The sequence below is a fragment of the Triplophysa rosa genome, linkage group LG4 (genome assembly GCF_024868665.1).
Source record: "Triplophysa rosa linkage group LG4, Trosa_1v2, whole genome shotgun sequence".
In the NCBI taxonomy this organism is placed as follows: Eukaryota; Metazoa; Chordata; class Actinopteri; order Cypriniformes; family Nemacheilidae; genus Triplophysa; species Triplophysa rosa.
Window position 1 is genome coordinate 19,787,482 of NC_079893.1, and position 144,179 is coordinate 19,931,660.

Genomic DNA, 144,179 nt, shown 5'->3' on the forward strand with positions numbered 1-144,179 from the left:
AGTGCTGTTCAATGTAAAATAAAATACCAATTAACAATCGGACAAAACAGACAGCAATAAAATGAAATAAAATAAATTTAAAATTCCAATGAGAAAAGATAAGTTTTCATCCTCGATTTAAAAACAATAATGGAAGATGCAAGAAGGATGTCCAGAAGGAGTTGGTTCCACACACCAAGGGCAATGAGACAGACACCCTTAGATTTTAACCTACAGCACGGGACATGTAACAAGCCCTTGTCAATGGATCTTAAAAGTCTGGAAGATGACAAAGGGATAAGAAGATCTTTCAAATAAGATGGTGCTTGATCATTAAAACTAATAACAACAGAATCTTGAACTGAATTTTAAGCCGGGCCAGAAACTAAATGAAGCAAAGCTAACATTTGGATGACCTGGTCATATTTCTTAGCCCCTGTCCATAGCCTTGCATCTGCATTTTCTAACAGCTGGAGGCGTGAAAGCCACGACTCAGGGAGACCTTAGTACAGCGAATTACATCTGTCTAAACGTGAGGTACAAAAGCAGGAATGACCTTCTCCAGATCTTGAAAAGTTAAAAACGATTTAAGTTTGGAAATACTAGATAAGACCTATACTAATCTAATTGTTTATTCGTGTTAGTTCATTGATAAATGTTAACAAATACGACAGTTAATATTTAAATGGATTTTAAATATTTATTAAATCCGTTTAAATGAACCATTGAGATGAATAAATGCTGTAGGAGTATTACCCACTGTTGGCTAACTAATGTTTAGAAATGGAGCCTAGTTGTAAAGTGATATCAAAGCTGGTAAGCCGCATGTTGGCCTGTCACAAAATAAATCAGAATGCATAGGCTATTGTTATCATTCCCATTTGGGTAGGGACGGGTCCCTGCCAATATTCAGAAAACACTAAATGGTCCTTACCAATAATTTCAAACAAACAATTAATCTACACTTATATATAACCACTGATGTCCGTCTGTGTCTTGTGTTTTTTACTAATTACCTATTTTATTCAACATTTATTTATCCAGGAATCATTTAATTGAAATGAAAAATCTTTCAGAATCGCATTCTGAAAAAATAGCTCAGTTTGTGGTACACAAATGGTTAAGTTTCATTTTCTGCAATGTGTCGCCAATAGGATTGGTTTTGCCTTCTAACTTAAACGTTAGTTGTTTACATCTATGAGGATAGCTAAATATAGTTGAATATCATGCAACCAACTGTTTAATATGCATTTATTATATATATATATTATGTTATATGCATTTTTCTAAATTATGATCTAAAAATAATGTTTCTGTCTAACCGTTAGTGATCAGTACTGCTGTGTGAGGCAATATAAAATGTATATCATGAACATGATATAAATGTTAAACAAACCAAAGTAAGCAACTTAAACATTTTCTTAATTGCTTTTGTTTATGGAATTTGTAATGATTATAGTAAGCTATATCTTAGCAATGTGCTCATATGGAATGCATTATTATGTCAGGTCAGGTGACAGAAGCAGTCCTGTCATGTTGTGGAGAGGCAGGGTCACAGATTATTAGGCTTTTAAAACATGATTGTGTTAAAGTTATAATAAGGTTGCACTGTTATAGAGGTCTAATAACTCTGTCATACAGTAGTTTTAAAAATTGTAGGCATAAATATGTATGTATACAAAAGTAGTTTATATCCAGACTTTAGATGCCGTTAAACATACAGTAATACTGAGTGGCTAATTGTATATTCTGGTGTATTTCTAAGAAAACTGATCTTGCTGTAGACAGCAATAGACAGTGTAGCAATGAGAGTGACAACAATGAAGAACAGTTTAGAAAACGATTTAAATAGAACGTATTTATTGTTTAAATAAGTCAAGTAAACAGCGCTACACTTTAGTGACAATGCGGCTCTACAGTCGACCAATGTCAAATCCCAGTCTATTGTGCAAAACTACATTAAACACTCTCAACAATGCGGACTCTGTGCTATGGAAAGCAGTGAATCCAGATTTTAAATGGTTTCTAATAAATTAGCTGTATTTAAAAACGGGATTAATTGTGACAAGATGACTTTCTAAACAAGTCCACACCGACCATAAAAACCTGGAGTATATTCAGCAGGCCAAACGTCTTAACTCTCGACAAGCACGCTGGTCGTTGTTCTTCAACCGCTTCCAGTTTACTCTGTCCTACCATCCAAGTTCCAAGAACCTCAAGCCAGATGCTCTGTCCCGAGTGTATGCTAGCAGTCACCAAGAGGAACCTGTGACTCCTATAATTCCGAGCTCCAAGATTGTGGCCCCATTACGGTGGGAGATCGAGGGATTGGTCAGGCAGGCCCAGACCCGAGAACCAGACCCAGGAGGAGGTCCGGCCAATCGCCTGTTTGTGCCTAAAAGAGTCCGGGCTCAAGTTCTCCAGTTCTCCGGGCTCAAGTTCTCACTCCTCTCGCCTGACCTGTCACCCGGGCACAAGACGCACCCTCGAGTTCCTCCAAAGGAGGTTTTGGTGGCCTACCATCAAGCAGGACGTAAAGGGTTTTGTCAGCGCTTGTGCCACATGTAATTAGGGGAAGGTTTCGCACCAGGCGCCGCATGGCCTGCTACACCCTTTACCCACCCCTAAGAGACCTTGGTCCCACCTGTCCATGGACTTTGTAACCGGACTCCCCCCCTCCCAAGGCAACACCACCATTATGGTGATTGTGGACAGGTTCTCCAAAGCTGCTAGGTTCATCTTTTTACCCAAGTTGCCCACTGCCCGAGAGACTGCAGAGTTGATCAGCACCCACGTCTTCCGAGTGTTTGGCATCCCACTGGACATCGTCTCTGACCGAGGGCCTCAGTTCTCCTCCCGCTTCTGGCGGGCGTTCTGCCAACTGTTAGGAGTTGCTGTGAGCCTTTCATCAGGCTTCCACCCAGAGTCCAACGGTCAGACGGAAAGGGTAAACCAAGACCTTGAGACGATGCTGAGGTGCATGACCATTAAGAATCCCTCCTCCTGGGCTCTATATATCATGTGGGCTGAATATGCCCATAACACCCTGCTTAGCTCTGCGACTGGCTTTTCTCCTTTCGAGTGCCAGTTCGGCTACTCTCCCGCACTGTTTCCCGACCAAGAGGTCGATGTTGGGGTCCCCTCTGCCCAGAGGTTTGTTCGACGCTGTCGCCAAACGTGGTCAAGGGCCCGTCAGGGGCTACTCAAGGTGGTGCAGCAGTACCAGAGGCAAGCTAACCGCAGGCGCCGTCTTGCCCCGAGTCTGCGTCAGGGATAAAAAGTATGGCTCTCGACCAAGAACCTTCCCCTCAGAGTCGAGTCCCGGAAGTTGGCCCAAAGATTCATTGGTCCCTTCAAAATAGCTAGGAAAGTAAACCCTGTCACTTACCGGCTACACTTACCTAGGTCCTTCCGAATAAATCCCACTTTCCATGTCTCCCTTCTTAAACCTGTTTTGTGTTCTCCATTTTCTCCTCCAGATAAACCTCCCCCTCCTCCGCGCATTATTGGGGGCCAGCTGGCGTACACGGTCCACCGCATCCTGGACTCACGTCGGGTGAAGGGGTCCATACAGTACCTCGTCGACTGGGAGGGGTATGGTCCCGAGGAGCGCTCTTGGGTTCCTGCTAGGGACGTCCTGGACCCCGACCTCATACGGGACTTTAACGCTTGGAGGTCAGGTCGGGCCGAAAGGAACTTTAGGAGCCGTTCCTAGGAGAGGGGGTCCTGTCAGGATTCGGGGTGGTAGTTCCTGGCTCCAGCCACTGGATGTCACTGTCTCCACAGGTGGCGTCATTAGTGTCATTGTTTTCACCTGTGCCTTATTTGTCCCCTGTGTATTTAAGTTGTTCTCTGTTCCCTGTCTCGTTGCTCGGTCTTTAATGTTATTGTAGCCAGTCACCCCCCCCACCCCCGTTGTATCCAGTCTAGAGTATTTAGTTTGTGTGTGCCTCGTGATCTCTTGTTTTGGATTTCTTTAAAGAGCTTTATTTTTTTTGCTCTACCTCTTCAGAGTTGTCTTAGTTTCCCTTTTTCCTGTTCCTTTTTTTGTGTGTGGATTACCTGAGTTTTGTTTGGATTCTAAAGATTTTTGCTTGGCCTCTTCGGAGTTGTTTTTGTTTCCCTACCTTCGGGAGCCTTGTGGAGTACCTTGCCTTCTGGGGCGTTAATAAAAAGGAGTATAGTGATTCTACTCAAGCCTCCGTGTGTGCGTCTTCCTCTGGGTTCCTCCATTCCTCAGTGGCATCGGTGTAGAGTGTTCGCCCTCGACACCAGAGACCCGAGTTCGAGTCTCGGCCCTGACAATTTCATCTGTAAATATGCATATGGTTATCTAGACAGAGGCTGTGTGAAAGAATATAGCCAAAATCGCCGCTTTTCATGAAGATGTCACGTTTAGTTAGAACTGACAGTAGAAACTGAAAATATGTAAATGAAAACAGCTTTATTGTTGTAAATATAACCTATAGGCTAAATTAGAATACCTTCACGGTTGTCTTTAAAATCTCAAAAAATAAGATTTTTTTTACATGTATTTGGTGGTGTTTCTTCGCCAATAATGAATTTTGATATAATGTTGATCAGGTGTAACTGCCGTACTTTACCGAATTTTTAGCCTTCGTTATTAGAAAATCCAGAGTGCTTTTAAATACATTGCAAAATGTTTACTTACACAGACTCGTAACATATAGGCTAAAGAAGTATACCTATAATATTCGTTAATGCCGTTTAACACATTACACGCTTACATAAGAACGTGAGTCGTGCGGTGCTTGTTACACAAATGAAGTTTAACAAATTGACAAATTACTCTTATAGTATAATCATTGACAAAGTCTGCCCATTAATTCTTAGAAAAATGAATATGTTTATAAGAAAATATTTGAGAATTACTTTTAAGAATATTCTTAAGAACGTCCTATAATTTATCTTAATAAAGTTCTTATATTTTCTCTTAAAAACAGTTTTGTTAATCCAGTGTGTTTGTGTGTGAATTATGGAAGAATCTGATAGAACTGAATTAATAGGTAGAGGTGAGGCAGTGTGTGCTTGCAAATGCCAGTGAGTTACAGTATGCAGGGAAATGTCTTGATATTGTTGTTGCTGGTCCAGAAAAGCATTGTTGTGTTGTAAATCCTGCATGATGGAGAATGTGTACAGGTGTTGATATTTTCTTTCAGGCTGTGATCATCATCTGTTAATGGTACTGCTAGCTTCCACATAGAATGTGATAATTGGGATAAAAGTCTGTGTTAAAAGTCCAAAGGTACGAATCAATGTCTGTATACAATAATGTCAAATGGCTAGTTGTGTCTAGCCTGTTGGTGAAAGGTGAATCTGGTTCTTTTGAAGAAATTAGTCCTTCTGAGCTTCTTTCCTGATGTAGTGATTGTCTGCTGGTGAAGTTGTGATGACTTGTCAAGACAGAGTTCTCTGTGTCGTAGCTCTGCGCACTCTGCACTCCAGCCGGCTAAGATGATAGCCTCCTGGAAGACTCAGTGTATCATTGTAACTACTGCTGGGCCTTTTCTGAAGTCAGCACCACTCAGCTTCTTCACAGCTTTGATTCACCAATTTTACGGAAAGGTCAGCTTTCTCGATCTCTGAGAAAACATAATAAGAATACACACATGACAGCTTTACCAGGTGCACTCGCATAACAATTTTGATTATAGAGCACTTATGATCAAAAATAAAACATAAAACATTTATATGAGTTTTGATGTTAAAATAACAAACAAAGTTAAACAAAAATTTTCCTAACTACTTGCCTGACATGAAACTATTCCCATGTATGATTATACAATTCTAAACTCTCTCCCTTTCTGTCCAAAAAACAGAGTGAACAGCAAAATAAAATGTATCAAAAGAAAATGACACCCCTTTTATATCCATTCTCGGTGTTAAATGTCAGGGATAAAGTTCAATAAATGTCTGAACATAAAAAGAAAAAATCTATTTTAATTGTGTTGTATTGACATATTTAAATTAGATAAGATTTGTCAAGTATCAAAATCCCTTTTGTTTTGTAAGACAAGCTGTTTCCTACTACGGAGGCTCTCCAGGCTGCCAAATCGGTTCCCACCACCAGTTCTCAAGTGCTTGCTCCACATGCTGAGCCTCGTTTACCCCCTCCTCAGCGGTTTGCTGGGGATTCTGCTGCCTGTCGGGGGTTCCTCACCCAGTGTTCCCTTACCTTCGAGCTCCAGCCATCCTCATTTCCCTCGGATCGGGCCAGGATTGCTTACCTGATAACTCTCCTGTCTGGTAAGGCCCTTGCCTGGGCTTCAGCCATTTGGGAGGCACAAAGCCCATTTTGCTCTAGTTACCCGACCTTCGAGAAGGAGTTCAGGAGAGACTTCGACCATCCCGCCAGTGGACGTGAAGTGGCAAAGCGGCTGCTGGTTCTCCACCAGGGCAGTCGCAGTGCCGCTGACTACGCCATTGAGTTTCGAACCATTGCTGCAGGGAGTGGATGGAACCAAGAGGCTCTCATGACCTGCTTCCTCAATGGACTCTCCGAGGCTCTCCAGGACGAGCTTGCTCCAGGTGACTCACCCTGCGATCTCGAGTCCCTCTTTGATCTAGCGGTTCGGCTGGACAACCGTATGAGGGAGAGGAGTCAGAGATACCCCCTCCAAGGAGAGTGGGTGTTCAGTCCCAGGTAGAGCAGTCACCACCACCTGCAGAGCCTACGGAACCCATGCAGTTGGGTAATACCCGTATCTCTCCCACTGAATGTGACCACCGCATGAGAGAGCATTCCTGTCTCTACTGTGGTCAACATGGACACTTCCGAGATGCCTGCCCGGAACTTTTGGGAAACGTTCGCTGTCGAGCAGAAAGAAGGGGACTGTCTCGGGAATAGGCTATACTCACTCTCCTTCAAACACTGGACTATTCTTACCCATCACCCTCGCTTGGGGCGATCAGAAACACCAGGTAAAGGCCCTAGTGGACTCGGGCGCTGCTGGCAACTTTATGGACCTTAACTTGGCCAAGGAGCGTAAGATCCCTGCCGAGCTTCTCCCCTCACCTCTGGTCGTTACGGCGGTGGATGGGAGACCTCTGGGTCCTGGCGCAGTTACTCACCTTACCATTCCGCTCCACCTGTCCATTTACCAGCACCAGGAGGAGTTATGTCTCCACCTGATTATGTCACCCGAATTTCCGGTTATCCTGGGATACCCCTGGCTTCTCAAGCACAACCCACGTCTAGACTGGATCTCTAGCACAGTCTCTGACTGGGGATCCAATTGTCAACCTTCTTGCTTCTCTTACGTCCCCTCTGCTCCTGATCTGGAGTCCCTAGAACTGGCTCAAGTCCCTAGCCCTTATCATCATCTCAAGATGGTCTTCAGTAAGAGAAGGGCCACTACCTTACCTCCTCACCGGCCTTATGATTGTGCCCATGAGCTGCTTCCAGGCACATGTCCTCCTCGAGGCCGCATCTTCTCACTGTCTCCTCCCGAACGGGAGGCCATGACTTCATACATCGAGGATGCCCTGGCTGCCGGAATCATCCGGTCTTCAACTTCTCCAGCAGGCGCTGGATTTTTCTTCGTGGGGAAGAGAGACGGAGGGTTGCGCCCCTGCATTGACTACAGGGGATTTAACAAGATTACCATTCGGAATCGGTACCCTCTACCCCTCATGACCACGGCTTTCGAGCTTCTGCAAGGAGCTTCCATCTTCACAAAACTGGATCTACGCAACGCTTACCATCTCGTGCGGATCAAACAGGGTGATGAATGGAAGACTGCCGTCAACACGCCAACGGGGCATTATGAATACAGGGTGATGCCGTTCGGGCTTACTAAGGCCCCTGCTGTGTTTCAGGCCCTTATCAATGACGTCCTAAGGGAGATGCTTAACCTGTTCGTCTTCGTCTACCTGGACGACATTCTGATTTTTTTGAGGTCTCTAGATGAGCACATTGTCCATGTTCGTAGGGTCCTCAGCCGCCTTTTAGAGAACCATCTCTATGTCAAGCCGGAGAAATGTGAGTTTCATGCCACTCAAGTTCAGTTCCTGGGGTACATCGTCAAGCCGGCTCACATACAGATGGATCCTCAGAAGATCAGGGCTGTGAAGGATTGGCCTGCTCCCAAGTCAGTTAAGGAGACAGAGGTTCCTGGGCTTCGCAAATTTTTATCGCCGGTTTATCCGTAGCTTCAGCTCAGTGGTGGCTCCTTTGACAGCTCTCACCAAGGGAGGAAACGCTAGATTCCGTTGGAGCTCTGAGGCTGAGGGGGCCTTCAAGGAACTCAAGCACCGGTTCACCTCAGCACCTGTTCTCACGCTCCCGGACCCAGACAAGCCTTTTGTAGTGGAGGTGGATGCCTCTGACGTGGGCATAGGGGCCGTACTTTCCCAAAATGGCAAGGACAACAAGCTTCACCCTTGTGCATTCTTCTCTCGTCGCCTCTCCCCGGCGGAAAGGAACTATCATGTGGGAGACAGGGAGCTGTTGACCGTTAAGCTGGCCCTGGAGGAGTGGAGGCACTGGCTTGAGGGAGCTAAATACCAGTTCCAAGTCCACACCGACCATAAAAACCTGGAGTATATTCAGCAGGCCAAACGTCTTAACTCTCGACAAGCACGCTGGTCGTTGTTCTTCAACCGCTTCCAGTTTACTCTGTCCTACCATCCAAGTTCCAAGAACCTCAAGCCAGATGCTCTGTCCCGAGTGTATGCTAGCAGTCACCAAGAGGAACCTGTGACTCCTATAATTCCGAGCTCCAAGATTGTGGCCCCATTACGGTGGGAGATCGAGGGATTGGTCAGGCAGGCCCAGACCCGAGAACCAGACCCAGGAGGAGGTCCGGCCAATCGCCTGTTTGTGCCTAAAAGAGTCCGGGCTCAAGTTCTCCAGTTCTCCGGGCTCAAGTTCTCACTCCTCTCGCCTGACCTGTCACCCGGGCACAAGACGCACCCTCGAGTTCCTCCAAAGGAGGTTTTGGTGGCCTACCATCAAGCAGGACGTAAAGGGTTTTGTCAGCGCTTGTGCCACATGTAATTAGGGGAAGGTTTCGCACCAGGCGCCGCATGGCCTGCTACACCCTTTACCCACCCCTAAGAGACCTTGGTCCCACCTGTCCATGGACTTTGTAACCGGACTCCCCCCCTCCCAAGGCAACACCACCATTATGGTGATTGTGGACAGGTTCTCCAAAGCTGCTAGGTTCATCTTTTTACCCAAGTTGCCCACTGCCCGAGAGACTGCAGAGTTGATCAGCACCCACGTCTTCCGAGTGTTTGGCATCCCACTGGACATCGTCTCTGACCGAGGGCCTCAGTTCTCCTCCCGCTTCTGGCGGGCGTTCTGCCAACTGTTAGGAGTTGCTGTGAGCCTTTCATCAGGCTTCCACCCAGAGTCCAACGGTCAGACGGAAAGGGTAAACCAAGACCTTGAGACGATGCTGAGGTGCATGACCATTAAGAATCCCTCCTCCTGGGCTCTATATATCATGTGGGCTGAATATGCCCATAACACCCTGCTTAGCTCTGCGACTGGCTTTTCTCCTTTCGAGTGCCAGTTCGGCTACTCTCCCGCACTGTTTCCCGACCAAGAGGTCGATGTTGGGGTCCCCTCTGCCCAGAGGTTTGTTCGACGCTGTCGCCAAACGTGGTCAAGGGCCCGTCAGGGGCTACTCAAGGTGGTGCAGCAGTACCAGAGGCAAGCTAACCGCAGGCGCCGTCTTGCCCCGAGTCTGCTTCAGGGATAAAAAGTATGGCTCTCGACCAAGAACCTTCCCCTCAGAGTCGAGTCCCGGAAGTTGGCCCAAAGATTCATTGGTCCCTTCAAAATAGCTAGGAAAGTAAACCCTGTCACTTACCGGCTACACTTACCTAGGTCCTTCCGAATAAATCCCACTTTCCATGTCTCCCTTCTTAAACCTGTTTTGTGTTCTCCATTTTCTCCTCCAGATAAACCTCCCCCTCCTCCGCGCATTATTGGGGGCCAGCTGGCGTACACGGTCCACCGCATCCTGGACTCACGTCGGGTGAAGGGGTCCATACAGTACCTCGTCGACTGGGAGGGGTATGGTCCCGAGGAGCGCTCTTGGGTTCCTGCTAGGGACGTCCTGGACCCCGACCTCATACGGGACTTTAACGCTTGGAGGTCAGGTCGGGCCGAAAGGAACTTTAGGAGCCGTTCCTAGGAGAGGGGGTCCTGTCAGGATTCGGGGTGGTAGTTCCTGGCTCCAGCCACTGGATGTCACTGTCTCCACAGGTGGCGTCATTAGTGTCATTGTTTTCACCTGTGCCTTATTTGTCCCCTGTGTATTTAAGTTGTTCTCTGTTCCCTGTCTCGTTGCTCGGTCTTTAATGTTATTGTGGCCAGTCACCCCCCCCCCCCCGTTGTATCCAGTCTAGAGTACTTAGTTTCTTTGTGTCTCGTGATCTCTTGTTTTGGATTTCTTTAAAGAGCTTTATTTTTTTTGCTCTACCTCTTCAGAGTTGTCTTAGTTTCCCTTTTTCCTGTTCCTTTTTTTGTGTGTGGATTACCTGAGTTTTGTTTGGATTCTAAAGATTTTTGCTTGGCCTCTTCGGAGTTGTTTTTGTTTCCCTACCTTCGGGAGCCTTGTGGAGTACCTTGCCTTCTGGGGCGTTAATAAAAAGGAGTATAGTGATTCTACTCAAGCCTCCGTGTGTGCGTCTTCCTCTGGGTTCCTCCATTCCTCAGTGGCATCGGTGTAGAGTGTTCGCCCTCGACACCAGAGACCCGAGTTCGAGTCTCGGCCCTGACAATTTCATCTGTAAATATGCATATGGTTATCTAGACAGAGGCTGTGTGAAAGAATATAGCCAAAATCGCCGCTTTTCATGAAGATGTCACGTTTAGTTAGAACTGACAGTAGAAACTGAAAATATGTAAATGAAAACAGCTTTATTGTTGTAAATATAACCTATAGGCTAAATTAGAATACCTTCACGGTTGTCTTTAAAATCTCAAAAAATAAGATTTTTTTTACATGTATTTGGTGGTGTTTCTTCGCCAATAATGAATTTTGATATAATGTTGATCAGGTGTAACTGCCGTACTTTACCGAATTTTTAGCCTTCGTTATTAGAAAATCCAGAGTGCTTTTAAATACATTGCAAAATGTTTACTTACACAGACTCGTAACATATAGGCTAAAGAAGTATACCTATAATATTCGTTAATGCCGTTTAACACATTACACGCTTACATAAGAACGTGAGTCGTGCGGTGCTTGTTACACAAATGAAGTTTAACAAATTGACAAATTACTCTTATAGTATAATCATTGACAAAGTCTGCCCATTAATTCTTAGAAAAATGAATATGTTTATAAGAAAATATTTGAGAATTACTTTTAAGAATATTCTTAAGAACGTCCTATAATTTATCTTAATAAAGTTCTTATATTTTCTCTTAAAAACAGTTTTGTTAATCCAGTGTGTTTGTGTGTGAATTATGGAAGAATCTGATAGAACTGAATTAATAGGTAGAGGTGAGGCAGTGTGTGCTTGCAAATGCCAGTGAGTTACAGTATGCAGGGAAATGTCTTGATATTGTTGTTGCTGGTCCAGAAAAGCATTGTTGTGTTGTAAATCCTGCATGATGGAGAATGTGTACAGGTGTTGATATTTTCTTTCAGGCTGTGATCATCATCTGTTAATGGTACTGCTAGCTTCCACATAGAATGTGATAATTGGGATAAAAGTCTGTGTTAAAAGTCCAAAGGTACGAATCAATGTCTGTATACAATAATGTCAAATGGCTAGTTGTGTCTAGCCTGTTGGTGAAAGGTGAATCTGGTTCTTTTGAAGAAATTAGTCCTTCTGAGCTTCTTTCCTGATGTAGTGATTGTCTGCTGGTGAAGTTGTGATGACTTGTCAAGACAGAGTTCTCTGTGTCGTAGCTCTGCGCACTCTGCACTCCAGCCGGCTAAGATGATAGCCTCCTGGAAGACTCAGTGTATCATTGTAACTACTGCTGGGCCTTTTCTGAAGTCAGCACCACTCAGCTTCTTCACAGCTTTGATTCACCAATTTTACGGAAAGGTCAGCTTTCTCGATCTCTGAGAAAACATAATAAGAATACACACATGACAGCTTTACCAGGTGCACTCGCATAACAATTTTGATTATAGAGCACTTATGATCAAAAATAAAACATAAAACATTTATATGAGTTTTGATGTTAAAATAACAAACAAAGTTAAACAAAAATTTTCCTAACTACTTGCCTGACATGAAACTATTCCCATGTATGATTATACAATTCTAAACTCTCTCCCTTTCTGTCCAAAAAACAGAGTGAACAGCAAAATAAAATGTATCAAAAGAAAATGACACCCCTTTTATATCCATTCTCGGTGTTAAATGTCAGGGATAAAGTTCAATAAATGTCTGAACATAAAAAGAAAAAATCTATTTTAATTGTGTTGTATTGACATATTTAAATTAGATAAGATTTGTCAAGTATCAAAATCCCTTTTGTTTTGTAAGTGCATCAGTGATCAAGCATTACACAGACACTTTGTTTTCTGCAAATAACCAGTTTTTGTCTGATTTCCCAAGTTATTTTACTCCAAGGGGGTTTCCAATTGAATGAATTGCATTCATTAAAAAATCTCTGATGATTGTATTACAGGTAAATAATTATTATATTATTATTATGAGTTACAAACAAATATAAATTCAAAACCAGACTTAATTTCATTTCCAGCCTTAATCTTAGTAGGCATATTTCATGGTTGAACAACTGAATCCAGATAAACCAAATCTTCACACTCTGGAAGAATATTTCAGTGCTTAATAAATATCACCAAAATACACAGCTATATGAACTTAATAAAATATTTTAAAACCTGTTTAAGTGATTTTTCCAGTAGGAGTAAGTAAATTGTATTTATATAACACATTTCCATATAGCAGAGCTATCCAAAGTGCTGTTCAATGTAAAATAAAATACCAATTAACAATCGGACAAAACAGACAGCAATAAAATGAAATAAAATAAATTTAAAATTCCAATGAGAAAAGATAAGTTTTCATCCTCGATTTAAAAACAATAATGGAAGATGCAAGAAGGATGTCCAGAAGGAGTTGGTTCCACACACCAAGGGCAATGAGACAGACACCCTTAGATTTTAACCTACAGCACGGGACATGTAACAAGCCCTTGTCAATGGATCTTAAAAGTCTGGAAGATGACAAAGGGATAAGAAGATCTTTCAAATAAGATGGTGCTTGATCATTAAAACTAATAACAACAGAATCTTGAACTGAATTTTAAGCCGGGCCAGAAACTAAATGAAGCAAAGCTAACATTTGGATGACCTGGTCATATTTCTTAGCCCCTGTCCATAGCCTTGCATCTGCATTTTCTAACAGCTGGAGGCGTGAAAGCCACGACTCAGGGAGACCTTAGTACAGCGAATTACATCTGTCTAAACGTGAGGTACAAAAGCAGGAATGACCTTCTCCAGATCTTGAAAAGTTAAAAACGATTTAAGTTTGGAAATACTAGATAAGACCTATACTAATCTAATTGTTTATTCGTGTTAGTTCATTGATAAATGTTAACAAATACGACAGTTAATATTTAAATGGATTTTAAATATTTATTAAATCCGTTTAAATGAACCATTGAGATGAATAAATGCTGTAGGAGTATTACCCACTGTTGGCTAACTAATGTTTAGAAATGGAGCCTAGTTGTAAAGTGATATCAAAGCTGGTAAGCCGCATGTTGGCCTGTCACAAAATAAATTAGAATGCATAGGCTATTGTTATCATTCCCATTTGGGTAGGGACGGGTCCCTGCCAATATTCAGAAAACACTAAATGGTCCTTACCAATAATTTCAAACAAACAATTAATCTACACTTATATATAACCACTGATGTCCGTCTGTGTCTTGTGTTTTTTACTAATTACCTATTTTATTCAACATTTATTTATCCAGGAATCATTTAATTGAAATGAAAAATCTTTCAGAATCGCATTCTGAAAAAATAGCTCAGTTTGTGGTACACAAATGGTTAAGTTTCATTTTCTGCAATGTGTCGCCAATAGGATTGGTTTTGCCTTCTAACTTAAACGTTAGTTGTTTACATCTATGAGGATAGCTAAATATAGTTGAATATCATGCAACCAACTGTTTAATATGCATTTATTATATATATATATTATGTTATATGCATTTTTCTAAATTATGATCTAAAAATAATGTTTCTGTCTAACCGTTAGTGATCAGTACTGCTGTGTGAGGCAATATAAAATGTATATCATGAACATGATATAAATGTTAAACAAACCAAAGTAAGCAACTTAAACATTTTCTTAATTGCTTTTGTTTATGGAATTTGTAATGATTATAGTAAGCTATATCTTAGCAATGTGCTCATATGGAATGCATTATTATGTCAGGTCAGGTGACAGAAGCAGTCCTGTCATGTTGTGGAGAGGCAGGGTCACAGATTATTAGGCTTTTAAAACATGATTGTGTTAAAGTTATAATAAGGTTGCACTGTTATAGAGGTCTAATAACTCTGTCATACAGTAGTTTTAAAAATTGTAGGCATAAATATGTATGTATACAAAAGTAGTTTATATCCAGACTTTAGATGCCGTTAAACATACAGTAATACTGAGTGGCTAATTGTATATTCTGGTGTATTTCTAAGAAAACTGATCTTGCTGTAGACAGCAATAGACAGTGTAGCAATGAGAGTGACAACAATGAAGAACAGTTTAGAAAACGATTTAAATAGAACGTATTTATTGTTTAAATAAGTCAAGTAAACAGCGCTACACTTTAGTGACAATGCGGCTCTACAGTCGACCAATGTCAAATCCCAGTCTATTGTGCAAAACTACATTAAACACTCTCAACAATGCGGACTCTGTGCTATGGAAAGCAGTGAATCCAGATTTTAAATGGTTTCTAATAAATTAGCTGTATTTAAAAACGGGATTAATTGTGACAAGATGACTTTCTAAAAGTTTTGAGAGAAAAGATAACTTGGTACAGGCCGAAAGTTATTAACGCAGCTCTCATCCAAACCTTGCTTCTCAAGCAAAGGCTGAACAACCGCATGCTTAAAGCAGTTTGGAACCACACCAGTGCCCAAAGATGAGTTCATCAACAGTTGGACACTTGGGCCGGACTGGACAGTGAATTCAAAGACAGGTCTGGGAGCTGTGAGGCGAAAGAAGAACGGATAGCACTCACTTTATCAACAAAAATGTAACAAAATTCTCACAGAGCTCAGCTGACAGCTCCCAAAAAACTTGGACTTCGGATTAATTACTGAATGTATTGTTGAAAATAAAATCCTAGGTCTATGAAAGTGTAGAAATCAGGTCAGAAAAATATTTTCTATTATAAATTTGATTAAAAAGTCTTGACGTGAAACATGATGTCCCAATATTTAACAAACCCTTTATCACATAATGAATTAGATCAAATTGACTCACTGTGAAATGTGTCCATTTACTGTATACCATTCATAATGAATTGCAATGGTCAACTGTCTTTCACACTTGGGCAGTTCCCCATGTCATGTGTCAGTCTGGTGGTGTACACTCCACAATTGTGAAGTCGATTGTTGGTAAAGCTTCCTCAGGAACTATTGGTCTTATTCTCTTGAGGTCCTCGTCTGTGGTACTGTGAATATACAGGTGCTGGTCATATAATTAGAATATCATCAAAAAGTTGATTTATTTCACTAATTCCATTCAAAAAGTGAAACTTGTATATTATATTCATTCATTACACACAGACTGATATATTTCAAATGTTTATTTCTTTTAATTTGATGATTATAACTGACAACTAATGAAAATCCCAAATTCAGTATCTCAGAAATTAGAATATTACTTAAGACCAATACAAAGAAAGGATTTTTAGAAATCTTGGCCAACTGAAAAGTATGAACATGAAAAGTATGAGCATGTACAGCACTCAATACTTAGTTGGGGCTCCTTTTGCCTGAATTACTGCAGCAATGCGGCGTGGCATGGAGTCGATCAGTCTGTGCACTGCTCAGGTGTTATGAGAGGCCAGGTTGCTCTGATAGTGGCCTTCAGCTCTTCTGCATTGTTGGGTCTGGCATATCGCATCTTCCTCTTCACAATACCCCATAGATTTCACTCTCATATACGTACATTATAGATTGTTATATTTATTGGAGCAAAGGATTACTAGATGAGGGCTGTAGAACTTATTTATAAAAAAATTTTTATCTTCCTTTGCCTGTATTTTGTTCAAATCCAACCCATTTCATATTTCAGGTACTCTTTAATATCTCATATTAAAGGCTGTTATAATTAAAAGTTCATACAATCCTTATCACTAGTGAAGCCCATAATTCATTATAGGCTTAATATAAAAAATATGCAGCTCTCAGGCTCCTCAGAACAAAGGTGAATGAATGCAGCACGCGTCTACTACAATCTGACTTTGATCTTAGTATGTATGCTGCTATTTGACTTACACCTTATATTGTTAAGTTTTGTACAGAAGTGTGTTCTTTAATTAATCATTTTATTTATATTTTAGAAGATATTTTATCATAATAAAGTACTGTGTGTAAAACATATGGGTTACATTTTTTTTTTTGTTAAATGGGAAAACGTAAAGATTTAACCTGTTGGAAATGACCATCTGTTCTTCTTTACTTTTCTACAGGCCTTTGAAGTAAAATGATTATTTCTCCAAAAGTAGAAAAAAGTCCATATATGGTGTGCATATAGTGTGGGATGGCCCCTACAGAAATCCATCATCAGTTTTTTCTACTTATTAGAAATAATGTTTCTATAGGCATTTAAGTGAGAAATGTGTATTTCTCCAAACGCTACAGTAAAATAAGTCCATATATGGTGTGCATATGTGTGGGATGCCCCTACAGAAATCCATCATCAGTTTTTTCTACTTATTAAAATAATGTTTCTATAGGCATTTGAAGTGGAGAAATGTGTATTTCTCCAAAACGCTACAGTAAAATAAGTCCATATATGGTGTGCATATAGTGTGGGATGGCCCCTACAGAAACCCACCATCAGTTTTTTCTACTTATTAGAAATAATATTTATATAGTCCCTTTAAGGATGAAAACGTCTCGGTTACGGATGTAACCTCGGTTCCCTGATGGAGGGAACGAGACGTTGTGTCGAACCGACAGATGGGGTTCGTCCCTGAGAACCAATCGCTTCCGACTACTTAGAAAAGGCCAATGAAAATTGGTGAATTAAATTTGCATGCCGGACTCCGCCCCGGAAATCCGGGTATAAAAGGGAGACGGCGTGCTTCATTCATTCACCTTTGTTCTGAGGAGCCTGAGACCTCTCACGACTGCTGCAGAGGACAGCACGTGTTGTGGCAAGGAGGACACAACGTCTCGTTCACTCCATCAGGGAACCGAGGTTACATCCGTAACCGAGACGTTCCCTTTCTGTCGGTCTCTCGACGTTGTGTCGAACCGACAGATGGGGTTCCAATGGAAAACGCCATAACACTGTGCCCTGTCACAATCTCAATGAAGCGAGGGTGACTGGCCTGGGCGTGTCAGCCGTGAGCGCTACCGCGAAATTGTAACGTACCAGTGGGTAGGTAGGGGTCCCAGAGCTTCCTTGAAAGGTGGGAAGGCCCCTACCTTTGGCCTCACAGGCGGCGGCCTTGTTTCTCTAACAGCGAGAAGCCGCCCGGAACCGTAAGGCCACTGGGTAAGTGCTACTTCCTCAAGTGGGGGATGCGCTACAGACACTACTTCCTACCGCAGGGAGGAGTCTAGTGGAGATACCACATGGTCTCGCCGATAGGGGAGAACTCATGGGAAGAAAGTGCGGCTGAAGAGTAAACCGTGAGGTGGAGGTCCACCTGGGGAGGTCATGGGTTACCAAGGTGGGAACCAGCATGAGGATACATCAGACGGAACCGCCCTACTGGGGGGTTGCAATGTCTGGTAGCACTAGGTCCGGTTAGAGCTATGATGCGAATAACTCCGGGAACCCGGCCTAAGGGGCAGGGCTGCTCTGCCCAGCCCGCCCCAGAAGGTGCTTGCTTAGTGATGGATGGAGTGCCTGTTCTTCGCCCAGTGGGGAAAGAAGGGAGGCTAGGGAGCACTGGAACCGGAGCTGGCTTCGAAGAGGGCCGGGGCTGCTGGGGAGCAGAGGCCGCACGGGATCTCGAAGGCCTGTGGGCGGCCGAGTCCCGGCGGGGTAGAATATGGCTAATCGCCTCCGTCTGCTTCTTCACTGCCGAGAACTGCTGAGTGAAGTCCTCGACAGTGTCACCAAACAGCCCACACTGCGAAATGGGCGCGTCGAGAAAGCGGACTTTCTCGGCGTCGCTCATCTGCACAAGGTTAAGCCAGAGGTGCCTCTCCTGGACCACCATAGTGGACATCTCCCGACCCAGGGCCCGCGCGGTCACCTTGGTCGCCCTTAGAGCGAGGTCGGTGGTGGTGCGGAGTTCCTGCATTAACCCAGGGTCGGTCTTATCCTCGTGGATCTCTTTCAACGCTTTGGCCTGGTGGACCTGCAGGATGGCCATGGCGTGGAGAGAGGAGGCAGCTTGGCCCGCAGCAGCGTAGGCCTTCGAAACCAGCGATGCCGAAGTCCTACACGCCTTGGATGGGAGTTTCGGTCGACCTCTCCAGGTGGACGCCGCCTGCGGGCACAGGTGCACCGCGACTGCACGTTCCACCTGGGGCACGTCGATGTAACCCTTAGGTGCCCCACCATCGAGGGAAGAGAGAGCAACGGAACTGGTTTGACGTGTACATGCCGAAAAAGGGGCGTTCCACATCTTCGTCAGTTCCTCATGCACTTCCGGGAAGAACTGAACCGGGGTTGGGCGCGGCTTGGAGTCACGCTCAGAGCCCAAGAACAATGTATCCAACCGTGAGCACTGGGGGAGAGGCACCGGAGTGCACTCTAACCCAATGCACATGGCGGCCCGGGAAAGCATGGCCGACATCTCGACATCAGCCTCTTCCTGAGCTCGACCCCCCTTGGGGGGGAGCTGCAAAAGAATCGTCGGGATAGGATGCCAGCAAATCGCTCTCCGATGCTGCGATTGACATCTCATCTTCATCACGCATCGTGCCCGAATACGTGAAGGAGGATGCCGACGGTGTGGTACCGCCTGCTAGGGAACGGTGAGGCGAGCGAGACGGGGTGCGAGCTCGCAGAGATCCCCATATCACCCTCGCCGCTCGCCTTGGCGGACGGAATGGCCTTAGCCATCCTCGTCACAGCCCGGGAAGCCTGCGAGGTGGTGGCTGGTTCTCGGGAGAAGACAGCCACCCGTTACCGCAACGTCTCTATGACCATCTGCCCGCAATTCGGGCAAGATGAGTCCACGAAGGCTGCCTCAGCGTGTTGGACCCCCAAACACTTGAGACAGACATCGTGCTTGTCCCCTTCCTCGATGAGGACACCGCACCCATGAGAACAGCGGGACATGCCACGGTGAGGCACCGTCTGCAGGCTCGAACACCTCTGCAACCGCCGAGACACCCAGGGGAAGTCGCTGCAGGAAGGGACAGTCCGCTGCACCACGTCGTAGAACCGGCAATAAGATATTTTTGCTAAGTAGCAAGAATTGATCTTCATCAGCGAAGGCTCTGAAGAACAAAAGGTGAATGAATGAAGCCCGCCGTCTCCCTTTTATACCCGGATTTCCGGGGCGGAGTCCGGCATGCAAATTTCATTCTGCAATTTTCATTGGCCTTTTCTAAGTAGTCGGAAGCGATTGGTTCTCAGGGACGAACCCCATCTGTCGGTTCGACACAACGTCGAGAGACCGACAGAAAGGGAAATGTGTATTTCTCCAAAACGCTACAGTAAAATAAATCCATATATGGTGTGCATATAGTGTGGGATGGCCCCTACAGAAACCGACCATCATTTTTTTCTACTTATTAGAAATAATGTTTCTATAGGCATTTGAAGTGGAGAAATGTGTATTTCTCCAAAAGCTACAGTAAAATAAGTCCATATATGGTGTGCTATAGTGTGGATGGCCCCTACAGAAACCGACCATCAGTTTTTTCTACTTATTAGAAATAATGTTTCTATAGGCATTTGAAGTGGAAAAATGTGTATTTCTCCAAAACGGTACAGTAAAATAATTCCATATATGGTGTGCATATAGTGTGGGATGGCCCCTACAGAAACCGACCATCAGTTCCCTTTCTGTCGGTCTCTCGACGTTGTGTCGAACCGACAGAATGGGGTTTGTCTTGAGAACCTATCATCTTCTGAGTATTTAGAAAAGGCCAATGAAAATTGGCGAATGAAATTTGCATGCCGGGCTCCTCCCCGGATGTCCGGGTATAAGAGGGAAGCCGGCGTGCTCATTCATTCACCTTTTGTTCTTCAGAGCCTACGCATCTGGTGAGCTTCTCTACGATCTGGTGATCATTCTTTCTGCTGGAATCTACGACGTGGACAGCGGACGTCCCTTCCTGAGTGACTCTCCCCTGGGCGTCTCGGCAGTTCCGGAGGTGTTCGAGCAAATTTCCTTTTCTAAAAGAGCAAATTTCTCCAGCGTGGCTTGTCCCGCTGTTCTCATGGGTGCAACACACTCATCGAGGAGGGGGACGGACACAGATGCCTGCTTCCAGTACGCTGGGGCAGACGTTGTGGATACGTCTCTGCCCGCACTGGGGCGGTGACGATTCAGACGTCATTCCAGACCTCCCCCGGCAAGGAATCCGTACTGCTAGCCATCGAACCACCCTCCGCGGGGGCGATGAAGCAGATCAAACCTCTAGTCCCCCTGTCACAGTTCTGGGAGCCTGGTCTCAGCTTCCCAGACTGTCAGGCTGGCTGAGGAAGACGATCCGTCTCGGCTACGCGATTCAGCTCGCTACACGTCCGCCCAAGTTCCGGGGCGTCCTTTTTACCTCAGTCAAAGGCAGGGATGCCCCCGTACTTCAGACGGAGGTCGCCTCCCTTCTGGTGAAGGGAGCGATCGAGCCCGTCCCACCGGCCGAGATGTTCAGCGGGTTCTACAGCCCGTACTTCATTGTCCCCAAGAAAGGCGGAGGGTTGCGCCCTATCTTGGATCTGCGTGTTCTGAACAGGCACCTACACAAGCTGCCTTTCAGGTTGGTCACGCAGAAGCACATCCTGGCATCCATCAGGCGTCAGGACTGGTTCATGGCAATCGACCTAAAGGACGTGTACTTTCATGTCTCGATCCTCCCTCGACATCGGCCGTTCCGACGGTTCGCGTTCGAGGGACGGGCATATCAGTACAGGGTCCTCCCCTTCGGTCTGTCCCTGTCTCCACGAGTCTTTACGAAGGTCGTGGAAGCCGCCCTCCTTCCCCGTGGGAAGGAGATGTGCGGTTACTAACTATCTCGACGACTGGCTCAAGTTTTGGCACACTCTCGAGATCTGTTGTGTACACACAGGGACCTGGTGCTCCGGCACCTAGATCGGTGGGGCTACAGGTCAACTGAGAAAAGATCAAGCTCTCCCCGGTGCAGAGCATCCTCTTTCTCGGTATGGAACTCAACTCTGTCCTCACGAGCGGCCCCGCTCACCCCCTGGAGGGGGGGTGGGGCGCGAGACCCGCGACGAGGAAGCCCGCACCCTCGCGGCCTCCCAGAGGCAGTGCGACTGACTAGCGCGCCCGGTCAGTGTTGAACTGCCTGAAGATCAGACAGTCAGCGGTCCCCCTGTAACAAGAGGCTCCTGGGATACATGGCATCCTCGGCGGGGGTGGTCCCCCTCGGGTCGATGCACATACGACCGCTCCAACACTGGCTGCAGAGTCAAGTTCCTTGGAGAGCGTGGCACACCGGCAGCAGGCGTATGGTCACACGCTTTTCTGCTGACACACCCTAACCCCCTGGTCTCCATGACATTCTTGCGGACAGGGGTCCCCTTTGGGATGCCTCCCTGCAAGGTTGGGGTGCCGTGTGCAATGGGCAAGCAGTGTCGGGGCGGTGGACGGGCCCCCGCCTGCGTTTGCATTCAACTGCCTAGAGTTGTTGGTTGTGCTACTTGCATTGAGGAGGCTACTACCTCTCGTGCAGGGAAGCACGTGCTGGTCCGGTCGGACAGCACAGCTGCTGTGGCGTATTCTTTCACTCACAGCAGCTAACATGACTCGCCCGACGCCTCCTCCTCTGGAGTCAGCAGGTGATCAGCTCCCTGCGAGCCACACACATCCCAGACGTCCTGAACCAGACAGCCGATGTGCTCTCTCGTCACTTGACGCCTTGCGGAGAGTGGCGACTCCCTCCCCGCGCAGCCGGCTCATTTGGGGGCAGTTTGGCCAGGCACAGGTGGTCCTGTTGCCTCCCCGGACTCCATCCATTGTCCGCTTTGGTACTCCCTGTCCGAGGTACCCTCGGCATGGATGCCCTTGCGCACAGCTGGCCGCGGGACAAGCGGAAGTACGCTTCCCCCCAGTGAGCCTCATTGCACAGGGCCTGTGCAAGGCCAGGGAAGAGGAGCATCAAGTGGTACTAGTTACGCCCCTTTGGCCTAACCAGGACTTGGTTCTCGGAGCTGAGGCTCTGACAACAACTCCCCCCTGGCCGCTCCCCCTGGCGGACAGCTTCCCCAGGGGAAGGGGCACGTTACGGCATCCCAGGCAAAACCTGGTCTCCATGTCTGGACGGGACGAGGAGATCCTGAGTGACCCTCCCCCGGTCCGGTTGGGACATCACTCAGGCTAGGGCTTCGGCCACTGGGCGGGTATACGCCCATAGGTGGTGCCTCTTCTCGTCCTGGTGCTCTTCTCGGCGAGAAAGACCCGCGGAGTTGCTCGGTCGGGTACGAGCTGTCCCGTCCTCAAGAGAGACGGGGGAGTAACCTCTCCCCCTCCACACTGGGAATGTATGTTGCCGCTACGGCTGCTCATCATGACCCAAGTGCTGGGTAGCCTCTGGGACAGCACGACCTGGTCATTAGGTTCCTAAGGGGCGCGAGAGGGTGACCACCTTACCCGCGCTCCGTACCCTCTTGCGACCTAGGTGGCGGGCCTCAAGAGGCCCCGCCCCCTTCGAGCCTCTCGGGGTTGCTGCTCTTTCTCAGTCTTGATAAAGATGGCTTTCCGCATGGCGCTCACCTCCAAGAGGGTAGGGGATCTACAAGCACCCTCCGTGTCCACAGATTGCCTAGAACTCGGGGCCGGAATTCTCACGTTATCTTGAGACCCCGCCCCGGCTACGTGCCCAAGGTTCCCACCACTCTCCCGAGAGACCAGGTGGTGAACCTGCAGGCGCTCCCCACCGGGGAAGAAGACCCAATCTATCCGTTCTGTGTCCAGTACACGCATGGCGCCTCTACTTGGACCGCACGCAGAGCCCAGAAGCTCTGAGCAGCTCTTTGTCTGTTTCGGAGGTCAGCAGGAGGGCTGTCTCCAAACAGAGGCTGGCGCTCTGGATCGTGGATGCCCTCGTTAGGGCATACCGATCTCATTCGCCCCTGCCCGTTGGGGGTGAGGCACACCCCTCGTGGGCACTCGCTCAGGGCGCCTCTCTGGCAGACATCTGCGGAGCTGCGGGTTGGGCTATGCCTAACAACTCCATGAGGTTCTAATACCTACGTGTGGAACCGGTGTCAGCCCGCATCCTGGCAAGGTGTGGGACCGGCAGCCGGTAGGGCGTATGCCTGCGGAAGCCATTCCCCCTCCGGGGGGAGCAGTGGCGATCCCGCCTCACTTCTTTCCCCTCGGGTAAAGAACAGGTATTCCATCCATCACTAAGCACCCTTCCAGGGGACAGGCTGGGCAGAGCAGCCCTGGCCCCTTAGGCCGGGGAACAGTTGAGTTATCCCACATAGCTCTAACCGGACCTAGTGCTCCAGACGTGGTAACACCCCCTCCGTGGGCTGTTCCGTCTGATGTATCCTCATGAATGGTTCCCACCTTGGCAACCCATGACCTCCCCAGGTGGACTCCCACCTTGCGGTTAACTCCTGCAGTCCGCACATTCCTCCCATGAGTTCTCCCCTGATGGTGAGACCATGTGGTGTCTCCACTATTCCTCCCTACGGTAGGTAGTGGCCTCTGCAGCGTTTTTCCCCCCGGGGGAATAATCTTACCCAGTGGCCGTACGGTGCCGGGCGGCTTCTCGCCATTTAGAGAATTAGGCCTCCGCCCGTGACGGCCGGCGTTAGGGGGCTTCCCAACTTTTTGTGGAAAGCTCTGGGTCCCCCTTCCTCTCCACTGGAAGGTCATAATTTCGCGTTAGCGTTTACTTAGGCGTTACTGTGGCGTTTTCCATAGGAACCCCATTCTGTCGGTTCGACACAACGTCGAGAGACCGACAGAAAGGGAACGTCTTGGTTACGGATGTAACCTCGGTTCCCTGATGGAGGGAACGAGACGTTGTGTCCCTCATGCCACAACACTGGCCGCCCACCCCAGCGTCGGGGGAGGATGCTTTAGGCTCCTCAGACCAAAGGTGAATGAATGAGCACGCCGGCTTCCCTCTTATACCCGGACATCCGGGGAGGAGCCCGGCATGCAAATTTCATTCGCCAATTTTCATTGGCCTTTTCTAAATACTCAGAAGATGATAGGTTCTCAAGACAAACCCCATTCTGTCGGTTCGACACAACGTCTCGTTCCCTCCATCAGGGAACCGAGGTTACATCCGTAACCAAGACGTTTTTCTACTTATTAGAAATAATGTTTCTATAGTCCCTTTAAGGATGAAAAATGTGTATTTCTCCAAAACGGTACAGTAAAATAAGTCCATATATGGTGTGCATATAGTGTGGGATGGCCCCTACAGAAACCGACCATCAGTTTTTTCTACTTATTAGAAATAATGTTTCTATAGTCCCTTTAAGGATGAAAAATGTGTATTTCTCCAAAACGGTACAGTAAAATAAATCCATACATGGTGTGCATATAGTGTGGGGTGGCCCCTACAGAAACCGACCATCAGTTTTTCTAATTATTAGAAATAATGTTTCTAAAGTCCCTTTATGGATGAAAAATGTTTATTTCTCCAAAATGCTACAGTGAAATAAATCCTTACATGGTCTGCATATAGTGAGGGATGCCCACTACCAGAACTGACCATCTGTTTCTTCTATTAATTAGAAATAAAGTTTCTATAGGCATTTGAAATGGTAAATATTGTGTTTCTCCAAAATGCTACAGTAAAATAAATCCATATATGGTGTGCATATAGTGTGGGATGGCCCCTAAAGAGACTGACCATCAGTTTTTTCTACTTATTAGAAATAATGTTTCTGTAGTCCAGTATAGTGGAAAAATATTTTTACAAAACGCAACAAAATGCTTTCAAAAATACTGTAGCCCTTACTACTTCGTACCTGTTCAAATCCATGGGTACTGTATTAAAACCATGGTTTGCCTATAGTAATCAATACACAAAAAACATGTTTACTACACTTTTACCACAAAAAAAACTTGGTCAATTTTCGTAAGACTACAGATAATAGACAAACTACTTAACTGCATAAACCGTTTTATCTGCACGACAAAGGTCTAAAAGGCATTAAAATAATAAATCATTAAAAGTTACAGACAGAGACATTGTTTTCACAATATACTGCATTAATAATACAAACATTCTTACAAAAAAATAAATAAATTACGACAAAAACGAGATATTCTAAACGTAAGACAAGAAATATGTTATTGACGAGAATCACGATCATCAACATTTGGCGTTCCTGGAATATACCGTAAACCACTCGCGCGCATCAGAATCTTTACGTCGGCTGGCTTGACCGTGTATTTTCAAACCGCGGCTGGCTTGACCGCAGTGAAAAACTGAAGACACATCCAGCAATCGCTCCGGAGACTCTAAAATCATGTTAACCTGTCTCCTGAAAGACATTACATGCCTCAGGGCCGGATTTTTACATCCTAACGATATCATTTTAAACTGACTGACAATCTTACCGAAACGAATTAACTCACGCTCCAACACCTCATTTGCTATGAACAGCTGCACGTTTGATATGGTTATTTTAACAGAAGCCGCATATAGTGGAGTAACTTGTACCAAGTTTTCATTAACGATAATGCCGCTCTCAATTACTCAATTTACGAATTGTGTGCCTTCAAGAAAACCACAACGGCTTTATTCATACGCGAAGCATAAGAAATATGTTCATGACCTACCGCCTCTCCCGTCTTCCACCTTTACACCATCAGCAATGGAATTCCAGACCTGACTTAATTAAAAATAAATAAATACAAAAATAAATCCATGATGAAATGTAAAAAAGCAAAAATAAATGAGTATTTATACTTTTATTTACTTATTTATGGGTAATTATATATTTTTCACGTTTATTTATTTTTTCATTTATTTATTTATACATTTATTTATTTCCACTTTTATTTATTTCCACATTTATTCATGTATATATGTATTTATTCCTATATTTATTTATTTATGTATTTATTTGTCTGTATGCTAATGAGTGGGGGCGTGTTTCACCGCAGACATTAGTAATCGATCTCAGAGCTTTAGAGCCACAGGGACACCTTGTGGTGTGACCAAACGAAACGAGGTTGACGAAGTTGCATAGAGAAGGCAATCTAGTCATTTAATATAATAATATCTAGTCATACTAACTATATGTAGATAGGGTTAACACACATAGCCTACATACTCTATATTAGGGACATTGCCGTAAAACATTATCCGGTCAAGATTTCTAAAATGTCTTTGCACACATGAACAGAAACTGTACAACAACAGGTCTGCTATGTGACACTTGGAAGAATACACTTGGACATGGAAGCGCGTGAAATTATCCACTAGTAATCACATTTATTGTAAATGCGCTGGATGGAGCTGATAAGAGCTTGAGTTGTTTGTCGATGAGACTCGCACAAACCAGCTCAGAACGCCGAGAGAAACCAGCGCGTTTCACTGAAGTCTACGCAAGCATTATGATCAATGCGTTTGAAACGCGTCTGCAAATACAGTTTATATTCGCGTTTCCTAACTTTGCAATGCATAGCACGTGGCATTTCGAATGCTTAAATTATAACGCATATTTGAAAACTCCAATAAATGGAAAAAGTCACAACTTTGTAGTTTCATGAGTTCAAAACAAAATTTAGAAAGTTTGTAGTATATTTGTAGCCTATCTGGCAATGCCCGTATAATACGTGAAAATAAGATTTTTAAAGATATTATTTTTCCATCTGTTTCCCCTGTATACTTGAATGTTTGTCCTTATTAGCAGGGGGTTCCCAAACGTCTCAATCCTTGACCCACCGACAGGTCATCTGTGTCAAACACCAAATTCTTAACATGGGGAAAACACACATTCGTTTCAGTAGTTTTTGTTTCATCACGAATTAATGCGTTTAATTACGTACGGCAACAGCCATCCTTACATATAATAAAGCACAACATGCTTTACATGATCTATTGATGAAAACATGATATAGTTTAAAAACAAATGGAAGCAGATCTGATATGTGGAAATTTATAATAGTGAGTTCAGCAGATTCGAACCTGCTTCACGGCTGTGTCTTTATTATTTGTCATGCGTCTTTCGCACTAACGTTACACCACTGAAGCCGTCGATAGAGCGGCGCAGTTTTTATACTGTTTTCTGGAGGAGGAGTCACCTACATTTTTCGCGCTTGTGACGCCCATGAATATTCTCAACGAGTTATTACAGAAACTATTTATTAAAATATTGTTTGTGTCGTCTTTGTCCCCACCACTTTTCAAAACAAAGTTACGCCACTGCATATTTCATAGATGCTGCTCTTAGATACTAAGAGCTTAATGAAAAGTCATCAATTGGATTTAGGGATCCAGGATTAAATCAAACCAAAAGTGCATGCTCATGTAAACGCAGCGAGACACGCATCTCACGCCATCGATACGTACTATCATGCCCATTCAAACAGCACCGTTAGGTAGCCTACAGGTACATCTAAAAAAATGAAGGTATTGCAGTAGCAAAACTTGAGAGCATGTAGATTTTAATTTGTGAACTTGAAAAGTAAGTATTTGTACCTGTACACTAAAATGTACACTCACAGCCCCAATGTGAAAACTTAAAGTTAAAAAACTGAAGTTGAATGTTGAGATTTGCACTCGTGGACAAAACTCACAAATCTGTCTTCTGAATTTGAAGTTGCAGAAAAATAGTCACAAATGTGTAAACTGGCATTTACAAAATACATTGGCAGATACAAATGCATAGCACATATTTACACGTTTTCCTAGATTCAGATTTGAATTGCAACCAGAAATAGGCATCCACAATCTCTCAAATCTATCACTGCAGTTTCAAATCTTCCCGCCTTGACTTTTGCTAGTACTTTCGCGATAAACCCGTTGCAAAACTAACTTGTGCACTTGAAAGCTCAGAGGCGAGAGAAAGAACGGCATTTGATGACGTCATGTGGCTGAGCCACACCACCCCCAATGGCAGGAAAAAAACCGTGAGCGTATGCCGCCTTGATTGATGTACGCCACGGCAGCCGTGCTGTCCGACCGGACCAGCACGTGTTTGTCCTGCACGAGTGGCTGAAGCCTTCTCACGGATGATCCGCGAGCCGAAACTGGCGGAGTGACATCCATGGGAATCCCCAATTACCCCCGCAGCTTGCTGAAGCGGTCGACCTCGCCGAAGCGGCAGTCGTACTCGCTCAGGAAGCAGACGGGGTTGTGACCGCAACACCTTAATCGACGAGCCCTGCCACTGTATGCTGGACCTCCAACATGCAATACAGGTGTCGTGCCCGTCAGACTCGGGGATGAGTCTGTCATACCCAAGAACACACAGCTGCGAGACATGCCCGAAGAATGTGAGAGGAAATTTGCTCTTTTAGAAATATCCGCGGCTCGCTGCCGAGACGCCCAGGGGACGCCCGCCACCGAGAGGGATAAATCCGCTGCGAAATCTCGAAGAGATGGAGCGCTTGACATGTACGTCATGCAGGTTCCGAAGAACAAAGGATGAGTGAATGGCCGCCGCCGCCTCCCTTTTATACCCATATCCACAGGGCAGGGACTGGTGTGCGTGTGCCATATGCCAAAGCCCATTGGTGTTTTAAATTCCTCTCGGAGATGATAGGTTCTCAAGATCAAACCCCAGTCTGTCTCTCAACAGAACGTCGAGAGACCGACTGAAGGGGAACTCCCAACAAATAGTTAAATGTTTCTGTTGGGTACTTTTGCAAATTAATGTAAATTACTGTCAAATAAGTGGATAGTCACAATTTGTTTGATGAACTGAGCTTTTAACACTTAAAACCATTTGCATTACCATCTTTCTTTATCTTAACTTTCTTATCATTTTTTGGTAACACTTTAAAATAAGGGTACATGAATAATCATGAACTAATGACTGAATTAATACTTACTTCCACATGAACCAATGATGAGTGAAGAAATGGAGTGATCGAGAATTAATAAAGGGCTAACCTTAGCTAATACTGAGGTCATGAGGATTCATGTGTTAATATTGCCCAGGTTAACTGCATGTTAGCACATGTTTGTTAGTTAATGTATTAATTAACACCTGGAAGTAAAACTTACCAAATCCACCATTAAATAAAGAACAAGGAGTTCTTCTGAGTACTTGTAATGAGTACTTTTGTAATATTTAATATGAATTAACATGTCCAATTTTATCACACTTTTGCTACTTTTGATATAGCATCTGTCACGCTGGATTAGTGATGGTCCTCCGATTACACATTTCACCATTTTATTGAGAGTGGGGCAATCACATAAACAGTGGAGTATGTGACTATGCATGAATGTACTAAATTACCACATTTACATTTAGTCATTTAGCAGACGCTTTTATCCTGGGCCTGTTTGAATGTGGATGGAAAAGTGCCGGTGAGCAGGGAGGTGTTGATGATGTGTGTGAGTGCAGGTGTGAGTGTGCTGGATATGGCCTGAAGGAGATGGGAGGGGATTGGGTCAAGGGGATAGGTGGTGGGGTGGCTGGAGAGAAGTCTGGTGACTTCAGTGGCAGTCAGTGGGGTGATACAGGAAAGTTCAATGTTTGAAGTGAGGGTAGTGTGTACCGAGTTCTGAGGTGCTGAGAATTGTTTGCTGATGGATGATGTTTTCTCAGTGAAAAATACAGCGAAGTCCTCCGCAGTCAAAGATGAAGTGGGCGGGGGAGGAGGGGAGCAAAGAAGATAGTTAAATGTCTTGAAAAGCTGCCGAGTGTTAGGTGCATTGCTCACCTTGGTCGTATAGAAAGACGTTTTAGCTGTGGTAACACTAGCAGAGAAAGAGGAGAGTAGTGACTGGTAGTCCCTTAGGTCAGCAGGATACTTGGTCTTGCGCCATTTCCTTTCAGCAGCCCTGAGTGTACTCTGTTGTTCACGGAAGATGTCAAACAGCCAGGGGCAGGAGGGGGTGGCGCGAGCTGGTCTGGAGGACAGAGGACAAAGGTTATCTAGACAGGATGTAAGTGTTGAGCATAAGGTGTCTGTGGCAGTGTCAGCATCTAGAGATGCAAAGTTGGAGGGAAGAGAGGATGTCACTTTAGGAGAGAAGGTGCTAGGGGAGAGAGCGAAGGTTCCATCTAAAGTAAACGCGTGGTGGTGTTGGTGTAGTGCATGTAAGAGGAGCATGTTGAAAGTGATGAAGAAGTGGTCAGAAATGTGAAGAGGTGTGACTTTAATGTTATCTGTGGTGAAGTTACGGGTGTAGATGAGATCAAGCTGGTTTCCTGATCTGTGAGTACAGGCTGTGGCGAGGCGCGTGAGGTCGAACGAGGCGGTGAGGGTGTGGAAGTCAGAAGCATAGGGTTTCTCCAGGTGGATGTTGAAGTCCACAAAGACTACAAGAGGGCCGCCATCCTCCGGGAATGATGAGAGCAGCACATCTAACTCTTCAATGAAGTTGTGAAGAGGACCTGGGGGGCGGTAAACTACAACAACGCTGAGCTGAGTGGGAGAAGTGATATTGACAGCATGATATTCAAATGAATAGTTGTTGCATAGGGAAGATAGTGTGGAACATTTCCAATTATTGTTGATAAGCAAACCTGTGCCTCCTCCTCTTCCAGTTTGGCGGGGAGTGTGAGAGAAGGAGTAGTTTGTGGAGAGAGCAGCGGGTGTGGCTGAATCTTCAATTACCAACAATGTGATCTTGATAACTTGATATTTTGAGTGATTTTTGTCAGGGATGATATCGGAGTCAAAAGCAGTTTTACCAAATTTATTTCCACAACAATTCACACCCAGAAGTGGCACCAACTTAACTCCATACAAGACGGAATTTAGGAGAAACCGGGGCTGGGAAAAAATGGCTCGAGCGCTCGGCCGAAAACAGTGGAAAAGGAGGTAAGTGTAGTCCGTATGTCACAATAGGTGGTACTAGTGAGGCGTCTCCTAAGGGAGAGGCGTGAGACAAAAAGTTCCGTACAAGAGGGTGAGGAAGAGTCTGCAACAAGTGGCGTTAATCCAAAAGTCCCGTTTGCCGGTAATAAGTAGAGAATCCTCCACGGAGATGAAGATCGATCAACCGAAGCTGAATGTCCGAACCCGTACCCACGGCGGAAGAAGATAGCACAGCCACCCAGGTGTCTTTGACTCTTGGTGAAGAGAAGTCCAGCAGGGATAACTCCCCTATGGCAGAGAGCTTGCAACAGTCTTCCAAGAATGCTCTGGGTGAGGTCAAGCAGCCGTGGTCGCTGGGTAAACAAGGCAGAAAATGCAGACACCCGGTAGTGGTAACGGCACTGGAGCCAGACAGGTCAATGGTGAGTACTAAGTAACAAAACAAGATTCAAGATTACAAGACAAGATAACACGACTAGACTGGAATGCTCGTAGAGCAAACACTAACGATCCGACACAAACTAAGAGAAGCACGAGAAATAAGAAGAGGAAACAATCAGTGTGGAACAAGAAACAGCTGGAGAGAGAGAGTGACACCAGGTGATGCGAAGAGAGCCAAAAGTGTTTAATGATTAGTAGACACGAGGGACTGGGTCAAAAAACACTAAGCTGAGCACATGGTGAACTGTCAGACGAGATCAAGTGTAAACACACACAGAGGACAAACAAAACAGAAGTGCTAGACCCAGGACCCGACAGATTTTATGCTGTTTTTTCCTTTAACATGCCACTACTGTAGCTTCATTCAATACAAAAACAGGCTAGTTCCTGATCTTTACAACTTCTTTATTTACTTCTTCAAATGCATATACGTAAGTTATATACATAAAATTGAAAGGTGAGTTTACCTTGCTGAGCCCCATTCGGGTTACTGCATGCTTTCTTTTTCATGTTATAACGTGTTAATTATTTGAACCCGGTGTTCCTGATGTTCCAGGGGATTGAGTTAAGGTCATTCAGGTTTAATGTAACTCTCAAATCTAATGAAGTCAGTTTTAGTAGGCAGGTAAATTAACCTAGCCAGTCCCCTCTGGGTAAAATATGTTCTTGTTCAAGTTTTCCTCAACTCATTAATTTAAGATGTAATCTTGTGTTAAAGGTATTAGGCTATCATGTGTTTCAAATAAATGATTCGGGATTTTGATCTAAAGCAGTTAGCACATTACAAAACATAATATAATCCAACATATAGAAATACATGACATTTTGTGTCAGGAACAGGGACATGCCTGTGAGAGAGAACCCAAGCGCAGGCAGCGGTACACAAAAACTTAACCTTATTAATATAAAACAAAACCCACGATGGGGAGTTGAACACGGTCACAATTTAATATAAAAACTTGAAATAAAAGACTTCCCACAAGGGGGAAAAACATGAAAACAGGATAACTAAAACTTACTATAAACTGATGGAAACAAGACTATGTAACATACACGACGTGAGGTAGGGAAATAAAACAAGGTAAGGAGTAGAAAAGGCAAGGTAATCCGACAAGGCAACACAGCAAACATGCAAGGTAACATCCAACAAAGCAAACAAGCAAAACGAACGAGCACAGGACAGCAAACACAAGGGCATTAAATAGGGAGACTAACAAAGGATAATTAACAAGGGACAGGTATCGGGGATGAAACACTGAAGGAAAGCTAAACGAGGAAACGAGAGGGGCGGGGCCAGAGACGAGACCGGTGAGAACGCACATTATGTCGTGGCCGACAATAATATGTTTCTCTCCACACAAAACAAGAGGATCTGCCATGATTCTGCCACAAGACCAAGAAAGACATGACATGATGAGGCAGAATCATGACAATTTTGTCTGTTTATATAGAATATTAAATCTAAAAAAATTTAAACACAAGATTACGTCCTAAACAAATGATTAAACAGTGACCAACCTACGATAAATAAGTATTTCCTATAATATTTTACTGATGCAGGTGGTACTGAAAGATTCAAGTCCTGTTGAGCGGATTCAACACAGCTGCACATGTGTTGCTGGAACAACATTATGCAACCACTGTGTTGCTTTGCTGTTCCAGTCAGCACATTACTCACAGCTGAATGTGCCGGCGGTCCCTCCTGTGCTAAGCAGTACTGAAGGAGAACAGCAGTGGCATAAGCCCAGAACTTTGGTAAATTTGCATTATCGAGTTGAGATTCCCGCTATCCATGAAAAGTTCTTTGAGTGTCTTGAAAGGCACTATAGAAATGTAACAAATTATTATTATTATTATAGACCTGTTGGCTATATTTTCTAACTACATTCAACTTCTAACTGTATCCGAATAACTTGATAGGGTATAAAGCCAGGCCCTGTGGAAAAGATGGTTGTGCTGTCTGCTAAACCAAAGTGTAGAGCAACAACAGAGAGAGTAAGGTAAAAGCTGAACATTATAGATTTATTACAATATGTTACATGTTTGAACTAAAATACCTGTGTGGATATGCCCCTTTCCACTAATGAAAGTTGTATGTTCTACACAGGAGCACACTCTACAAAGGCCTGAGTGGAGATATGCCTGATCTATCTGTCCTTCAGGTGAGTAGGAATATAACAATATCATATTTCACAGTACAGTATTTTATCAACCAAAATCTGTATACTAGTATATTCATATTTCATCGTTTTTTCCCCTTCCCTTTTGATTAAATGTACTATGGCCCCTTGATTATTCAAAAAGTCCTTTTTTTGAAGAATTTTTTAAAAGTTTAAATCAATAGGAGAATGTTTACACAAGGATCCAGCATTATGAATTTATGTGCCATGTATAATGTAATGTAATATATATATATATATAATATTGTGTATGAATCACAGGGAAAGTTACTGGTATGATAATTGTGGTTGTTTTATATTATATACACTGTAAAAAGTGAACATGTGCAGTTGTTGACTAAAAGAGCTATTTCTACCTGTTTCTACCCATAAAACTTATTTTGTTGGTGTAACCTACTGCAATTATGTTTATGTAACATAAAACAAGGGGATGTTGGTCAAACCTAATTGAGTTACATTGAACCAACATACAATTTCTAAAAGAAGAAGAGTTCAAGTTCAGTGAATCCCTTAGATTGAGGTAATCAATTGGAAAATAACAGAATATTCTATTTTACCTATTAATTGTGCGTGATGTTTAAGTTTTAAGTAGGCTACTTTTCCAATTGCACATGCACAAACCTCATTTGCACTTGTATATACGGCATTTGCAATAACAAATGTGAAATGGTCATACCTCACTTCAGCCGCCAAAGTTATTGCATTGTGCCATAGTCAGACCTATTGCTTTTGTGCTGTTAATTGTAGATGCATCGTATTGTTTACTAAGTTTGTTGTTTTTATGCAATGACAATTAATGTGGCTTGAATGGAATTTTGAAGGACAAAACTGTATTTTTCATGTTACTGTATAGTGCTTCAATGTTGTCTGTCACTTGGAGAGTTCACACATTTGACGACATTTGTGATTACAGACTTCTTTAATTTACATGCCTATTGCGCGAGCTTTGACACAGTTATGTCATGATTGGCCAGACTCAAGATGACAACCATCGTGTGTTAACGTTACATGTTTGTTTGTTTGTTTAACTACTGGCGTTTCAGGGGTGTGTGTTTATTATTCGGACAAATTCCCGCTAATGGCCACAAATCTGTTTTAAAAATCAGTAAAATTTCTTTGCATCTAATTCTATGTTGTATTATAGTATGTTTACCAAAATAAAAGTATAATGCGTTTTAAGTAAACACTGCATTTTGTTTTATTCATACTAATTTAGCTATAAATGCACTCTATTCCAATCCTGAGCAAAATGAACTTGTTACAGTGATCAGCACAACTGCAGTCAGGGTAATTCCGTTCATTACTATCTTTTTCTATATTTTGTTTAAAATGGGAAAATGAAATAATGAAAATCTCAAAAGGCTGTATTTTTAACCGTGAGCTAACATGTTTTCCACGCTCAAAAACAGGGGGCGGAGGAACTTCTCGCACTCCAGCAGTTCCTACAACAATAAAACTGTCACATCACGTTGAACAGCAAAATAGAAAAAATGGCGTAAATTGACCTGAAATATGCAAATATGCTATATTTATTCTTTAATATGCATTTTAAATTATATATACATTGTAGTAATATATTACAATATTTTAAAAATGACATAGCCTAAGCAAATGCAGCATCATATTATGAAAACTATTAATTTAGTTCCAATATATGGAAATATTTGTTAACTAATATGATGCGGTTCCTACCCTTTTGAATGAATTTTGAATGAAATAAAATAAGTATATGACTCCGCTTCGTGCGGTCCAGTGTCTCACGCAGCTTTGCCACGCAGATTTAACCCTGGAGAGCTAGAAAGATGTGGATGCAAACTACATTAATATTTGTGATATAAATATTTATATGAAATGCGCTAGGTTGCACAGAAGAAAGTCCAGTCTATAATCTGCCCTGTACGGGTTGTGGACGGTTGTTTAATGAGAGCAATGAAACATACTTGAAGAATCCCCACTGTACAGCAGAGGACTATTTGGAACTGAGGGACAACCGAAGACTTCGCTTACTGACCTTTGATTAGCCAATCAGCGGAAGGGGGCGTTTCATACCGCCCACATTTGAAAAACTAGTTTTCAAGTTGGTTATTCGTTTTTTAAACGTGAAGTTGAAAACGAAAAATCAAGCCGAATTCTCGTTTTTCCATTTTTTTGATGAACGAAAAACGAAAATGGCGCCGTTTTCTCACTTCCGTTTGTTCAAGTTCAAACTGAAAAACAAATGGCCAAAAGATACACGGACTTTTGAACTTGAACAAACGGAAGTGAGAAAACGGCGCCATTTTAGTTTTTCGTTCATAAAAAAAACGGAAAAACGAGAATTCGGCTTTTTTTTCGTTTTCAACTTAACGTTTAAAAAACGAATAAACAACTCGAAAACTAGTTTCTCACATGTGGGCGGTATGAAACGCCCCCTTCCGCTGACTGGCAAATCAAAGGTCAGTAAGCGACGTCTTCGGTTGTCCCTCGGTTCCGAATAAATAGTCCTCCGCTGCTGTACAGAAAGTATGTTTCATTTATCACATTAAACAACCGTCCACAAACCGTACAGGGCAGATTATAGACTGGACTTTCTTCTGTGTTACTTAGAGCATTTCATTTAAATATTTATATCACAAATATTAATGTAGTTCGCATCCGCATCTTTAGCTCTCCAGGGTTAAATCTGCGTGGCAAAGCTGCGCGAGACACTGGACCACACGAAGCGGATTCATATACTTATTTTATTTCATTTCATTCAAAATTCGCTGTTGTGGTTGTTGGGTTACCACATTTTCCCACAAGTTTGCTTCTGTGTACATTCCATCAAGTGAACCAAGACGAATTCAGAGTTTTGCTGCGTGACAAAGCTGCACGATACACTGGACAGTACGCAGCGGATGCATATAGGCCTACAGTGCAGTGATGTAGTCAAAGTGAAAGTGACCTATTTGTCAGATATGTTGATCAAGGTTCAGTCACTGTGTAGATTCCACAGAAAAAATCATTCAGTGTATGCTAAAGATTCTAGTATTTTATAAAACGTTTTTACTGTGATATTTAGGACTGGCACATGCGAACGATGACAACTGAGAGAAATGCTGACAAAAATACAAATTAATTAAGCCATCACGGGGTTATTATTATTATTATCAATAAATGCAGAACAACAAGCTTTAATGTGCAATTAGAACGAAAGTTTTTTCCTTTATGAAAAAAGGATAGCCTACATCTAGCCATCTTAAGCTAAATGATCAAACAAAAATAAATGCTAATTGTTTAGACTTACGGAGCCTCAATACAAATTACAACGGAACACAGCGAATTTTGAATGAAGTAAAATAAGTAGGCTATATGAATCCGCTTCGTGCTGTCCAGTGTCTCGCGCGGCTTTGCCACGCAGATTTAACCCTGGAGAGCTAGAAAGATGCGGATGCGAACTACATTAATATTTGTGATATAAAAAATTATATGAAATGCGTTAGGTTTCACGAGGAAAGTCCAGTCTAGAACCTGCCCTGTACGGTTTGTGGACGGTTGTTTAATGAGAGAAATTAAACATACTTTAAGGATCCCCACTGTACAGCAGCGGAGGACTTATTTACGTCTAAATAATAATAATAACCCAGTGATTGCTTAATTAATTTGTATTTTTGTCAGCATTTCTCTCATTGTCATCGTTCGCATGTGCCAGTCATAAATAACACAGTAAAACGTTTTATAAAATACTAGAATCTTTAGCATACACTGAATGATTTTTATTGTGGAATCTAAACAGTGACTGAGCCTTGATCAACATATCGGACAAATAGGTCACTTTCACTTTGACTACATCACTGCACTGTATCCGCTGCGTACTGTCCAGTGTCTTGCGCAGCTTTGTCACGCAGCAAAACTCTGAATTCGTCTTGGTTCACTTGATGGAATGTACACAGAAGCAAACTTGTGGAAAAAATATGTTAACCCGACAACCACCAACACAGCGAATTTTTAATGAAATAAAATAAGTATATGAATCCGCTTCGTGCGGTCCAGTGTCTCGCGCAGCTTTGCCACGCAGATTTAACCCTGGCGAGCTAGAAAGATATGCGGATGCGAACTACATTAATATTTGTGATATAAATATTTATATGAAATGCGCTAGGTTGCACAGAAGAAAGTCCAGTCTATAATCTGCCCTGTACGATTTGTGGACGGTTGTTTAATGTGAGCAATGAAACATACTTTCTGTACAGCAGCGGAGGACTATTTATTCGGAACCGAGGGACAACCGAAGACGTCGCTTACTGACCTTTGATTTGCCAATCAGCGGAAGGGGGCGTTTCATACCGCCCACATGTGAGAACTAGTTTTCAAGTTGTTTATTCGTTTTTTAAACGTTAGGTTGAAAACGAAAAAAAGCCGAATTCTCGTTTTCCCGTTTTTTTGATGAACGAAAAACGAAAATGGCGCCGTTTTCTCACTCCCGTTTGTTCAAGTTCAAACTGATAAACAAATGGCCAAAAGATACACGGACCACGGACCATTTCAGCGTACAAATTTGTCTTGCATCCTCCCTTTACTTTCATTTGAGTGGGTGGAGCTAGGAAACAAGAAACGGAAGCGAGGGAGAAAGTTGGGACGCGCAATTTCAGATATGAGAATCACCTGGCGCAACTAAGTAAATTCGATTCATTTTAGTTTGAGGTAAGTTGTGATGCGATTATTTTCTATTTAATGTTGTATGTAGTATAATACAGATAAGAAAAATATTGCTATATTTTAATGATACTTTACTGTTGGTGGGTAAATGCCACAGTATGTTGTCATGAGACCATCGAATTCCTTTAGGTGTCGTAAAGGAGGTTCAATAGGTCTCATTCTCATGTGTACGCACAAATTGGCGCGTGAAATCTGCGTACAATCTATTCGAGGAAAAAAACATGACTCACTAAATTGATTCTAAATTTACGAAAATAATATGAACAACTGAAACCACACTTAAGCAAAAATAACTTGTTTTGAGCACCCTTGTATGATGTCATCTTAACACGATTATAAGATATAATATTCTTATAAAAATCATAAAGCTTATTAAATATAATTTTAATAAAACGGTAGAAATATTTCATCATATAACCTGAAAAGCTGCGAGATGAATGACGCATACTCGTACAATATGTACAGCTGGCTAATAAAAGGTCTGTATATGTTTATTGTGCTGTAACTAGTTTTGAGAATGGCACACTTTGGAGTGGCTGATTTGTAGTTAGTACTACCAAAAGATTCTGTGAGTTTTCAGATTTCCCATTCATTTCCTATGTTGTGTTTTTTTTTGTGACCCTTTAATGTATACATATCATGTAATTGTTTGTATTCACATGGTTAATGCGACAAGTCAACAAGTGTCATTTCATTCCGATGAAGCTACAGTTTTTAAAAATTCACAATGTAAAATGTACAAACAGTCCCAGATGGTTAAAAAATTATAGATTAGTTGAGAATATATGGTTTTGTTTGTTCAATGTTAGTCTAGGCTAATTTAGGTTTGATGTTAATGTTGTGTTGATTGCAAAGCATTATGCATTGTAAACATAATTTGTGTATTTCGTTATCTTTTAGAATATTAATGTGAACATGCAAAGATTGTGAAGCATCTTTTCAAAGAAGATCTGAGCTCCTAAAACACTACAGACTTGACCATTACCACCATGGAACAAGTCATTTGTATCCATGCACATTTGTAAGCTGCCCCTGCCGCTTTAAAACCTGGAATGCTTTACTAAGCCATTTATCAAGACGCCATCCAGTGGAGCAACCACATCAAGATATAGCAACTGTTATACATATGTCATGTTTGTGGCTGCAATCAACTTTCATCAGAGAGAGAATACTTTCAACACATTAGTGTGCATCTTAAAAACCATGAGACAATCAGTTGTATGTTTTCTGGTTGCTCTTATGAAACCAACATTTACAACAATTTTAAAACTCACAAAAACAGAAAACACAGACATATCAAATTAGAAGACTTCAAGCCTGCGATTGTTGAAAGAAGGGCCTCTTCAGGCTTGTCATTTGAAACTGCTAACACATCAGAACTTGAGGAGTCAACCAATAATTAATGTACAAGCCTTGGTAATGCCAATGAAGACAAAGACCTCTTCATTGTCATTGAAGTAAAACTAGCTGCCAGTGTTGAAGTCTCGAGACTCTGACTCAGTCTTGAACTCGGTCTCGAGACCCTATTTTAATGGTCTTGGTCTTGTCATGGACTTGTGTGCATTTTGACTCGGTCTCGACTCGTACTCGAACATGTTCGGAATTGGACTTATGCCCGAGTCCACTCGAGTCCCAGCAAAAATATTAAATACATTGAAAAGACGTCCCTTTATGGGCCAAAAATGAAAGTTGTTTCTATAGCTTTTCATGGCGTCTCCTGATTGTGTAATATTGATGTCCAGTCTGTACAAAGTAAAAACTGGTTGAAATTTTGAGTTTACACATGGAAATAAATTAAGTGAGACTCTTTGAAATAAACTGAGCTGAATGATTTGAGTGCAGTAAGATAGCAAGCAACCACTGAATCAAGGTTAAAAATTGATGATTTGTCAATGTTCATTGCATTGAATCAGTATCACTTTTGTACCTGCAAAAATCACCATTATTGTGATCTTTTTTAGCTTTAGTTGAGCTCTTGGCTCTTCTATTTTAATGTTAAATTAGGTTTCCTTCAGCCATAATTGTGTGTTAAAATAAATTAGTTGTGGCAAAGAGATGACTACTTCTGAATGGTAATGCATGCATTTTGAAATTGTTTAGATCACTGTTAATAATTGGGTTTGGTTTATTAACGTGTCAGCTCTGTGGATCGGTAGTTTGATATACTGTGATTTTTTTTAGGAATTAACATATTCACAATCTGTTAAACCACTTTAACACACAACGACATCAAGAATCTGCATATGAAACTCAACAATGGTGACAATCAACAAAAGAAAGCTTCATGCTGCAATGCATGCTGGGTGATCTGTTTATCTGAATTATTTTGACGATTGTCATCATTGTTGAGGGTTGTATGATGAGGGTTGTATGATGAGGGTTGATGTCAGTGAAATATGTTTGTTTATTTTCTCTCAATACTTGTGCATTGACTAGCCAGAGCACTCAGACCAGTCATCAATTGATTAATAATGTTTAAAACTAATACATTTTATTACAGCCTGACAATTTCCATGAGAACAACCCCAACTTTTGTAAAAGCATGTCTGTCTTTCACAGTGCACAAGTGTTTTTAAAACACTACTACATGACCTGAATGAATTAATTTAACAAAAGTCAAGGATCAAGAGCCCAACTAAAGCAAACACTGATGACAATAATGGTTATTGTTGTGGGTACAAAACTCATTTCACAGAGTCTCATTTCATTTATTTCCATGTGAAAACTGAAAGTAGTCTGATAAACTCCAGATTTGACGTACGTCAATATCAGACGTTCAGAAAACGTAATAACATCGAAAGATGCAGAAAAGACGTCTTTTGGACATATCTTTGGTCAGGGGGAAGTCATAATTGTAATAAAATTACCTTTACAACACTTACTATGTGGCCTTTTTTACCCTCAGCTAATAATATTTTTAAACTCATATCAGTCTAAGTAAATAAAACACAGTGTACATGTCATGGTATATTTAATGCACTGAGCACTCAGTTTTATTGTTTCCACCAAACATTTAACATATTCTTGAAGATTTCTATAGGTCTCATCTCAGATCTCTTGTCCTAGGACTCGGTCTTGACTCGAACTTAACCTACTCTGGACTCGGTCTTGACTCGAACTCGACCTACTCTGGACTCGGACTTGACTCGAATGAGCTGACTTGACTACAACACTGCTAGCTGCAGTGCTGTTAAAGCTAGAGAACATTTTTCTTGTACCTAGCTCAGCTATTAATGATCTTCTCTGTGAGTTACTTATTTAATTGGCTCTCTGAGTGTGCCAGTTACACAAGACATTGTTTGTCAAGTCTTTCAGCATCACAGTTACCAGATAGAGGAGAGTGTACTGCAGGAGTTGGCATCAACACTTTGTAAGTCAAATCCTATTCACAGTGCAATTGCAGACAAGGGTCCTCTGTCTACTTCATGGAGACGTCAGGCTTACTATAAGAGTCATTTTAATGTGGTTGAGCCAATTGAATATGTATTAGACCCAAAGAAAAACAGAACATTCCAGTATGTACCAATTCTGAAATCTTTACAGCAGGTGTTAAATTGTCAACCCATCTTGGATAAAGTGGTAAACTGTACAGAAGGAACATCAGAAATACACACTGATACACCTGTGTATAAATCATTTCGCGATGGACTAAATTTCAAAGAGAATCCATTACTTACAGAGGGCTCAGTTATTTCTTTGATACTATATGTGGATGATTTCGAAATATGTAATCCTCTTCGCACGTCAAAGAGAAAACACAAAATTTGTGGAGTTTATTGGGTTCTAGGTAGCTTACCCCCATGTTGTCACTCATCTTTGTCATCAATTTATTTGGCTGCTTTAATCAAGTCTGAGGATGTTAAGAGTTATGGATACGGGAAGGTGCTGGAGCCACTGATAAGTTATCTTGTATTCTTAGAGCAACATGGTGTATTCATTAGCAAGTTGGGCAGGACTCTTAAAGGTACAGTTCAGTTTGTTGTTGCTGATAATCTTGCTGCACATAGTGTTGGAGGATTCGTTGAGAACTTCTCTGGAACTCACGTGTGCAGGTTTTGTACTGATGAAAAGTCTGACATACAGTCAACAGAAGTTAGAAGTGGTACTTTTTGCCTAAGAACAAGAGAAGCGCATGCAGAGCACCTTAAAACAATCAGAAAAAATCTACTGCCTAGTTACTGTGGTGTAAAGAAAGCTTGCATACTGTCAGAAACATTATCGTTTTTTAATGTAACCACCGGATTTCCACCCGACATTGCTCATGATATAATTGAAGGAATTGTGCCAGTTGAAATTGCCATGTGCCTGTCTGTACTACTCTCCAAGAAGTATTTCACCTTAGATGATCTAAATCAGTCAATACAGAACTTTCCTTTCAAGTAGACTGACAAAACAATCCGGCCTCATTCTATCCCTGTGAATTTTGCATCCAGAAAAAACGTGGGTGGAAATGCTCATGGAAATTGGAGTTTGATAAGATTTGTGTCTTTGTTGATTGTAAGTCTGGTTCCCAGTGAGGAAGATACTTTAAGAATGTCCTCCAGTCATTGTCAATGAAGAACATCTTGGTTACGGATGTAACCTCGGTTCCCTGATGGAGGGAACGAGACGTTGTGTCGAACCGACAGAATGGGGTTTGTCTTGAGAACCTATCATCTTCTGAGTATTTAGAAAAGGCCAATGAAAATTGGCGAATGAAATTTGCATGCCGGGCTCCTCCCCGGATGTCCGGGTATAAGAGGGAAGCCGGCGTGCTCATTCATTCACCTTTGGTCTGAGGAGCCTAAAGCATCCTCCCCCGACCGCTGGGGTGGGCGGCCAGTGTTGTGGCATGAGGGACACAACGTCTCGTTCCCTCCATCAGGGAACCGAGGTTACATCCGTAACCAAGACGTTCCCTTTCTGTCGGTCTCTCGACGTTGTGTCGAACCGACAGAATGGGGTTCCTATGGAAAACGCCACAGCACTGAGCCGCGTCACAATCTCTGCGGAGCGACGTTGACTGGCCTGGGCGAGTCAGACGAACACGCTAACGCGAAATTATGACCTTCCAGTGGAGAGGAAGGGGGACCCAGAGCTTTCCACAAAAGTTGGGAAGCCCCCTAACGCCGGCCGTCACGGGCGGAGGCCTAATTCTCTAAATGGCGAGAAGCCGCCCGGCACCGTACGGGCCACTGGGTAAGCATTATTCCCCCTGGGGGAAAAACGCTGCAGAGGCCACTACCTACCGTAGGGAGGAATTAGTGGAGACACCACATGGTCTCACCATCAGGGGAGAACTCATGGGAGGAATGTGCGGACTGCAGGAGTTAACCGCAAGGTGGGAGTCCACCTGGGGAGGTCATGGGTTGCCAAGGTGGGAACCATTCATGAGGATACATCAGACGGAACAGCCCACGGAGGGGGGGTTACCACGTCTGGAGCACTAGGTCCGGTTAGAGCTATGTGGGAGATAACTCAACTGTTCCCCGGCCTAAGGGGGCAGGGCTGCTCTGCCCAGCCTGTCCCCTGGAAGGGTGCTTAGTGATGGATGGAATGCCTGTTCTTTACCCGAGGGGAAAGAAGTGAGGCGGGATCGCCACTGCTCCCCCCGGAGGGGGAAGGGCTTCCGCAGGCGTATGCCCTACCGGCTGCCGGTCCCACACCTTGCCAGGATGCGGGCTGACACCGGTTCCGCGCGTAGGTATTAGAACCTCACGGAGTTGTTAGGCATAGCCCAACCCGCAGCTCCGCAGATGTCTGCCAGAGAGGCGCCCTGAGCCAGCCACGAGGGGTGTGCCTCACCCCCAACGGGCAGGAAAAGAGATCGGTATGCCCTAACGAGGGCATCCACGATCCAGTGCGCCAGCCTCTGTTTGGAGACAGCCCTCCTGCTGACCTCCGAAACAGACAAAGAGCTGCTCAGAGCTTCTGGGCTCTGCGTGCGGTCCAAGTAGAGGCGCCGTGCGCGTACTGGACACAGCACGGATAGGTTGGGTCTTCCTCCCCGGTGGGGAGCGCCTGCAGGTTCACCACCTGGTCTCTCGGGAGAGTGGTGGAAACCTTGGGCACGTAGCCGGGGCGGGGTCTCAAGATAACGTGAGAATCCCGGCCCCGAGTTCTAGGCAATCTGCGGACACGGAGAGTGCTTGCAGATCCCCTACCCTCTTGGAGGTGAGCGCAATGCGGAACACCGTCTTTATCAAGACTGAGAAAGAGCGGTAACTCCGAAAGGCTCGAAGGGAGCAGGGCCTCTTGAGGCCCGCCACCTAGTTCGCAAGAGGGTACGGAGCGCGGAAAGGTGGTCACCCTCTCGCGCCCCTTAGGAACCTAATGACCAGGCCGTGCTGTCCCAGAGGCTACCCAGCACTTGGGTCATGATGAGCGGCCGTAGCGGCTACATACATTCCCAGTGTGGAGGGGGAGAGGTTACTCCCCCGTCTCTCTTGAGGACGGGACAGCTCGTACCCGACCGAGCAACTCCGCGGGTCTTCTCGCCGAGAAGAGCACCAGGACGAGAAGAGGCGCCACCTATGGGCGTATAGCCGCCCAGTGGCCGAAGCCCTAGCCTGAGTGACGTCCCAACCGGACCGGGGGTGGGTCACTCAGGATCTCCTCGTCCCGTCCAGACATGGAGACCAGGTTTTGCCTGGGATGCCGTAACGTGCCCCTTCCCCTGGGGAAGCTGTTCGCCAGGGGGAGCGGCCAGGGGGGAGTTGTTGTCAGAGCCTCAGCTCCGAGAACCAAGTCCTGGTTAGGCCAAAGGGGCGTAACTAGTACCACTTGATGCTCCTCTTCCCTGGCCTTGCACAGGACCTGTGCAATGAGGCTCACTGGGGGGAAGCGTACTTCCGCTTGTCCCGCGGCCAGCTGTGCGCAAGGGCATCCGTGCCGAGGGTACCTCGGACAGGGAGTACCAAAGCGGACAATGGGTGGAGTCCGGGGAGGCAACAGGACCACCTGTGCCTGGCCAAACTGCCCCAAATGAGCCGGCTGCGCGGGGAGGGAGTCGCCACTCTCCGCGAGGCGTCGACTGACGAGAGAGCGCATCGGCTGTCTGGTTCAGGACGCCTGGGATGTGTGTGGCTCGCAGGGAGCTGATCACCTGCTGACTCCAGAGGAGGAGGCGTCGGGCGAGTCATGTTAGCTGCTGTGAGTGAAAGAATACGCCACAGCAGCTGTGCTGTCGGACCGGACCAGCACGTGCTTCCCTGCACGAGAGGTAGTAGCCTCCTCAATGCAAGTAGCACAACCAACAACTCTAGGCAGTTGAAATGCCAACACAGGCGGGGGCCCGTCCACCGCCCCGACACTGCTTGCCCATTGCACACGGCACCCCAACCTTGCAGGGAGGCATCCCAAAGGGGACCCCTGTCCGCAAGAAGGTCATGGAGACCAGGGGGCTAGGGTGTGTCGGCAGAAAAGCGTGTGACCATACGCCTGCTGCCGGTGTGCCACGCTCTCCAAGGAACTTGACTCTGCAGCCAGTGTTGGAGCGGTCGTATGTGCATCGACCCGAGGGGGACCCCCCCGCCGAGGATGCCATGTATCCCAGGAGCCTCTTGTTACAGGGGGACCGCTGACTGTCTGAGCTTCAGGCAGTTCAACACTGATCGGGCGCGCGCCTCAGGGAGGCCGCGAGAGTGCGGGCTTCCTTGTCGCGGGTCTCGCGACCCCCCCCCCGGGGGGTGAGCGGGGCCGCTCGTGAGGACAGAGTCGAGTTCCATACCGAGAAAGAGGATGCTCTGCACCGGGGAGAGCTTGCTCTTCTCTCAGTTGACCTGTAGCCCCACCGATCTAGGTGCTGGAGAACCAGGTCCCTGTGTGTACACAACAGATCTCGAGAGTGTGCCAAAACGAGCCAGTCGTCGAGATAGTTAGTACCCGCACACCTCCTTCCCACGGGGGAATCGATTTTACATAGTTTCACGATTAAAGCTGAACATATTCCGGGGTACTCTAACGAAATCACTGACGCTCTCTCTCGCTTTCACTTTCAGGCTTTCAGACGCCTCTGCCCAACAGCCAACCAGGATCCAACACCCTGCCCGAAACCTTACAGAATCCTTCTAGATTAGATTCGTATAGTAAATTTCTTAAATCAGCTAGTTACTTTATTTCTAAAGGTGTCACATCTTCCACCTTTAAAGCTTATCATTCCGCTTGGTCCTTGTTCACGGCTTTTTGCTTACTTTCCAATTTTAGTTTCGACTGTCTGTGCCTTTTTGGTGCATCATTACCAATCTCGCAATCTTAAAATATCCACTGTATGCAGATTACTCGCAGGTATCCAATTCCATGCCAGAATGCATGATCCCGGTTATCCAAGTTTATTTTCCACGCCTTCCATACGGCTATTACTGAAAGGTATTTCTAAAGATACGCAGAAAACCATGGATAAACACCTTCCTATTACTATTCCCATTTTAAAGGAACTGGTTAACTCACTGCGCAAAGGGTTATTTTCAGCTTATATTAATATTATTTTAGAAGCGGTGTTCTTAACTGCCTTCTATGGCTTTATGCGGCCAGGGGAATTTACTAATGACTCCTGAAGTTTCGACCCATCCAGAGACTTCAGATATTAAATTCTCACCGATCCACTTTACTATTTTCCTTAAACATTCAAAGACTGACACGACACGTGCAGGCATTACAATTACTATTTCGCATTCCAATAGTGATATTTGCCCTTTCACTTCCATGATTAGATACCTCAAAACTCGCCCCGGTCATCATAAGCTATCCCCCCTATTTGAGCTATCAAATGGCTTTCCCATAGCTAAAGAGTGGTTCAGGACTCATCTTGCTGCAGCTGTGGAGAGTTGTGGCAAGTCTTCCCAACTTTACACTGGGCAATCATTCAGGATTGGCGCAGCAACATCAGCAGCTGCTTGTGGGATTCCGACTTCTGCTATCAAGGTCCTGGGCAGATGGTCATCTATGGCATTCGAATCCTATATAAGACTGGATTCTAAAACTATCCTGGATGCTCAGCAGGTGTTCAATTCAATTCAATTCAATTCAATTCTTGAATTGAATTGAATCAGTTACTTATAGCACGGCTTTTGAAAGCATCATATCAGCTCGTTAGCTTCTGGTAAAGCCTGTCGGCTTGAGCAAGCCCATTCAGCCTGTGCAGGCTCTGGAAAACTCATCGGCTTTTGGGAAGCCTCAATCGGCCTTTGCAGGCTCTGTCGTTATTTATGTATGTGTTTATTTTATTATTTCTTTTTGTGCTTTGCAAGCCCCTTCAGCCTGTGCAGGCTTCCGGAACATATTCATCGGCTTGTGCAAGCCTCATATCGGCCATGCAGGCCCCGTCGTTATTTATATATTTTGTTTATTTTATTATTTATTTTTGTGCTTTTGCAAGCCTTTCAGCCTGTGCAGGCTTCCGGATAAAATTCATTGGGTTGTGCAAGCCCCATATCGGCCTGTGCAGGCCCCGTTGTTATTTATATATGTTGTTTATTTCTTTTTATTTCTTTTTGTGCTTTTGCAAGTCGTTTCAGCCTGCGCAGGCTTCTGGAAATTGTAGGCTTTTGCAAGCCTCTTATCTGCTTTTTGAGGTTCCTGTTAAAACAGTGATATTCAACTATACCCTTTATAATATTGTTTATGCTATCTTCAGTAGAAGTCACGTATGATGTAACCTCATGATTATGTTCAACATGTCTGACTGATGCTTACTTTTTCCGTTTAGGAACTTCAGTGAGATACCCTATCCGGTGGGTTCATTTTCGTTTACCTTCTCTTTTGGGGGTAGGCTCTGCCCCTGCCTTATCTTCAGGCAGGAACACCAGAATCATTTTGCCATGATTCCTTCATCGGACGGGGCCTACGCCCAAAACATCTTCCACAATACAATTAAATATATTGTTAAATAAATATTATTTATCGCTCTATGTTTCCTGAGTCTTTCTGGTAGAACTGGTTTTGTGGGGTAAACCTTTCAATTATTATAGTGTGTGGTATGGTTACCATTCTAATTTCTTTTGCTGTCACTTCTCGAAAAGGACAGTCAAGCTGAGCAGGAAGCAGATGACCTCTCTAAACTGACACTGGGCATATTTGTCAAACGCAGAGCATGTGACAGACCCTTTCAAAAGCCTGACGAAGTGGGAATCGTCGTTGAAGGAAATGTGGTGAATCATGTAAATTGATTCAGTGTAAAATCAGTGGCATCTGCCTTTGCTCTTATTTTTGGCCTTATGTATTGTCTAAATCTGAGCTATCCACAGAATCTAAAAGACACCTTTGAAATGATACAGAAGGTAATAATGGACCTAGATGGCAAGAAAAAATCTAGCAAGGTCCAGTCTTTTTGTGAAGTTGCTCAAGCAATCATTTCAGTGGGAAGATAAGTAGATCCCTGAATGTTTATATATATATACTGTATATTATATATTTTTTCCAACCTTACCTATAAAGATATTGTTTTTTTATTGTGCTGTGATAAACTTGGTAACAAGAACAGATTGCTTGAAATAATATAGTACATTCCTTAAAAGAAACGCTGTACGTTATCATATATTTCAATTCAAAATTATGTTGCATTAAGCATTCTTTTTTATGTAAAAGCTTTTGTTCTCTAGGTTACTGAATAATTTTAATTTGTTGTAAAAATGTGGCATTGAGAAATAGTCTATAGAGCACATTGTGCAAATTGATTAAAAGGTTATTAGATAAACAAGAAGTTGTTTCATTGTGTTGCTTTCTTTTGTCAGCATTTGACTTTATCCTGAAATAATATTAAAAATAAATAAAACCTTTGCTTTCTCTTTTGTCAACCCCCTAGCTTGTACTAATCTGAACAAAGCCAGAAACTTTGTATTACGATCACTTCCTGTGTTTATTTGCCTCTTTATGGTGAATCGCTTGTTGTATTCCTCAGTTGTAAGTCGCTTGGATAAAAACATCTGCTAAATGAATAAAAAGCTTTATATTGAGCAAGGAGGGGAAATGGTGAGCCCAGAACGGAACTCAGCGAATTATTGAATGCTTAAATCGCATACAAACATATACTAAAGTACGGAGAGGAGTTCCTGCTCCAATGCGCTCACATACTCTGCTTCAGGGGTCTGAGCGTGATTTGCCAACTGAGACCATCTCGGGAGCTTCACTTTCAGCTAATGTTAACACGGGGCGGATTTAGTGATTTGGGGGCCCTAGGCAAATCCATGTATGGGGGCCCCAACTATGCACCATTTTACTTTACTGCAATCCTTATTTTTCTTCATCCTCAAAGCACACAACTTTTCACCCCCAGTCAAAGTGACAGGGGAAAACTAAGCTTAATAAACATTGATACTGACTCATTAAAAAATATATAATAATGAATTCCCAAATGAAAAACATGGGATAAGTGTCTTAACAAAACACATATTAAAGTTCTAAAAAAATGTATGAAATGAAAACTAATAAGTTATATAAAGCATTAAATTTATTCAATCAAACAGAAAAGTTGAAAATTTTAATATAAGCCTTTTTTATAAGACTTTTTAGCCCATAAGTAACCAGTCTAACTAAATGATCAAATCTCATTCACACCCTACGTTCTCTTGTAGTTCACTGAGCTTTGAACGATTCACTGATCTCTTACATTCTGTGTAAACGAATTGGTTCAAAGGAGTCATTTGTTGGCGAGTCGTTCTGATCGCAATGTGCGTTCATACTGGCGAACTCGCTGTGTACAGAATAACGCTGATTCAACGAGCCACCTTCACAGCTAATAACATTAGAATGATGTACAGCAAGTTAATTTAGGAAATCTTTTCAAGAAATTCAAGAAAATGTCAATTGAACGTAAAACTCCTGAACAGCCGTGAAACACAGCTAATACAGCTCCTAATATAGCTCTTTTACTGAACTTTTCAGCGTCTCACTGCTGGTAACGAAACAGCGCCTCCATTGTTTCGTAACTGCAGTTACAAATGACAATCTGTTTAATAATGCACGCAGTGTTTTTTGTGAAGACACTCAACATATTTTTGACGAGAGTCTAAGGCGGCACGAAATTTGATTGAGGCGGCCACCTCCAATTTCTTTATGCAGGAAAAACCCTGATCTGAGATTATATACAAAGTGTGCCCTCTCTCCGTCCTTTCATGCATTTAAATGTGACCAAATTTCTGCACTAGTGCGTACAGTACGAATCGTTAGCACTGCACTGATGTTATTATATTATGTCTTTATGTGCCCATCGGTCTGCACAGGAGTCAAACAACCTTTCTACCTTTGAACTGGCCCTCTTCTACCAAGATAGAACTACCGCTACCGCTCTTTGTTTGACAGATGTTTTGGTCATCAGTCATTATAACTGTGTTGTCGGTGTTCATGGAGAAATACTCACCGGCACATTATCATTGCTCGTGGCCGGGAGAGTGCTGTGTCTGGCGGGAGAGAGATACGCTACTGCTGTAGGAGCAGCGGTGGAGTTTGTGTGGGGGAAAAGCAGAGACTTTGGCAACAATCTTTTGTAAATCGTCTTATTTCCTCTCCGCTGGTGTAGCTGTGTTCTTTGTTGTTTTATTTCCCTGCGACTTTTACTTCGTTTTGCAGCTAATGTACCACACAATGACACTCTCGCTGTGGGCAGTTCTACTAATTCCGCGCTGCGTTCACTTTCTCTAGCTGGTGTCGAACTTGTCTCGCGCATGTAAGGTGCTAATGGAATGGTCCACTCTAATCTATAATGGGGGGAGTGCCTTCGTACAGATGTAATAACATAAAATGTTAACAGGGATATCTCGACTATTTTGATGATTACTTGGGGCTACGTGGCTTCTGACATGGCTTATTGGTTAAGTCCACCCCTTCCTTTTGGGGGCCCCTGGTAGCTCGGGGCCCCAGGCGATTGCCTACCTTTGCCTAATGGTAAGTCTGCCCCTGTGTTAACACACATCGGTCAGGGCCCGCTTGATTTTACTAATTATAATGTAGTTGTTTCATCAGGTGCTTCTGTACAAAATCGGCTGTTCGTTATGGCCGCTTCATCTGACAGATGTCTACAAATTTTTCGGTTAAAGTAAACTCGTTTATTGTCATTTTATCCGCTTCCACACTGTGTAAAAGGCGCTGCGTGCATTGCCAGTTTCAACTTTTTATTAGACTATACGGTTGTAAGAGCGCATACACCTTTAGTATTTGGCATCTGTTACGTTCCAGACTATGTTAGGGGTAAGGGAAAATAACACTTTTTATTAAAATATTTATTTTTAATGTGTCAGGCACAAACGAGACCAAGGTGCAGTGCAAAAACAAGTGATTAATTACCGTGAATGTGAACAAGGTGAAAAATAGCAAATAAAATACACTATTTACAATTACTAAATACAGAACGAAAAACACTGGGAAATGAGGGGAGGATAGAAGGGACGCGAGCGGTGCTAAAGCAAAAAACAAATCAAAACAAAACTAACTTGTGTTAAAACCCTCTAAACTGCCTAACCCCAAAACAAAGAGAGAAAACAAAAGATCTTCAGCATCCAAGACGCCTTGACTAAACTACACTAAACTACACACTCTAAAAAAAGTTAGGGTTATTTGAATGCATCTTTTTGGTATTTGTAACTTGAAAATGTAAAGTATTTCATGTCCATCCATGTCATGTCCATCTTTATTTGTTTTCAGATGTGCATCCATATGCAATGTTTTAAAGAAAATAATTTAAAAGAAATGCTATTTTTAAAGGTGGATTTGAAATATATGGTGCAATGCAGTGCTGCAACAGAATTTATTTTGGCCAAAAGACAAACGATTAACACTTAAACTCATTCAACAGCATTTGTAGCAATTTTGTATTTAAAAATAAAAATATATAATACTTTGTACATATAATAATGTATAATAATATAATAAAATTATATAATAACATCACAAACAAATATTAAATTTTTGAGGCAATACTGTATTGTCAGCTATGAAACACTGCACACGAAAAAGCAACAATATGAACACAAAGAGCCATGAGTCCACATTACTACTAAAGTGGACCAAAAAATGTTATTGGAGTCCTCTTTCACGCACAGTGTGAACGTAAAGAGAATAAAGATAACTTTTCTTATAAACTAGTAAAATAATGTGTTGCATTTTACCACTTTAAGTGAAATGTTTGTATATATCTCTGTCTTGGAGTTTGGGTATATTAATATCTTGAATAGCTTAAGGTCAATGTTTACAAAGTTAAAGGTGAAAAAGTGACTTGAGTGCACTGCCTCTTGGATTTGTAGCCGGCCTTATCACCACTTATTCCGAGCGGGTTTCGAACCAGCGATCAGTCCGGCATGGGAGTCAAACACTCTAACGAGAGAAATAATCTATAATCTGTTGCTAGAGCACCCCTTCAGGTTAGGAAGTGATGTTTACTGCACAGCAGGCACGTGCAGAGGGGGTTGCTTTGGGGGATTGAGCCCAGGCCCATTTTCTTCCTCTTGAGAAAGTGCCCTTTTTCTGGGATTTTTTTATAAATGGATATATGAATGTGCACGAGGATGTGTTTCTGTTTGCGCACGGCTTTCCTTGTCAAACAATTAGAAAATGTCAGGTCAGGAAATGTTGAGAGTTCCGATGCCTTTCTCCCATCCGTGTCACCACGCAAGCGCGCAGCCGCACATAGCGCGCACACGCAGCTCAGCTGTGTGTGTAGCACGTTTGGCACATCAGGCAGAGAGCCGCAGAAATGAAGCCCTCCCTCCTTTCCAGTAGCGTTTGTCTTGTGTGGAGTTGAGTGGTGATGAACAGACTAGCTACATGTGCTTTCGAATTCACACCTAATTATCCAAAACACAAACTGCAAATATTGTTTTGCTAACATCCATCACTTATGAGCTAATGAGTAAGCTAAAGTTTCGCTAAGGCAGTATATCATTGGCATACATGCTAACTTGATGGAGAAACGACAGCTGAACACAGTCAAATTAATATCGTCATCAGAATCGCCTCATTGATATGTAAACCAGGCATTTATTAAAATTTGCTAACCTGCATACATTTGTCAGGCAATTCAGATGAACAGGATAAATAAAATAACTAAAGCATACCACCAGTTATTAGTTAATATGACTTACATCAAGAGTCTTTTCCTTTGAAATGTTATGTTTACATATGCAGATATATATGCCGCTTGTTTTGGGTTAATTTAGAAGAAATCTACAGAAGCAAACAGACAGGATATAGAAGGCTTAAAACAAACAACTTCATGTGTATTTTGGAAATGTCCTTTCCATTAGAGCAAAAGAAGACATGAAAGCAAAATAGACCAAAATCTCAAACTTGAACAGTACATTAAGTGTCCTGCCTTAAACAATAACTTGATAAGTTTGATGTCAGACTCCTCATCTGATAACTATCCATTTTATATGCTGTGTGTGCTGATAGATCTAAACTGCCCTCGCTCAAATGTGAAACAAAGTTCTTGTCACCATTAGTGTATGTGTGTGCACGGTACAGTAAGTGTAATTATAGGTAATAATATTAATAATAATAATAATAATTAGTTAAGCAGCTGTATTTTTGTATTTTGTCAATCATTTTTGCCGTGTGTTTTAATTATTTTTGCAGGTTTTTTTCCTGTAAAATAACAAATTAGCACCAACTGCCTTTTTCAGTTTAACGTGAAGGTCATTGTTTGAATTATTTTGGTGTTATTGGGACACCAACAGTTTATTGGCGTGTGCAAAAAAAACAAATTATTAGTGAAAATATGTCATTTTCCTTTGTGCAGTCATTTATCCTAAATATATACTTGCAACTTTAGCATAGAAAACATACACAATGTGGCTTAATTTCATGCTGTTGTCTGTTCTTGTGATAAAATTTGTGAATTCTACAGAAGACCATTATTGGAAAATGAAACAATTGGGTGAGTGTGAGGGATTAAAAAAAAAAGTTATTTTAATATATTTAACATTTTGTTTGGAAAAAATTAAAACAAATATGAGAAGTGCCCTTTTTTCCACTTGAGCCCATGCCCCTCAAAATGTCTGTGCAGGTCCTTGCTGCACAGGTCTCACATTCTAGCGCAGCTAACTAACTGGGGACAGCTGCTCCCACTCAAATGATCAGGAGAGAGAGATAAAAGGCCAAGACCTGTCGGGGCTGTTTACACGAGACCGTTTTGAACCAGAAACCGAAACCTTTTTGTATGTTTGTATGTGATTGAGACTTTTTCTACAGGTATAAAGGTCAAATTATTTGAAAACAATGCCTTTATCTTCTCAGTGTCGACTACAAAAACGCAAATCAGTGAAAATTGTGAAGGGATATACTGCGTTGTCTGCAGTTCCCTTTCTGTCGGTCTCTCGACGTTGTGTCGAGCCGACAGATGGGGTTCGTCCCTAAGAACCAATCGCTTCCGACTTCTTAGAAAAGGCCAATGAAAATTGGCGAATGAAATTTGCATGCCGGACTCCGCCCCCGGATATCCGGGTATAAAAGGGAGACGGCGTGGGTGGGGCAGCTAGAGGATACGTCGATGTCCCCCAGGGGCTCGACCTAGACTCCCGTCCAAAGCACGTAGGCTTTACAGCATCTGAGGTGTCGAGAGCTTACGCTGCTGCGGGCCAAGCTGTCCCCTCTCTCCACGCTATGGCCATCCTGCAGGTCCATCAGGCCAATGCGCAGAGAGAGCTCCACGAGGGTAAGACCAACCCAGCGCTTATGCAGGAACTCCGCGCCGTCACCGACTTCGCTCTACGGGCGACCAAGGTAATCGCACGGTCCCTGGGTCGGGCGATGTCCACACTTGTGGTCCAGGAGAGACACCTCTGGCTGAACCTTGCACAGATGAACGCAGAGAAAGTCTGCTTTCTCGATGCACCCATCTCGCAAGGGGGGCTGTTTGGTGATACTGTCGAGCTGCAGTTCTTGACAGTAAAGGAGCAGAAAGAGGATATCAAGTATATCCTCCCCAGCCGTGACTCGACCGCCCTTTAGCCGCCGAGATCCCGTGCACCGTCTGCTTCCCAGCAGCCCTGGTCCTCTTCGAGACATCGAAGAGGAGACCACCACCCCATCAGCAGCAGCGGCGGAAGCCAAAGCGGCCCTCATGGGAAGACCCCACGGAGATCGAGAATACCTTCGGGCCCGACCCCAGCCATTCCATTGCTGGTTGGTCGATCCGGGACGGTTCCTGCCCCGTCCCAACAGCCCACTTCTAAGAGTTTTCTCTCTCTCTGGGCGTTTATCACAGCAGCTCTCACCCTCTACACAACGGTGTTCGGCAACTCGACGTTGTGTCACGGCGAGACCCAATGTCGAGGATAATCAGCAGCCTAAGCACTCTCAATCGACGGTGAGTTGTGCCACATCATCATCTGGGTATTATCACGGCCGCTCTCACCCTCTACATGACGGTGTTCGGCAACTCAACGTTGCGGCAAGACCCAATGTCGAGGATAATCATCAGCCTAAGCACTCTCATTCGACGGTGCGTTGTGCTACATCATCGCCAGGCAGGTAAAACTGCAGAGCCGATCTCCTCTCCGGGAACCCCCCCACGGCGAGGGATCCGCACTGCCAGCCATCGAACCACCCCCGGGAGGTCGATGAAGCAGAACATACCCCTAGCCTCCCTGTCTCGTACCTTGAACAGGCACCTACTCAAGCTGCCGTTCAGGATGCTCACACAGAAGCGCGTCCTGGCATCTATCAGATGTCAAGATGGATTCATGGCAATCGACCTGAAGGACGCTAACTCTCATGTCTCAATTCTCCCTTGTCATCGCCCGTTCCTACGGTTTGCTTTCGAGGGTCAGGCATATTAGTACAGAGTCCTCCCTTTCGGTCTGTCCCTGTCCCCACTAATCTTCACGAAGATCGTGGAAGCTGCCCTCACTCCCCTCAGGGAGAGTGGTGTGCGGGTACTAAACTATCTCGACGACTGTCTCATTTGACACACTCGCAAGACCTGTTATGTACACACACAGGGACCTAGTGCTTCGGCACCTAGATCGATTGGGACCACAGGTCAACCGAGAAGAGAGCAAGCTCTCCCCGGTGCAGAGCAACCTCTTTCTGGTATGGAACTCAACTCTGTCTCCATTACAGCGCGACTGCGCTCAGTCAGTGTTGAACTGCCTGGAATAATTCAAGCAGTCAGCGGGCACAAGAGGCTCCTGGGCGCATGGCATCCTCGACGGTGGTGATACCCCTCGGGTTGATGCACATGAGACCGCTCCAACACTGGCTCCAGAGTCGAGTTCCCTGGAGAGCGTGGCACACCGGCAGCAGGCGGATGGTGATTACGCCTCTCTGCAGACGCACCCTAACCCCTTGGTCTTCAATGACCTTTTTACGGACGAGGGTCCCTCTCGGGCAGGTCAAGACGCATCATGGTGACGACAGACGCCTCCCTGCAGGGTTTGGGTGCCGTGTGCAACGGGCACGCAGTGTCGGGGTGATGGACGGGCCCCCGCCTGTGCAGGCATATCAACTGCCTAAAGTTGTTGGATGTGCTACCCGCACTGAAGGGGCTACAATCTCTCGTGCAGGACAAGCACATGCTGGTCGGGTCGGACAGCACAACTGCCGTAGTGTATATAAACCGCCAGGGTGGCGTTTGCTCACGGCAGCTAACACGACTCGCCCGACGCCTCCTCCTGTGGAGTCCGCAAGTGAGCAGATCCCTGTGAGCCACACATATCCCAGGCGACCTGAACCAGACAGCCGATGCGCTCTCTCGTCAGTTGACGCCTCGCGGAGAGTGGCGACTCCACCCCCGCGCAGTCCAGCTCATTGGGTACAGTTCGGGCGGGCTCAGGTAGACCCCTTCGCCTTCCTGGACACCACCCATTGCCCGCTAAGGTACTCCCCGCCCAAGGCCCCCCTCGGCACGGATGCTCTAGCGCACAGCTGGCCGTGGGACAAGCGGAAGTACGCCTTCCCCCCAGTGAGCCTCATTGCACAGACCCTGTGCAAGGTCAGGGAAGAGGAGCATCAAGTGTACTAGTTGCGCCATACTGGCCCAACCGGACTTGGTTCTCGGAGCTAATGCTCTTGACGACAGCTCCCCCTGGCCGATTCCCCTGATGAAGGACCTGTTTCCCAGGGGAAGGGCACGTTATGTCTGGCCCCTGGACGGAACGAGGAGATCCTGAGTGGCCTACCCCCTGCGGCGGTTAAGACCACTACTCAGGCTAGGGCCCTGGCCACTAGGCGACTATACGCCTATAAGTGGTGCCTCTTCTCATCCTGGTGCTCTTCTCGAAGAGAAGACCCGCGGAGTTGCTTGATCGGGTACGTGCTTTCCATCCAGAGACTCGAGAGTAATCTCTCCCCTTCCACACTGAACGTGTATGGAGCCGCTATTGCCGCTCATCACGACTTAGTTGCTGGTCATCTCTAGGACAGCACAACCTGATCATTTGGTTCCTAAGGGGCACGGGAAGGCTACCGCCTCACCCGCGCTCCATACCCTCTTGCGACCTTGATGTCCTGGGGCCCCTCGGAGATGCCGCTCTTTCTCACCTCACGATGAAGACGGCTCTCCGGATGGCGCTCAAGAGGGTAGCGGACCTACATGCACTCTCCGTGTCCACAGATTGCCTAGAACTCGGGCCCGGTGATTCTCACGCTATCCTGAGACCCCGGCCCGGCTATGTGCCCAAAGTTCCCACCACTCCCCCTACACTAGGTGGTGAACTGACAGGGGCTCCCCACCGGGAGTGAAGACTCAACCCCATCCGTGTTGTGTCCAGTACTCGCATTGCGCCTCTGCTTGGACCGCACGCAGAGCCACAGGAGCTCTGAGCAGCTCTTTGTCTGTTTTGGAGATCAGCAGGGAGGGCTGTCTCAAACAGAGATTGGCGCACTGGATCATGGACGCCATCACTATGGCGTACCTGTTCTAAGATCGCCTACGCCCACTGGGTGAGAGCTCCCTCCACACAGAGTACAGCCTCCTCGTGGGCACTGGTTCGAGGCGCCTCTCTGGCAGACATCTGCAGAGCTGCGGGTTGGGCTGCACCCATCACCTTTGCGAGGTCCTACAGCCTCCGCGTAAAACTGGTATCGGCTCGAGTCGAAACTGGCGGCCGGTAGGGTTTACGCCTATGACAGTACCTTTCCCCTTTCTCCTAAGGGGGTCAGCGTACTAACTAGCCTCCCTTCTTCCCCCACTGGGTGAAGAACAGGCACTCCATCCATCACTAAGCAAGCACCTCCTGCGGGCGGGCTGGGCAGAGCAGCCCTGCCCCTTAGGTCGGGTACCAACTGAGTTATCCACAACATAGCTCTAACCGGACCTAGTGCTACCGGACATGGTAACCCCCCAGCAGGGCGGTTCCGTCTGATTTATCGTCATGATTGGTTCCCACCTTGGTAACGCATGACCTTCCCTAGGTGGACCTCCACCTCGCGGTTAACTTCTTCAATCCGCACATTTTTCCCATGAGTTCTTCCCCATCGGTGAGACCATGTTGGTATCTCCACTAAACTCCTCCCTCCGGTAGGAAGTGGTCTCTGTAGCGCATCCCCCGCTTGAGGAAGTAGCGCTTACCCAGTGGCCTTACGGTACCAGGCGGCTTCTCGCTGTTAGAGAAACAAGGCCGCCGCCTGTGAGGCCGAAGGCAGGGGCCTTCCCACCTTTCAAGTAAAGCTCTGGGACCCACTACCTACCCACTGGTAGGTTACAATTTCGCGGTAGCACTCACGGCTGACACGCCCAGGCCAGTAACCGTCGCTTTGCTAGATATTGTGACAGGACACAGTGTTGTGGCGTTTTCCATAGGAACCCCATCTGTCGGCTTGACACAACGTCGAGAGGCCGACAGAAAGGGAACGTCTTGATTACGGCTGTAACCTCAGTTCCCTGATGGAGGGAACGAGACGTTGTGTCCTTCTTGCCACAACACGTGCTGCCCACTGCAGCAGTCGTGAGAGGTCTCAGGCTCCTCAGAACTAAGGTGAATGAATGAGGCACGCCGTCTCCCTTTTATACCCTTTTATATCCCGGATATCGGATATTTTATTCGCCAATTTTCATTGGCCTTTTCTAAGAAGTCGGAAGTGATTTGTTCTCAAGGACGAACCCCATCTGTCGGCTCGACACAACGTCTCATTCCCTCCATCAGGGAACGTCTCGGTTACGTTTGTAACCTCGGTTCCCTGATGGAGGGAATGAGACATTGTGTTGAACCGACTTATGTCTACATTGACATGACTTTCATTAAATATAAACAACCAATTTCTTACTGACATCGAGATCCCTCTGGCCTGTCCAAATGTCCACATCCAGGAACATAGTTTACTTTTATTAAAATCTAATTGAAGTGGTCTAGAATAATAAGAAAATTCATTTCCCTGTGTCGGTGATCCTGCAATACTGGAACTGACTGTTTTTGGAGTTTGATTATTGATCAGGAGGATATTTGCAGGATATATTACAAAGTCTTGTTATGTCTAAAGCTCAAGATAAATTTGAATCCTCATTTCATCACCCCTTTTTATTCAACTGAGCAAGGAGTGAATTGACTATGATTTACAGGATGGAGGGGGCTAGTCCTGACAGTACTATTACTTCATACACTCACTTCTTTTAATAGATGGCATACCTTAAGAAATGGAGGAGGCAAAATACTGAGCTGCATGCAATGCTGTTGTCAAGCAGTGACTCTGAGGAGGATCAGCCTCTTACACCTGGGGCCAGGCTGTCTGCAACCTGCAACAGCTTTCTGAGAAATTTAGATGATGCAGGGGGTACTACAGATGATGGTATTGCATGTGACCTGGATGACCAGCAGCATGAAAGCTCCAGTGAAAGTTCTTATTCATCGGAGGAGGTGCTATATTCTGTGCCAAGTGATTTGAGCAGCGATTTGGCTAAATGGGCTATTAAAAATAATGCAACACGTACATCTGTGGATGAACTTCTCTCTATGTTGAGGAAACATCACCATCGGCTGCCTAAAGATGCAAGAACACTTTTAGGAACACCTCGACAAGTAGCGGTACGCAAGTTATGTGGTGGTCAATATTTGTATTTTGGACTGGAATCTGGAATTTTGAAAATATGTTCACAGTATCCAAATGAGTTCTCCAGAGAAAGTGACATTCCACTTAATTTCAACGTTGATGGACTACCTTTGTTTAAATCGTCAAATGTCCAGATCTGGCCGATTCTCTGCAGCATCAAACATTTTCAGCCATTTATTGTTGCCATATTTTGCGGTACTGAAAAACCCATTCCCATGGATGATTTCATGGCAGACTTTCTTGAAGACCTCAAAAGGCTTCAACAAGAAGGAATTACTTTCAATGCAAACACCTTAAATGTGAAATTCCATGCTTTTATTTGCGATGCTCCAGCAAGAGCTTTTCTGAAATGCATTAAAGGACACAATGCATACTATAGTTGCGAAAGATGCACTATTGAGGGAAAATATGTGAACCACAGGGTGGTATATAATTTCGAATCACAAGAGAAGATTACCCCAAGAACAGAAGAGGAATTCAGAAAACAGTCCTACACATCTCACCAAACTAAACGCTCACCCCTGGTAGATGCAGGCTTGCAATGCATTGTACCATTTGTGTTGGACTACATGCATCTAGTGTGCCTTGGGGTAGTAAGGCGTTTACTGACCTTCCTTAAACAAGGTCCAAGAGAGTGTAAACTGTCTCAGAGACAAATTGCTGAAATTTCCTCAATACTTGTGTCTCTCAGTGGAAAGTTGCCAAGGGAGTTTGCCAGACAACCATGTACACTTGCTGTTATGGACAGGTGGAAAGCAACTGAGTTTCGACAGTTTTTACTGTACACTGGGCCAGTTGCTCTCCGCTCTGTGCTGCCTAAAAACTTCTACAATCACTTCTTGACACTGACTGTTGCCATGTCCATATTGCTGAACTCAGATGACAGCACGAGAGAGGCATATACTGCATATGCCGAAGAATTACTCAGGTACTTTTATAAAACATCTACTAAGCCCTACAGTCCAATCTTCCCTTCGTACAATGTCCACTCTATTATCCATCTAGCAGATGATGTCAGGAATTTTGGTGCTTCTCTAAACGAGATCTGTGCATTTCCCTTTGAAAATTATCTTCACAAATTGAAGAAAAGTGTCAGAAATGCAAAAAGCCCAATTTCACAACTCTGTAAGAGGATAGCTGAAATGGACAATGCCAAATTTTTTGACACACCAAAACCACACCACACATTTGTGTCCACCAAACAAAAGGACTCCTGTTTTTTTCTTGGAGATGGCTATGCCTTTGTGAAAGAAAAGAGAGAAGATAAAGTATGTGTGTGTGATGTATATCGCCTTGACAGTTTGGAGAATTTCTTTGAAAATCCATGTGACTCTAAACTTATCAACATAGCACTTTTAAGGGACAAAAGAAGAAATGGGAAATGAAAGCTTATTGAACAGAAAAACCTGAGGAAGAAAGTGGTGTGTCTTCCATATGAAGATGGCTTTGTTTTAACACCAATGCTTCATGGATGTGATTTGTGTGGCGCTACGCAGACTGTTCAACATAAGATGTCAAAGCACCGTGAGAGCTACAATTGGTTGAGCTAATCCTATTGTTTTTGCCATAAAGTTATTTGTGCTTTTGCTGCTATAAGAAGTTATCTTAGGGCTTGACTTTTTAATTTCTTTGATTTTAACTTTGTTAAAATTAAGTTTTATTTAATACAAACATACCCATTTCAATTTATATTAATTTACATAAGAAGGTTAAAATAAAGATAAACAAGTTCTGCTGCACTTAATTCTATTATCATTTGTATTGGCAGAACATGAAAGAACAGTTGACATTCCTCAAAGCCGTCCCTCTGGATCCTTTTTACATCAGAGTCGTCCCACTGAATCTCCCTCACGCAGCCGGAGGAGTCGTCCCACTGAATCTCCCTCACGCAGCCGGAGGAGTCGTACCACTGAATCTCCCTCACGCAGCCGGAGGAGTCGTACCACTGAATCTCCCTCACGCAGCCAGAGGAGTCGTACCACTGAATTTCCCTCACGCAGCCAGAGGAGTCGTACCACTGAATCTCCCTCACGCAGCCAGAGGAGTCGTACCACTGAATCTCCCTCATGCAGCCAGAGGAGTCGTACCACTGAATCTCACTTACGTAGCCGAAAGAGTTTTTCCTCTGAGTCCCTATCACACAGCAGTTGGAGTCCCTCTAAGTCCCTATCAGGTAGACAGTGGAGTTCAGACTCAGATTCTCAGTCTCGTGATAAAAACATGAAGAAAAATGGCAGTAAAAGGTAAGCCTGTTAGAAACATTTTATTAATATAGGTTGATAAACTCTGTCTAAGTTGTAAAACCAAGTAAATTGACAGCGATGCAAACTACTTTATATCTTTTACTTAAATTTACCCTTTTTGAAGCTAATTTGACAATATTGTTTGGAACAATTTCCACATTTTAATCGTTAAAATACATTTAATTTTAAAAGTTCAATTTAAAAGTTAATTAGAAACATTCCTCAGTAACACCTGCTATAAATAACTTGCCTTTTTCATATCATGAGGTTGCATCTCTGAATAACGTCTTGGTTACGAATGTAACCTCGGTTCCCTGATGGAGGGAACGAGACGTTGTGTCGAACCGACAGAATGGGGTTTGTCTTTAGAACCTATCACCTTCTGAGTATTTAGAAAAGGCCAATGAAAATTGGCGAATGAAATTTGCATGCCGGGCTCCTCCCCGGATGTCCGGGTATAAGAGGGAAGCCGGCGTGCTCATTCATTCACCTGTTGGTCTGAGGAGCCTAAGCATCCTCCCCCGACCGCTGGGGTGGGCGGCCAGTGTTGTGGCATGAGGGACACAACGTCTCGTTCCCTCCATCAGGGAACCGAGGTTACATCCGTAACCAAGACGTTCCCTTTCTGTCGGTCTCTCGACGTTGTGTCGAACCGACAGAATGGGGTTCCTATGGAAAACGCCACAGCACTGAGCCGCGTCACAATCTCTGCGGAGCGACGTTGACTGGCCTGGGCGAGTCAGACGAACACGCTAACGCGAAATTATGACCTTCCAGTGGAGAGGAAGGGGGACCCAGAGCTTTCCACAAAAAGTTGGGAAGCCCCCTAACGCCGGCCGTCACGGGCGGAGGCCTGATTCTCTAAATGGCGAGAAGCCGCCCGGCACCGTACGGGCCACTGGGTAAGCATTATTCCCCCCTGGGGGGAAAAAACGCTGCAGAGGCCACTACCTACCGTAGGGAGGAATTAGTGGAGACACCACATGGTCTCACCATCAGGGGAGAACTCATGGGAGGAATGTGCGGACTGCAGGAGTTAACCGCAAGGTGGGAGTCCACCTGGGGAGGTCATGGGTTGCCAAGGTGGGAACCATTCATGAGGATACATCAGACGGAACAGCCCACGGAGGGGGGGTTACCACGTCTGGAGCACTAGGTCCGGTTAGAGCTATGTGGGAGATAACTCAACTGTTCCCCGGCCTAAGGGGGCAGGGCTGCTCTGCCCAGCCTGTCCCCTGGAAGGGTGCTTAGTGATGGATGGAATGCCTGTTCTTTACCCGAGGGGAAAGAAGTGAGGCGGGATCGCCACTGCTCCCCCCGGAGGGGGAAGGGCTTCCGCAGGCGTATGCCCTACCGGCTGCCGGTCCCACACCTTGCCAGGATGCGGGCTGACACCGGTTCCGCGCGTAGGTATTAGAACCTCACGGAGTTGTTAGGCATAGCCCAACCCGCAGCTCTGCAGATGTCTGGCAGAGAGGCGCCCTGAGCCAGTGCCCACGAGGGGTGTGCCTCACCCCCAACGGGCAGGGGCGAAAAGAGATCGGTATGCCCTAACGAGGGCATCCACGATCCAGTGCGCCAGCCTCTGTTTGGAGACAGCCCTCCTGCTGACCTCCGAAACAGACAAAGAGCTGCTCAGAGCTTCTGGGCTCTGCGTGCGGTCCAAGTAGAGGCGCCGTGCGCGTACTGGACACAACACGGATAGGTTGGGTCTTCCTCCCCGGTGGGGAGCGCCTGCAGGTTCACCACCTGGTCTCTCGGGAGAGTGGTGGGAACCTTGGGCACGTAGCCGGGGCGGGGTCTCAAGATAACGTGAGAATCCCGGCCCCGAGTTCTAGGCAATCTGTGGACACGGAGGGTGCTTGTAGATCCCCTACCCTCTTGGAGGTGAGCGCCATGCGGAAAGCCGTCTTTATCAAGACTGAGAAAGAGCGGCAACCCCGAGAGGCTCGAAGGGGGCGGGGCCTCTTGAGGCCCGCCACCTAGGTCGCAAGAGGGTACGGAGCGCGGGTAAGGTGGTCACCCTCTCGCGCCCCTTAGGAACCTAATGACCAGGCCGTGCTGTCCCAGAGGCTACCCAGCACTTGGGTCATGATGAGCGGCCGTAGCGGCTACATACATTCCCAGTGTGGAGAGGGAGAGGTTACTCCCCCATCTCCCCTGAGGACGGGACAGCTCGTACCCGACCGAGCAACTCCACGGGTCTTCTCACCGAGAAGAGCACCAGGACGAGAAGAGGCGCCACCTATGGGCGTAAAGCTGCCCAGTGGCCGAAGCCCTAGCCTGAGTGACGTCCCAACCGGACCGGGGGTGGGTCACTCAGGGTCTCCTCGTCCCGTCCAGACATGGAGACCAGGTTTTGCCTGGGATGCCGTAACGTGCCCCTTCCCCTGGGGAAGCCGTTCGCCAGGGGGAGTGGCCAGGGGGGAGTTGTTGTCAGAGCCTCAGCTCCGAGAACCAAGTCCTGGTTAGGCCAAAGGGGCGTAACTAGACCACTTCATGCTCCTCTTCCCTGGCCCTGCACAGGACCTGTGCAATGAGGCTCACTGGGGGGAAGCGTACTTCCACTTGTCCCGCGGCCAGCTGTGCGCAAGGGCATCCGTGCCGAGGGTACCTCGGACAGGGAGTACCAAACGGACAATGGGTGGAGTCCGGGGAGGCAACAGGACCACCTGTGCCTAGCCGAAATGCCCCAAATGAGCCAGCTGCGCGGGGAGGGAGTCGCCACTCTCCGCGAGGCGTCGACTGACGAGAGAGCGCATCGGCTGTCTGGTTCAGGACGCCTGGGATGTGTGTGGCTCGCAGGGAGCTGATCACCTGCTGACTCCAGAGGAGGAGGCGTCGGGCGAGTCATGTTAGCTGCTGTGAGTGAAAGATATACGCCACAGCAGCTGTGCTGTCCGACCGGACCAGCACGTGCTTCCCTGCACGAGAGGTAGTAGCCTGCTCAATGCAAGTAGCACCACCAACAACTCTTGGCAGTTGAAATGCCAACGCAGGCGGTGGCCCGTCCACCGCCCGACACTGCTTGCCCGTTGCACACGGCACTCCAACCTTGCAGGGAGGCATCCCAAAGGGGACCCCTGTCCGCAAGAAGGTCATGGAGACCAGGGGGTTAGGGTGTGTCAGCAGAAAAGCGTGTGACCATACGCCTGCTGTCGGTGTGCCACGCTCTCCAAGGAACTTGACTCTGCAGCCAGTGTTGGAGCGGTCGTATGTGCATCGACCCGAGGGGGACCACCCTCGCCGAGGATGCCATGTATCCCAGGAGCCTCTTGTTACAGGGGGACGCTGACTGTCTGAGCTTCAGGCAGTTCAACACTGATCGGGCGCGCTAGTCAGTCGCGCTGCCGCTGGGAGGCCGCGAGGGTGCGGGCTTCCTCGTCGCGGGTCTCGCGCCCCCCCCGGGGGGTGAGCGGGGCCGCTCGTGAGGACAGAATCGAGTTCCATACCGAGAAAGAGGATGCTCTGCACCGGGGAGAGCTTGCTCTTTTCTCATTTGACCTGTAGCCCCACCAATCTAGGTGCCGGAGCACCAGTTGTACACAACAGATCTCGAGAGTGTGCCAAAACTGAGCCAGTCGTCGAGATAGTTAGTACCCGCACACCTCCTTCCCTACAGGGACAGACCGAAGGGGAGGACCCTGTACTGATATGCCCGTCCCTCGAACACGAACCGTCGGAACGCCCGATGTCGAGGGAGGATCGAGACATGAAGTACGTGTCCTTTAGGTCGACTGCCATGAACCGGTCCTGACACCTGACGGACGTCTGGATGCGCTTCTGCGTGATCAACCTGAAAGGCAGCTATAGTGTAGGTGCCTGTTCAGAACACACAGACCCAAGATAGGGCGCAACCCCCTGCCTTTCTTGGGGACAATGAAGTACAGGCTGTAAAACCCGTTGAACATCTCGGCTTGTGAGACGGGCTCGATCACTCCCTTCACCAGAATGGTGGCGACCTCGGCCCAAAGTACGGGAACATCCTAGCCTCTGATTGAGGTATATCGGATGCTGAACTTGGCGGGCGTGCGGCGACTGGATCGCGTAGCCGAGACGGATCGTCTTCCCTAGCCAGTCTGACAGCCTGGGAAGCCGGACAGGCTCCCAGAATGAGACGGGGGCTAAGGTACGATCTTTTTCATCGTCCCCCCGGGGGGTGGTTTGATGGCTAGCAGTACGGATTCCTTGCCGGGGGAGGTCCCCCGGGGAGGAGATCGGCTCTGCTATTTTTCCTGCCTGGCGACTGCGCAGCTCAACGCACTGTCTGACTGAGAGTGCTGAGGGCTGGTGTTTATACTCGACATTGCGCTTCGCCATGACGCAACGTCGAGTTTGCCGTTCACCGTCGTGCAGAGGGTGAGAGCGGCTGTGGTAACCCAGAGAGAGAGGAAACTCTCCTTTTTTGAGAGTAAGTGGGCGCTAGCCCCCCGGAGGGGGCCAGCAGATGGAGAGACGGGGCAGGATCCGTCCCTATCCGACTTCCCAGCGATGTGGCTGGGGTCGGGCCCAATGGTAGCCTCGATCCCCCTGAGGTCTTCCCATGAGGGCCGCTTCGCCGCGGCTGCTGATGGGGCGATGGTCTCCTCTTCGCTGTCTCCTCCAGGGGGGCCGCCTGAGTGGGGGGCGCCAGAGCTGGAGGGCGTCGAAGAGGACCAGGGCTGCTGGGAAGCAGACAGTGCACGGGACTCGACGGCCGAGGCGGCCGAGTTGCGGCACGGAGGACTGCTTCTTACTGTCGAGAACCCTCCGGGGAGGCCGCGTGCGGGTCTCGCGCCCCCCCCGACGGGCGGGGGGTGAGCGGGGCCGCTGCGGCTCGACAGTAACACCAACCAGCCCCCCCTTGCGAGACGGGTACGTCGAGAAAGCGGACCTTCTCAGCGTTACTCATCTGCGCAAGTATCGGCCAGAGGAGTTCCTCATGGACCACAAGTGTGGACATCGTCCGACCCAGGGCCCCCGTGGTCACCTTGGTCGCCCGTAGAGCGAGGTCGGTGATGGCGCGGAGTTCCTGCATAAGCGCTGGGTCGGTCTTACCCTCGTGGAGCTCTCTCAACGCCCTGGCCTGGCAGGAGCCATAGCGTGGAGAGAGGAGGCAGCTTGGTCCGCCGCAATGTAAGCTCTCGACACCAGAGATGCCGAGACACCACATGCTTTGGACGGGAGTCTAGGTCGAGCCCCCCCCGGTGGCCGCCACCTACGGGCACGAGTGCACCGCGGCGGCAACTCCACCTGGGGACACCGACGCATCCTCCAGCTGTCTCAACCTCGAGGGAAGAGAGGGTGACAGAACTTTGTTTGACGTGAAACGTGCCGGAAGGGGCGTTCCAGGTCTTGCAAAGTTCCTCATGCACTTCCGGTAAACACGGCACTGGGGGCGGGCGCGGCTTGGAGCCGCGCTCAAACCCGAGGCGCCATGTAGCCAGCCGCGAACGCCGGGAGAGGCAGTGCGGGCACTGCAACCCAACACTCACGGCGGCCCGGGAAAGCATGGCTGACATTTCGACGTCCGCTTCTTCCTGGGCTCGACCCCCCGAGGGAGGGAGCCCGAGGAATCGTCGGAGTCGGATGGCAGTACGTCAACCCCCGATGCTGCAAGAGACATCTCATCATCACGCATCGTGTCCGAATACGTGATTGAGGAATAAGACGGCGGACCGTCTCCTGGGGAACGGTCAGACGAGCGATACGAGGTGTGAACGGTCCGTGAGCCCTTGGCTGGCGGATTATCGCTCACAGTAATCCTCATATCACCCTCGCTGCTTGCCGTAGCGGACGGCAGGGCTGTAGTCCTGCCGCCACGGAACGGGGAGCAAACGAGGGGGTGGCTGAGTCCCGTGGGAACACAGCCACCTGTGACGCAACGTCTGAATCGTCACCGCCCGCAGTGCGGGCAGGACGTATCCACAACGTCTGCCCCAGCTTACTGGAAGCAGGCATTGTGTCCGTCCCCCTCCTCGATGAGTGTGTTGCACCCATGAGAACAGCGGGACAAGCCACGCTGGAGAAATTTGCTCTTTTAGAAAAGGAAATTTGCTCGAACACCTCCGGAACTGCCGAGACGCCCAGGAGAGAGTCACTGCAGGAAGGGACCGTCCGCTGTCCACGTCGTAGATTCCAGCAGAAAGAATGATCACCAAGATCGTAGAGAAGCTCATCAGATGCGTAGGCTCTGAAGAACAAAAGGTGAATGAATGATCACGCCGGCTTCCCTCTTATACACGGACATCCGGGGAGGAAGCCCGGCATGCAAATTTCATTCGCCAATTTTCATTGGCCTTTTCTAAATACTCAGAAGATGATAGGTTCTCAAGACAAACCCCATTCTGTCAGTTCGACACAACGTCGAGAGACCGACAGAAAGGGAACCCAAGTTAACCTAATAGCCCAACCTTATTAAAAAAAAATTGATATATTGATTTCCTCCCATCAGTGACGGCCAGAGTACGAGAGGTTTAGAGAGAGGTCTGAGGCAGATTAGTCACCCACCATCTCAATTCAACAGGAAGAGGTCCTTGAGTACAGATCTGTCAAGTTGGGGGAAAAGACGGTGCATGCCATACCAAAACAGTGACACCAGGGAAAGATCAGAGAATGCACGCTCCAAAGTTTCAACCCCTAAATTGAAGACATCAAACTTTCCTCTGTCAGAGGAAAGTAAGTTGTCACTCTCAATTTTACTTGTAAAATTAAGTTAGTTTTAAGGCATTTTTACACAGTAATCTATTAATCTGTTGTGGTAATTTAAGTTATTTAAAAGGTGAATTTTAAAAATGATCATCTTATTGCCATTTAAAACCTATTTGGCTATGTTTCTTTGTAACACATAAGTAGATATTTTGACAAATGTCTCTGTGGCTTTATGTCCATACAATGAAAGTAAGTGGTGTCCAGTGTAGTTTGGTTACCAGTTAAGTTTGGAAAGACAAGGTGAAGGAATAAAGATTTTCATTTTGGGGTTTTATTGATATCGTTATACAGGCTAGACCTGTGTTAACACTTTTGAGATGCCGAATAACACCTCTGCTCACCTTTATTCTAGAATTCCAGAAGAAAGTGCTTCAGATGCTCATAGAAATTAGAGATCTGGTAAAAATTGTTACGACATCCCCTGATGGAACAACTTTTAAGGTCAAGCCAGCCATCACCAAAAAGGACTATGAAGAATTGGAGAGTCGTCTGTCAGATGATAAAGAGACAGCAGCCTTGGTAAGCTTTAAATGATTTATCTTCATTATCATCTGTTGTGTAGGTACATTCAGCTGAAGCAAATTAAACCACTTAGTATTATATGTTTTATGTAGATAGTTTTTATGACTTAAAATCCACTCTCTGCCTGCATTACTGCTGACTGAGGATGCCACAATTCTCAATATAATATTGAACCGTTGAAAATCTTTTAGATCTATCACTTTAAAATCTTGCGTCTACAATGAAACAAATTTTACAATGCTAGAGCCCCAACTGGTTAAGTACAATCTTGAAAAAAAAAGGTAATTTCTGTAAGCACAGATGGGTTCTCACTAATGCATTTGTGTTTGTGTGTTTTACTCTTTCAGAAAGCACATTTGAGAAGACTTGGAGGCGTAGATTCTTCTCTCTTTCCTCACCTCTTCAGTAGACTGAGAACATGACTTACACTTTACTTGGCACTTTTGTAGAAAGTGTACCTAAATAAATGCTGCATGACGTGATGCGGCTTTGCGCGTCTGATGTCCAACCCCCTTTATAAAGGGCTAGTGTCCCAAGCGGAAATATTCTTAATCCCTTAAAAGTTGTGCTTGGGCTACGTTTGTTTTAACCAAAACATAAACTTGTGATTCTGATTCTGACATATTAGACTTAAATATGTTTGTGTTTTTCAGAACTCTGTCAAATGCCCTGATGGCTCAGATGAGTTTAAAGTGGGAAGCTGGCGTTTTGTAATTCTGTGCTTTGCCAGATCATCTGTGGTAAATTTGCAAAAAGTATATTTAAATTTTTCTTATAATTTAGAATGTGCATGTTAAAATGGCATGAAATTTCACAAAGTACTCTCATATTGTAATTTTTCATCAGTTAAGTAACTTTATAAACATGTAACCTGTTTATAACAGTGTTTTAATTCATTTTTGTGCATCACGATGAAGCGTTCATCCATGTTGATAAAAAGCTAATTCTGATACATAGTTAAATTGATTTTATACAGTAGACCTGTAATTCAATAATAAATGACAAAATACACCTCAAAATTAGTTTTTTTAAACCTAATCCACTCTGGTACTGCATTCACCTAATTAAAGTAACTTGCGTTTCATCACCATGTAAGATTCAATGCAAATATGAAAGGAAACAAAGTTTGGCATGGACAATAGGAGCAGAGTGCTGTACACACTGCCCTACTGTTGATCTGGCATTAATCAGGAAATGTTATGGTTTTTAAATTATGACTAATAAAATGAATAATAAAGGCTTGGAAAATAATTGGCAATAATTACACAGGATTCATTTGTGGGCTCAAATGTACAACATTTATGACGATGACTTAACTTCTGATTTTTTTTCCTTTAGATGCTGTCATCAGCACTCACAACACAACCCAATCAAATATTCAAGGAGTTATATCCAGATATTTGAAATATGCACCAGAAAGGATGGGTGGTGGTGGCCGTAAGAAAGCAATAAAAAATGTTTAATAAGTTATTGCAACAGTTGTTTAAGTTTTTCTTTATACAGAATAAAATGTTCTAAAAAAAAATATTTGTTTTTCTATTCCATTTTGGCATCTTAAAAAAGGGTTTTCATGTATTCTTGGAAAATCCAATGTCTTTCCTGCCATTTTGAAACAGAGAACAGGAACAGAGAAGAATCATGCCATAAAGTTTTTCTCATTCATATTCAGATTACCCTTTGAGGTCATTTTATATTGTAATTATGCTCAACAAGTTGAATGCTAACAATTGCATTGATAATATACTACATGCTTTTCAGTAATTCACTCAGTATTCCAGTTTACAATATTTTTGCGCACAAGTTGTAATAATAGCGTTCAGAGTGGTTATAGTATTCGTATATGTTGATTCAGTTGCGACCTAGAAAATAATGTATATCTGTAGTTGATTTAAGGTTTAAAGGAAGACGTTAAAACAATGTTGCGATATTAACGTTGATTCAATTTTCAAAATCTACACTTTATTCAACGTTAATTAAACGTTAATGGTTTATACCTAAATTCACCCATGTTGAAACCTGAGACGTTTAAACAACGTCAGGATTTCAACGTTGTTTCAATTTTCAAAATCAAAACAAAATCCAACGGTCATTCAACGTTGACCCATGACGTTGATTCAACAGTGACTCAACGTTGAAATGCCAGCTGGGAAGTCTGGCTAACCGGATTCTGCAAGAAACCAGTCAGACGGCGGCTATGAAGAGGGGGCTCGAATTAGAGGCAGATGCTATCTGGGAATACTGCCAGATGAAAAGGGCGAACCACTACCCCTGTGGATTTGTCATTCATCCAGATGCTCCTTGGCTGGGTGCGTCTCAAGATGGGTTAATCTTTGACCCTTCAGAGCCATGTCAGATTGGGCTAATTGAGATGAAATGCCCAAATGTTAAAAGCTATGTTGACTGCCCATATCTCAAATTGAAGTCAGGAGCTACAGCAAACACATGCTTACTACTGGCAAATTTCGCCCTAAATAGTGTGCTTACAGACACCATATTAGTAACCATATACTAGCTTGTTTCTATGTGTAAATACTCATACATACGGTGTAAACAGCGCTCCATTTCTAGCTGCTCTGCTGTACCGGGACAGCCCCGCCCAGTATGAGACAGAAGCGGCAGCAGCCCTCGGGCAGCGCAGCTGGAAACGGAGTGCCGATTACCCCGTATACAGTATATACACACACGAGTGTTAGAAACAAGCGGGTATAGTGTTGCTATTCGTGTCTGTGACATGAATAAAGAAATAATGCGTTTAAAAACACTGTTAGAGTAGCTGTGTGTGCGAGTGAAACCCGCTTGTAGCTTAAACTGTTACAAATATGTGATGTTACGTCTGAAGTGGTCAAGTAAAACATCTCGTGTGATTTAACATACATCCTCAGCTCATGTTTTCCACATATAAGTTCATAAATAGTTTTAATAATGCCAGGTTGGTAGTCCAAAGTCTATCTGTACTCCCGGGTTTCTTCCCACATCCGTGTCGCTTTCGATTTCAACATGGTGGCAGAAGGCGGAGTGACGTTATATTAACGTTATTGAGCTGAACCTCGCACGTCTAGTTGCTGGACCACGGTTAACGTTACACAGGACTTTATACATTTATATATCCTGGCTGTATTAACATTTGTCGGTTGAAATAAATACACAGTGATTCAAACAGTACTAATGTCTTGGTTACGGATGTAACCCCAGTTTCTTGATGGAGGGAACGAGACGTTGTGTCGAGCCGACAGATGGGGTTCGCTCTTTTATCAACTTCCGACTAGTTTAGAAAAGGCCTATGAAATTGGCGAATGAAATTTGCATGCCGGACTATAAAAGGGAGACGGCGTGCTTCATTCATTCACCTTTGTTCTTAGGAGCCTGAGACCTCTCACGACTGCTGCAGGGGGCAGCATGTGTTGTGGCAAGAAGGACACAACGTCTCGTTCCCTCCATCAGGGAACTGAGGTTACATCCGTGACCAAGATGTTCCCTTTCTGTCGAGCCGACAGATGGGGTTCCCATGGAAAATGCCACGACGCTGTCCCCTGTCACAATCGCTAGCGAAGCGACGGTGACTGGCCTGGGCGTGTCAGCCGTGAGCGCTACTGCAAAATTGTAACCTACCAGTGGATAGGTAGGGGGTCCAAGAGCTTCTTTTGAACGTGGAAAGGCCACTGCCTTCGGCCCTCACAGGCGGCGGCCTTGTTTCTCTAACAGCAAGAAGCCACCCAGTACCGTAAGGCCACTGGGTAAGCGATACTTCCTCAAATGGGGGATGCGCTACAGAGACCACTTCCTACCGTAGGGAAGAGCTTTAGTGGAGATACCAACACAGTCTCGCCGTTTAGGGGAGAACTCATGGGAAAAATGTGCGGACTGAAGTAGTTTACCGCGAGGTGGAGGTCCACCTAGGGAAGGTCATGGGTTACCATGGTGGGAACCAATCATGAGGATACATCAGACGGAACCGCCCTGCTGGGGGGTTACAACGTCCGGTAGCACTAGGTCCGGTTAGAGCTATGTTGTGGATAACTCAGTTGGTACCCGGCCTAAGGGGCAGGGCTGCTCTACCCAGCCCACCCGCAGGAGGTGCTTGCTTAGTGATGGATGGAATGCCTGTTCTTCACCCAGTGGGGGAAGAAGGGGCACAAAAAATAGCACGCTGACCCACCTAGGAGGGGGGAGGTGCTTTCGCAGGCGTACGCCCTACCGGCCGCTGGTCTTACCTGATACCCTGCAAGACTCGAGCTGATACCGGTTTTACGCGAAAGCTGTAGAACCTTGCGAAGGTGTTGGGCATAGCCCAACCCGCAGCTCTGCAGATGTCTGCCAGAGAGGCGCCTTGAGCCAGTGCCCACGAGGAGGCTATACTCCGAGTGGAGTGAGCTCTCACTGCCAGTGGGCACGGGCAATCTTAGGACCAGTACACCATAGTGATGGCGTCCATGATCCAGTGCGCCAATCTCTGTTTGAGACAATCCCCTTCTGCTGATCTCCAAAACAGACAAAGAGCTGCTTAGAGCTCCTGAGGCTCTGTGTGCGGTCCAAGTAGAGGAGCAATGCCCAGTGGGGAGCGCCTGTAAGTTCACCACCTGGTGTCTAGGGGGAGTGGTGGGAACTTTGGGCACGTAGCCGGACCGGGGGTTCTCAGGATAGCATGAGAATCATCGGGCCTGAGTTCTAGGCAATCTGTGGACACAGAGAATGCTTGCAGGTCCCATACCCTCTTGAGCGCCATCAGGAGAGCAGTCTTCATCGTGAGGTGAGAAAGTGCGGCATCTCTGAGGGGCTCGAAGCGGGGTATCTTGAGCTCCGCCCGGACCGCATCAAGGTCGCAAGAGGGTATGGAGCGCGGGTGAGGCAGTAGCCTTCTCGCACCCCTTAGGAACCAAATGATCAGGTTGTACTGTCCTAGAGATTTACCAGCAACTGGGTCGTTATGAGCGTCAATGGCGGCTACATACACGTTAAGTGTGGAAGGGGAGAGATTACTCTCGAGTCTCTGGAAGGACAGCATGTTCCCGATCGAGCAACTTCGCGGGTCTTCTCTTCGAGAAGAGCACCAGCATGAGAAGAGGCACCACTTATAGGCGTATAGCCGCCTAGTGGCCAGGGCCCTAGCCTGAGTGATGGTCTTAACCGCCGCAGGGGGTAGGCCACTCAGGATCTCCTCGTCGGGGGAAGGCGTACTTCCGCTTGTCCCACGGCCAGCTGTGCGCTAGAGCATCCGTGCCGAGGGGGGCCTCGGACGGGGAGTACCCTAGCGGGCAATGGGTGGTGTCCAGGGAGGCGAACAGGTCTACCTGAGCCTGCCCGAACAGTACCCAAATGAGCTGGACTGCGCCGGGATGGAGTCGCCACTCTCTGCGAGGCGTCAACTGACGAGAGAGCGCATCAGCTGTCTGGTTCAGGTGGCCTGCGGTCGCTGACCTGATCACCTGCGGACTCCACAGGAGGAGGCGTCGGGTGAGTCGTGTTAGCTGCCGTGAGCGAACGCCAACTTGGCGGTTGATATACGCTACGGCAGTTGTGCTGTCCGACCGGACCAGCACATGCTTGTCCTGCACGAGAGGTTGTAGCCCGTTCAGTGCAGGTAGCACATCCAACAACTCTAGACAGTTGATATGCCCGCGCAGGCGGGGGCCCGTCCATCGCCCCGACACTGCATGCCCGTTGCACACGGCACCCCAACCCTGCAGGGAGGTGTCTGTCGTCACAACGACGTGCCTCCTGACCTGCTCGAGAGGGACACTCGTCCATAGAAAGGTCAATGAAGACCAAGGAGTTAGGGTGTGTCGGCAGAGAGGCGTAATCACCATCCGCCTGCTGCCGGTGTGCCACGCTCTCCAGGGAACTCGACTCTGTAGCAAGTGTTGCAGCAGTCTCATGTGCATCAACCCGAGGGGTATCACCGCCACCGAGGATGCCATGTGCCCAGGACTCGTGGGGACAGGGACAGACCGAAAGGGAGGACTCTGTACTAATATGCCCGACCCTCGAAAGTGAACCGTAGGAACGGGCGATGACGAGGGAGAATCGAGAAATGAAAGTAAGCGTCCTTCAGGTCGATTGACATGAACCAATCTTGACATCTGATAGATGCCAGGACGCGCTTCTGCGTGAGCATCCTGAACGGCAGCTTGAGTAGGTGCCTGTTCAAGGTACGCAGATCTAGCAACCCCCTTTTTGGGGACGATGAACATCTCGGCTAGAGGGTCGAGTACGATCGCTTCCTCTCCAGAGGGGTGGCGACCTCGGCCCGAAGCACGGGAGCATCCTTGCCTCTGACTGAGGTTTGAGAGGATGCCCCAAAACTTGGGCGGGCGTCTGGGGTGTTGGACCGCGTAGCCGAGACGGATCGTATCCCGTAGTCACCGTGATGGTTTGGGAAGCCTTGTCAGGCTCCCAGGGACCAATACAGGGAGGCTAGAGGTACGTTCTGCTTCATCGACCTCCCGGGGGGTGGTTTGATGGCCGGCAGTGTGGATCCCTCACCGTGGGGGGGCCCCCGGAGAGGAGATCGGCTCTGCTGTTTTACCTGCCTGGCGATGATGTAGCACAACGCACCATCGATTGAGAGTGCTTAGGCTGATGATTATCCTCGACATTGGGTCTCGCCTCAACGTTGAGTTGCCGAACACCATCGTGTAGAGGGTGAGAGCGGCTCTGATAATACTCAGACGATGATGTAGCACAACGCACCATCGATTGAGAGTGCTTAGGCTGCTGATTATCCTTGACATTGGGTCTCGTCGTGACGCAACGTCGAGTTGCCGAACACCATCGTGTAGAGGGTGAGAGCGGCTGTGAAAAACACCCAGAGAGAGAAAACTCTTAGAAGTGGGCTGTTGGGACGGGGCAGGAACCGTCCCAGAATGACCAACCAGCAATGGAATGGCTGGGGTCGGGCCCGAAGGTATACTAGATCTTCCTGTGGTCTTCCCATGAGGGCCGCTTCGGCTTCCGCCGCGGCTGCTGACGGGGTGGTGGTCTCCTCTTCGATGTCTTCTTCCGGGGGGCCGCCTGAGTGGGGGGCACCAAAACCAGGAGGCGTCGAAGAGGACCAGGGCTGCTGGGAAGCAGACTGTGCACGGGGTCTCGACGGCCAGGGGGCGGCCGAATCGCGGCGGGGGAGGATATGCTTGATATCCTCTGTCTGCTTCTTTAGTGTCGAGAACTGCGGCTCGACAGTATCACCAAACAGCCCCCTCTTGCGAGATGGCGTTGAGAAAGTGGACTTTCTCGGCATTACTCATCTGTGCAAGGTTCAGCCAGAGGTGTCTCTCCTAGACCACAAGTATGGACGTCGCCCGAACCAGGGCACGCATGGTCACATTGGTCGCCCGTAGAGCGAGGACGGTGACGGCGCGGAGTTCCTGCATAAGTGCTGGGTCGGTCTTACCCTCGTGGAGCTCTCTCGACGCCTTGGTCTGATGGACCTGCAGGATGGCCATAGCGTGGAGAGAGGGGACAGCTTGGCCCGCAGCAGAGTAAGCTCTCGACACCTAAGATGTCGAAAAACCTATATGCTTTGGACGGGAGTCTAGGTCGAGCCCCTGGGGGACATCGACGTATCCTCTAGCTGCCCCACCATCGAGGGAAGAAAGGGCGATGGAACTAGTTGACTGTATCTCGTTATTGGTGCTGCTAGACCTTAGTGCTGCATTCGATACCATTGACCACAGCACACTCCTACGTAGATTCGGAAATTACGTCAGCATTAAAGGAATAGCTTTGAAATGGTTTAAATCTTATTTATCCGACCGTTTTCAATTTGTAGCAATAAATAACGAGGTGTCACGCAAATCGCCAGTCCAGTACGGTGTACCACAGGGCTCAGTCTTAGGGCCTCTGCTCTTCGCATTATACATGCTACCTCTAGGAGATATTATAAAGTGACACGGAGCTAGCTTTCACTGTTATGCTGATGATACTCAACTTTATATTTCCTCGAAGCCTCATGAAACACAGCAGTTTCATCGAATAATGGAATGCATAGTCAATATAAAAAACTTGATGAGTAACAACTTATTACTCAACTCAACTCAACTTTATTTATATAGCGCTTTTACAATTTTCATTGTTACAAAGCAGCTGTACATGAGACATATTGACTATAAGCAAAATAATTAAAGCCCTAAGACTGAGCCCTGTGGTACACCGTACTGGACTTGCGATTTGCGTGACACCTCATTGTTTATTGCTACAAATTGAAAACGGTCGGATAAATAAGATTTAAACCATTTCAAAGCTATTCCCTTAATGCCGACATAATTTTCGAGTCTATGTAGGAGTGTGCTGTGGTCAATGGTATCGAATGCAGCACTAAGGTCTAGCAGCACCAATAACGAGATACAACCTCGGTCAGACGCCAATAGCAGATCATTTGTAACTCTGATCAAAGCAGTCTCTGTACTGTGACATGCTCTAAATCCAGACTGGAATTCTTCATTGATGTCATTCCTTTGGAGGAAGGAGCATAATTGAGTTGAAACTACTTTTTCCAGAACTTTAGATATGAAAGGTAGATTTGATTATTATTACTGAACTCGGACAAAACAGAAGTGTTACTTATTGGACCGAAAACTGCTATACGTAACAATCAAGAATACTGCTTAACTATTGACGGATGTTCCATAAAACCCTCGTCGTCAGCAAAGAATCTTGGCGTTCTATTCGATAGTAATCTGTCATTTGAGAGCCACTTCTCCAATTTCAAAATCAAGTGCAGGTGGTAGATCCTTTTCCTGTCTAGCACCTAAACGTTGGAATAGTCTTCCCTGCACTGTCCGGGAGGCAGACACACTCTGTCAGTTTAAATCTAGACTAAAGACGCATCTTTTTAATCTTGCATACACTACACTTCCATAATATAAATCCTCTGAGGGTTTAGGCTTCATTAGTTAGATCAACCGGAACCAAAAACACAACTGATTTACTTGTTGCATCAAAGAGTGCAAAACAGTACTCTCAGCCAGTCTTGTCTGATTGTTCCAAGGTTACCACAGCGAGCAGGATGCAGTTCATGGCCAGACCTGATGGTAAAGCAGAGAATGGAAATCGGCGACCTGACAAGAGCTGAGATGATAGAGCTGGATAAAGAAGGACGTGGTCACTTGACACGTCTTCACCACAAAATTTCAAATGCTATTAGATTATTAATGATAATCTTAAAACTATAATTTACCTTATTTGTAAGTTTATTTATTTTAATAAATATTTTATATTTACATTTTACGAGGTGCGCAGTTTTAAAGTCAAACGTGTCTCTCTGTGCATGCGTCTTTCCGTGCAGCGCTTGTGTAACGTTTTCAGCACCACCGGCCACGCCCCCCATGTCGTCACCGCCAGCTCGCTTCACCCGTTCCCTCTCCCCGGAGTTTTGAAGTCAATTTCCCAGCATGCACCACACACAGATGTGGCAATACGGGAGATGCAACAGGCTGGACAACCTCTTGAAAGGTACGCGGAGGAATTTGTGGAGTTGAGCTATCGGGTGAGTTGGAGCGATCCTTTTTTGAATAATATATTTCTGACTGGTCTGGATGATGATCTGCTCGCCCTTCTCGTACTCCCCTTCGCGGAAGATTCCTCGCTGGAGGACTTCATTAACCAGGTCCTCCACGTGATGGGCTCAAACTTCCGCGTTGGGGATGCCGAGGAGGACTTGAGCGGTCGTCATCCAGAACCAGTGAAGAGAGGGGGATCAGCTCCGACTCGCTCGATATCCGCTCCGCACTCCTCCGCAAAACCTCATCGTCGTAGAAAACGGCGAGGACGCCGCCACGCCTCTCCAGCCAGTTCCGAGCCGATCCAGCCCGACTTCGAAGCCTGTTCCGAGCTGTTCCCACTCTGCTTTCAAGCCCATTCCGAGCTGGACCCGAGCTGGACTCTGGACTGCCAGAGAACCGTGAGCCGGTCCTGCCCGGACTTCCAGAGATCCTCGAACCAGCCCCGTCCGGTCTGCCTGAGATCCGTGAGACGGTCCTGCCCAGCCTTCAAAAGCCGCCAGAGCCCACTAAAGAGGAGAATCTACTGGACTCGTGGGTAGATTGGGAAGAAACTTGCTTACTGCCTGGGGCCTCTGAACTGCCTGTTTGCCCTGCTACCTCTACGGAGGTAGCTTCTCTACCCCTGGCGCTTCCGCTTCTGGAAGTCGCGTTATGGTGTGTCTGGGCCGCACACATGTCCCTAGAAACCCCAAGAAGATCGGAACTAACACCCACCCTCCCTCTCCAACCTCCTCGTCCCAAGCCAACAGCACCACGGCAGCAGCTACATCCTGGCAGCCCCTCGTCTCACCCTCAGCCATCCATCGGTGGTGAAGGAACACCATGGGTCTACCAGTCAGCATCAGCTGCATGGCAGCAGGATCCTCAGTCTCCGTCCTCAGCCTCTGAACCCCAGACTCCACCTCGGCCCATCGACCCCGTGACGTCCCCTCAGCCTCATCCTCCCTCGTCTGCATCATCGTCCGGTCATCCACTGGCTCGGCCTGGCTCCCTCCTCTCTCCGGATCCGTCTGGGTCGGTCGGCGAGCCGCCTTCGCCTAAGGACTCTGCTCCTCCTGCTACGCCTCTTCGCTCCGTCCCGTCAGCTCTGTTGGCCTTCTCCCTCCCGTCGACTACTCCTTGGTCATCAGTCGCTCCGGTCTCGCCGCGGACTCCCAGGTCTCCGCCTCCGCCTCGGTCGAGTGCGACTTTGGTTCCGCCTGGTCCCGCTGGATCCTCGGTGTCACCCTGGCTTATCGGCTTTCTGTCTCCGCCTCGGACTCCACCTCCACCTGGGTCGCCTCTATCAGTCGGCTCCTTGACGTCGTCAGCCTCTCCTCCTCCACGGCGCCATCCTCCATCGGCTCCTTCGGCGGTCACCATCAGGGTAGTGGTCTGGATTCTCGCTGGTTCCTCCTGCTCCGGTCCCCTTCTATCTCTGCCCTGGATCCTTCTCCCATCTACACCCTCTTGGTTCTTCTGGTTGTCTGCCCGTCCTCATCTGTCTTCTACCAAACTCCGTCCTCCTCCTGAACCCCCACCTGTCCTCCTCTGTTGGATATGTTACGGCGTGAGGTCACGCCTTTTCGGGAGGGGGCGTACTGTAACGGTTTCAGCACCACCGGCCACGCCCCCCATGTCGTCACCGCCAGCTCGCTTCACCCGTTCCCTCTCCCCGGAGTTTTGAACTCAATTTCCCAGCATGCACCACACATCCACCATTTTTGATTAGTCCACACCTGCATCACATCATCAGGACTCTATTTAAGTTTGCACCTTTTTGTTCTTCAAGGTTCAGTCTTGTTGTCTTCAAAGCAATTCTCAACCCCGATAAGTATTTACCTGTTATTGAAAGACTTACCTGTTTTTTGGATATACCTGTTTTTGAATACTTACCTGTTTTTGGAGATTTACCTGTTTTTTGAATACTTTCCTGTTTTTGGATACTTACCTGTTTTTGGATATTCCTGTTTTTGCATACTTACCTGTTTTTGGATACTTACCTGTTTTTTACTTACCTGTTTTTGGATATTCCTGTTTTTGCATACTTACCTGTTTTTGGATACTTACCTGTTTTTGGATACTTACCTGTTTTTGAAATAAACTCCTTTTCCTTATATACTTCAGTGGTGTGCTCTCCGTCTACCAGAACCCTGACAGCTTGGTGCGCAGTTTTTAAGTCAGATGTGTTTTGCATGTATCTCTTAAAGCCGCGCAGTTTTAAAGTTTAAACTGGAGAGGTGTTTAAAATGACAAAATTAAAGATTATATTTGTAAAACTCAATTTGTGGCGTTTGCACTTTGCAAAGTACATAATAGGCTAAATACCCTGATTTGGGGGTTTATTTATATCAGAGGTGGGAAGTAACGAAGTACACTTTTTGTACTATACTTACGTATTATGTTTTCTGTATACTTTTTACTGTACTTCACTACATTTGAATGAGAGACAAAATATTTAGAAGTGTATTATCTTAAAAAAACTACAACCCAAACTAACTAAATTATGGATTAACGGTCATCACACTTTGAGGATGTTCACCCCACTTTTTTACTTTGTAGAAAATGAACAAATCAATCACAGATATGCCACAAAACTATTTTATTTATTAGATGAACATTCTTTGTTTGTGAAACATACCTCAAACAAATTAAATTTGAATAAAATTAATTGAATACATTTGTGCAGAGGAAACAATTATGTAAACGTTCAATTTGGGGAAAAATCATGAAATCATAAAATATCTGTTTACAGATCAGTTTTGGAATTTGTTTAAGACATGTAAATTCCAAGTGATTCCACATTTTTTTTATGCGACGTTGAATGATTACATATTTTTTTCTCTAATTTTGGTAGAAAAGTGGGGTAAACATCCTCATAGTGTGGAGATTCCATAATTTTTGTCATGTGTGGAAGAGAAAATCCATAATTATGTTCTTTGCCTTCAATGCAAATCTAACAATTTGCAAAAGGTTTGAATTTCATTAGTTGCCAAGCATCAAACAACAGAAGTTGTCACGACTCTGCTTTATCTTGTCATGGATTTCTTGGTCTTGTGGCAGAGTCGTGGCAAAGCCTTATGTTTAGTGTGAGAAAGCCATGGGGTGTTTATCTTTTGACACTCCATGTGTATTCTCGTGTCTTGTCATTGGCCCCGCCCCTCTCGTTTCCCGTATTGCCTCCCTGCCGTGTCTTATGTTCCACACCTGCCCCTCGTTGATTATCCCTCATTTGTCTTCCCTTTAAATAGTCCTCATGTTTCATTGTCTTGTTGCTCGTGGATTGCGTTCAGTGTACCTGTTCGTGCTTATGTGCCCTGTACCTTGTTCATGTTCTCTTGTCATTGCCGACCGTATGTCTGTTCCTTGCCTTGGCCGTGAGCTGTGAGTTGTGCATTTTTTGCCTTAGTTACCATGTTGTGTTTTTTGGTGTAAGATGTTTGGTCGTGTTTTTTAGTTTAGTTTTTGATGTTCTTGTTTTACATTTTGCCCCCACGTGGGAAGTCTTTTGTTTTATATATATATATATATATATATATATGTATATGTGTATATGTATATGTATATGTATATATAGCCCTCTCGGTATGTCGTCAAGGGCCAAATGACGCAACTTTCTGTAAAGTTTCGGGCTCCTGGGGCCTTCGCGGGTGGAACGAGAGCCTCTGACACCTGCAACCTATCCTATTATTTTCATAGGTGCCTATCGTACAGAGACCCCCGAACGAATGACCCCGATTCAAATTCTGTAGCTGTTCGCCGCCCCCTCATTCGGTTCCCAAAGTTTGAAGTCGGTACGGCGTCGTTATGTACTATATAGCACGTTTTGGGGACGTTGTGGGCCGTTTATTTTTCTGGATTATTTTTTGTGATTTTTTTCGATCACTTGCCGTACACCGAGGGGTACGGGCTTCGGATATGTGGTGCATGAGGGTGTGAAGAACCAGCATTCGAAGCCCCGAGGTTTTTGTACAAGAATTAAGCAGAATTTTGCTGAAAATGCTGTTCAGAGATGTATTTCTGTGAAAAGTGCATTTGTAAGCAAAATAAGCATTTTAATAGCCTGAAGTGTGCAATATACCAATATGGGGTGCTTCTAGGATACATAGCTGTAGGTTTGTCATACAAAAGCTGTTTACAGTCTTAAAAATTGACCTTTTACAGTCACATGGCCCAAAGAGATCAATGCGAGGGAGAGAGACGTATGAAAAATAATAAAAAAATACTTAATTTCATAGCCCAACCTAGCCCTATCGGTATGTCGTCGAGAGCCACGTGACGCAACTTTCTGTTAGGTTTCAGGCTCCTGTGGCCTCTGCGGGCCATACGGGAGCCTCTGACACATGCAACCTATCCCATTATTTTCATAGGTGGCTATCGTACGATGAGCCCGGAACGGCCCCGGGGACTTTGAATGACCCCGATTCAAAATCTATAGCTCCTAGCGGCCCCCTCATTCGGTTCCCAGAGTTTGAAGTCGGTATGACCTCGTTATGTACTCTATCGACCCTGTTTGGGGAGGTTGTGGGCCGTTTATTTTTGGGGAATTTTTTTTGTGATTTTTTTTCGAGCACTTTCCGTACAGCGAGGGGTACAGGCTTCAGATATGTGGTGTGTGAGGGTGCGTCGAACTAGCATTCGAAGCCACGAGATTTTTGTACAAGAATAAAGCAGTTTTTTGCTTAAAAAACTGGTGAGAGACTAATTTCTGAAAAGTCTGTTTGTATGCAAAATAAGCATTTTAATAGCCTCAGGTGTGCAATGTACCAATGCGGGGTGCTTCTAGGATACACATCTGTAGGTTTGTCAGAAGAAAGTTGTTTACAGTCTAAAAAATTGACCGTTTACAGTATTGTCCACTGTAAGCCTACGAGGCTACTGTCAAATAAGTTTCACAGGAAGTGCCAGTCGTAACTTATTTGACGGGTCCTCATAGGTAGCTAATGTAGACACCATTTTTATGCTCCTGGAGCACATCTTTGAGCTTTAATTCACATCATGGTGAAGGGCTGTGCCTACCATTTTTGAGCATAATAGCCATGTTACAAAGCTGTAATAAACAGGTAATTGCCAAACTGAGTCACGGACACTTTTGGCACGGCTCCCATAGGTAGCTAATGGACACACAATTTTTAAGCTTCTGGAGCATATCTATGAACCTTAATGCACGTCATTGTGAAGGGCTGTGACTCTCATACACTCTACTGTTGGATTAAGCTATATAACTCCTTATTTAGGCTTATAATGACCCTTAATAGGCTTTGTCCATTATTTACCTATGAGGGTCCCATTAAAAAAGTTACGAATATACATGCCACACATAACTTGTTTGACAGGGCTCACATAGGTTGACAATGTACATCCCACTCATAACACTTTTGGCACGGCTCCCATGGGTAGCTAATGTACATACTATTTTTAAGCTTCTGGAGCACAACTATGAGCTTTATTGTACATCATTGTGAAGGAATGTATCTTCTGTGTACAATATTATTGGTTTACTCATTGCCAAAGCAAATAATGGTAATTTAGAGGCTTTGTACATTCGCCACGTATGAGGTCCCCTTCAAAAAGATACAGATGTAAGAAATTGGCGTGTGTGACAAAGCGCTAAGGATTCCCAACCTGTAGCACAAAATCACAATTCACAGAAATGCATCTCACTCCTTACCTGTCACATAGGAGGCAAATTTACACAGTTTTAAGCCTGTAGAGCACAATATTGAGCTTTAATGTACATTATCATGAAGGAATGTGTCTCCATAGGCTTTGTCCATTATTTACCTATGAAGGTCCCATTAAATAAGTTACGAATGTACATGCCACACGTAACACTTTTGGCACAGCTCCTATAGGTAGCTAATGGACACACCATTTTTAAGATCCTGGAGCACAACTGTAAGCCTTAATGCACGTCCTTGTGAAGGGCTGTTCCTCTTATACACTCTACTGATGTTTTAAGCTGGATAAATCATTGCCAAAGCAAACGAGACCACTGACAGGGGTCTTATTCTGTCTACCTAATTTTGGGCCCTTCGAGTGAATCGCAGATGTGAGAAAACATTGTGTCGATGCACACCGGCGCTTTTATGTGCACGTTCAACTCGAAGTCAAAGAAAAGGGCTTTGGGCTGTTTAAGCATGTGTCACACAGCCGCTGGGCTCAAATGAGGCAGTCAGCTCTGAGACGGGGTCCCCCGGGGCGCCGGGTGGCGTCCGGGACTTCGGGGGCATCGGGCAGGCCTCCCTCAAGTTTAGGCTGCAAGGGGGATGCTTAGGCGTTCTGTGGATGGAGCGGGAATCCCCGCCCAAAATAGGTTACAAGGGGCGCGCGTAGGCTTCTCGTGTACGTAGGGGTCCGGAACCGGCCCGTAGGCTGCAAGGGGGATGTTTAGGTGCTCTTCGGGAGGCCCGGTTGCAACCTGATCGGCGCGTGTGGCTTAGGCTGGGACCGTACGTCGAGTCGCCCCCTCGTGGTTCTGCCCAAGAGAGCGCCTAACCCTTTGTTCCATGACTCAACTTTGGGCATTTTTCATGGGTCCCCTGGGCGTCGCCGCCGCCCCATGACACTTCTGTTCGATCGCGGGCGCTCTCCCCTTCGTTTCGGCCCCGCCGGGCGACCTGGGAAAAATTTGGGGTCGTCGGCGCGCAGCGTCCATAACTAGCCATCCGGCGCGTGTCAACTAAGTTATACGTTACGTTTGATGGCCTTAGGCATGCAATTGACCTGAAGAAAGAGTACTTCCATGTCTCCATTCTCCCTCGACATCGGTCGTTCCTACGTTTCGCGTTCGAGAGGTGGATTTAACAGTACAAAGTCCTGCCCTTCGGTCTGGCCCTCCCTCCCTGGGACTTTACCAGACTCGCGGAGGCTGCCCTATCTCCCCTCAGAGGACAGGGCGTGCGTATACTCAGCTATCTCGACAACTGGCTTATCTTGGCTCACTCACGAGATCTGTTGTGCACGCACAGGGACCTCGTGCTTCGCACTAAGACCGTCTGGGCCCTCGGGTCCTCGAGCAGGCTCTCCCCAGCGCATAACATCTCTTATCTCGGTATGGAACTCGACTCTGTCCAGTGCGTCTCACCAACGAGCGCGCACAGTCGGTACTGGGCTGTCTGAAACGTTCAGACAGACACCAGCGGTCCCCCTGAAACTTTTTCAGAGGCTCCTGGGGCATATTATATTGTATTGTCATTGTGTTGAATGTCTGTACTAGAAGCTTCCAACACCAAAGAAAATTCCTTGTGTGTGCAAGCACACTTGGCAATAAAGCTCTTCTGATTCTGATTCTGATTCTGATATGGCGTCCTCAGAAGGGATATCCCGCTCGGGTTGATGCACATGCGACCGCTTCAGCACTGGCTTCAGAGTCGCATTCCTTGGAACGTGTGGCATGCCGGCACCAGGCACATGATTATTACGCCTCAGTACCTTCGCACCCTCACCCCTTGGTCAGACTTGACCTTCCTCCGAGCGGGGACAGGTTTTGAGGTGCGTCGGCATCATGACAGTCGCCTCCCTGCATGGGTGAGGTGCCGTATGTGCTGTCGTGCTGTCCCAGAGGCTTTCCAGGAACTGGGTCGTGATGAGTGGCAATGGCGGCTACATACACTTCCAGTTTGGAGGGGAGAAGTTACTCTCCAGTCTCTCTTGAGGAGAGGATAGCACGTTCCCGATCGATCAACTCCGCGGGTCTTCTCTTCGAGAAGAGCACCAGGACTAGAAGAGGCGCCACTTATAGGCGTATAGCCGCCTAGTGGGCGGGGCCCTAGCCTGAGTGATGGTCTCAACCACCGCAGGGGTTAGGCCACTCAGGATCTCCTCGTCTCGTCCAGACATGGAAGTTCCAGAGGTCTGCCTGGGATCCCATAACGTGCCCTTCCCCTGGGAAAACAGGTCGTTTGTCAGGGGGATCGGCCAGGGGGGAGTTGTCGTCAAGAGCATTAGCTCCGAGAACCAAGTCCGGTTGGGCCACTACGGTGCAACTAGTAACATGTGATGTTCCTCTTCCCTGTCCTTGCACAGGGTCTGTGCAATGAGGCTCACTGAGGGGAACGTACTTCTGCTTGTCCCGCGGCCAGCTGTGCACTAGAGCATCCATGCCGAGGGGGGCCTCGGACAGTGAGCATCATAGCGGGTAATGGGTGTTGTCCAGGGGGGAAAACAGGTTTACCTGAGCCTGCCCGAACTGCACCCAAATGGGCTGGACTGCGCGGGGGTGAAATCTCCACTCTCCGCAAGGCGTCAACTGACGAGAGAGTGCGTCGGCTGTCTGGTTCAGGTCGCCTGGGATATGTGTGGCTCACAGGGAGTGGATCACCTGCTGACTCCACAGGAGGAGGCGTCAGGCGAGTCGTGTTAACTGCCATGTGTCAATGCCAACCTGTGATTGATATACCCTGAATAATAGTACAAAATAATAATTTAGGCAAAACCCAGAGAAAAAATCTGATCGTGATTAAACCTGAAGACAATGTAATAAACGACCAAAACCAACTCAAAAAGTTCGGCCTACTTAATATTAGATCACTAAATTCAAAAGCAGTTATTGTAAATGAAATGATCACAGACAACAGTTTTGATATACTTTGCCTTACCGAAACCTGGCTTAAACCAAATGATTATTACGGTCTAAATGAGTGTACCCCACCAAGCTACTGATATATGCATGAGCCACATCCGGTTGGTCGAGGTGGTGGTGTCGCAACAATCTTTAGAGACTTTCTTACTATAACTCAGAGAACAGAGCATAAATTTAAATCATTTGAAGTGCTTGCGTTGAACATAATTGTTCCAAACGAAACTAAAAAACTATTGCTTTCTTTTACGTTGGCTACTGTGTATAGACCCCCTGGTCCCTACACTGATTTTCTGAAAGAGTTCGCAGACTTCTTATCGGACCTATTGGTTAACGCTGATACAGTACTAATTGTCGGAGATTTTAATATCCACGTAGATAGTGCTAACGATGCATTAGCAGTGGCGTTTACAGAGCTATTACACTCTTTTGGAGTAACACAACACATCAATGGACCCACTCATCGATTTAATCATACACTAGACTTGATTATATCTCACGGAGCCGATCTAACCAATATAGATATTATACCTCAAAACGACGATGTCACCGATCACTATCTTATAACATGTACACTGCGCACTGCAGAAATCAGCCGTTTAACTCGTTATCGAAAGGGTAGAACAATTACCTCGAAAAACTAAAGATAGTTTCGCAAAGAGTTTGCCAGATCTGACTCCTTTAATAACCATACCAATAAATACAGAATCGCTCGATGACATGACCAGCAAATTGTGCACTATTTTTTTCTAATACATTAGAAGCTGTCGCACCTATGAAGATTAATTAGAAAAACGTAGCACCATGGTACAATAGCACCACTCTCGCCCTTAAAAGAGAAACACGTAAACTGTAGCGCAAATGGAAACAAACCCAATTAGAGGTCTTTAAAATTATGTGGAAAGAGAGTCCAAACTGTTATAAAAAGGCACTAAAAGCAGCAAAGGCTGAGCGCCTCCGCAACCTCATAGAAACTAACAAAAACAATCCAAGGTTTTTATTTAGTACAGTTGCTAAATTAACAAATAAACAGACATCACCTGACCTGGCTATTCTGCCGCACCTTGGTAGCAATGAATTCATGAATTTTTTTACAGAGAAAATTTAAAACATACGAGACAAAATAGTAAAAACTCAACCTTCAAGTCTGGCGACCCTGGCCCGAAGCACGGGAGCATCCTTGCCTCTGACTGAGGTTGAGAGGATGCCCCGAAACTTGAGCGGGCGTCTGGCGAGTTGGATCGTGTAGCCGAGACGGATCGTATCCCGTAGCCACCGTGACGGTTTGGGAAGCTCTTGTCAGGCTCCCAGGGACCGAGACCGGGGCTAAGGGTACGATCTGCTTCATCGACCTCCCAGGGGGCCGTGGGGAGCCCCCGGGGAGGAGATCGGCTCTGCTGACTTACCTGCCTTACGATGATGTAGCACAACGCACCGTCGACTGAGAGTGCTGAGGGCTGCTGATTATCCTCGACATTGGGTCTCGCCGTGATGCAACGTCGAGTTACCGAACATCGTCGTGTAGAGGGTGAGAGTGGCTGTGATAAACACCCAGAGAGAGAGGAAATTCCTTTTGAGAAGTGGGCTTTTGGGACGGTGCAGGAACCATCCTGGATCGACCACCCAGCGATGGGATGGCTGGGGTCGGGCCCGATGGTATTCTCGATCTCGCTGGGGTCTTCCCATGAGGGCCGCTTCTGCTTTCGTCACGCTGATGGGGTGGTGGTCTCCTCCTCGATGTCTTCTTCCAGGGGGAAGTTCCTGTATAAGCGCTGGGTCGGTCTTACCCTCGTGGAGGGTACGACCGACCCAGCGCCTTGGCCTGATGGACCTGCAGGATGGCCATAGCGTGGAGAGAGGAGGCAGCTTGACCCGCAGCAATGTAAGCTCTCGACACCAGAGATGCCGAAACCCTACATGCTTTGGACGGGAGTCTAGGTCGAGCCCCCCAGGTGGCCGCCGTCTGTGGGCACAAGTGCACCGCGACGGCACACTCCACCTGGGGGACATCGACGTATCCTCTAGCTGCCTCACCCTTGAGGGAAGAGAGGGTGACAGAACTTGTTTTAAGTGGACGCGCCGAAAAGGGGGCGTTCCAGGTCCTAATAAGTTCCTCATGCACTTCCGGTGAACACGGCACTGGGGGGCGGGCATGGCTTGGAGTCGCGCTCATACCCGAGGCACCATGTATCCAGCCGCGAGTGCTGGGAGAGGCAGTTCGGGCACTGCAACCCAACGCTCATGGTCGCCCGGGAAAGCGTGGCTGACATTTCGACTTACGCTTCTTCCTGCGCTCTACCCCCCGAGGGAGGGAGCTCCGAGGAATCGTCGGAGTCAGATGCCAGTAAGTCAACCTCCGATGCTGCAAGGGACATCTCATCATCATCACGCACCGTTTCCGAATATGTGGTTGAGGAACAAGATGGTGGGACCATCTCCTGGGGAATGGTCAGACGAGCGAGATGAGGTGCGAACGGTCCGCGAGCCAGTGGCTGACGGATTATCGCTCACAGTAATCCTCATATCACCCTTGCTGCTCGCCGTAGCGGACGGCAGGGCCGTAGTCCTGCCATCACGTAACGGGAAGCAGACGAGGTGGTGGCTGAGTCCCGTGGGAACACAACCACCCGTGAACGCAACGTCTGATTCGTCAACTGCCCACAGTGCGGGCAGGACATATCCACAAGGGCTGCCCCAGCGTGCTGAAACCAGACCTCTTGTCCGTCCCCCTCCTCGATGAGTGTGTTGCACCCACGAGGACAGCGGGACATGCCACGCTGGAGAAATTTGCTCTTTTAGAAAAAAAACTCGAACATTTCTGGCACTGCCGAGATGCCCAGGGGAGGTTGCTGCAGGAAGGGACAGTCCGCTGCACCACGTCGTAGAACCGGCAGTCTTGTAGTTGCTATCTTGTAGCGAAGTCTGTTGGTCAGCAGTAATTCGGTGTAGAGTTTGACGTCTCGAAGTCGATCAAGTGTGAAGGCTCCGAAGAACAAAAGGTGAATGAATGAGTACGCCGTCTTCCTTTTATACCCGGATATCTGGGGGCGGAGTCCGGCATGCAAATTTCATTCGCCAATTTCATTGGCCTTTTCAAAATAGTCAGAAGTTGATAGGTTCTTAAGGGTGAACCCCATCTGTCGGTTCGACACAACGTCGAGAGACCGACAGAAAGGGAAAGACAGAAACTAACCACGGTGAAAACAACCATAACATGTAGACAAAAACTAACAATCAACGAAGGAAACACTGGGGCTTAAATTGACAAAATAATCAATGTAACAAAACACAGGTCCACACAATCAGGGCGCGGCAAAACAAAATGGCAGGCAAGGCACAACAACCACATCATAGATTAAATGGGATATGGAGAAAACAGGTAGACATCTGTATAAAATTCAAAAGAAAGTAGGATTACAAAATAATAAGACCGGAAGTGACTATAAAAGAAGAGAAGAACTAACAATTTCAAGACTAAGATTAGGACATTCATCTTTAAATGGAAATTTATATCAAATCAGAAAACATCCTTCTGGATTATGCACAGTATATCTTGTGGTGAAATTGAAACAGTTGAGCATAGTTTATTACAGTTTAGAGCATTCTGTAAAGAGAGACAGCCAACACACCCATGTGGGGCCCAAAGGGTCTGCACCTGGGCTGATTTCTGGGGCCCACCTGGGCTACCCAACTGGGACCCAGCTAATTTTGTCCTCAGTTTCCATGGTGGCCCAAAATGGGTAAACCCAGATGGGTTTATGATGGGCTCCAACTAGGGCCCATTCGGGTAATCCCATGTGGGGCCCATAGGAGACTGTTTTCATGGGTTTATGATGGGCCCTTGATGGGCTCCAACTAGGGCCCATTTGGGTAATCCCATGTGGGGCCCATAGGAGACTGTTTTCATGGGTTTATGATGGGCCCTTGATGGGCTCCAAATAGGGCCCATTTGGGTAATGCCATGTGGGGCCCATACGAGACTGCTTACATGGGTTAATGATGGGACCCAGCTAGGTTTTATGTAGGTCTCTTATGGGCCACAACAGCTATATATATGGGCTAACATGTTTGTTTGGGTTACCTTATTTTACAGTAAACCCCTAAATACAAATATTACATTTAACCCACTGAAGTACAGTAAAATGTGAAATGTATTGCTTCAATGAAGAAAGACCAGTAGCTCATGCTTTCATTTATTAAGAACTTTTTAAAACTCAAATACAAACACAGGGTATCTGCAGGTTTCTGAGAGTTAGATTTAAGACTTTTTAAGACCTTTTTAATACCGTGCAGAATGAAATTTAAGACCAATTTCATAGCAACAAATTTGCACTTCCCCATGGCTAAAGCTCAAACTTTTCTCCATGTGGTAATGTCCAGGCCACTCACCTAACGAACCCCCCGCGAACGTGTTATTTGTTAGTTGGTTCCGCCTATTTTGTTCTGCGTGACAAATAGACGTACATGATTTTAAAACGAAAATAAAATCTTCTTTACGGTGTCGGTTCGACTGCATTTATGCAGTAATGTTCCAGCAACATGTTTTTTAGAATAACCTCTTAAACTGAAGAGTTCCAAAAACAAAACAAGGCAAAGCAACAGTGTAGCTCCTCAGTCCTCTGTTCTCACTCTCCCGGTGACCCTATGAAAAGATAAAACAAATTAATATATTTCACCACTCGTTATATTAAAATATCTAAAATGTTATATAATACATATAAAACAAATGTTATGTTTAGTTTAAACATGTCACATCAGCCTTTAGTACCTCACATCAGTTGTTAATCAGTGGTTCTCAACCACATTCCTGGAGCCCCCCAAAACTGCACATTTTGCATGTCTCTTTAATCAAACACACCTGATTTAGGTCAACAGCTTTTTAGTGGAGACCTGGGGTAGGTTGCATAAACATTGCCACCATGGTAAGACCGTATCTTAACTAGTTTTACCAACTAACAGTTAATCAAAGTGTGGTAATCAGTCTTGTCTTTGATTTAAATAAGGCTATTATACTTTTCTATGTAACTAACTTTAAAAAGTTAGTTCCGCTTTGAGGAAAGAGAAACAACAATAACAGATGACTAACTTTTCAGAGTAGTCTAAGCAGTTTATGCAACAGGCACCTGAATTGGGTGTCATTAAAGGGGCTTCAGGAAAATAGTTGAGAACCACTGATGTAGAATACATTTACAGGGACACTCCATTAAACAACTCCACCAAAAACAACTAAGTGACAGCAATATGTCTAAAAGCTGATTTATACTTCTGCGTCAGACTTAGGCTGTGCATTGGTTTTCATTTATACTTCTACGTCGTTGTCCACGTCAACATGCAGTACACATGAAGACCGCTAGTCTGCAGTGTCCACGGGCATGTTGTTTGTGTAACCCGCAGTACCACAGCAAAAGCAGAAGAAAAAGCGGCTTGTCAGAGAAGCATCAGTCGTGACGGTGGCAAATAATATCCAAGAACAGATAATTTCTTTAAAACTATAAAAAAGAGACTACAACGGAACAGGAGAAGATGGCATTCTTTCAATCTCCACAAGAATTGTACCATAAGTGTGAGTAATGTATAATGCTATGTTGTATAACAAATTTTATACCATGGTCTTTTTGAATACTCTATTCTGATTGGCTGGAAGGTGTGCATTAAAACCCTTTAACCACAGGTAGCTCCAAGTTTGTTTACATTTGAAATTTAACTGACAAAATCTTTGATCTAAAATTTCACTGTAAACATCAATAAAAAATTTAACTTGGCAAATGACCATGGTATAAGCGGAATAATCCACAACTAGCCGTGCGTTAAAGGGTTTTAATGCACTTCGCAGAGGCAACCACTCTCCGCTTCACGTCGGGTGGTTCTTGGCCTCCACGTCGTGCATTAAAACCCTTTAATGCACAGCTAGCTGTGGATTATCCCTTACATAAAACACTTGTTCTTTGATTTGATTTATATTACATTAAAGTATATTAAAGTGAACAAAATCACACACTAAACAAATACATAGAGAGGGAGGAGTTTTAGCCCACCAATCACAGCATAGAACACGCTGTTAGATTTTTGGAGAGGTGCATGTCAGGCAACTGCGTAGGCTGCGCGTACTACACAGCCTATGGCGTGTCTACGGTGTAGGTTTGACACAGAAGTATAAATTGGGCTTAAGAGTGCAGATTGTAATAAATTATTATTATCATTTTTTTGCATCGCTTACCCATCTTGCTCTGCACCACGTGCCCTCGCAGTCCGGTTTCCTCCCCTGTGCGTACTACACAGCCTATGGCGTGTCTACGGTGTAGGTTTGACACAGAAGTATAAATTGGGCTTAAGAGTGCAGATTGTAATAAATTATTATTATCATTTTTTTGCATCGCTTACCAATCTTGCTCTGCACCACGTGCCCTCGCAGTCCGGTTTCCTCCCCTGCCCCTGGCACCAATAAGCCACTTCGACACTGCCTTTTCTCCTTCTTTTCTGTTTATTTGGTTTGTAAGGGCTTTTTTTTTCAAGCTGCCTGTTAAATGCATAAAAACAAAGAGCATAATAGAGAGATTAAAATCCATATTTGACCACTTGCATCAAAGAAGCAGTTCTTGTTGTTTTCCACAAAACAATGGTTTCATATAAAACATTGACATATGTCTTAGTGTTTTCTTTTTTTTCCAACCATGAAAAGAGTCTGTAAACACTGTCACAATTCTCATTTACATCAGAAAACCACTTACCCAGACAGCAAGCTAACAGGTACAAATTATTGAATCAATGTTAAAAACTGTTGATTTGTCAATGTTAATTGCATTGAATCAATATCACTTTTGCACCTACAATTAATGTAGAAAAAATGTATACTGAATGACATAGCATAGACTTCTTCATGGGTAGTGTTTGGCTATTTCATGTCATTCTGTAGCCTAATTGTTCTAATTGTGTACTAGTGTTAAAAGCATGTTACATACACGGACAATAAACATTAGGCCATTGCAAACTGTCTAACGATTTTTATACATGATAAATTATACATGCAGACATTCATATGAGGACTGAGGAGTTTTAAACAGCAAATTTGTCGTTAAGATAACAAATTTTATTTTAAACATGAAACATGTACTCCTAGCTGGCTTACGGGCATGCTCTCTCACGTGCAGCAGTCCCGAATGTGCAGAACGTGGAGATCGCATAATTCAGTGGAAAATCAATGTTCATTATAGTTCAGTGAATAAATTCCTATTAATCATATGAGAGTGCATTAATATCTCAATGCATGTGCACAATTATTGGACTGAAACCACTATGGTCTGTGTTTTGCGTAGTTCTGTGCTTAAAAATAAACGGGAGCAGACAGATTGAACAGGTTACATTCTAAATACAGATAACGTTAGCTGGTGTTTGATGTGCACACTATAAATGTCATTGAGGTATATTGTACAACTGTAGTCAAATATAGGCCTCAACTCGAAACAATTTACTAAATGATGTTTTATAAACAAGGTTCAGGAGGAGAAGGGCAGATAATGAACTCGGCTGTCTTTCGATAACCATCACTGCAATTACAGCATCTCCCCTATAAATAGTCAAGACGCCTTACCTACACTCTTTCGAAACTCTTGCAAACCCTCCTCCACCCCGTCGCCTCACCATACCTCTTCAGCTCAGCACCGGGGGATAGCCCGGGTCAGGGCCCACTCCGGCCCGGGACTCTTTCCCCGGTCATGGGGCGGGAGTTCGAGCTCGGAACCCTCGCCTTGGGACACGCCAAATACGCATACTATTCCGTCCCACCTTTATTATCTGTGAGGCGAACTCGTGAATACACAGTTTGTGAATTATAAATTATAAGAAAATATATTACTCTAATATTGTAACTCCTATCGTTTTTGTTACGGCGAACATTTTTCTAAAAGAGGCGCGATTTTTGAGGCTAGATGTCTAACTGTAATTGTCGACATTCTAATGAGACAATGAGCTAAACTAATGCTTTGGTTATCATTATGTTGTGAAAACGAAGTATTTCTAAAAAAATTTACTTTTCAATTTTTATGTAGTGTTCTTACCTTGAGTATAGTTGACAGCAAAATCACCCACGGAAAATGGACGAAAGTGGCGCGCAACAGCGGGTGGGGGATGGGTAGTGCTGTTTAAGATCTCGCGATAAAGTTGACAGGGGGATGGGCATTGCTGCGTGAGTTCCTGCAATAGTTTTGACCTCACAATTGTATTTTATTTTTTTAAATCGTGGGCTCTTGATCTTTTTAAAATCAGAAAATGTGTTACAATTGCATGAGTGTTCACATTTTTTAATTTTGATTTAAGTAGCTTGTTAGTCCAAGTGTCAAAGCAACAAAAATATTTTAAATACTATGTCTATATGATTTTGATATTAATTAATTAAATTAAAATTAATTCAAGTGTCACAACAACAACAAAAACAACTTTAAAGGCATATGTGCACATTGTAATCACCTATGGAATTAATTATGTTTGCACTTGTATGTTTGATAAAACAAAAAGGGTCCCATGTGCCCATTTTGAGACCATGCACAAATTTCCCAATAATTACCCACCTGGGAACCACATGGGGAGCCCACCTGGGTTCACCCATGTGGGTCATAGCTGGGTGACCCAAGCGGGCCCCAGATAAGATGCCCACCTGGGTTCACCCATGTGGGTCCTAGCTGGGTGACCCAAGCGGGCCCCAGATAAGATGCCCACCTGGGTTCAACCATGTGGGTCCTAGCTGGGTAACCCAAGCGGGCCCCAGATAAGATTCCCATTTTGAGCCCATGCCCACTCTGTACCCCTGTAGACCATGTGAAACCCATGTGGGCCCCACATTAACGTGTTTGCTGGTTCTGAAACAAAGTTACAGACAGAAGGCAAAAACAATGACTTTAGAACTATAATCAGGTTATAACAATTCAGAAGAATGATAATAAGTTATCTAATAGACACTTTCATAATAGTAAAATCATTTTTTTTATTTATTTAGTTTTTCTCTCTCATTTTTTTTATTTTTTATTTTTTCTCTCTCATTGTCACTCCACATTCCAGTTCAATTGGTGGTGGTAATGCAGTTGTGAACGGGTTTTTAGATACATTTTCTCTTGTTTGGTGGGTGTGTCAAAAATGTCAGCCCAATCAGCAGCAACATGTATATAAACCACGCCGTATTAAAGAGACAGCTCGCACAATCAGTCCAAGTAAAGTCGATTACAAATTTGTCCGCTGCAACTCGGAATAAGCAACAGTTGAAGATATTAGACGACATGTTTGTTGTAAGAGTTTTATAGTAAAAATATCTGTAACGGTAAGCCAGACAGGTATTAACACATAGGTGAATAGACAACAGCAGGTGAGTATTAATGTACATTGAGAGTTCATCTGCCCTCAACTAAATGTAAGTATTTAGTCTATGCATCGAGCTAAACATAAATGGCTTCAGTAAGCACCCAGGAGACAGAACTGCATTCTTTAAAGCTTTACTGATGTACCATTTGTATTTTTTCTGTAAAACTGTAACAGAAAAAGAATAAAGGTATTAATAAACATTCAGTCTTCATGTAAATGCATGAACGACCAATTCATTATTATTGCTGCATGCCAATATTAACCCAAAGTCATAAAATAAACGAATAATAAGCATTATAACATGCTAAAGCTATATGCTAACATGTGGCATGCTATTATCCTGAACAGATGCTGACAGGTAGCTCACTTTAATAACAAAACCGACTGCACAGCAGAGGTGGGTAGAGTAGCCAAAATCTTTACTCAAGTAAAAGTACAAGTAACTAGAGAAATTGTTACTCAAGTAAAAGTAAAAGTCACTATTTTAAAAATTACTTGAGTAAAAGTAAAAAAGTATGCAATGAAAAAACTACTCAAGTAGCTAGTTACTTAGTTACTGTGTATCTGATTATATAGGCCTACTACATAAAATTAATATTAACGCCAATATTTTAATATTACATTTTAATCAATATTTTTAATTATCATAAGCAGATATCTTTGCAATATACTAGAGAGACTAAAGAATAGACAAACACAGAAGAGACAAGCATTTCTGTAAATTTTATCTAGTCCTGATGTCAATATAGTTTACACAACTTATTTAGAATAATAGACAATGTCAAACTAAAGCATGAACTTTTACTCAGAGCATTTCCTAAAATGATCTAGATTCTAGAACATCTGCAGTGCTCTCTTAAATGAAATACACATTTTTGAACAAAGCTTGTGTTTTCTCGTGTTGTGTCACGTGTGTGTTGTGAAACGCTCTTACTTGTAAACAAACAGTAAACAGTGAACCACACGCCCATCAACAAGTTTTCTTCCTTCTGTTCGTCAAATGTATATTTCTGCAAGCCCACGTCTCTATGTCTGACAGGTAACGCGCATGTTGCTGTGTCTGACGAACAGGTCGCGCGGGTACGCGCATATGGCGGGCATTTATCATTGCTGGCAAACAATATGACACATTTGCAGTTTTGATTATATATATAGTATAGATTCATATCCACTTCATCCAATGCTCTTTGTGTTCTGTGTGTTCTTAAATTTCGCGCTACGAGGAGTGAGTAATCCTGCTTCAGATGATTCAGATCATGCTGCGAACTGAACAAATCATTTGAACTGATTCATTAGCCTATTCAAATGGTTTTGCCCATTGTTCAATTAATGCTTTCAAAAGAATCGATCACTCGGGAATGCCCGTAAAAAGACACGACAACCTAGAAATAAACAACGCATTTTATAATGCATATTTTAAAATGAAGGAACGAAGGAACGTCACGCAATGTAAATTATGTAACGAAGTAAAAGTACAGATTTTCTATTAGAAATTTACTCAATTAAGAGTAAAAGTACACGCTTTTAATTTTACTTAAAAAGTACATATTTTCCAAAATGTTACTCAAGTAAATGTAACGAAGTAAATGTAACGCGTTACTACCCACCTCTGCTGCACAGTAACAAAAGGTTCACCATATTTTTTAACATGGCACTAATATACATAAAAATATGTTAAGTCACAACTAACTTACAGATAATGCCTTATCAAGGGCAGTAGATAAAGACGTAAATGGAGACGCAGCACATAGGAACTTTCCACTACAAGTGCTTGTACAAAACATGGCCCCTCTATTTTTCTAACTCAAACTGGCTAGCAACTTCCACCCGATGACCACTATGTAACAACCTGGATAAATTCATAACGGTTAGACTCATTATTACTATCAGAATTTATCAGGGATTTTCATTATTTTTCAATTGTGTTTTCTGTTTTATACATTGTTGTGTGTTTTTCCCCTTTCATATTTCTTTGAAGACTATGCTTATATTGATGCGTTAATGTTCGTGTGTACTGAATATTTTAAGTGACAAATGCTTACTGAGAATGGGTTTATGGATGTAATATGTTTTTAAATGTTTATATCCTATCATAATTCGCAGTACCAGTGCATTTAGTTGAGGTCAGTAACTTGGGTTTAAATAAAGTTTGCGTTGGAGAGATCGCGCGAGAACGAAACTCTCTCGGGACTGTAGAGAGAAAAGAAGATGGCGCTGCACCGCGAGTGAGATGCTGCCGAGGATTTTTCACTCAAAGAGAGTTTAACTCGCGTCTAGCCTACTCTTCATGGACAGAGATTTTGTTATGCGCCGACAGGCTTAAAGTGTTGAGTAGAAAAAGCAGACTTTGAACTGTGCCGAGACTTTGGCCTGTATAGCTCATGTTTAGCCGAGTTAGCTTAGCTCGTGCGGAGGCCCAACGCGCACATACAAGCCTGGCTCTACGAGAGGACGCCGGTTTTCCAGGAGACAAATCATCTATACAGCCGCAGTCTGACGACATTGTGGATTACAACCGAGTCACCGTTTACTACGGAAGTAGTAGGATTGTGTTCACACGCTCTCCGGAAAGAGAGTATTGTGAATAGCTTGCAAGCTGTGTGTGTTTTAAGAGACAGTTAAATTGTAACAGGTACCCTAAATACTGTTTTACCCCGGGGTTTGGTTTTTCTATTTGTGCAACCTTTTAGTTATTTTCCAAACAACTGTTTATGTTTTGTGTTTTTAAATACAAATGCGCAAGTTTACAAATGGTGTGTATGTTTACTTTGCCTACATTGCTCTGAATCTATGTGAGTTAGCATTACTTAATTGCTGTACTAATTTAATGGGTCAGAGTCGAATATCCCTTAGCTCTCATAAAGAGTGACAAAGCGTGAATCATACCCTAGACTGATTAATTTAACATTGAGGTGTTCCCTTCGCCATATTGAGGAAAAAGAGTCAATAAGTGCTTAATGCTCGAATCGTTATTGTTCGAGGCATTTATTCATTTCGAGCCGATGGTAAAAGGGTTACATTTGGGGGCTCGTCCGGGATAGTGATGCTTTTGTAGGCTGAAGTTGTTTCCTCCCCTGTTGTAAACGAAAATGGATACTGTTGAGTTTGAGGCTTGGTGCAAAATTAAGCAAATAGCGCGGAATAAGGCAGTAGTGATAAGCAATGTTGATCCAAACACTATAGATGATGATCTAATTCAAGCTCTGAATTCAGTTAAAGCTTTTGGTAATGCTAAGATAGTTGATCGCTGTCAGGATGTAGCTTCCAAAACTCAGTTTGTGCTAATTCAATTGTCCACTGACCTTTCTAAGCAAACTATGCCAGGGCATGTAAGGTCTACTGGAGGGGTTAGCTCTTGGCCTGCTCATGTGCTTTCTGTCCCTGCAGAAGTCGAAGGATTCGAAGCCAAGTTGATGTCATTTCTGAAACACGAGGGAAAGTCCATGTCTGATGTCAAAGGTTTGATAAATCCCTCGCCTCTTGACGCAAATACTGCTCTGGTCAATGCCATTAGTGCTCTAGTGGAGAAATGTAATGCCGCACCTGCTGACACTCAGAGTTACAGGAAGCTACGCATGTTCTCTGGTGTGAAGCCCACTCCCAGTGGAGAAGAAGAGTACGATGCATGGGCAGAACAGACAGTGCACTTACTTGAAGAGTGGCAATGCAGTGACAGTGTGAAGAAGCAAAGGATTGTGGAAAGCTTAAAGGGCCCTGCTGCTGACATACTGAGGTTCCTGAAAGTGCAAAACCCCATCGCTACAGCCCATGACTACATGAGAGCTTTGGAAACTGCTTTTGGCACCACTGAAAGTTCAGCTGACCTCCTAGTTAAGTTTCGACACACATTTCAATGGGAAGGTGAGAATTTGTCTGCTTACTTGTTGAGACTGGATAAACTGCTACACTGTGTGTTCAGGAAAGGTGGAGTGCCGCTAGCTGAAATGAACAAACTTCGTATTGAACAAACTGTGAGAGGTGCACTGCCGCATGACATGGTCGCCCTTCGTATTCGCATGACACATAAATTGCGTGAACCGCCTACCTTCAACGACCTATTGAAAGAGGTAAGGGAGGAAGAGGACATGCTCCAAAGCCGGAACGATGTTAAGAGCGCAGTGGCTTCTAATACCGTTTATCCTGTTTTCAAGCCTGTTCCTGAGACCAGCGATGATCCTGAATTGGAAAAGTTGAGAAAAGACATCAGTGTAATGAAAGCTGAAATGATCAATCTGAGAGCTGCAACCGTATCTCCACAGCTGGATGTTCAGAACTCACAGCCTGAATTCCAAACTAAAGTCGGATATCGGAGGAACGATACCTCACAGAAAACTGCCAATGCTGGAGACAGGCCTGTACTCTTCTGCTACAGATGTGGAGAGGATGGACATTTTAAGAGGGAGTGCAGAGGTGAAGAAAACCTGAAGAGAGTCAAGAAGCGCTCATTAAACAGACAAAGTCGGGAAACTACCGCGGGAACCAGTAAAGGAACAGCCTGGTATCCTGGTGGTGAAAACACGTTCCACCAAGTGCATTACATTGGACGGAAAGGGGAAGAACGCTATACCTGAAGGTTTAGTCGGCCCAAGTTCTGCTGTACCAGTACAGATTGAAGGCATCTATGCCAAAGCTGTCCTCGATACCGGTTCTCAAGTGACCTTGCTGTACAGATCCTTTTACGACAGATATTTGAAGCACCTGCCATTGACATCCATCGATGCCTTGCAGATATGGGGCCTCAGTTCCACTGATTATCCTTGCGATGGCTACCTATCGCTCAAGCTGGAGTTCTTGGAGGCTGACCTTGGAGTTGCTGAGACCATCGATGCCCTTGTGTTGGTGTGTCCCGATCCCGTAGTAAGATGTGAAACCTCCCTTCTCGTTGGCACAAACACGCCCACCGTGATGAGACTGCTTAGTCGCTGTAGAGAGAAGAGTGGAGATAAATTTGTTCGCACCATGCACATTCATCCTGCTTTTAAAAAGGCTTTCGACGAGTTGCCTGAGTACCCACCAGAGGATGTTGATCACAAGCGAGGCACTGTGTGATTTCTCCAACCAAACCCAGTTACCCTACAACTTGGAGGAGTAGTTAGAGTTACGGGTGTGCCGAAGTGTCCGCAAATGGCAAGTGCCCAGGCCATTCAGGTGGATTCTCCTAGCGAACTTGCAGAGGAGCCAAGATTCCCAGAAGGACTTCTCGTCAGACCAGAGTTGCAGCCGAATGATAGTGTGTTGTCCAAAAGAATCACAGTGTTGGTCAGGAATGTGTCGGCACGAGAAATCACTTTGACCAGAGGAACGCCGATCGCCCAATTGTTCCCAGTCGACGTGATGTCTTCGCCTGTCGTGAAGAGAGAGACTGACATTGAGTTTGCAGGGAAACTGACCCCATCTTCCTTTAACTTTGGAGACTCACCTGTCCCTGAGAACTGGAAAGGAAGACTAGTGAGTAAGCTGATGGAACGCAGTGAGGTTTTCTCTACACGTGAGTTCGACGTAGGATGCTGTAAAGGTACGCACCACACTATCAAGACCATGGAAGACAAGCCTTTCCGAGAGCGATCTCGCCGACTGGCGCCGGCTGATGTAGAAGCATTGAGACAGCACCTGACACAGCTTAAAGATGCTGGGATCATCACTGAGTCACGAAGCCCTTACGCCTCGCCCATAGTGGTGGTGAAGAAGAAGAGTGGAAAGATAAGGATGTGTGTGGACTACAGGACTTTAAATCGCCGCACTGTTCCTGATCAGTACACAGTACCGAGGGTCGAAGATGCGCTGGCCTGTTTAAATGGAAGCAAGTGGTTTAGCGTCTTAGATCTTCGGAGTGGATTTTACCAGGTACCCATGAAGGAGAGTGACAAAGTGAAAACGGCTTTCATCTGCCCAGTGGGGTTCTACCAATTCGAGAGGATGCCGCAGGGAGTGTCAGGCACTCCAGCGACTTTCCAGAGGCTAATGGAACAGACCGTTGGAGATATGAACCTGCTGGAAGTCTTAGTCTACCTCGACGACCTAATCGTGTTTGGGGTGACGCTTGAAGAGCACGAGGCAAGATTGCTAAAGGTGGTCGATCGTTTGAAGGACGAAGGTCTCAAGCTATCGCTGGATAAATGCCAGTTTTGCCAACTGTCGGTAACCTACGTAGGCCATATTGTATCTCAAGCTGGAGTGTCCACAGACCCAGAGAAGACCGAGGCTGTAACTACGTGGCCCAGACCAAACACAGTGGCTGCTCTACGGTCATTCCTTGGCTTCTGCGGTTATTACCGACGTTTTGTGAGAGACTATTCCAAAGTAGCTTACCCGTTGAATCAACTCTTGTCTGGTTACCCACCAGCAGCAAAGAAATCCAAGGTGAAGAAGGATCACACCTACTTAAACCCGTCTGAGCCATTCGGTAGCAGATGGGATGGGAAGTGTGAAGCAGCCTTTGAGGAACTGAAGCGGAGACTCACTCAAGCTCCTGTACTGGTGTTTTCCAACCCACAGCTTCCCTACGTACTTCATGTGGACGCCAGCCAAGAAGGTCTGGGCGGAGTGCTATACCAGGACCAAGGTGAAGGTCTGAGACCAGTTGCTTTTATCAGTCGAAGCTTAACCCCATCCGAGCGACATTACCCCGCACACAAACTAGAGTTCCTAGCTTTGAAGTGGGCTGTTGTTGAAAAGCTGCATGACTACCTGTATGGAGTGAAGTTCGAAGTGCGGACCGACAACAATCCGTTGACCTATGTGTTGACCTCTGCCAAACTGGACACTACGGGTCACCGTTGGCTTGCTGCTTTGTCCAATTATGACTTCAATCTCAAGTACCGGTCAGGAGTTCAGAACATTGACGCGGATGCTCTATCCCGCCGACCGCATCCTCCGTTTGTCCAAAAACAAGAGTGGAAAGACATATCTGCTGATGGTGTGCGAGTCATGTGCCAGATGTCTGCAGAGATCAACCCGAGAGATCCAACTTCTCATAGAGCAATTGATCAACTAGGGTCTTCCATGCATGCAGTTCCACAGGTTTATTGTAACCTAGCTGTGCTGAGAGGAAGAGATATGCCTGTCCTGAGCTCTTCGGAGTTGTCCGTTGCACAGAAGGAAGATCCTAGCCTTGGCGAGATTTGGACAGCGCTCTTTCGTAAAGACATAACCAAATTCAACAAGTCAAAGCACCCAGCTTGTCCCCTGCTTCTAAGAGAGTGGGATCGGTTAAAGTTACAGCGAGGAGTTATGTACCGTATCACCATTCCGCCTGGCAGAGTCCGCCGCTCTCAGCTGGTGTTACCTGAAAAATACAGGGAGATGGTCATGAAGTCTCTGCACGACGACTCCGGTCATCTAGGTCTTGACAAGACTTATGGCTTAATCAAAGATCGTTTCTACTGGCCACGGATGAGATCTGATGTGGAAGAGTACTGCAAATCGTGTGCAAGGTGCATTCAGAGGAAAACCCTGCCGAAGACCGTCGCTCCATTGATTCACTTGGGAAGTGATGGGCCGATGGACCTTGTGTGCATGGATTTCTTATCCATTGAACCCGACTCGAGAAACACTGAGAACGTGCTAGTCATTACTGATCACTACACACGCTACGCTCAGGCTTTTCCAACCAGAGACCAAAAGACCTCCTCTGTGGCAAAAGTGCTTCTGGAGAAATACTTTGTTCATTATGGATTGCCGATGAGGATGCACAGTGACCAAGGGAGAGACTTCGAAAGTCGCCTTGTTAAAGAGGTATTGAACACGCTTGGGGTCGAGAAGTCCAGAACGATGCCGTATCACCCTCAGGGAGACCCTCAACCCGAGAGGTTTAATCGGACGCTGTTGGACATGCTCGGGACCTTGGACGCCAAGAGGAAGAAAAGGTGGAGTCAACACATAGGACACCTTGTTCATGCATACAATTGCACAACCAATGAAGCCACCGGGTTCTCACCCCATTATCTCATGTTCGGTCGAGAAGCCAGGTTACCTGTGGATTTGTGTTTCGGAACAGCCAGTGATGGAAGTCATCCGGAGTCTCACCTCAAGTATGTAGCTGACATGAGAAAAGAGTTACAAGCTGCGTATGAACTTGCAGAATCCCTTGCTGCTAAGCATAACAAAGGAAACAAGCGAAGATATGACCAGAAGATCCGGTTCTCATAGTTGTTGCCTGGAGACAGGGTTTTGATCCGGAACTTAGGCCTGAAGGGGAAGCATAAGCTGGCAGATCGTTGGGCGCCACAGGCATATGTCGTGGACAGTCAGATGCCAAACTTGCCGGTGTTCAGGTTGAAACCCGAGGATGGGAATGGACCTGACAAAACCCTTCACCGAAATCACATTTTACCACTTGGGCAACGTGCGCGCCTTAAACCAGTGCGTCAAAACCTTACTGAGTGTGCCACTACAGGGAAAGCTGGAATGCCAGAAGACACCAACGACCAGGGAAAGGAAACTCTGGAAAGTTGTGATGAAACTAGGAGCACAGACTCTGAAGGTGAAGAAGATGGTGTGTGGTATGACCTACCTGTTACGACACCCTGTACTGGATTAGATGACGATGTTTCAGAACCGTTTCAGCTAGACCTTGATGTTGTGGGAGACGACATGACTGGGGTAGGGCTGTAGTCAAGTCCACCATTGTCGAGTCCAAGACAAGTCCAAGACCAGGACTAGTCGAGACCGAGTCAAGTCCGAGTCCAAAGAGGTTCGAGTCCAAGTCAAGTCCAAGTCCAAAGAGGTTCGAGTCCAAGTCAAGTCCAAGTCCAGAGAGGTTCGAGTCCAAGTCAAGACCGAGTCCAATTGAGACAGTCAAGACAGAGACAGAAAAAAATCATGACTACAAGACCACATACTTAACTATTGATAATTTATGTGATGCAAGAGACAGCATATCTTCTATTCTATGATAATCATTTTCATTATTGTTTGTAATGATCAAAAAGCAGATAAAATAAGGTCATTTTATTTTTACTATATAGGTATAACACTAAAGTCACAAAGCCGAAGTGTAACTGTTTATTACTTTTTTAAAGAACTTTTTTTATCAGCTCTCCTAACAGCAAGGTTGTGCAGCAATGAACACTTTTGTGCGTGTGTGTGCATGCGTGCGTGTGCGCACCTGCCCGTGCACAGGTGCAGCTAGAAAGAGCAGTGGCTCCACGGCTCGTTTATAAGCACGTTTATAAGCACGTCGGTGCCCATCCTTAAATAACATGTTCATCACAATGACAATAAAAATGCGATCAATCTTATCTTTAAGCCCTACTTTCCAAACATTCAAAATACTCAAATGCAATGCTAACTCTGAAACATGGCATTAACTTACCTCTCTTTGTGATGCCTTTGCAGGTTTCTTACGAAATTGGATGTGGTCCCACATGTTTCGGGGAAAGTTTTGTTGCAAAAAGTTTCCTTTTAAGCGCACTGTCGATACATTTATTATGGTTTGTAAAACCAATCTGTATTATGCCGCTGCTCGCTGACATCGTGCCTGATGAATGATTGATGCTGGTTCGCGCCTCGGACGAATCATTCATTCGAACCGGTTCTTTCTTTTTAGTGAACCGGTCGAACCAGTTCAGCTGAATCGTTCCCGTTTAGCGTCTCCCGTAAACACTTAATATTATCCACAAATTAATTCAGTTATTCACTTTCTGGCGTGCATGACAGTCCCGCGGACTTGAACCAATATACCGGAGATATTTAGTAACAACAACAGCACACACTGAACTGAACTGCTGTGTGAAAAGAGAAATTATGAGCACGCGCAGCTCTCGTTCTAGAGTCGAGAGTCGGCAACAGTTTTCAGATCATTAGTTTTCGGATCACAAGAATATTGCTCTATCAATGTTTTGTTTTGAAGGAGAAAATAAAACATATATCGCTGGACTCGGACGAGACCGACTACAACATTTGCGAGACCAATGACCAAGTCCGAGACAAGTCCAAGTTCAAATACCAACGAGTCCAAGACAAGTCCGAGACCATAAAAAAATGTCTCGAGTCTGGACTCGAGTACTACAGCACTAGACTGGGGCACCTGGAGTAAATGAATCTGGAATAATGTATGATGTCGTGGAGGACGTAGAACCTCAGTCTATTGAGGTGACCGTAGAGACTGAGAAGGCGTGTGAAATCTGAGATGATTCACGACAGTCTGGGATGTCAGATGTCGACAATGACCTGTTGTCCGAGAATCCTGATAAGGAAGTAGTCACCAACCGACCCCAGCGGGTCAGAAGAGCTCCGTCCAGGTTGACTTACGATATACCTGGCCATCCAAAAGTTATATCCTCTCCTGTAGTGAGGTTTGTCTCTTACCTCCACAAGTGGATAAGTTCCCCTGTGGCCACTTGAGTGCATGAGCTGCCAAGAGCTATATTCCTTACTAGTTAAGCGTAGACTTACCCATACCAAGCCATGAGGGCATGTCTTATATTGGTGGGGGGAGAGTGTAACAACCTGGATAAATTCATAACGGTTAGACTCATTATTACTATCAGAATTTATCAGGGATTATCATTATTTTTCAATTGTGTTTTCTGTTTTATACATTGTTGTGGGTTTTTCCCCTTTCATATTTCTTTGAAGACTGTGTTTATATTGATGCGTTAATGTTCGTGTGTACTGAATATTTTAAGTGACAAATGCTTACTGAGAATGGGTTTATGGATGTAATATGTTTTAAAATGTTTATATCCTATCATAATTCGCAGTACCAATGCATTTAGTTGAGGTCAGTAACTTGGGTTTAAATAAAGTTTGCGTTGGAGAGATCGCGCTAGAACGAAACTCTCTCGGGACTGTAGAGAGAAAAGAAGATGGCGCTGCACCGCGAGTGAGACGCTGCCGAGGATTTTTCACTCAAAGAGAGTTTAACTCGCGTCTAGCCTACTCTTTATGGACAGAGATTTTGTTATGCGCCGACACTCTTAAAGTGTTGAGTAGAAAAAGCAGACTTTGAACTGTGCCGAGACTTTGGCCTGTATAGCTCATGTTTAGCCAAGTTAGCTTAGCTCGTGCGGAGGCCCAACGCACACACACAAGCCTGGCTCTACGAGAGGACGCCAGTTTTCCAGGAGACAAATCATCTATACAGCCGCAGTCTGACGACAATGTGGATTACAACCGAGTCACCGTTTACTACGGAAGTGGTAGGATTGTGTTCACACGCTCTCCGGAAAGAGAGTATTGTGAATATTGAGCTCCAACAAACATGTGCGCCAACGGTTTAGCTTGCAAGCTGTGTGTGTTTTAAGAGACAGTTAAATTGTAACAGGTACCCTAAATACTGTTTTACCCCGGTGTTTGGTTTTTCTATTTGTGCAACCTTTTAGTTATTTTCCAAACAACTGTTTATGTTTTGTGTTTTTAAATACAAATGTGCAAGTTTACAAATGGTTTGTATGTTTACTTTGCCTACATTGCTCTGAATCTATGTGAGTTAGCATTACTTAATTGCTGTACTAATTTAATGGGTCAGAGTCGAATATCCCTTAGCTCTCATAAAGAGTGACAAAGCGTGAATCATAATCATACCCTAGACTGATTAATTTAACATTGAGGTGTTCCCTTTGCCATATTGAGGAAAAAGAGTCAATAAGTGCTTAATGCTCGAATCGTTATTGTTCGAGGCATTTATTCATTTCGAGCCGATGGTAAAAGGGTTACAACTAGATGACAGTGTTTTCCACAGAACAGACCAGGAATCATAATTTTCTCATTTAACGGCACTTTTACAGCACAAATTGCTAAGAACTTTCATTTACCATTTTTATAATACAGAATACAATATTGTGGACAGTACAAGAGTCCTTGGAAATACAAGGTGTGGAAGGTGGGGTGTGGTGGCAGCTTCAGTTCATAGGTGACCTCATTTATTTACGCAGGATGGGAAAGGGACCAATAAATCTGGGACTCAGCTTCTTGCAAGGTAGTCTCAGGCAGATGTCCCGGGTGGAGAGCCACACCTGTTGTCCAGGTTGAAAGGCAAGTGTGGCGTTCTCAAGGTCGTGGAAGAATGTACGGAGGTAGCACTCTATCTCCTGGATCTTCCTCTCAGTTTGGCCGTTGCTTTGTGGATGATACCCAGAAGATAGGCTGACGGTCACACCTAGGAGAGAGAAGAATGCCTTCCACACACAGAAGATTAATTGAGATCCTCTGTCAGATACTATATCTTCGGGATACCAAAGTTACGAAACACTTGATTAAACAGTACCTCAGCGGTTTCCATGGCAGTGGGCAGGCCTTTCAGAGAACCGGTCTATTGCTACCAGCATGCAAGTGCAGCCATCTGACACGGGGAGGTCTGTAACGAAATCCACTCCTAGGTGTGACCACAGATGCCGGGGAACAGGCAGAGGCATGAGCTTTGCTGTGGGCAGATAGCGTGGGGTTTTAGAAATGGCACGCTCCACTTATGATGCTCCACCATTCCGGCCACCAGAAGCAGTCTTTGAGCAGCGAGAGGGTTTGATTGGTCTCCAGATGACCAGTGCCCAGGGAAGTTTGTGTTGAGGGAATTAAAGGGTCCTTTCACTGCTCAGAACATAGGTGTGGTTTGATGGGCATCCCGGCGGAGCGGGGTCGGAGACACTGGCAGCCGCAATTTCCTCGTCCAGGGACCAATGGATGGGGCTGATTATCAGGTTGGACGGGAGGATGGGTTTGTGGTGTTCTGGGGGATCATCAGCCGCGTAGAGCCGTAATAGAGCATCCGCTTTGGTGTTCTTGGCCCCTGGATGGTAAGTGATGGTGAACTGGAATCGGGTGAAGAAGAGGGCCCTCAGAGTCTTGAGTCTCTTGGATTCACGGATGTATTCTAGATTCCAGTGATCAGTCAAAACATCCATTCCTCCAGGGTGAGCTTTATTGCAAGGAGCTCTCTGTTGCCGATGTTATAGTTTTGCTCCACTGAGGAAAGTTTCCGGGAGAAGGTACACGGATGGAACTAGGGTGGTGTCCCCTGCTGCTGGGATAGAACGGCACCCACTCCTGAGGTGGATGCATTAACTTCCGCTGCAAAGGGCTTCTGCGGATCGGAGTGAACCAGGAGTTTGGCCGAGGTGAAAGCTTGTTGGATAGTCTTCATTGCTGTGGTGGCGGCTGGGGTCCAGGACAGAGACTTGGGCTGCTTCTTCAACAGGTCTGTGAGGGGTGCTGTGATGGAAGTGCAGTTTTGAATGAATCGACAATAAAAATTGGAGAAACTGAGAAACCTTTGGAGCTCTTTAACTGTGGTGGGGATAGGCCAGGAGGGATTAACTTCCACCATCCTCTCGTCCATCTGGATAGCTTGGGCGAATTTGCAATAGGATGGCTTTTTGATGGAACGTACATTTCTCAGCTTTTAGGTACAGGTGATGTTCGCGGAGCCGCTGGAGGACCTCAGAGACGTGCAGGCGATGTTCGCCTCCTTCCGTGAATACACCATGATGTCATCCATGTAGACCAGCACAAAAAATTGGGGGTAGTCCTGGAACACCTCATTCATGTAGCCTTGGAATACGGAGGGGCCGTTGACAAGACCGTATGGCATGACTAGATATTCGTATTGACCCGTTGGAGTGAGAAAGGCAGTCTTCTACTCGTCCCCCTCACGTATCCGAATGTGGTTGTATGCACTCCTGAGGTCCATCTTTGTGAATATCCGGGCTCCGCGTAGCTGTTCCAGGCCTGCTGGGACAAGAGGAAGGGGGTACTGGTACTTATAATTCTGTTGAGTTAGCGGTAATCAATGCATGGCCTCAAGCCTCCACCAGGGAATGTGGAAGGGCAGATATAACCTTGTTGGAGGCCTTATGAGATGTTTTCCACCATGGCCTTCTGCTCGGGGACGGATAGGGAGTATATTTAACCCCTGGGCACTCGTTCAAGCCCTAGGCCATCAAGCAGGAGTCATAACTTATTTGACGGGAGGTGGAATGCGCCTGATGGACGCTGCGCTCCGACCCCCCCAAAATTTTCTCGGGTAGCCCAGCAGTCCCGAATCGAAGGGCAAGGCACAGTCTGGGGCAAAGCCACAAAGGGGGGCCGCTAGGCTACGTGCCCATGTTTCCCACCACTCCCTTTTGGGAACAGGTGGTGGGCCTGCAGGCGCATCCCCATGGGGAGGAAGACCCAACCTCTACAGTGTTGTGTCCAGTCAAGTCAACTTTATTAATGTAGCGCTTTTTAAGCAAAACTATAAGCAAAACACATAAAGTTATACATGTAAAAACAAGAAAAAGGTGAAAACACAGAAGACAGACACACCAAAATTCAAAACACTCCATGCACACAATATGCACATGTACTAACACACATAGATACAGACACACACACAAATGCACACACACACAAATGCGCACGCACACACACACACACACACACACACACACACACACAGACAAGCACACACAGATGCGCACGCGCACACATAGACATGCACGCACGCACGCACACACACACACAGACAGACACGCACGCACACACATGTACAGTAAAAAGCACACAAAAACACAGGTCAAATATTAAACGGACTATAAATTCCTATGTGCAATATTAATTAAGTAAAGCTTTAAAATTCTAATTCTAAATTCTAATTCTAAAGCAGCCCCCTCTGGCCATGCAAATAGTGCAAAACAGTATGCAAACGGTGGCGAGGAACCCAAAACTCCAATGGAGATTAAAAAAACTCAGGAGAACCCAGGCCCAACCAGTGGATTCCAGTTCCCCTCTGGCAAAAGCTGCTGCCTGTGTCTCCAAACAGAGATTGGCGCACTGGATCGTGGATGCCATTACTTGGCATATTGGTGCAAGATCACCCGTGCCCGCTTGCAGTGAGAGCCCACTCCACTCGGGGTATGGCCTCCTCGTGGACACTGGCCCAGGGCGCCTCTCTGGGAGACATCTGTAGTGCCGCGGGTTGGGCTACGCCCAATACCTTCGTGAGGTATTTACAATCTCCGTGTGGAACCAGTGTCAGCCTGTGTCTTACGCAGGTGAAGCCGGCGACTGGGTGGGTGTATGCATGCGAAAGCGCCTTCTCCCCCTCGGCGAGTCAGTGCGCTATTGAGCCTACTTCTCCCCCCCCCCGCAGGGCAAAATATAGGCAACCCATCCATCACTACGCATTGGCAATATTGGTAGCAGACCAGGCCGAGTCCGGTAGTGGTAGAGTCACCCCTATTCAGGTAGAACACTATACTTGGACTATTGCCCCATACGTAGTGACTCCCCCTATGTTGACTTCCTCACTCTTGGTTCCCGTATCGGTGAACCTGTGACCTCCCTCCAAGTGGGTCAACCCACCTGGGTCGAGTGCTCCCTACTCGGGCTTGCACATCATATCCCATGTAGGTCTCCCCGCTGGTGAGACCATGCTGGTGTCTCCACATGTAACATCCCCTTGCGGTAGGATGTGGTCTCCGTAGCACACTCTTTCAGTAGACAGAGCAGTGCTTCGCAGTGTTTCCTTATGGAAACGGGCAGCTATCTCGTTAAATTAGAGAACAACGCCACCGCCCGTAATGGCCATCGGTACTAGCCTCTCAAAGTATGCTACTAGTTACCAATCCCACTGGAAAATTACGTCTCGCGGTAGCACTCACTTGTGACTCGCTAGTCCTGTCAGTGACTCTCTGTTTGAGCTTGTGATATGACTCAGCGCCGTGGCGTGTTGTATAGGACCCCAATCTGTCTCTCAACACAACGTCGAGAGACCGACTGAAACGGAACGTCGCGGTTATGACTGTAACCTTTGTTCCCTGATGGAGGGAACGAGTCTTCCTGCCACAACACTTCACCGGCCCACTGCAGCGACCGGGAGATGTCAGGTTCCTCAGCCCAAAATATGAATGAATGAGCGCCGCCATCTCCTTTTATACCCGTGTATGCACGGGGCGGAGGCTGGCATGCGCATGACATTAGCCAAGTTAATTAATTTTTAAATTGCTCTCGGAGATGATAGGTTCTCAAGATCAAACCCCAGTCTGTCTCTCAGCACATCATCTCGTTCCCTCCATCAGGGAACACAGGTTACAGTCGTAACCGAGACGTTTCGTAACACGTTTTTTGTAAAGGCATAGAAAGTGTAACAACAACAGCTAATGTGGTTGAACAGCTAAAGATGATATCGGTTTCAGTAGTTTAATTAGGCAGACTTCCAAAAATACTGTTGCAGTAGACCAGGAGCAAAAACAATCGGCTACATTATCGACAGACATAGTTCAAAAACTACGAAAATATTTCTTCTGCAAGCACTAGCTCCACTGTATCTAACCTAATCTGTCGATGGAACGATCTGTTGTCTCCAGTGAGAGGACACAGACTGTGAGGAATTTGCAGACATTTAGAGGTGTAATAAGAGAAAGTATTTAGCGGAGATGTGAATCCCCTCCATACTACTCCTTCAAAATTTTAAGAAAAAATTATGACATTTTTTTAGAAATAAAAAAATGAAAAACTAGGAGAAAATGAATTGTAAATAATTTACTGCCATTCTGTGAATAATATGTAATCAAGTAATCCATAAAAAAGTAACTGTAGTCAGATGATGAGTATTTTAAAATGTAGATTCTAATTACAAGTACTTTATTTTGGAATCTGATTACGTAATCTAGATTACATGTAATCCGTTACTACCCAGCTCTGTTTATAAAATAATGTGCTTAAAGCTTTTATTTTTAAGTTCACTATCCTTAAAAAAAATAGTGGGAACCTTGACTTTTTTAGCAACTTTCGGTTTCAATTGAAACTGCTCAGTCTAAATGCATGAATCAGCATAAAGTAACTGTGATTAAAAGATAAGGCAGTGGAAATTTACTGTAAAATGAGATGTACACAATAGCCAAGGCAGTGCTTCTGGATTTTGTCAACAAAAAACGTCTTGGTTACGGATGTAACGTCTTGGTTACGGATGTAACCTCGGTTCCCTGATGGAGGGAACGAGACGTTGTGTCGAACCTATCATCTTCTGAGTATTTAGAAAAGGCCAATGAAAATTGGCGAATGAAATTTGCCATCCGGGCTCCTCCGGGCTCCTCCCCGGATGTCCGGGTATAAGAGGGAAGCCGGCTTGCTCATTCATTCACCTTTGGTCTGAGGAGCCTAAGCATCCTCCCCCGACCGCTGGGGTGGGCGGCCAGTGTTGTGGTATGAGGGACACAACGTCTCGTTCCCTCCATCAGGGAACCGAGGTTACATCCGTAACCAAGACGTTCCCTTTCTGTCGGTCTCTCGACGTTGTGTCGAACCGACAGAATGGGGTTCCTATGGAAAACGCCACAGCATTGAGCCGCGTCACAATCTCTGCGGAGCGACGTTGACTGGCCTGGGCGAGTCAGACGAACACGCTAGAGCGAAATTATGACCTTCCAGTGGAGAGGAAGTGGGACCCAGAGCTTTCCACAAAAAGTTGGGAAGCCCCCTAACGCCGGCCGTTACGGGCGGAGGCCTGATTCTCTAGATGGCGAGAAGCCACCCGGCACCGTACGGGCCACTGGGTAAGCATTATTCCCCCCTGGGGGGGAAAAACGCTGCATAGGCCACTACCTACCATAGGGAGGAATTAGTGGAGACACCACATGGTCTCACCATCAGGGGAGAACTCATGGGAGGAATGTGCGGACTGCAGGAGTTAACCGCAAGGTGGGAGTCCACCTGGGGAGGTCATGGGTTGCCAAGGTGGGAACCATTCATGAGGATACATCAGACGGAACAGCCCACGGAGGGGGGGTTACCACGTCTGGAGCACTAGGTCCGGTTAGAGCTATGTGGGAGATAACTCAACTGTTCCCCGGCCTAAGGGGGCAGGGCTGCTCTGCCCAGCCTGTCCCCTGGAAGGGTGCTTAGTGATGGATGGAATGCCTGTTCTTTACCCGAGGGGAAAGAAGTGAGGCGGGATCGCCACTGCTCCCCCCGGAGGGGGAAGGGCTTCCGCAGGCGTATGCCCTACCGGCTGCCGGTCCCACACCTTGCCAGGATGCGGGCTGACACCGGTTCCGCGCGTAGGTATTAGAACCTCACGGAGTTGTTAGGCATAGCCCAACCCGCAGCTCCGCAGATGTCTGCCAGAGAGGCGCCCTGAGCCAGCCACGAGGGGTGTGCCTCACCCCCAACGGGCAGGAAAAAAGATCGGTATGCCCTAACGAGGGCATCCACGATCCAGTGCGCCAGCCTCTGTTTGGAGACAGCCCTCCTGCTGACCTCCGAAACAGACAAAGAGCTGCTCAGAGCTTCTGGGCTCTGCGTGCGGTCCAAGTAGAGGCGCCGTGCGCGTACTGGACATAGCACGGATAGGTTGGGTCTTCCTCCCCGGTGGGGAACGCCTGCAGGTTCACCACCTGGTCTCTCGGGAGAGTGGTGGGAACCTTGGGCACGTAGCCGGGGCGGGGTCTCAGATAACGTGAGAATCCCGGCCCCGAGTTCTAGGCAATCTGCGGACACGGAGAGTCCTTGTAGATCCCCTACCCTCTTGGAGGTGAGCGCAATGCGGAACACCGTCTTCATCAAGACTGAGAAAGAGCGGTAACCCCGAGAGGCTCGAAGGGAGCGGGACCTCTTGAGGCCCGCCACCTAGGTCGCAAGAGGGTACGGAGCGCTGATAAGGTGGTCACCCTCTCGCGCCCCTTTGGAACCTAATGACCAGGTCGTGCTGTCCCAGAGGCTACCCAGCACTCGGGTCATGATGAGCGGCCGTAGCGGCTACATACATTCCCAGTGTGGAGGGGGAGAGGTTACTCCCCCGTCTCTTTTGAGGACGGGACAGCCCGTACCCGACCGAGCAACTCCGCGGGTCTTCTCGCCGAGAAGAGCACCAGGACGAGAAGAGGCGCCACCTATGGGCGTATAGCCGCCCAGTGGCCGAAGCCCTAGCCTTAGTGACGTCCCAACCGGACCGGGGGTGGGTCACACAGGATCTCCTCGTCCCGTCCAGACATGGAGACCAGGTTTTGCCTGGGATGCCGTAACGTGCCCCTTCCCCTGGGGAAGCTGTCCGCCAGGGGGAGCGGCCAGGGGGGGATTTGTTGTCAGAGCCTCAGCTCCGAGAACCAAGTCCTGGTTAGGCCGAAGGGGCGTAACTAGTACCACTTGATGCTCCTCTTCCCTGGCCTTGCACAGGCCCTGTGCAATGAGGCTCACTGGGGAAGAGTACTTCCGCTTGTCCCGCGGCCAGCTGTGCGCAAGGGCATCCGTGCCGAGGGTACCTCAGACAGGGAGTACCCAAGCGGACAATGGGAGGAGTTCGGGGAGGCAACAGGACCAACTGTGCCTGGCCAAACTGCCCCCAAATGAGCCGGCTGCGCGGGGAGGGAGTCGCCACTCTCCGCAAGGTGTCAACTTACGAGAGAGCACATCGGCTGTCTGGTTCAGGACGCCTGGGATGTGTGTGGCTCGCAGGGAGCTGATCATCTGCTGACTCCAGAGGAGGAGGCGTCGGGCGAGTCATGTTAGCTGCTGTGAGTGAAGAATACGCCACAGCAGCTGTGCTGTCCGACCGGACCAGCACGTGCTTCCCTGCACGAGAGGAAGAACCTCAATGCAAGTTGCACAACCCACAACTCTAGGCAGTTGAATGCCAACGCAGGCGGGGGCCCGTCCACCACCCCAACACTGCTTGCCCGTTGCACACGGCACCCCAACCTTGCAGGGAGGCTAGTCCTCGCGCCCCCCCCTGGGGGTGAGCGGGGCCGCTCGTGAGGACAGAGTCGAGTTCCATACCGAGAAAGAGGATGCTCTGCACCGGGGAGAGCTTGCTCTTATCTCAGTTGACCTGTGGCCCCACCGATCTAGGTGCCGGAGCACCAGGTCCCTGTGTGTACACCACAGATCTCGAGAGTGTGCCCAAACTTGAGCCAGTCGTCGAGATAGTGTCGAGTTTGCCGTTCACCATCGTTCAGAGGGTGGGAGCGGCTGAGGTAACCCAGAGAGAGAGGAAACTCTCCTTTTTGAGAGTAAGTGGGCGCCAGCCCCCCAGAGGGGGCCAGCAGATGGAGGGACGGGGCAGGAACCGTCCCTATCCGACCTCCCAGCGTTGTGGCTGGGGTCGGGCCCAATGGTAGCCTCGATCCCCCTGAGGTGATCCCATGACAGCCGCTGCCCGCGGCTGCTGATGGGGCGATGGTCTCCTCTTCGTTGTCCCTTCCCGGGGGGCCACCTGAGTGGGGGGCACCAGAGCCGGAGGGCGTCGAAGAGGACCAGGGCTGCTGGCAAGCAGATGGTGCACGGGACTTGACGGCCGAGGCGGCCGAGTCGCAGCGAGGGAGGATATGCTTGATATCCTCTGTCTGCTTCATTACTGTCAAGAACTGCGGCTCAACAGTATCACCAAACAGCCCCCCCCTTGCGAGATGGTTGCGTCGAGAAGGTGGACCTTCTCAGCGTTACTCATCTGTGCAAGGTTCGGCCAGAGGTGTCTCTCATGGACCACAAGTGTGGATATCGCCCGACCCAGGGCCCGCGCGGTCACCTTCCCCATAGAGCGAGGTCGGTGGCGGCGCGGAGTTCCTGCATAAGCGTTGGGTCGGTCTTACCCTCGTGGAGCTCTCTCAATGCCTTGGCCTGGCAGGAGCCATAGCGTGGAGAGAGGAGGCAGCTTGGCCCGCAGCAATGTAAGCTCTTGACACCGGAGATGCGGAGACCCTCCATGCTTTGGACGGGAGTCTAGGTCGAGCCCCCCAGGTGGCCGTCGCCTGCGGGCACGAGTGCACCGCAGCAGCATGCTCCACCTGGGGGACATCGACGTATCCTCTAGCTACCTCACCCTCGAGGAAAGAGAGGGTGACAGAACTTGTTTGACATTAACGTGCGGTAAATACGGCACTGGGGGCGGGCGCGGCTTGGAGCCGCGCTCAAACCCGAGGCACCATGTAACTAGCCGCGATGACTGGGAGAGGCAGTGCGGGCACTGCAACCAAATGCTCACGGCGGTCCGGGAAAGCAAGGCTGACATTTCGACTTTCGCCTCTTCCGAATACGTGGTTGAGGAACAAGACGGTGGGACCGTCTCCTGGGGAATGGTCAGACCAGCCAGACGAGGTGCGAACGGTCCGTGAGCCAGTGGCTGGCGGATTAACACTCACAGTAATCCTCATATCACCCCTGCTTGCCGTAGCGGGCGGCAGGGCCGTAGTCCTGCCGTCACGGAACGGGGTTCAAACGAGGTGGTGGCTGAGTCCCGTGGGAACACAGCCACCTTTGACGCAACTTCTGAATCGTCAACCGCCCGCAGTGCGGGCAGGACATAACCACAACGTCTGCCCTAGCGTATTGGAAGCAGACACCGTGTCCATCCCCCTCCTCGATGAGTGTGTTGCACCCATGAGAACAGCAGGACATGTCACGCTAGAGAAATTTGCTCTTTTAGAAAAAAAACACTCAAACACTCCTGGCACTGCCGAGACGCCCAGGGGAAGTCGCTGCAGGAAGGGACTGTCCGCTGCACCACGTCGTAAGATTCCAGCAGTAATTCGGCGCAGAATTTGAAGTCTCGAAGTCGATCAGTGTGAAGGCTCTGAAGAACAAAAGGTGAATGAATGAGGCACACCGTCTCCCTTTTATACCCGGATATCCGGGGGCGGAGTCCGGCATGCAAATTTCATTCGCCAATTTCATTGGCCTTTTCTAAGTAGTCGGAAGCGATTGGTTATCAAGGACGAACCCCATCTGTCGGCTCAACACAACATCGAGATCATAACCCTTGCCCCTGTCTCGGTCCCTGGGAGCCTGACTAGAGCCCCCAAACCGTCAGTGTGGCTACGGGATACGATCTGTCTCGGCTACACGATACAACTCACCAGACGCCCGCTCAAGTTCAGGACATCCTCTCAACCTCATTCAAAGGTTAGGATATTCCTATGCTTGGGGCCAGGGTCACCACCAGTATGGCAGGCAATCGTGCTCGTCCCTCTAGCCGGGATGTTCAATGGGTTTTGCAGCCCATACTTCATCGTCACCAAAAGGCGGGTTACTATATCAGCGTACGCTGAACAGGCACCTACTCAAGCTGCCTTTCAGGATGCTGACACAGAAGCGCATCCTGGCGTCTACCAGATGACAAGATTGGTTCATGGCAATCGACCTGAAGGAGACTTACTGTCATGTCTCGCTTTCGAGGGTGGGCATATCAGTACAGAGTCCTCCCTTTCGGTCGGTCCCTGTCCCCTCGAGTCTTCACGAAGATCGGGGAAGCCGCCCTCACACCCGTCAGGGAGAGAGGTGTGCGGGTACTAACTATCTTGACGACTGGCTCATCTGGGCACACTCGCGAGATCTGTTGTGTACTCACAGGGACCTAGTGCTCCGGCACCTACATCGGTTGGGACCACAGGTCAGCCGAGAAAAGAGCAAGCTCTCCCCTGTGCAGAGCATTCTCTTTCTCGGTATAGAACTCGACTCTGTCTCCATGACAGCGTGACTGACTCAGAGCACGCTCAGTTAGTGTTGAACTGCCTGAAACACTTCAGGCAGTCAGCGGTCCCCCTGAAACAATTTCAGAGGCTCCTGGACACATGGCATCCTAGGTGAGGGTGGTACCGCTCGGGTTGATTCACATGTGACCACTCCAACACTGGCTACAGAGTCGGGTTCCCTGGAGAGCGTGGCACACCGGCAGCAGGCGTATGGTCATCACGCCTCTCTGCCGACGCACCCTAACACCCTGGTCTTCAATGACTGTTTTGGCAGACAGGGTCCCCCTAGGGCAGGTCTCAAGGCACTTCATGGGATGATGGATGCCTCCCTGCAGGGTTGGGGTGTCGTGTGCAACGGGCACGCAGTGTCAGGGCGGTGGACTGGCCCCCGCCTGCGTTGGCATATCAACTGCCTAGAGTTGTTGGCTGTGCTACTTGCACTGAAGAGGCTGCAGCCTCTCGTGCAGGCCAAGCACGTGCTGGTCCGGTCGGACAGCCAAACTGCCATGGCGTATATCAATCGACAGGGTTGCATTCGCTCACGGCAGCTAACACGACTCGCCCGACGCCTCCTCCTGTGGAGGAACCCATGACCTCCCTAGGTGGACCTCCACCCTGCGGTTAACTCCTTCAGAACGCACATTTTCCCATGAGTTCTCGCCTGATGGTGAGACCATGTGGTGTCTCCACTAATTCCTCCCTATAGTAGGATAGTGGTCTCTGTAGCGTTTTTCCCCCGGGGGGATTAATGCTTACCCAGTGGCCCTTATGGTGGCGGGTGGCTTCTCGCTGTTAAAGAATCAAGGCCTCCGCCTGTGACGGCCGGTGGTAGGGGCTTCCCACCTTTTCCTAAAAAGCTCTGGGACCCCCTACCTCTCCACTGGATGGTTACAATTTTGCGCTAGCGCTCACGTCTGACTCTCCCAGGCCAGTCAGCGTCACTCCGCTAGAGATTGTGACGCGGCACAGCGCTCTGGCGTTTTCCATAGGAACCCCATCTGTCAGCTCAACACAACGTCGAGAGACCGACAGAAAGGGAACGTCTTGGTTACGGATGTAACCTCAGTTCCCTGATGGAGGGAACGAGACGTTGTGTCCTTCTTGCCACAACGCTGGCCGCCCGCCACAGCGGTCGAGGGATGCTCAGTCTCTTCAGACCAAAAGGTGAATGAATGCAGCACGCCGTCTCCCTTTTATACCCGGATATCCGGGGGCGGAGTCCGGCATGCAAATTTCATTCCCCAATTTCATTGGCCTTTTCTAAACTAGTCAGAAGTTGATAGGTTCTCAAGAGCGAACCCCATCTGTCGGCTCGACACAGCGTCTCGTTCCCTCCATCAGGGAACTGAGGTTACATGCGTAACCAAGATGTTTGCGACTATGCTACATGATACTCTGAGGCCTACCCTCTCAAGAAGGTTAAGACAAGACAAATTGTCAATGCACTGACACAGTTATTCTCACGGGTAGGCATTCCAAGAGAAATATTAACAGATCAAGGCACAAACTTTACGTCTAAGCAGATGAAAGAAGTCCATACCCTGTGACGCATACACCCTCAGACAGATAGTATGGTCGAACGTTTCAACCACACCTTGAAGTCTATGCTACGCAAGTTTGTGTAACAGACAGGCTCGGATTGGGACCAGTGGCTGCCATACTTACTTTTTGCTTATAGAGAGGTTCCCCAGGCCTCCAAAATTTTTGCGCTGTTCAAGTTGCTCTATGGTCGCCAAGTTCTTGGGCCTTTGGATATCCTCAAAGAGTCTTGGGAAGGTGACAATCCACAAGAACAAACCAGTATAGTATCATATGTGCTGAAAATGAGAGAGAAAATTGACTCATTGACAGAATTAGTCCGTGACAACATGACCAGAGCTCAGCAGAAGCTGTGGTACAACAAGTCTTCGCGGAAAAAGTATTGGAAGCCGGCCAGAAAGTTTTGCTTCTCCTACCAACTTCGGATAATGGACTGCTTGCAAAGTGACAAGGACTTTATGAGGTCCTTAGAAATGTAGGTGAAACCAATTATGAAATCAGCTTACCAGACCCTTGCAAAAAGACTCAGGTATTCCATGTGAATCTACTTAGACCATGAAGGGATAGGCAGTGCTCTGTGGTGGAGCATCTATGGGAACGTTCAGTGTAGATGAGGAGGAGACTGATGAGCAAAACTTCCTGACCAGCCAAGATCTCAACAGTTTTCCCAATCTGAGCCATCTTTCAAGTGAACACATGCAGCAGCTTGATACCCAGATTCCAGAAGGTCTCTTTGGTGACACACCAGGGAGGACAAGTGTGACACAGCATGACATTCGTCTGTTGGCACCGAGCCCCATCCGTCAGACAAACTGTAGGGTTCCAGCACGCCTTGTTCCTGACTTGAAAAAAGAGATTCAGGTTATGTTGGACCTTGAGGTAATCAAACCATCAACCAGCGAATGGTGCAGCCCAGTGGTCCTTGTACCAAAATGTCGTTTCTGCTTTTGACCCATACCCCATGCCTAGAGTTGATGAGTTGGTGGAGCGGTTGGGGAATGCCAAGTTCCTGACCACGTTAGACTTGTGCAAAGAATATTGACAGGTCCCATTGACGGACGATGTCAAAGAGCTGACCGCTTTTCGGGCCCCGTCAGGATTGTTTCATTTCAATGTCATGCCTTTTGGGGGTGCATGGAGCTGCAGCAACTTTTTTACACTTAATGGACCAAGTGCTCTCTGGTACAGAGGGTTTCGCTGCAGCCTATATTGATGACGTGGTCAGTTACAGCACCTCTTGGGAGGAACATCTGAGCCACATAGCAGAGGTGTTTCGATGGATAAAAGTTGCCGGACTAGTGGTTAATGCCAAAAAGTGTAACTTGGCCAAATCAGAAGTTTCTTACCTGGGATATGTGCTGGGAGGAGGTGTCGTAAAACCACAGCTTAACAAAATTGATGCAGTGCATTCTTGTCCGGCCCCAATGACAAAAAAGAGGGTGAGGTCGTTTTCGGCGTACTGGGTTGGTACAGACGGTTTATACTTAATTCCTTACCCGGAAAAACAAGCCACATAAAGTAGTTTGGACTCCTGAGTGTCAGGAAGACTTCATGGACTTAAAGGACTGTTTGTGCCAGACACCCGTTTTGCAAAGCCCAAATTTTGACCTCCCATTCACAGTGCAGACCGATGCTTCAGGTGTGGGTCTGGGAGCTGTGTTGCTGCAGGTTGAGGGAGAAAGTCGTAAACCTGTTCAGTATATAAGCTGCAAGTTGTTTCCTCTGGAGACCAAATACTCTACTGTGGAGAAAGAAGCGCTGGCCATTAAGTGTGCCTTGGACACATTAAGGTATTACCTAATTGAAAAGGAGTTCGCTTTAGAGACTGATCACAGAGCTTTGCAATGGCTCCAGCGAATGAAAGACAGTAATGCAAGGATTACACGCTGGGCTTTGTCCCTCCAGCCATTCAAGTTTGAAGTCAAGTATAGAGCTTTTTCAAAATATAAAATGTATTGTTTATTTGCAAACAGGTGTTATGCTTAAGTTATGCCATTAAAACAGCGACATCTGCTGACGGACAAAATGCTGCATTGTCACAGAAACATGACTATATTTGGAATATTGCCCGTGACGGTTCGGTACAAATACACATACCGTTACACCCCTAATATGTTTACATTTATGGTTCATATGTTACGCAGTGTATAGTATGTTACAGTAAACAGTAAGGGAAATCATTTTGAACATGGCTAACATTATAACTAGATTGTGAGGATGCTTCAGTGTTTATTAGCGGTTAGGTGCACATAGCCTCTATTATCCCACTGCACTTCAAGGATTTCCCATGTCTTAGTTGTCATAAAATAATCACAATTCACATTGGATTCTTTTTACTTTACCATTTATTGAGTTGGTTTGAGCAATCAGGCAGATGTATGTGGAGCTGGTTTACACCAGCATTCTCGTGGTGTAAGTACCACTGGCGCCAGCTTCGGGGTGCGGTGCGCTCTCCTAAGGGGATTGGGTGCTCTTTTTTTGAGATTTGAGAATTTGTTTCAGGAATTTCTGGTTAGGAGAGTATTTTCTTTATATTAAAACATGCGTTATTCTAGCTGATTTCAATGAATTTAATGTTTTCTTCTCTTTTTGGTTTGTATCTGATTGTAGAATGGCATGTTCTGGTGCTTAACCTGGTGAACCTGGTCTATTTAAGTCAGTCTCTCTTAGTCACTCGAGAGAGGAGGAGGGTGCCAGGGTGTTTAACGTAGTGTGCCAGTGTGTTTAACGTAGTGCCGGTTTTGCTGCTACAGCAGATGTTTTGTTCATAGTCAGTTTGAACAAGTGTGTACCTAGAAGCCTGGATGTACAGTTATGTTATTTCTTTTTTACTTTTATTTTTAATTCACGTTATAATTTATGAATTTGTCACCACAAACCTCTTCATATGCCTTAATTAAACTCATTTTGGGGATTATCCTGTGTTTTGCCTGAGCCTTCAGGATCTGTGCCGTCCAGTTTGCCACTGCTGTACCAACAGAGGCCCAGTGGCGGCAAGCCGCTGGTGGCGTGCCGCTTTTGGGCGGTGGCGCCGCCCAAAAACCACCGGTGGACCGCCAGGTCATTGTTTGCTGGGGACCTATACTTTGTTTTTGTTGGAGGACAGTCTCTTATATTACTAAGCAGTAGCCAGTGTCACGATTGGTGGCGGACAGAACCCAGGCGCAGACAGAAGGAGAGGGTAAACAAAACAGACTTTAATAATAACTACAAAATAAAAACCCACGATGGGGGACAAACACAATAACCAAAAATGCTTTAAAAGACAAAGAAAAATTTCGCACACGAAAACAACTCACTTAACTAAACAGGTTCACGGACAGGACAAGGCAAGGCTGAGACGCGAGGTCACACGAAACACAACGAAGCGCACAGGACAATGAAACGAGGCATTTTAAAGGGAACACAAACGAGGGATAACGACACAGGGCAGGTGAGAAACATTAGACACGGCAGGGAATCAATACGTGAAACGAGAGGGGCGGGACCAATGACAAGACACGGGAAAACACATGGAGAGTCAAAAAGACAAACACCATGGTTTTCCCATACAAAACCAAAGACTTTGTCATGGCTCTGCCTCAGGACCAGGAAATCCAGGACTAGGTGAGGCAGAACCATGACAAGCCAGACTAAGCACAGACCGGAAAGTAACGTGAGTCAGATGAAACTAGTTTATCTAGTCTATACATACATTAAATTATATTTCCAAATGTTTAAACCAAACTGCATGCTATTCGTGATTGAACTTTGTGTCTTGTACACTGACAACTAGTCTGAGGAGCAGTGCTGTAAAATAGCATTGATAGGAGTACAGGTCTTGACAACTTTTGAAACAAAATTAGTAAGCGTAATAAGTTTATTGAGTTGAGATCACAGTTCATTGACAAAATGTATGTAGCATGTTTAAAACTTACCATGAATCAATATACTTATGCTATATTGAAAATGCCATTGCAAAACCATCAAAAATGACCCATTTCATGTTTTGATGTAGTTTATTGTAACTTGTTTAATGAACTAAATTTAAAGAAGAAAAAAATTGAAGAGAACATAGAATAGTACATTTTACAATATAAGAACTCTATAAAAGACAAAAACAAAAAAGGAATAAGATGTGAATAGAATCTTACAATGTTATCATAATTGTTTTTTTCTATAAATTGCTATCATAATTGTTATCATAATTGTTTTTTTTCCAAATATATTAAACTTTGTGTGTTGCCTTGAAATCGATAGAAAACTGTTTTCTATGCAGAATGTCTGCATTGGGTATAAATGAGGCAAAACATATTTGAATTTGCTATACAATATGTACAAACTGATCAAGTAATTGTAAATAGCAGTGACTTTTTTGGGGCACTGATAGCCCCACATTGTCAGTTGTTGGCTTAAATAAACATAAATATGAAGAAATGTATTAATGTTAAGCAGAAGTATTATATTAAAAGGCAAATTATATCCCCTTTAAAATTATCTTTCTTACAAACAAGATAAGAAAAATAATTAGAGGTATTCAACCCAAGCCCATGAAAGTAATGTTACTAAATGTGAAGTTCTGTTGAAGACTAGTAGCAGATGAAGTTGAGCTTCTCATCACAGTCTCTGTTTTCCAACTGTCCAGTGATTTTGTTATAGGCTCCACAGCGGTATGGTTCTGCTGGACAGGACGGCAGTGAGCCACTGAAGTTAAGATACCTGAAACTCCTGCTCATCCAGATCCATTTTCCAGTCAGGAAACGAAGGCCCATCCACACCGCGCTTGTCGTGGAATTTTGGTCCGCAGCACTTAACAGGTCGAACTGATATTGAGATGTTGCACCGGCCAGCTCAGTGTTATAAGACCAACAGTGCTCAAGAGCTTCTTCCCAAGTCTTGATCGCTGTCTCGAGACTCAAGGTAAAGTTGTCATAGCAGAAAAAACACTTTTTAACTTCACACAAATCACTCTGCCATAAATTTGGTTTGGCATACACACAGTCACGAACCACTTCATTATTTTGATGCAGTTTACTGAATTCATATGCATGTCCAGAAGACCACAGCCAGTTGCTTGAGTTTGCTTCAGTCTGTCTATACAGACCAATCCAACCTTGAGAGAAACTTCCTCCAGCTTCTTGCAGCATCTGAAGATCCTCCTCACTAGTGATGTATGACATATCTGTATAAAATGTTTTACAAAATGTTTGAGCATCAGCCCAGGTTAATGGTCTGGGCACAAAAATGTGGACTATTTTCACAGCTGAGCTCAGTCCATAAAGGACAAAAAGAAAAGGTCCAGCAAGAGCAAACTTCATCTCTGCTGTAGTAAGCTGTTTGGTTTAGGTATGGATGAGCGCTGAACAGTTTATTACTCAGACTGGGATGCTGACGCACAATATGCAAATCCCACAACCAAATTCTTTATCCAAAGCAGTGCTGATACCACTGTGCCTTAATTGTTGATTTATTTAAAAGAGAGTCACACATGATACTCACATAAAGTTTTGAATCAATACAAAAAATAATTGATTTGTTTATTGGACATAGTGTTTTATTTCAATTTAATACTCAGTAAAAAAGAAGTGAGTTTTGAAAACTGGATGCACTTAAAAATTAAGACAGTCATTTCCATATCGCTTCTGTCCTTCTGAAACCTTGTATCTCCATATTTCATGATTTTTATTTTTTGCCATAAATCAGGCAAATGATATCCATTTTAAAATTAAATTTTTTTTAGAGGTATTCAACCCAAGCCCATGAAAGTAACGTTACTAAATGTGAAGTTCTGTTGAAGACTAGTAGCAGACAAAGTTGAGCTTCTCATCACAGTCTCTATTATTAGGCACTATTATTAGTCTCTTTTCGTGTGTGTCAATAGGTTTTGCATATATTTAACCAATAAAAAATATTTAAAAAAGGCTTGTTGTCACATTTGGCGGGTTGAAATAGATGAGCACACAACGGAATTCCGGGAAAAAGTGTTTAATGAGAGAGTCCACGTGAAAATAAGGAACTAGGAAAAAACAGGTAAATCAAGTAGGTATAAAAAAACAGGTAATTCCAGACACAGGTAAATATTCCTTAGATGACAAGTAACAACAAGAAATTAACAACAATACTCGACCAGGGGAAAAGCATGAGGGGAAACTTAAATAGTCCAAACAAATGACGTGCAGGTGTGGGGTAATCAAAGATGGCGGGAAGTGCAAGGGATTCTGGGAAATTGAGTTCATAACCAAAAGTCTGGTGAAAGTGAGCGGGTGAAGCGATGAGGAAGTGCTGATGCAGGGGGCGTGGTCGGCGGAGGAGCTGAGGTTGTTACACTTGTCAACTTTGTCAACACAGTATTTAATCATTTTAAAAGTGTTTTTTCCATTTCCTAAAACACTGTCAATTTGGACATGCGAGGTTTTGGAAGGATAGCGATGATATTTAAGTAATACGCTTGCACACGCTTGAAGGTTTTAAACCTAATTTATGTCATATCACATATCAGTGTCACAAGCAAAGAAATTCATAATAACATGTTATTTCAGAAGACATTACATTTTTTAAGACATTACATTTAATTTAAATGTGACCTGATTGACACTGTCATAAACAATGGTAAACTTGAGTTATACAGTATTTGTGTCTGCTTCCTGTTTTTCCTTTTCTCTCACACAAGATCAGTAGCGGCACCTGACTTCAATCAGTGCTATAAGGTGTTTGTATTTTCATTCACTCTTGCTGTTCCTCAATATGCATTCTTCAGTGATCTTGTGTCCTTACTCTACATCATCATCAACAATTAAAGTCCGGTTCCAATTCTCAAGAACAGAGAATGTATGAAAGTACCCGGATATGCTCTTGATATCAAAGATGCATTGAATGCAGACGGTGAATCATTGAAAGATGCATCGAATATATATGTGTGATGGTTTCGCTTTAGTTGAAAACTGTTTTATTTAAACTATTATTTGGTAGATCCTTTCATTGTGATTGTTCCTGCCATTAGGGGGCGGTGTGGCTCAGCTGCATGACGTCATCAAATGCCGCTCTTTCTATCGCCTCTGAGATTTCAAGTGCACAAATTAGTTTTGCATTGGGTTTATTGCGAAAGTAGTAGCAAAAGTCAAGGCGGGAAGATTTGAAACTGCTGTCACAATATGCACACGGAGGATGGACCCAGACGCAGAAAGCGGATAAAGGGGTAACACACAACTTTAATAAAGCAAAATAAAAATCCACAATGGGGTAAAACATTGAGAACAGGGGTAAAACAAGACGAGTAACCAAGAACACGAACTAACTACATATGACTCAACTACAGGTAACACTAGGCAAAAGAAACAACTAACTAGACTCCTGAACAAGACCACACGAGAGAACATGAAACAAAGGAATTGTAATGAATCAGCACAAAACAAAAGACACAGGGGCATTAAATAAGGGATAAAATCAAGGGGGGAACAGGTGTGTGGCATGAACTAATAAACAAGCAATAATGAGGAGAGGAGAGGCCGGGAACATAGACGAGACCGGAGAGGATGTACGGAAAGCCATAAGGGCCATAAATGCCTCTCTCCACATAAAACACGTGGGTCTGTCATGATTCTGCCACAAGGCTCAAAAAGCATGACAAGAGAGGGCAGTATCATGACAGCAGTGACAGATATGAGAGGTTGTAGATGCCTATTTGTGGTTGCAATTCAAATCTGAATCTAAGAAAACGTGTAAATATGTGTTATGCATTTGTATCTGCCAATGTATTTTGTTAATGCCAGTTTATCACCAGATATCACCGTCCTTAGGTTTTGCTAGACAAATGGTTGCGTGATGTCCATGTCTTTCCTGTATGTTAATAAAGGTTCTTTACCTATTTGATTAATGCGGGTTCTTGAAGTCTCCACGCCACTCCCATGCCAATTGTAATTTAAAGAAGCATTTTTTTGTGCCTAGCTAGCTGTAGCTGTAGTGAACTTGCTGTGTATGCTTGAACTGGACTAGTAGATGTTTGTTAACAATGGACTATTGAACTTCCAGCACTGCTTTTAAGGTAACTGTTGTTTGTTAAGTAGCTGTTGTTAGCACCTAGCAATCTAGCTTGAGTTGCTTTTCACCTAGCACTTTTAGTCACTTTGAAGCCTTGAGTTGTTAATTGAGTAAGTGGGCTCGGCCTAGTGTGCAGCCCTCCTCGTGTGACGACCGACGAGGTAAAGACCTGAGACTCTACCTGCGCGACTCCACCGAGCAAAGACAGAGAGGGCACGCCACGCTAAGCTTTCATTTAATTTTTCATTCCTTTACTTTCCTACTGTCTATTGTTTTGTTTTGTTTTGCTACTAACATGTGTTTCCAGTACATTCAGACTGTCCACCGTAGATACACTCACAAACATACACAGCGGAGACCTCAGCACCATCTTTGGTCACTCTGCACTAGCCCTCCACAATCTGCTTGTCTGGCTTGCTGGACCTGCCAGTCATCTGTCAACAAGGCAGACTTCATCCCGGCCTTCACCAGTCATTCTAATATCAATGTTCTGGCACTGACTTAAACTTGGATCTGTAAAGAGAACACTGCTACTCCATCGGCCCTCTCCAACAACTTCATCTTCACCCACACTCCTCGTCCTTCTGGGCAAGGAGGGGGAACAGGTTTGCTTGTTTCCAACACCTGGAAATTCACTCCTCTGTCTTTTCCTTGCAGCAACTACTCATTCGAATACCATGCAATCACCATCACTTATCCATCAAAAATACATTGTGTTGTCATTTATCGTCCTCCAGGTCAACTGGGAAACTTCTTAGAAGAGCTTGACACGCTGCTGTCCTCTATCCCTGAAGACGGCACTCCACTGGTAATGCTAGGCGACTTCAACATCCACCTGACTTCTTAGCTCTCCTCTCCTCATTTGACCTTCACAGGGCCAACATGCCTCCCACCCACAGAGGAGGACAACAGCTAGATCTTGTTCTGACTCGAACTACACGGATAATATTCTAGTTACTCCCCTGCATGTCTCTGACCATTTCTTTATAAAGTTCACTGTAACACTCCCTGTAATCTCACCTCCCCCCAACCCTGTTTCTATCTGTCGTAATCTTAGTTCCCTCCTTCCCTCTTGCTTTTGATCCATGGTGTCTTCCTCCCTACCCACCACAACCCTTTACTCATCCCTCAACGTTGAGGAAGCTACTGTTAAGCTCTGTACAACCCTAACATCCTGTCTTGACAGTGTCTGCCCTCTTACCTCTAGGCCTGCACATGCTACACCCTCTTGCCCCTGGCTTTCTGAGAATCTTCACGACCATCGGACCAGGCTAAGGGCTGCGGAGAAGAAGTGGCACAAGTCTAGAGACCCTGCTGATCTCTCCAAGTATCAACATCTTCTTAACTCCTTCGCTACTGATTTATCTTCAGCCAAAACCAAGTACTTTCAAAACAAAATCCAAACTGCATCTAACCTGCGTCAACTTTTCTCAACCTCCTCCTCTCTTCTCTGTCCCCCTCCACCTCTCGCCAATACCTCGCTGACTGCTGATGACTTCACAACTTCTTCACTGATAAAGTGGAAACCATCAGCAGGCAATTCTCTGCTCAACGCATCCCTGATATCTCTCTTACCCCTTGCTATCTGCAACTCCATTCTTTCTCTCCCCTCTCGGAGACTGATGTCTCCAAAATGCTCCTTTCCACCCAGCCTACTACCCTACTACTGGTATGACTCTTATCTCACAGGCAGATCCTTTAAGGTATCCTGTAGAGGCGAGACATCCAGATCTCACCAGCTGACAACTGGAGTTCCTCAGGGATCAGTTCTTGCTCCTCGCCTCTTTTCTTTATATTCCACCTCCCTGGGTCCAATAATTAAGGTACATGGATTCTCATACCATTTTTATGCAGATGACATGCAGCTTTATTTCTCTTTTCAACAAGATGACCCCACCATCTCTGCCTGTGTCTCTGCCTGCCTTCTGGACATCTCTTTTTGGATGAAAGAGCATCACCTACAACTCAACCTCTCCAAGACAGAACTCCTGGTTATACTGGCCCATCCATCAATTGAATGCCACCTTACCATTCAGCTCGGTTCCTCAACTATAATACCCACCAAGTCTGTGAGGAACCTGGGGGTGATGCTTGACGACCAGCTGAAATTCACCTCCCACATCGCAGCAACCTCTCGAACTTGCAGGTATGGGCTCTACAACATCAGGAAAATCAGGCCGTTCCTGTCGGGGCATGCATCTCAGCTGCTAGTCCAAGCTCTGGTCATATCAACACTGGACTACTGCAATTCTCTACTGGTCGGCCTTCCAACCAATACAGTCAAGCTGTTGCAAATGATCCAGAATGCAGCTGCACGTCTAGTTTTCAATCAGCCTAAAAGAACCCATGTAACACCCCTCCTGATTTCACTTCACTGGCTGCCAGTTGCCGCCCTCATCAAGTTTAAATCTCTGATGCTGGCCTTCAGAACGATAAAAGCAAATTCACCCATTTACCTTAACTCACTGCTTCAGGTCTACATCCACTCCCGTCATCTTCGGTCTGAAAATGAGCGATGCCTGGTTGTTCCATCACAGCGAGACACCAAATCACTTGCAAAACCCTTTACTCATTCGGTTCCCCTTTGGTGGAATGAACTGCCAGCCTCCACACGAACTGCAGCATACTTCAGAATTTTCAAAAAACAGCTCAAAACATACCTATTCCGCATTTATTTGACAAACCAAAAACTGTCTGACTGTCTGTCTAAAACAAAAAAATAGTGGTTGTTCATTCTCTTCTTTTGCTTACTCCAGCTTTAATCCTCCTAGTAGTGTGACCTTTTAAACTAATGGTGTGGAGTGCAATAAACGAGGAGACAAAAAGCGAAGATGTGTCGCGTCCGCTTACTCTCCACTTTAATATATCTCACACCGAACAGCGAGTCAAGTAATCAACAGCACACACATCACAAACCGGAACAACACAACTAACTCCTCCCTCCCTTAAAGGTACAGTACCTTGGTGAATGTCTCCTCTCGTATTACTTGTGGTTCGCCACAACGGTACTGTTTATCGTGTTGACAAAATGTGTATATGCTCTCCTACTCATAAGTCACTTTGGATAAAAGCATCTGCTAAATGAATAAATGTAAATGTAAATGTACTTAAAGATGTAAAGCCCATATGGCTGCTACATTAATAAAATTACCTCTATGATACTTAAGCCTTTTTGTAGATGAGCTTGATCACTACTTTGGAGAGAAATCTGTTTGGAGGCAGACTATAATTTCTTATAAGCTCCGAAAAGCATTGCAAAAACATCATAAAAGTAATGAAAATATTTGGTTGCGTTTGAATGTCAACATTAGAGACTAGAGCCTTCTCCTGACATGGCAGCAATACAGGTGTAACACCACACCAGCAGAGGTAACCCTTGCCCGATTACTGACTGGGTTGCGCCCTCTGCTTCTTCTACAGACACTTCCTGTTTAGTGGCCATTTCAAGCCGGCCTTGGCGAAGTATAGAGGGTATGCATTGACGTCACTTTCCCACGTGCACATGTCGGGACACTCCCTGGGGCACGCTGCCCTTGGTGGCAAAACACCCAGCAAATTGGCTGAGGAGAATAGGAGAAACTAAGAAAGCGGGACTAAAACACGCAATTATTCTCTGAAATTACAAGCAGCTGGACTCGACGGTGATCCTTACGACTTCTCTATGACTTACATAGTAATCAGGTGTTCCTGGACACTGAAATGTTGTGCGGAATTGCGTTTCCTGATATTGTAAGCAGTCATTTTGCTGAGTGTTTTGCCACCCAGGAGGGAAAGATCCGGCGTGCTCATGTGGTAAAGTGACGACACCATTAATACCCTCTATTGCAAGTTTACGTGCACCAAGCGTGACTATCTATCTTATCTGTGATATTGTGCCAATGAAATTGGCTAATAAAATTTGCATGCCGGACTCCGCCACCGGAAATCCGGGTATAAAAGGGAGACGGTGTGCTGCATTCATTCACCTTTTGGTCTTCGGAGCCTTCACACTGATCGACGGTCCCTTCCTGCAGCGACTTCCCCTGGGCGTATCGGCAGTTCCAGAAGTGTTCGAGTTTTTTCTCTAAAAGAGGCCAAGGCGTTGAGAGAGCTCCACGAGGGTAAGACCGACCCAGCGCTTATGCAGGAACTCCGCGCCGCCACCGACCTTGCTCTACGGGCGATCAACGTGACAGCGCGGGCCCTGGGTCAGCGGCTATTTCCACCTCCCTTCTTTCCCTACTGGGTAAAGAACAGGCATTCCATCCATCACTAAGCATTCTTCCAGGGGACAGGCTGGGCAGAGCAGCCCTGCCCCCTTAGGCCGGGGAACAGTTGAATTATTTACCACATAGCTCTAACCGGACCTAGTGATCCAGACGTGGTAACCCCCCCACCATGGGCGGTTCCGTCTGATGTATCCTCATGTATGGTTCCCAACTCTGCAACCCATGACCTGCCTAGGTGGACCTCCCCCTCCGGTTAACTCCTTCAGCCCGCACATTTTCCCATGAGTTCTCCCCTGATTATGTGGTGTCTCCACTAATTCCTCCCGATGGCAGGATAGTGGTCTCTGTAGCGTTTTTCCCCCGGGGGGATTAATGCTAACCCAGTGGCAGCACGTGTTGCGGCAAGAAGGACACAACGTCTCATTCCCTACATCAGGGAACTGAGGTTACATCCGTAACCAAGACGTTCCCTTTCTGTCGGTCTCTCGACGCTGTGTCGAGCCGACAGATGGGGTTCCTAAGGAAAACACCATACTTAGAGTGCCTGTAAGTTCACCACCTGGTTTCTAGGGGGAGTGGTGGGAATTTTGGGCATGTAGCCAGGCAGGGGTCTCAGGATAGCGTGAGAATCACCATGCCCGAGTTCTAGGCAATCTGTGGACATGGAGAATGCTTGTAGGTCCGCTACCCTCTTGAGCGCCATCCGGAGAGCCGTCTTCATCGTGAGGTGAGAAAGAGCGGCATCTCCGAGGGGCTCCAGGACCGCATCAAGGTCGCAAGAGGGTACGGAGCGCGAGTGAGGCGTTTGCCTTCCCGCGCCCCTTAGGAATTAAATGATCAGGTTGTGCTGTCCTAGAGACTTACCAGCAACTGAGTCATGATAAGCGGCAATAGCGGCTACATACACATTCAGTGTGGAAGGGGAGAGATTACTCTCGAGTCTCTGGAAGGACAGCACGTTCCCGATCGAGCAACTCCGTGGGTCTTCTCTTCTAGAAGAGCACCAGGATGAGAAGAGGCACCACTTACAGGTGTATAGCCGCCTAGTGGCCAAGGCCCTAGCCTGAGTGATGGTCTTAACCGCCGGAGGGGGTAGGCCACTCAGGATCTCCTCGTCCCGTCCAGGGGCCAGACATGGAGGTTCCGGAGGTCTGGCCTGGGATGCCATAACGTGCCCTTCCTTGGGAAAGCAGGTCCTTCGTCAGGGGAATTGGCCAGGGGGGAGCTGTCGTCAAGAGCATTAGCTCCGAGAACCAAGTCCGGTTGGGCCAGAATGGCGCAACTAGTACACTTGGTGCTCCTCTTCCCTGACCTTGCACAGGGTCTGTGCAACCAGTAAGGTTTGTGCAATGATGCTCACTGGGGGGAAGGCGTACTTCCGCTTGTCCCCAGGCCAGCTGTGCGCTAGAGCATCCGTGCCAAGGGGGGCCTCGGACGGAGTACCCTAGCGGGCAATGGGTGGTGTCCAGGGAGGCGAACAGGTCTACCTGAGCCCGCCCGAACTGTACCCAATGAGCTGGACTTCGCGGGGGTGGAGTCGCCACTCTCCGCGAGGCGTCAACTCACGAGAGAGTGCATCAGCTGTCTGGTTCAGGTCACCTGGGATATGTGTGGCTCGCAGGGATCTGCTCACCTGCGGACTCCACAGGAGGATGCGTCGGGTGAGTCGTGTTAGCTGCCGTGAGCGAACGCCACCTTGGCGGTTTATATACGCTACGGCAGTTGTGCTGTCTGACCGGACCAGCATGTGCTTGTCCTGCACGAGAGGTTGTAGCCCCTTCAGTGCGGGTAGAACATCCAACAACTCTAGGCAGTTGATATGCCTGCGCAGGCGGGGGCCTGTCCATCGCCCCGACACTGCATGCCCGTTGCACACGACACCCCAACCCTGCAGGGAGGCGTCTGTCATCACCACGACGTGCTTCATGACCTGCTCGAGAGGGGTGCCCGTCCGTAGAAAGGTCAATGAAGACCAAGGGGTTAGGGTGCGTCGGCAGAGAGGCGTAATCACCGTCCGCCTGCTGCCGGTGTGCCACGCTCTCCAGGGAACTCAACTCTGTAGCCAGTGTTGTAGCAGTCTCATGTGCATCAACCCGAGGGGTATCACCACCGCCGAGGATGCCATGTGCCCAGGAGCCTCTGAATTTGTTTCAGGGGGACCGCTGACTGCTTGAAATATTCCAGGCAGTTCAACACTGATTGAGCGCACTCTGTAGTCAGTCGCGCTGTAATGGAGACAGAGTTGAGTTCCATACCAAGAAAGAGGATGCTCTGCACAGGGGAGAGCTTGCTCTTTTCTCGGATGACCAGTGGTCCCAATCGATGTAGGTGCCGAAGCACTAGGTACCTGTGTGTACATAACAGGTCTCGCGAGTGTGTCAAATGAGCCAGTCATCGAGATGTACCCGCACACCTCTCTCCCTGAGGGGAAGACTCGTGGGGACAGGAACAGACCGAAAGGCAGGACTCTGTACTAATATGCCCGACCCTCGAAAGCGAACCGTAGAAACGGGCGATGACGAGGGAGAATCGAGACATGAAAGTAAGCGTCCTTCAGGTCGATTGCCATGAACCAATCTTGACATCTGATAGATGCCAGGATGCGCTTCTGCGTGAGCATCCTGAACGGCAGCTTGAGTAGGTGCCTGTTCAGCGTACGCAGATCTAGCAACCCCCTTTTTGGGGACGATGAAGTACGGGCTCTAAAACCCGTTGAACATCTCGGCTATAGGGATGAACACGATCGCTTCCTCTCCAGAGGGGTGGCGACCTCGGCCCGAAGCACGGGAGCATCCTTGCCTCTGACTGAGGTTTGAGAGGATGCCCCTAAACTTGGGCGGGTGTTTGGGGAGTTGGACCGCGTAGCCGAGACGGATCATATACCGTAGTCACTGTGACGGTTTGGGAAGCCTTGTCAGGCTCCCAGGGACCGATACAGGGAGGCTAGGGGTACGTTCTGCTTCATCGACCTCCAGGGGGGTGATTCGATGGCCGGCAGTGAGGATCCCTCGCCGTGAAGGGGCCCCCAGAGAGGAGATCGGCTCTGCTGTCTTACCTGCCTGGTGATGATGTAGCACAATGCACCATCGATTGAGAGTGCTTAGGCTGCTGATTATCCACGACATTGGGTCTCGCCGTGGCGCAAGGTCGAGTTGCCCGAACACCGTCGTGCAGAGGGTGAGAGCGGCTGTGATAAACACCCAGAGAGAGAGAAAATGAGAACTGCGGCTCAACAGTATCACCAAACAGCCCCCCCTTGCGAGAAGGGTGCGTCGAGAAAGTTGACTTTCGGGAGGTAGTGCGCCAACTCGGTCGGCGGGTGCGCGAATCCGCTAACAGATGGCGCCGGGTCATGGGTTCCGGGTCGGCAAGCGCCGGAACCCCCGGATTTTTCGGGGGTCCGACCTTTGGTCGACCCGAGCGCCCCGGTGCCCCGGGATAAATTGCGGGGTAAGCGCAGTTTGGCTTCGATCCAGGGGACAGCGCCACAGCGTCCCCGTGCAGCTTAGCCCGCGCCCAGCCAAGTAGATGGTGCCGGGTCTCCTACTTTTTCACTGTTCCTCCGTCGTGTCCTCTAAATGGACGGTGCGTCCAGCCGGAGACCCCCGGCAGCCCCCGTGACCACGAAACCACTATTTGTCCACTGATCCACTACATTGCGGATTGGTTACCCCGAGCCGGGGGGAACGCCCCCGGGCTCCACCCAATACCACCAAACCACTTTTCTTCAACTAAACCACTATTTTTCCAGAAACTTGATCCCGGGCCGAGGCGACCCCGCGGATCGCATAGGCACGCCCCCCGGACCCCTTGCCGGCGGTCCCGGACCGGTGGAACAGTCCTTTTATTAAAATGTCGCCCGTTTCAATTGATCTTCGGATATATCATCGAGCCCACCACGCTGAGAGGTGTGTCGTGATCGTTAAAAATAAAATGCACATTTTGACCCGAATATAAGCTTCTGCAATAACCACTACATGTGGCTTGCGAATCAATGGGTAGCGGGGACTTTTCAGTGTACCATATCCAGTCCTCATAAGTGTTTCGGCGGCATTGTTTAAAATGACAAATTGTGACTAACTGTGACCCTCAGTGACCATTGCTTTATCTCATCTTCCAGTATGTGATTAAGCACACTGTGTTGAACAACATTGCATGATCTTTAAACGTAAAATGCATGTTTTGATAGAAAAATAAGCCTCATTGATAACACATACACGTGGCCTGTCAGTTACAATGGAAAGAGGCAACTTCCTGGTTGCGAACTCAGGGCGTCGAATGCTGACACATAAGGTCCCCTGCTGCGGCATATTAATGGGCCGAAACCGTAGGCGTACAGGAAGTGGTTAACAGAAAATAAACAAAAATATTCCTTGAAAAATACAGACATGCTTTTGTTGCTTTTTTGACCTTTGACCCCCTGAACGAGGTTGTGGGGCTTAACTCTTCGGAGGAGTGTTCTAGGGGTCACTAAAGAGTTAGAATCTAAAATCTTGAGACCCCGCGACCCTTCGGGGCCCAACGGAAGACTGACGAGATTTCCATTAAATGCATACAGTTGCAGAGTCACTCATTTACACTACACGAGGACCTCAAGCCACGAGACCCCTGGGGGCCCGAGTGACCCTAAATTGCACAAGTGTTTGCGTCACACCCCCACGGACGACGTACCGAAAGGGCTAAGGCCTGGAGCCCAAAAAAGTATTTTATATCCCCAATCACTCATCACTCTTCCTGCCCATTCGTTTCAATGGGAGACACTGAGACACAAGGCCGGATTTTTGCGATATACTCAACCAAATCAAATATTCTTGGAAAGAAGCTAGGACCCCCAAACGTCACATCCCGACTCGGGGGCCCGTGACGGTCGTGTGGCCAAAGCCTCAAGATCCCCTGACCTCTCGAACCTCATTTTCTGGACATCCGTTTTGCAGTTTAATGAATGGGGCGGAACAAATGGTTCCAGGTATGGTGCCCGTATCGGGGGCCCCGAGGGAGGTGCGAACTTAGGGCGTCAAATGCTGACACTTGGGGTCCCCTGCTGCGACATAATAAAGGGCCGAAACCGTAGGCGTACAGGAAGTGGTTAATAAAAAATAAACAAAAATATTCCTTGAAAAATACAGACACACTTTTGTTGCTGTTTTGACCTTTGACCCCCTGAACGAGGTCGTGGGGCTTATCTCTTCGGGAACTTGTTTAAGGGGGCACTAGAGACCCTGCGACCCTTCGGGGCCGAACGGAAGACTGACGAGACTTCCATTAAATGCATACGGTTGCAGAGTCACTCATTTACACTACATGAGGACCTCAAGCCACGAGACCCCTGGGGGCCCGAGTGACCCCAAATTGCACAAGTGTTTGCGTCACGCCGCCACGGGCGACATACAGAAAGGGCTAAGGCCTGGAGACCAAAAAAATCTTTTATATCCCCAATCACTCATCACTCTTCCTGCCCAATCGTTTCAATGGGAGACACTGAGACACAAGGCTGGATTCTTGCGATATACTCAACCAAATCAAATACCCTTGGAAGGAAGCTAGGACCCCCAAACGTCACATCCCGACTCGGGGGCCCGTGACGGTCGTGTGGCCAAAGCTTTGAGATCCCCTGACCTCTCGAACCTCGTTTTCTGGACATCCGTTTTACAGTTTAATGAATGGGGCGGAACAAATGGTTCCAGGTATGGTGCCCGTATCGGGGGCCCCGAGGGAGGTGCGAACTTAGGGCGTTGAATGCTGACACTTGGGATCCCCTGCTACGACATATTAAAGGGCCGAAACCGTAGGCGTACAGGAAGTGGTTGATAAAAAATAAACAAAAATATTCCTTGAAAAATACAGACACACTTTTGTTGCTGTTTTGACCTTTGACCCCCTGAACGAGGTCGTGGGGCTTAGCTCTTCGGGAACTTGTTTAAGGGGGCACTACAGACCCCTCGACCCTTCGGGGCCGAACGGAAGACCGACGAGATTTCCATTAAAAACATCCATGCATTTAATTTGTATGGCGGACTTTTCTAGAAGGGTCCCAGAGGTCCCACATTCTAGATTCTGGCACGTCGGGGGTCCCCGGGCGACATACCAAGACCGGGTGTCCGTAGGGCTTAGTATTTTTTTTAACACTCCATAAAGATATTCACCCCGGCAATCCTCTTGACTTTATGCCTTGTCAGAGGATCTTGACAGATTTCTGATGAAAAGTTCTTTACTTTTCAGGGGAATGTTTTAGAGTTTTGTGCTTCGGGTGCTGTTCTACGGGGCTCTAGAGAGTCGGAATCTAAAATCTCGAGACCCCGCGACCCTTCGGTGGAGAACGGAAAGCCGACAAGATTTTCCATTAAAAACATCCATTCATTTAAAGTGTACGACGGACTTTTCTAGAAGGGTCCCAGGGGTCCCATATTATATATTCTGGCACACCGGGGGGCCCCGGGCGACATACCGAGACCGGGTGTCCCTAGGGCTTAGTATTTTTTTTACCCCCGCTAAAGATATTCACCCCGGCAATCCTCTTGGCTTTATGCCTTGTCAGAGGATCTTGATAGATTTCTGATGAAAAGTTCTTTACTTTTCAGGGGAATGTTTTAGAGATTTGTGCTTCGGGGGGCTGTTCTAGGGGGCTCTAGAGAGTCGGAATCTAAAATCTCGAGACCCCGCGACCCTTCGGTGGAGAACGGAAGGCCGACGAGATTTCCATTAAACGCACACAGTTGCAAACCCACTCATTTAAACTACACAAGGACCTAAAGTCGCGAGACCCCTGGGGGCCTGATGGCCACATTACATGGGCGTTTGCGTCACGCCCCCACTCTAGGGGCTTCCCGGCGAACCGCCCCGAGTCACCCGACCCAGCCCTGATGCGCCCGTGGGTCTGGCGTCCGTTTTCCTGGACCGCCAGGGCGAGAGGTCCGGGGGCGGGTCTGTCGGAATCCAGACCCCTGCACGGACGGGTTCGCGGGGTCGTCGGACCCCCAGGGTGGCTTTCGGGAAAAGAAATGTGCTAGTGGACAAAAAATGGTTTCGTGGTAGTGGGCGGGGCCTGGGGTTCCACCCCCTTCGATCTGAGGCCCAATGAGTGACGTAGATGATCAGTGGACAGATAGTGGTTTCGTGGTAGTTGGCGTGTCTGGGGGCATGGTCCTGGTACACCCCACGTGTTCAATGGCCAGCGGGGACGAATAGCGGAAAGCAAGGACTCGACTCCCCAACAGTAAGCTACCCCACCCTGAATGACCAGCCATTTAGCTGTGAAAGCGGCTATTTAGAAGGTTGGATTACCTCTGCGGAGGCTTACCTGAATGGGAAAAGACTGGCGTGGACCACAAAACGGTGGAGGGCTCACCCGGGTCTCCGTGGCTCTTGGGTGCCCCTAGAAGTGTCCATTCACCCACTATATAGGGGTTAGCTATAAATTTGGTGCACTTACCCCAGGGTAAGTGTAAATGGGTGTCGCATGATCTATTCCGCGACTACCGGGATCCTTTTTCGGTGAGACGATCCATCGCCCCCACTATTCGCCATATGGCAGTTTATTTGAATGGGGAAATTTCCACGAACCCACTAAAAGTACTTCCTCGGCATCACTCATCTGTGCAAGGTTCAGCCAGAGGTGTCTCTCCTGGACCAGAAGTGTGGACATCGCCCGACCCAGAGCCCACGCGGTCACCTTGGTCGCCCATAGAGCGAGGTCGGTGACAGCGCGGAGTTCCTGCATGCCCACTGCAGCAGTCGTGAGAGGTCTCAGGCTCCTCAGTACAAAGGTGAATGAATGAGGCACGCCGTCTCCCTTTTATACCCGGATATCCGGTGTGCGGAGTCCGGCATGCAAATTTCATTCGCCAATTTCATTGGCCTTTTCTAAGAAGCCGAAAGCGATTGGTTCTCAGGGACGAACCCCATCTGTCGGCTCGACACAACGTCTCGTTCCCTCCATCAGGGAACCGAGGTTACATCTGTAACCAAGACGTTACATCCGTAAACAAGACGTTCCCCATCTGTCGTACCGACAGATGGGGTTCCTATGGAAAACGCCACAGTGCTGTGCCGCGTCACAATCTCTAGCGGAGCGACGCTGACTGGCCTGGGTTCAACTAGAGGTGTCTCTCCTGGACCACAAGTGTGAACATCGCCTGACCCAGGCCCCGTGCGGTCACCTTGGTCGCCCGTAGAGCGAGGTCGGTTAAGGTGCGGAGTTCCTGCATAAGCGCTGGGTCGGTCTTACCCTCGTGGAGCTCTCTCAATGCCTTGGCCTGATGGACCTGCAGGATGGCCATAGTGTGGAGAGAGGGGACAGCTTGGCCAGCAGCAGAGTAATCTCTCGACACCTAAGATGCCGAAAAACCTACATGCTTTGGACGGGAGTTTAGGTCGAGCCTCTGGGGGACATCGACGTATCCTCTAGCTGCCCCACCATCGAGGGAAGAAAGGGCGATGGAACTAGTTGACGTGCACGCGCCGAAAGGGGGCGTTCCAGGCCATACTAAGTTCCTCATGCACTTCCGGGAAAACACGTCACTGTGGGCGAGTGCGGCTTCGAGCTTGGAGACATCTCATCATCATGCACCGTTTCCGAATACGTGGTTGAGGAACAAGATGGTGTGACTGTCTCATGGGGAACGGTCAGACGAGCGAGACGAGGTGCGACCGGTCCGCAAGCCGATGGCTGACGGATTAGCGCTCACAGTAATCCTCATATCACCCTCGCTGCTCACCGTAGCGGACGGCAGGGCCGTAGCCTCTGCTGTCACGGAAAGGGAAGCAGATGAGGTGGTAGCTGAGTCCGGTGGGAACACAGCCACCCGTGGAGCAATGTCTGAATCGTCAACCGCCCGCAGTGCGGGCAGGACGTATCCACAAGGGCTGCCCCAGCGTACTGGAAGCAGACCTCGTGTCCGTCCCCCTCCTCAATGAGTGTGTTGCACCCATGAGAACAGCGGGACATGCCACACTGGAGACATTTGCTCTTGACACTTGACATTTGACATTTGCAACTCGAACACTTCTGGAACCACCGAGACGCCCAGGGGAAGTCGCCACAGGAAGGGACAGTAAGCTGCTCCACGTCGTAGAACCGTCAGTCTTGTAGTTGCTATCTTGTAGCGAAGTCTGTTGATCATGAGCGAAGGCTCCGAAGAACAAAAGGTGAATGAAAAAGGCACGCCGTCTCCCTTTTATACCCGGATATCCGGGGGCGGAGTCCGGCATGCAAATTTCATTTGCCAATTTCATTGGCCTTTTCTAAGAAGTCGGAAGCGATTGGTTCTCAAGGACGAACCCCATCTGCCGGCTCGACACAACGTCGAGAGACCGACAGAAAGGGAACGTCTTGGTTACGGATGTTACCTCAGTTCCCTGATGGAGGGAACGTGCTGTCCCTTCCTCAAGAGAGACTGGAGAGGGATCAGGGAACTGAGGTTACATCCGTAACCAAGACGTTCCCTTTCTGTCGGTCTCTCAACATTGTGTCGAGCCGACAGATGGGTTCCTATGGAAAACGCCACAGCGCCGTGCCGCGTCACAATCTCCAGCGGAGCGATGCTGACTGAAATTGTAACCATCCAGTGGAGAGGTAGAGGGTCCCAGAGCTTTTTGGAAAAAGGTGGGAAGCCCCTGCCTCTGGCCGTCACGGGCGGAGGCCTTGATTCTCTTACAGCGAGAAGTCGCCCGGCACCGTAAGGGCCACTGGGTAAGCACTATTCCCCCTGGGGGAAAAACGCTACAGAGACCACTACCTCCATAGGGAGGAATTAGTGGAGACACCAAGATGGTCTCACCATCAGGGGAGAACTCATGGGAAAATGTGCAGACTGAAGGAGTTAACGGCAAGGTGGGAGTCCATCTAGGGAGGTCATAGGTTACCGAGGTGGGAATGCTCTGTCCAGCCTGCCCCAAGGAAGGTGCTTAGTGATGGATGGAATGCCTGTTCTTTACCCAGTGGGGAATGAAGGGAGGCGGAAATAGCCGCTGACCCACCTAAGAAAGGGGTGAAGGGCTTTCACAGGCGTATGCCCTACTTGCTGCCGGTCCTACATGTTGCCTTGCAGGACGCGGGCTCACACCGGTTCCACGCGTAGGTATTAGAACCTCGCGAAGGTGTTGGGCGTAGCCTAACCCCCAGCTCTGCAGATGTCTGCCAGAGAGGCGCCCTGAGCCAGTGCCCATGAGGAGTGTGCCTCACTCCAAATGGGCAGGGGCGATCTTCAGATCGGTATGCCGTAGCGACGGCATCTACGATCCATGGCGCCAGCCTCTGTTTGGAGACAGTCCTCCCCTTATTCTGACCTCCAAAACAGACAAAGAGCGGCTCAGAGCTTTTGAAGCTCTGCGTGCGGTCCAAGTAGAGACGCAGTGTGCGTACTACACACAACACGGATGGGGTTGGGTCTTCCTCCCCAGTGGGGAGCGCCTGCAGGTTCACCACCTGGTCTCTAGGGGGAGTGGTGGGAACTTTGGGCACGTAGCCGGGCCGGGGTCTCAGGATAACGTGAGAACCACCGGGCCCGAGTTCTAGGCAATCTGTGGACACGGAGGGTGCTTGTAGGTCCCCTACCCTCTTGGAGGTGAGCGCCATCAGGAGAGCCGTCTTTATTGTGAGGTGAGAAAGAGCGGCAGCTCTGAGGGGCTCAAAGGGGGGGGGCTCTTGAGGCCCGCCACCTAGGTCA

General features: G+C 46.6%; 3 protein-coding genes and 1 long non-coding RNA gene across 5 annotated transcripts; 3 read left to right on the top strand and 1 right to left on the bottom strand.

Moving 5' to 3' along the window:
• Positions 1 to 31,050: 31,050 nt before the first annotated feature.
• On the top strand, positions 31,051 to 69,977 carry LOC130553021 (uncharacterized). The gene is made up of 8 exons (XM_057331759.1): positions 31,051 to 31,680; positions 33,260 to 33,454; positions 33,620 to 33,699; positions 33,807 to 33,861; positions 62,279 to 62,557; positions 62,674 to 62,753; positions 69,187 to 69,410; positions 69,796 to 69,977. Exons 1-8 carry the CDS (start codon positions 31,453 to 31,455, stop codon positions 69,975 to 69,977), a joined length of 1,323 nt encoding a protein of 440 aa, XP_057187742.1. The 5' UTR covers positions 31,051 to 31,452.
• A 22,225-nt stretch (positions 69,978 to 92,202) lies between these two features.
• Positions 92,203 to 96,144, bottom strand: LOC130552587 (uncharacterized). Of its 2 annotated transcripts, none has more exons than XR_008962753.1 (4): positions 96,077 to 96,144; positions 94,404 to 94,539; positions 94,240 to 94,313; positions 92,203 to 92,664 (listed from the first exon to the last, which is right to left on the bottom strand). It is a non-coding gene; the product is annotated as an uncharacterized LOC130552587 (long non-coding RNA). The 2 variants fall into 2 exon arrangements; XR_008962752.1 differs by lacking the exon at positions 92,203 to 92,664 and adding an exon at positions 94,102 to 94,149.
• Positions 96,145 to 100,783: 4,639 nt separating this feature from the next.
• LOC130553022 (paraneoplastic antigen Ma1) lies at positions 100,784 to 101,941 on the top strand. Its single transcript, XM_057331760.1, has one exon. The coding sequence runs from the start codon at positions 100,784 to 100,786 to the stop codon at positions 101,939 to 101,941; it is 1,158 nt and encodes a 385-aa protein (XP_057187743.1).
• A 553-nt stretch (positions 101,942 to 102,494) lies between these two features.
• Positions 102,495 to 105,518, top strand: LOC130553023 (retrovirus-related Pol polyprotein from transposon 412). The gene has a single exon (XM_057331761.1). It carries the CDS (start codon positions 102,495 to 102,497, stop codon positions 105,516 to 105,518), a length of 3,024 nt encoding a protein of 1,007 aa, XP_057187744.1.
• The last annotated feature ends 38,661 nt before the right edge of the window (positions 105,519 to 144,179 follow it).

Bases quoted from the DNA above. Each gene is read 5' to 3' on its own strand.
- LOC130553022 (XM_057331760.1), top strand. From the start codon at position 100,784: ATGTCATTTCTGAAACACGAGGGAAAGTCCATGTCTGATGTCAAAGGT.
- LOC130553023 (XM_057331761.1), top strand. From the start codon at position 102,495: ATGGCAAGTGCCCAGGCCATTCAGGTGGATTCTCCTAGCGAACTTGCA.
- LOC130553021 (XM_057331759.1), top strand. From the start codon at position 31,453: ATGTCCGAACCCGTACCCACGGCGGAAGAAGATAGCACAGCCACCCAG. The intron at 62,558-62,673 runs GTACCACTGAAT...AGTCCCTCTAAG, and splicing joins CTCACGCAGCCAGAGGAGTC to TCCCTATCAGGTAGACAGTG. The intron at 69,411-69,795 runs GTAAGTTGTCAC...CCTTTATTCTAG, and splicing joins CTTTCCTCTGTCAGAGGAAA to AATTCCAGAAGAAAGTGCTT.